Source organism: Schistocerca americana, chromosome 1, assembly GCF_021461395.2.
Source record: "Schistocerca americana isolate TAMUIC-IGC-003095 chromosome 1, iqSchAmer2.1, whole genome shotgun sequence".
NCBI lineage: Eukaryota > Metazoa > Arthropoda > Insecta > Orthoptera > Acrididae > Schistocerca > Schistocerca americana.
This window is the reverse complement of record NC_060119.1, coordinates 855,329,630-855,473,808: the sequence shown is the minus strand read 5'-3', so window position 1 is coordinate 855,473,808 and position 144,179 is coordinate 855,329,630. Positions and strand designations below refer to the sequence as shown.

General features: G+C 39.2%; 2 protein-coding genes across 3 annotated transcripts; one reads left to right on the top strand and one right to left on the bottom strand.

The window, feature by feature from the left end:
* The first annotated feature begins 14,383 nt into the window (after positions 1 to 14,383).
* On the top strand, positions 14,384 to 39,658 carry LOC124546807 (CD63 antigen-like). The gene is made up of 6 exons (XM_047125064.1): positions 14,384 to 14,501; positions 19,462 to 19,650; positions 20,139 to 20,309; positions 30,686 to 30,816; positions 36,023 to 36,125; positions 38,942 to 39,658. The coding sequence occupies exons 1-6, from the start codon at positions 14,427 to 14,429 to the stop codon at positions 39,125 to 39,127; spliced, it is 855 nt and encodes a 284-aa protein (XP_046981020.1). The 5' UTR covers positions 14,384 to 14,426; the 3' UTR covers positions 39,128 to 39,658.
* Positions 39,659 to 51,381: 11,723 nt separating this feature from the next.
* On the bottom strand, positions 51,382 to 112,170 carry LOC124613556 (transmembrane and coiled-coil domain-containing protein 6). Of its 2 annotated transcripts, none has more exons than XM_047142280.1 (4): positions 111,716 to 112,170; positions 95,990 to 96,132; positions 78,357 to 78,532; positions 51,382 to 51,935 (listed from the first exon to the last, which is right to left on the bottom strand). In XM_047142280.1, the coding sequence occupies exons 1-4, from the start codon at positions 111,939 to 111,941 to the stop codon at positions 51,461 to 51,463; spliced, it is 1,020 nt and encodes a 339-aa protein (XP_046998236.1). In that variant the 5' UTR covers positions 111,942 to 112,170; the 3' UTR covers positions 51,382 to 51,460. The 2 variants fall into 2 exon arrangements, with proteins under 2 accessions (XP_046998236.1, XP_046998230.1); XM_047142274.1 differs by having other exon boundaries at positions 111,647 to 112,169.
* Positions 112,171 to 144,179: the final 32,009 nt, after the last annotated feature.

The following is a 144,179-nucleotide window of genomic DNA, read 5'->3' as shown; positions in this document are numbered from 1 at the left end:
GATCCCAATACCACAACGGATAAATGCAGACTTTGTAAACAACAAATAGAAGCAGTAGATCACATCACAAGCGGACGTACAATACTAGCAAATACAGAATACCCCAGAAGACATGACAATGTTGCAAAAATAATACATCGACAGCTTGCCTTACAACATAAACTTTTAAAACAACACGTTCCTACATACAAGTATACACCACAAAATGTACTGGAGAATGATGAATACAAATTATACTGGAACAGAACCATTATAACAGATAAAACAACGCCACATAACAAACCTGACATCATACTCACCAATAAAAAGAAGAAATTAACACAACTAATCAAAATATCCATACCCAATACAACAAATATACAAAAGAAAACAGGAGAAAAAATTGAAAAATACATCCAACTGGCTGAGGAAGTCAAAGACATGTGGCATCAGGATAAAGTTGACATCATACCAATTATACTGTCAACTACAGGAGTCATACCACACAATATCCACCTGTACATCAATGCAATACAGCTACATCCAAACATATATATATATACAACTACAGAAATCCGTAATTATTGACACATGTTCAATTACCCGAAAGTTCCTAAATGCAACATAACACATACCGTACAGTTAAAAGGAAGTGACGCTTGATCAAGTTCCGCGTCACTCCATTTTTAACCGGACTTAACGTCTGAGAAAGTGAAGGAAGTAATAATAATAATACTTGCCAAATTCTTTATGTTGAACTTTTGTTAAGTTTAGCAGACTAAGTCTTTATAAAACAAATTCCCATAGTTAAAACTAACTTTCTATTTATACTTTGCATACACTGAAGCATAAAGTCTCATGACATTGCATTTAGGTAGTTAAATTATTAATGCGATACCTGAGGCTGATGCTATGAAACTAAATACTGGTTATATGGCACAGTTTTTGTAAAGAAGTAACAGAAGTCTCCTCATTCAGAATTATTGAGACAGTTTCTATGTTTGGTCACAATATGACTAACAGAACTAAAGCCTGAGTCCACAAGATATGAGGTACGGAATGGTGTCAATACACTGAACGCATTTTCCACATATTTGGAAATAAGACAGGCATTTTTGTTATTTTGCCATAGATTATAATATCAGCCAATATCAAATATATGTTTACTGTACTTTCTTCATCAGTCTACTTTCTAACAGTTCTTCATGACAATTTGTATCCACCTCTTCATTATCTGTGGTAAAAGGATTTTACATCCAGTCATATATCTTCAATTTCAAAATATCTTCATATCGTTTTTTTTATGCCCAATTTAATTAATTGAGATGACTACTGAAACTGTCACTAAACTGTGGAGTTACATAATTTTCATATATGATAATTCAGCAAAGTGATAAAATTAGCTCTTCAGTATGTTATAATGAAGTAGTCCAAGTCTCATAATAAAAACAATGCTTTGGAAAACTGTAAGCATTTTATTAACTTCTTGAAGTAGCAAATTGACATAATTAAATCTCTTGACAATGTCTGCCAAAAAAGAGATCATTCTTTACTGTTCTTAACTGCCAACACAAACTGGCCTCATTATAAGTTTCAAAAAATTGTGTAACACCATCATGTAATGATACAAAGCAACCTAGAGATGTACCCTTTGATAGCCACTGATCTCCCATGTGCAAAAGTAGCTTAATAAAATCTTCACTACATCCTGGAAAATCTGTCAAAACATTCTATTACATTTAGAATTGGATTTGATCTTGTTTATGAGTCAAATTATTATATTTAATGATGAATGGAAACTTGCTCTTTAGTGTTTTCATACAAGTTGTTGTTTGTGTGCCACACAGTGAACAGATAAAGCATTTGACACTTCTTCCTTTAATTAAGCAATAAATCCATGGTAGTGACATATCACTGATGGTGCTCCATCAGTAGCATGTGCAAAAGTATTGTTCAAAGAAATCTTCTGTGTCCATCCCACTCCCACTACGCATCTTGCTTGTCACCTCTCCCTCTATACCAGCATTCCCCATGTACAAAATGGCCTGTCTACTGCTGAACATTCGCTCAGTCAGTGACTGCCTGATTCCAAACCTATGACATCCTTCCTGCTCACCTTAATCAGCTTTATATTTACCACCAATTACTTCACCTCTGAGGGGCAGACATACAAACAGATCAGGGTTATGGCCATTGGAACTAGGATGGCTCCTTCATTTGCCAACCTTTCCATGGGCCACTTGGAGGGGGTTTTCCAGCCCCTGGTTTGGTTTAGATACATTGATGACATCTTTGCCATATGGACTCATCGTGAGGCTGACCTGTTAAAATTCCTGGAATCTCTAAATACCTTCTCCCAATCAAATTTCACATGATCCTATTCTGAATCTCACACCACTTTCCTTGATGTTGACCTCATGCTCACTGAAGGCCTGTTCAAACATTCCCTCCCAAAGAACCTTGGCATTCGAGGCAAATGTATTTGTTTGGATGCAGACTCTTTACAGCTACACACCACCATTCTCACCTCAGCCTCCACTGGTTGTAGTTACCCCACCAGCCCAGTTCATAGCAGATTTCCTGGGCCATTACACCCAATCCTAGTGCTGCTGATCCCTCCAAAAAAAAGCTTCGGAGCACACCACTTGTCACTCAGTATTATGCCAGTCTTGAATGTATTAAGCAGCTACTTCGACAAGGCGATGATTTCCTAAAATCACTCTGTCTGAGATTTTGGCCACCGCACCTAGAATAGCTTTTTATCGCCCTCCTCCCTCCCTCCCCCCCCCCCCCCAATCCCCGCAATGTTCTTGTCGTCCTATGCTCCTTCTGCACCCATCTCCCTACCCTATGGTTCCTACCCCCGTGACCATCTCCGCCCTATGCACCCTCCTACCACCACCTATACCAACCCTATAACTGACAAAATGTATACTGTCAAAGGGAGAGCCATCAGTGAAACAACACGTCATATATCAGCTGTTATGTAAACACTGTTTGGGCTTTTGCATCAGTATGACTACCACCCAGTTATCAGTTAGGATGAATGGGTGTAGGCAGATGGTGTACACCAGCAAAACTCAGTATCCTGTTGCAGAGCATGCTCTACAAACATGACAGCCATGACCTCGGTGCCTGTCTCACCACATGCGCATCTGGATTCTTCCCCCAGACACCAGATTCCCTAAGCTCTGCAGGTGAGCGCTATTGATACAACATGTCCTTAGCTCTTACCACCCACCAGGCCTTAATTTATGTTAATTCCTTCTGGCTCAGAATTTCTTCACAGTAACTAACCTTTTCTTCACTCCATTTTAGTTTTCTACATCTTTCATTTTCTGACCTATTTTTCACCATCGCTCCTCCCACCTCTGTAGCATAAAATGCATTTAGCTTTTCACTCTTATTACCTCATGCACAATGTTTTAGCAGTAATCTCTGTGTTGCATATTACCTTGTCTTCCACCCTTAAGCTCTCAGATTTCCAAATCTTGTCTGGTGCAGTCCCCAACAGTCTTTTATCCTCATCCCGTCCAGTAAGTCTCACCTGACTCGGGGGTCTGGGTGACTTTTCTGAACTATATCCCTTTTCTTAAACCTCCCCAATCGTTTTCCATCATCCCTCTTCCTTCCCCTTCAACTCTTCTACCAGAAGAAAGAACCATTGGTTCTGAAAGTTCGCATAAGATAAACATTTTTGTGTGTGTTCTCCTGCCACTGCTTGGTGAGCAAATTTTTTTTATTCATCCAATCACATTATATAGCAAAAACTGATTATTTTTGTTGTTTTATTTTTTGCCAAGTGTGATTTCAATGTATTAAATGTAGATATAGTTATATCTGTAATGAGATTTGTTGTGAATAGCAATTCATATCATAATGCATTATTTTCATCCAAATAAGGTACATATGCCATCAATACAGCATTATTATCCACAGTGGTAGCCTCATACAATTGTGTGGAAAATGAAGAATACTGAAGCATACTTACAAGTCTTTTTCCAACATGAATTGACATTTCTTCACTTTGTCACTCACCAGTGCTATTGCTTAAGGGCAATGTTTGTAAGATTTCAGGTATATCCTGATGCATTACCATTGAAATAAATTCTTTTATAGAGGATATTATTACCATTTCTCTAATATTATAACTTTTATCACTTTTCGTAATTAATTGTGAAAGCAGGAGTGGCAATCAATCCATCTTTGTCCACTGCATGTTGTTTCTTAAATGACACAATGACTGTTGAATGATTTTGAAATGTTTTATATATTTCCTAAAAACATTCAATGGTCTCTTCATTTGGATGCTTCATAGAAAGATGTTCTCACAATCATTTTGGCTTCAATGCCTCAATGGATAATGTTTTATCACAATAAACAAACTGGATTTTGTTTATTTACAACAGATCAGTGAAACACATATTCATAGCTACAGTTGTACCTTTTCTTTTCTTTTTTTTTCGTTTTGAGACATGAGTTCACAATAATTGACAATATAGTGGGACCTCACTTAACAATTGCCTCCCATAATGTGCAATTTGACAATGAGCAAAACAAATTGCAAAAAGTGACTCGTTCAGTGAGGAAGTCACTAGATCACACACTGCGGACTCTCTTACCTAATGTGAACTAAACTTATGCATGGGTGACACAAATAATATATTTTCTACAATTTAAGATTTAAATTGTTACCAGGAAGTTCATGAAAACCTAATGAAAGTTTTTTTAAACCTCTACTGCCTACCGCTCACCATCAAAGCTGGAACACCCACTAGTGGGTGGTAGAGACAGTGTTGATTGCTACTGTTTTGGACCACAAAGAGGTCATCAATAAATCTTTACCAAGCCAGGAGGCTCAGTTTCTAGATCCTGAGATACACCTCTTCCATGTGGTTCATGAAAATACAGGCACTGGACAGGGCTATCCTGGTTACCCTAGCAATCTCTGATTTGTTTGTAGGGCTAGTCCTTAAACGTGAAGCGGTTATGAGTAACAATGAAACTGATTAGGGTTTGTGTAGAGTGAGTTCATGTCAATGGAGACAACAAAGTTTGAATTGGTAGAGGAGTGGGAATTAATTCAAGATGTTCCAGGAAGTGGCTCACATTTTGTCAATCGCATTTGGGCCATTTTCAGATATATTGCTACCCAAACAGCTTGCTCTATGCACAGATAGAGTAACATAAGGGATTGGCTCCAACTGTGTCTCACCTCCTTCTCAGTTATTGCCTTCCTTCCAAACCCTTTTACTCCAACAACTTCAGAATACCAAAATGTGTATTCCATTCAACATTACCAAAGACTTTTTGTAAACATGCAAGTGTGGGTTTGCCTTTCTTCAATCTGTCTTCTAATAACAGTAGTGAAGTCAGAAATGCGTAATATATTTTTTTCATTTCTCCAAAACCCAAACTGATCTTTGGCTAGGTCAGCTTCTTCCAGTTCTTCTGTAGATAATGTCAGTATTTTGCAATGACATATTAAATTGCTGGGTTAGTTAATACACACACACCTGCCATCTTTGGTATATTTTTCTTGAAGTCTGGGTGTGTTTCGCCTGTTCCATGTATCTTGCATAACTTGCATCACCTTCAGGTTCTTTCTATTTATCCAGGTACCTTTGCTTTGATTTCCTACCTGCAGCAACTTCTCCAGTTTTAATCACAGTCCGAATCTGTTTTTAGATTTCTTTCCTTTTTATTTCAATTCAAAATGTAGTCTCTAAATCTCTCTTGAACCTTCTGGTGTCTCCAGATCTCCTGCATGTGTACCCAATCTTCTTTCATGATTCTTAAATTAAAGTATTTGTAATGACTAAATTGTGCTCTTTCAAAACTCTACTGGGTCACTTCCCTTTTCACCAATTTCCCCCAATCCTAGCTCTCCACCTATTTTTCCTTTTCTTCCTTTTCCTATTGTCAAATTCCAGTCCCTGTGACAATTAAATTTTTGTCTCTCATAACAAACTGAATAATTTTTTATCTTATCATATATTAACTATTCATCATATATATTTATATATTTCAGTATATCCATTTCTCTTTTCAAGTTCTCTAACGTATCTACCTGATTAAGTGTTCTAACATTCCACCCTCCAACCTGTACAATGGCAATCAGATGCACTCTTTATGTCCTTCTCCTGCGTAGTCCCCAACCAGAGAATCAAATGGGGACTATTTTATTTCCAAAATATTTTATCCAAGAGATTACCATCATTATTAAACCATATGATAAAGTTGCATGTCGTTGGGAAAGACAATGGTTGCAGTTTCTCCTTGTCTTCAGCTGTTCAAAGAACTAAGATAACAAGGCCATGTTGGCTAATGTTATAAGGTCAGATCAGTCAATCATCCTGACTGTTACCCCTACAACCACTGAAAATGTCAATGTCCCCCTCCACAGATAACTTCGTGATGTGGCTGCACCTACTGTACAGCTATCTGTATCACTGAAGCACATAAGCTACCACCCCATAGCAAGCTACATCTCATGGCAGATTCAGTTTCTTATAGTGGGTCAACAAAGCTTATAAGTGAAAGACAGTTTTAGAACCCTGGCCAATGATCGCATCACTTATTGTTGGTAGCACAGTGGTACACTGAGAATGTCCAGCATTTCATTGCCTGTATAAACTTCAATGAACACATTCACATACACTAACCTTTCATATTTTTGTCTGGACCACAGTGTCCCAGAATTCAGCTAAAATAGTTCCTTTCCCCTGCATCTGACAAATGCCAGAATTGGAAATCCCTCCCAAATATTCCAGTCTCATATTGCCTCTGCCCCACTATCAGCTTGTCTGGTAAACCCCTTAAGAAAAGCTTTACTCTACAATTTTAGAGGACAAAGAATGTAAAAAAAGGAAACAGAACTTTTCTTTACTATAGTTTAGTAATAATGCTTCAACGATTTTTGGCAATAAACCATTACAGAATTTAACAGAATGTTTAACAGCTACCAGTTTCATTAGTACCTGCTCTAATCACCTCCCTTTGAATATTCGTATCAGGAAAACTTATAATTCATATCAGGAAAACAGTTAATTTTATAAGGACAGTTTACTAAATATAAGCTATTATTACCAGCAGATTAAGAAATGCTGCATATTACCTGGCTTTTGTGTATTTGTATGTGCATGTGTTTCTTACTTTTATTTTTTTTATTTATTTATTTATTCATCCGTGGAACAATAAATATTGTATGGATGTCGTCAGTTTACAACACATGAGCACACATTTACATTTACAATGAAACAGGTTTCTCATATTTTGTGTAGTTTTTATAACTAGTCATATACACATTTATAATTACATAATATTTTGGTGATAATGTCATATGTCGCTAATAATCTACATCTATGTTAAATATTCTTTTACAGTATAACAACTTTTACTTACTAAAAAGGTTTTAAGCTTTTGTCTGAAAGTGAGGGGCTCATTCATTTCTTTAATTTCTTGTGGTAATTTGTTATACAGTTTTATCCCATTATAAAATACACTTTTTTGCGTCTTTGCCTTGTTCTTTCTATCTAGTTGGAGGTGGTGACAAGCTCTTGTTTCAAGGTCATGTATTAGGCTGTTTTGTACATGTTGAGATTTTTCCTGATGAACATTATGTTCTGAAAGATATACTCACAAGAAACAGTTAGAATGCCTAGCTTTCTAAATAATTCTAGACAGTGGTCCCTGTTGTTGCTGTTTGTTATTATCCTTATGGCTCTTTTTTGTACTTTGAACACAGTTTGTATGTTACTGGCACTTGCTCCCCAAAACATGATCCCATAGCTGAGGACTGAGTGTAGATATCCGTAATATGTTATTTTAAGACAGGTATTACTGCATACCAGTGCAAGGATTGTAAGAGCATAGCATGCTGTGGATAATTTCTTTGCCAAAATGTTGACATGGTTTGTCCATTTCAATTGCCTGTCTACATTCATCCCTAAGAATTTGGTACTTTAGCCTCCATTTAAACAGTGTTTAACAGAAAGTAATCAGAAACTGCCAGTTCATCTTTGCCAAAGCAGTTACAATCCCATTAGTATGCAGTATCAGTTATCTTTACTACACCAGAACATTCCGGGACTTAGAAATAAAGTTGATGAACTACTCATTTGCATCAATGAAATGAATTCATCTAACCAAATTGACATAATTTGCCTCTCTGAACATCAAGTGACCACTGATATAGATATGTTAGACATTTCAGGATTTAAGCTAGCTTCCTACTTCTGCAGAGTAGATATGGATGGAGGAGGAGTTTCCACATTTATCAAAAACTGCCATAAATTCAAGAACATTGACATTAATAAATTCTGTTTAGAGCAGCATCTAGAACCATGTGCAACAGAAGTAGAGTTCCATAACAGATCCTATATAATAATAACTATTTACCGAGCAGCTGCAGGAAATTATAATCTATTCTTAGATCATCTAGAAGCCCTTTTGGGTTATTTAACAGGAAGAAACAAAGAAATTTTGATTGCTGGTGACTTTAATACAGATTTTCTAATGCAATCTTCCAATAAACATTCACTGCAGTTGGTAATGTTGTCTTTCAATCTAACTCACACTGTAAACTTTCCAACTAGGATCACTAAATCCTCAAGGACAGCCATTGATAACAATTTTATAGACAAATCAAAGGAACAAAATCATATCATAAAACCTGTTGTAAATGAACTATCAGTTCATGACATGCAGCTCCTTGTTTTAGATGTAAATTCTAAGCAGATTACCAAGACTGCTAAATCTGAGTACAGGAGAGTAGTCAATCAACCAAAAATTGAGTGTTTTAGAAAACTGCTCAAAGATATGAACTGGAAAGATGTTTATAGTGCTCATGACATGAATGAAAAATATAACACATTCATGAACAATGTCAGTACCATGTTTGAAAACTGTTTTCCTCTAAAAGTTACTCAAATTAAACAGAAGTCTATAATAAAACCGTGGATTACACAGGGAATAAAGATTTCCTGTAACACAAAAAGGAAAATGTATCTGTCGACCAAGAATAGCTCCAATGCTGATGATTTAGCTAAATACAAGGAATACTGTAAAACATTAAAAAAAGTAATTCAGACATCTAAACAAATGCACTACAAGAAGAAGATAGCAATGTCAGGGAACAAAATAAAAACAATATGGGATATAGTGAAAGAGCAGACTGGCAGAACCAGAAAGGAACAGGAGCAAATAGCACTAAGGGTACATGACACATTAGTAACTGATGGGCATAGTGTGGCAAATCTATTTAACAAGTACTTTATATCTGTTACTGATAGAATGGGACTTTCAGGATCAGTAAGTAATGCCCTTGAATATTTGAAACTAGCCTTCACAAATACCTTCAAGGACATGAATAACGTCCATAATAAAATCTTTAAAAACAAAACATTCTAGTGGGTACGATGAAATATCAACAAAGTTAATTACGGCATGTTCTTGTGAGTTTAGTACAATTCTAAGTTACTTGTGTAACCAGTCAATTATAACTGGGACATTTCCTGACTGGCTAAAATATGCAGATGTTAAGCCTCTATTCAAGAAAGGGGATAAAGAGATACCATCAAACTACAGACCGATTTCACTTTTGCCAGCATTCTCAAAAATTTTAGAAAAAGTAATGTACAGGCAGCTGCTCAACCATCTGACCACAAATAACATATTATCAAGAACACAGTTTGGATTTCTGAAGGGTTCTGATATTGAGAAGGCTATTTACACCTACAGTGAAAATGTACTTAATTCATTAAATAACAAATTACAAGCAGCAGGTATTTTCTCTGATTTGTCAAAGGCATTTGATTGTGTGAACCACAACATCCTTTTAAGTAAATTAGAATTCTATGGTGTCACGGGCAGTGCTGCAAAATGGTTCAAGTCATACCTTACTAATAGGGAACAAAGGGTGTCAGTGCAAGGGACTAGTGAATTAAGTCATCAGAATGGGAAAAAATTACATGTGGTGTCCCACAAGGATCCATCTTAGGACCATTGCTTTTTCTTGTGTACATTAATGATCTCTCATCAGTTACACTGCCAGAAGCAGAGTTCGTTTTGTTTGTAGATGACACAAGTATTGCAATAAATAGTATGTCAAGTGTAGTTCTAGAAAGATCTGCTAATGATATTTTCATGGATATTAATAAATGGTTTAAAGCCAACTCACTGACATTAAACTTCAAAAATACTCACTATATGCAATTCAGAACCTGTAAGACGTTTCCACCCAGCATATGCATAAAATACGAAGAAGAGCAGATAGAAGAGGTTGACAGTCTTAAATTCCTGGGATTACAACTTGATAATACATTCAGTTGGGAAGAGCACACCACAGAACTGCAGAAATGCCTTAACAAATCTGTATTTGCAATTCGAGTGTTAGCAGACATAGGCGACATAAAAATGAAAAAGCTTGCATACTTTGCCTACTTTCATTCCATAATGTCATATGGTATAATATTTTGGGGTAACTCTTCAAGTCAAACAAAAGTTTTCAGAGTCCAAAAGCATGTAATACATATTATTTGTGGAGTAAATTCATGGACGTCCTGTAGACACCTCTTCAAAGAACTGGGTATACTAACTACTGCCTCTCAGTATATTTACTCATTAATGAAAATTTTGTCCTAAATAATATATCTCTTTTTCCAACAAACAGCTCAGTTCATACATACAATACCAGGAACAAAAATGATCTGCACAAGGACTTAAAAGCACTTACTGTAGTTCAAAAAGGGGTCCACTACTCAGGAACACTCATCTTCAATAATTTGCCAGCAAACATAAAAAATTTAGTTACAAATAAAGATCAGTTTAAAAGGAACCTGAAAGACTTACTAGTGGCCAACTCCTTCTACTCCATTGACGAATTTTTTAATAGAAACAAATGATGTATTGTATATATTCATACTATTAGTATTGTTATTTCAGCTAAAAAAAAAAGAAATTGACATGTTCCACATCCACAAGGATCTCCTCAGCACGGATCTATGGAACGAAAACTAATCTAATCTAATCTAATCCACTTGTTACACATTCTAATTCATTATTATTAACTTTTATTCTAGTGGCATTGTGTTTCTTTTTTTTTTTCAGCTGGAAGTTAATATAGTTAGTTTTCTTTACATTTATGGTTAATGACCAGTTGTGGACATCATTGAGAGCCTCGTTTGTTCTTTCCGACAGTTGTGTTGGATTTTCACCTGTTATTACTATGTTGCTGTCATTAACAAAAAATATTTTTTCTCCATGTCTGATACTTTGTGGGAAGTCGTTAATGTATGTAAGAAACAATATTGGGCCTAATACACTTCCCTGTGGGACACCTATATTCACATTGTCTGGGTCAGACAGGTGTTTTATAAGTGAATTGTTTGAAACTTGTGATATCTCAACTCGTTGAACTCTGTTTTCCAAGTATGATTTGAACCACTTCTTTGTCACACCTCTTATTCCTATTTGCCCTAATTTATGAAGTAAGATTTTGTGGTCAACTGTATCAAAGGCCTTGGACAAGTCTAAAAAGATACCACTTACATTTTCACCTTTGTCCAGTGCTTCTAAAATTACTTTAATGAACTGTGCTGTAGCAGATTGTGTGCCTTTTCCGGGTCTAAAACAAAATTGGTCATTGGAAAGAAGGTTATATTTATTCAGGTAATTTAGCAGTCTCTTTTTGACTAGTATTTCTATTATTTTAGAAATGATAGACAGTATAGAAATTGGCCTGTAGTTCTCTACATTTTCCACATCTACATTTTTAAGGATAGGTATAACTTTTGCTTGTTTTAGGTACTCCGGAAAGTATCAAGATTTGAGAGATTCATTGATTATGTCTGTTAATGGGCCCTTTATGAAGTCTATACATTGTTTAATTACACAGACTGGGATTTCATCAAGTCCTACTGAAGTTTTATTTTTTAGTTGGTATACTTCTAGTGCCATTTCCCTTTCTGTAGTTGGCAAGAGCACCATTGAGTTTGTTGGCTGGTTCTGAGTAGGTAAATCATACGTATCTGGAAATTTCAGCTGTAATTTTTTTGTAATACTACTGAAATACGAATTTACAAAATCAGCTAATTTTTTAGGGTTACCTACTGGCACATCTTTGTTTTTAATATGTGAATTGAGGTCCTTTTTAGCAGAGTTAGATGTTTCCTGTTTGACAATGTTCCAGGCTGCTTTGCTCTTGTTTTCAGCTTCAAGTAATATTTTGTTGTTTTAAAGTTTTTTTGCAGCTAGCAACACCTTTGTGTATATTTTCCTGTACTTTTTGTGGAATTGCAGAACTTCTGGGTTAGATTGATTATTTTTTATGGAGTTGAGATATCTAAGAGTTTCTGAGGATTTTTTGATACCTGTAGTCACCCATTGATTTCTCTTTGTAGTTTTAATTTGATAAAAGAGTTTTGGGAAACATCTCTCCAAACCTGAGTTTAAAAATTGACATGAACTTGATAAATTTCTGATTTGCATTGGGTTCTGCATAGACTTCCCTCCAATCTTCATATTCTAGGTGGGATTTAAACTGATACAGGGCTGATTTGGAAAACATTCTTTTGTATGTACACAGTTTAGGAGGAGTTTCTACATGAATGTTAGTTTTTAAGTGAATGATCTGAATTCAAGTCTGACCCATAGCATTTTAACAGCAGTGACAAAATGTAAAGGAACATTTCATCAAAGAACACTTGATGGGGTGGTGCTCACTGGTCCACTTTCCTTAGTAGCAGTACTCTTTTAACAACTAGGAATGTGGCATCTCTCATGTTGTTAAACTCTGTTTCCCCACATTCCCATTCTCACTTTATCAGTGATCTTTTTTTATGCTGCTGAATACCTTCACAAAAAAAAATGATTATGGCTGGTGCAGAGTGTGACACCAAATTCTTCTGACCACATTTATTTTTCTGCAGTTTGGTATCTTGTTTAAGCTTAGATGGTGCTTTTCTCAGGAGGGTATGAACTTTGCCAATGAGTATTGACCTCAAAGATGAAAGTACATAAATATATTTGTATTTTGCAATCATTTTTTGACCTTTTCCACATAATGGATTGTCAAGTCCCCAAAACAAGGGTAAGTATCTTTTTTTTGTACATGCCCATGTCTGCGTATATGTGATCATCGTAGTTTCATTTTGAAAATACTATCCTTTTACATTTTATGCATATAAATGTTAACATACTTTTCATTGACTTGTAGAGTGGTGCTCTGTATCTGAAATCACATAATATGGGTTCTTATTAGATCAAGAGTAGAGGTGTTTTTCTGCAAATGAAATATAGCTCATTTTGGTACCCTTTTGTTTGATAGACTTTACTTCAATACACTGCTTGGAATGTTAATGTTATCAGGATATACCATCAATTCTAAAAGACCTTCAGTGTCTTCAATAGATAATTTATATGCATCAGTAAGAGAAATAAGCTACAATAAATGTGATCCCTTGTTTTCTGTTATGTTTACTTGATGTCATGGGAAGATGTATTACTATGTAAAAAGCATTTTACAATGACTGGATTTTTCAGAGTTTCATTTTGCCTACAGACAGTGACACAACAAGTGAGATTCAGTAGTCACTCATTCTCTTCACCCCATTATCTATATTTACATGTGTAACTTGCATTCCTGCAGGACTGAAATCCTACCAGCCCAATTTCATTTTGAGATTAACAGAGGAATGACAGAAGATACAATGAACATATCAAACAATGATTCAACATTTGTATATCACCATGCATCATTTGTTTTCTGAACAAATCAGAATTTGACTGTAAAGATTATTAGTCAATGCTCATACAAATTTTGTTTATTGGTTAAACTGGTTTTGACTCATAGTCATTTTCAATAGCCCAAAATGCTTCCTAGCTAATTGCTGCATTGTAGGAGTTAGTATCTCCTCATGGCTTCTGCTAGAGGGTGGATGCTATATGCCAATAATGTGGCAAATATGGACAGTCAAATTAGAATCCTTGGAGATATAGTTGCTCTTTCCTGAAACGCTTTATTTCAAATATTTAAGACATTAAATGCTCCTGCATATTGATGGATTTAATGTTTTCATTATTCCACAGTTCAAACTGAATGCCTGTTTATTTATTCATTGTGCTGGGTGCCTTAGTTCTGTCACTGTTGGCCTCAGTTAAGGATCATCAATACATCTTATATCTATTGTTGACTTTAGCCTTTCTGTTTCAAAGTATGCAAGTGTTTGACAATACTAATGTCATCAGCCAGCTCCACTTTTAAAGCAAGACAATATAAGGTTTTGGCTAGAAGTTATTCTATCTTATCTAGTTAAAAGGTACTTCTCAGAACTGGCAGTAGATAATTGATCTGTTTTATCACAGAGATAATGGACTCTGTTGATAACAGAAATGCCAGCCTTGTGATCAGTCTGTTACTGCTGCAGCACACATAAGGATAATACAAAATGGCTGTTCGAGATCTAGATAAGGGAATGCGCTGTATTAAATATTTACTTTTCTCTTTCAACCTTCTATTTGTGGTAAGTTACATATTGACTATAAAATACATATAATTATTTTTATGGTCCTGGAACACATATTTCAGATACTGTTCAAAAGGTGATGTATAACACAAGTTCCAGACATAATATTTTTGAAAAGTTGACTTTCCCTTACCAACAAGTATTTCATGAGTGGTACAATTATGAGCCCTGTAACTTAACTCTTATGTATTCATTAGCCAGTGACCAAATGAAGTGCAGAAGTTTTGGATGAGAATGAACTAATGTCTTTGCCCTAACTGATGAGAAAAAATAATTGGAACAATGGATGATATCAGTTTACAATTCAGACAAAGAAAATATGTTCTCTCTTGAGCTGGGTTGTCAATGGTTTGTCGTCCACCTCTGTATCTGTCATTCTTCCACATGTTCCAGTCTGCCTTTGCTTTTTGCTTAGTGTCCAGAAAAATAATGTTAAGTGCACCACAAATATGGATAGTGAGTTTATACAGCTGCATGAGGTACCCATGCTGTTAACAGAAACAGGTATACAATAAATTGGAGAAAAGGTTACATTTGAGGAAAAATCAAAAATGAAATGGAGGAAAAATTCGAGAATGAATTTTCACCCTGCAGTGGAGGAAAACTAATTAGAAATACCTGATTTCTTTGTTTCTGTGTGCTATCAAATGAGGTTATAGTTTTTTTCCTCTCCAAACAGCACTGAAAACAAAGTAACTTCAGTTGATATTTATTATTCTATTTTAATGATTTAGTCGTAGGTGAGATTCCTTAGATGGAAACCAATTATTATAGAAAATGAAATAATTATGTCAGTATCTTCTGCACAGATGCAGATGAATTGACATGTCATACATCTGTGATCTTCAGATAAAGCATATCAAGACTATCTAGATAACAAAGATTTTTATCTCTCTCTATAATGAAAGTTGTTTGGCTCTGATGAAACCCTCTCTCGATAATTCATTTTTTCTAAATAATGAAAGTCTGTGAATGATTGTAATAGAAAAAGCTGATCATTTTTACAAAGGCAATACACTGAGGTGACAAAAGTCATGGGATACCTCCTGACATCATGTCAAGGCTCCTTTTGCGTGGCATAGTGCAGCAACTCGACGTTGCATGCACTCAAGGAGTTGTTGGAAGTCTGCTGTAGAAATATTGAACTGTGCTGCCTCTATAGCCATCCATAACTACAAAAGTGTTGCTGGTGCAGGATTTTGGCAATAAACTGACCTATCCATTATGCCCCATATATGTTTGATGGAATTCATATTTGGCAATCTGGGTGGCCAAATCGTTTGCTCAGATTGTCCAGAATGTTCTTCAAACCAGTCATGAACAGTTGTAGCCTGGTGACAATTCCATTGTTGTTTGGGAACATGAAGTCTATGAATGGCTGCAAATGGTCTCGAAGTAACCAGACATAAACATCTCCAGTCAACGATTGGTTCGCTTGGACCAGAGGACCCAGTCCATTCCATGTAAGCAGTCTACACCATTATGGAGCCGCCACCAGCTTGCAAAGTGCCTTTTTGACAACTTGGGTCTATGGCTTTGTGGTGTTTGTGCCACACTTGAACACTACCATCAGCTCTTACCAACTGAAATTGAGACTCATCTGACCAGGCCATGGTTTCCCAGACATCTAGAGAACAAACAATAATGTCACGAGCCCACGAGAGGCATTGCCATGCTGCTGTCAAATGCACTCATGTCAGTCATCTGCTGCCATAACACATTAACCATATTTTGCCACACTGTCCTAACAGATACATTCATCATTTGTCCCACATTGATTTTTGTGGTTATTTCATGCAGTGTTGCTTGTCTGCTAGGTTATTAAGTAAAGGTCCATGGTGAGATATAAGGCCTGAAATTTGTTATTCTTGGCACACTCTTGACACCGTGGATCTCGCAATATTGAATTCCCTAATGATTTCCAAAACGAAATGTTCCATGCATCTAGAACCACCAACCATTCCTCATTCAAAGTCTCTTAATTCCCATCGTAGGGCCACAGTCACGTTAGAACCCTTATCAAATGAATCACCTGGGTACAAATGCACTCTCTTTTATACATTGTATATGCTATACTACCACCATCTGTATACAGTATGTGCATATCGCTATCCAATGACTTTTGTCACCTCAGTGTACATCACTGTACCTTAGTTACAGAAAAACTAAGAAACAAAAAAAAAGTGTGGAAGAAAACAAAAAATAATGCTACTAATTGGGATACATTTTTTAAGCAGTACCAGCTATTGATGAGTACATAGTAAAAGATAACAGATGTTGCAGCTGGAAAGGAAAACATTTATCTTCAAAACAGCAAATCTATTTTTATTGCCAACATCATTTGTAACAGTGCCTGTAGAAGAAACAAGATTATCAATCAAACATGATAAAGAACGTACCTTTGTACACAATGTCCATTCAACAATATCAATGGCAAGCTACAGCTCTTTGTCAGTTCCGGACTTGAATCTGGATCTTTGCTTTTTGCATGCAGTGTTCAACCAGTAAGACAATGGACTTATACACAGGAGGACAATGGTAGAAGTCCTCTACCAACCATTCAAATTTAGATTTTTCATGATTTCGTTAATAAGGTGATGGCAAATTTTCTTCCCCATCTGTCTGCAATGAGAGTTTGTAGTTCATCTCTTATGCCTCATAATCAAAGTGGCATAAACTTTAATCTCCCTCTTTTTTATATCTATGATTTTGTAATCCATGGAAGCAAAAGCAGGAATAAATTGCAATTACTGGTTACTGAACTGTTGTAATCTTTTTACTAATGCCTGTAACCATAAACTTCAATAATTTAATAAGAAGCACTGCTAAAATTGACATTTTTCTTTCTCTGCCACTTGTGCCTTTAATTATTGCTCGAAAACTTTTAAGAATATAATTACGAACAGAGTCAATTATTTTGATAAGAGAGAGATAACAAGATAAAATTTCTGCATTTTTGTTCTTGGGAAAACAAACAATGAGAATAAAACTGAGACATCAAAAAAGAAAAAAAAAATACAGTACTCAATCATTACACCATACCTGTGAACATGGAACTGTTATGTTGAAGCAGTGCTGCTGAAGTGTATCTAGGAGAATACCTACGATTGCTCAACCAAAGTCTAAGGTTAATGTTGTATGAGGGTCCAAGTAATATCACGTTTTCACTGCTGATGGAAGACTAATACCCCTTACAGTAACAAACTGTTGCCATTCCTAAATAATATAGTTGTTACACCCTAAAATATTTTGAGGCAACTCTCAAACTGCCAATTCATTCATTGAGAAAGAAGCTCTGTTAGGTAACTTTCATTACCATACTTTGTATGTACTGAATGTTATACTCTAATACAATTAGGAAAAAAATTCAAGAATATAAACACAACACGAAATTTAAAAATCAAGCACTCACCTGTAGCTGATCGATGCAGTACATATATGTATACAAAACAACACAGAGGCATTACTAATTTTCATCTGCAGCTCACGGTCCAGTGGCTAGCATTGCTAAGTGTGGATCATGGGGTCCTGGGTTTGATTCCCAGCCAGGTTGAGGATTTTGATGTTTGTGTTGTCCTCATCATCATTCGGGAAGTGGTGAGATTGGAACTGGAAAGACTGGGAATTTGTATGGGTGCTGATGACCACGATGTTGAGTGCCCCATAAAGCAACATCATCATCACCATCATCATCATTACTAATTTTCAACTATGTCTCATTTTCTAGCTTAAGTGCACAACTGATTCATGTGGCTGAATTTGTGTGCCTGTGTGTGTCACTGATTGCAGACTTACCGGTAAAAGAGTGGTAGTTCAAAAGCTAGTAATATATCTATGCTGTTAAGTGCATCTGTGAGTAATCAGCTAAGGTGAATGGTTGCATCCTAATTTTTGTTGGTTGCTGTATCCTTTATAAACAAAACCAACAATACAGTAAACAGAACAGAGATGCAAGAATCTTTAATTTAGATGTTTTGTTATTTGCTGATGAAAACTTACTTGGTCCCTCCATCAAGAAAATTCTAAAAATAAATCGTCAAGGATAATTGTAAAAATTTTTCTGGCAGAGGGTTATGCAAACTGTACCTGAAAACTGTGGCAACACGTAAGTATCTGTGCATATATCACAAAGGTATGTCAACTGTATGTAAAGACTGTCATGAACCTGGGGTGGGAAGTGGTCTCTCAGTTGCCAAATGAAGACTCTGCCTCTGTTATCATTGCTATTATTTCAAACAAAAATTTTATTGATCACTGTCTAGTATAGTGATTTTTTTCTTTGTCTCATTGACACACACATCCAATTACATTAAGAAATGAACATCCTCTTCAGTGCAAAAATTATTCAAATCTCAAACTCTGGTAGTTCCAATTCTCCACCAGTCTGTGATCCCTATATGTAACAGATTCTTTAATACTGCCCTTGACATCATATCATTTCCAACTACTTCCACTCCCAATACCTGAATGTTCCTCACAAACTGTTATTCTAACTATAATTTTAGTTTCTATGATGGCATCTCACTACCCATTTTTCATTGGCTCTCTCATTATCTGTCCTCTACTCTCCTCCATAAAATTATCTTAATCATCTCCTTCGAATTGTTCCCTTCTGTCCCTGCTTCCTGCCTCTTCCTACCCTCTGTTTCTTCTACATTCACCTCATCGCTCCACCAAACACACCCATACACCTCAGTCAGTCTGCAAGCATCGGCAGTGAAAGAGAACAAAAGGGAGAGATATCTCGACAAATTTCTGACAAAGGATGCAAATTCCAAAGTGAAGTACAGAATTCAGAATATTGTTTATCGGGCTATACTCTGCTCAAAACTTTCTTTATATGAGTGTTTGTGTTTTTCCTACTATTGTTCATATTCTACCAAAGCTCTTGCATTTTTTAATTCATTTAACCATCTTGTGTTATTATTATTATTATTATTATTATTATTATTTTCAGATAACTGGTATCCTGCTCATCATGGTTGGAACAACAATTTATGCTATACATAATGATTACATAAATTTTCTGGAGGACAAGTACTTGACACCTGCCACCTTACTTATAGCTGTGGGAATTATTATATTTATTGTTGCCTTCTTTGGTTGCTGTGGTGCAGTACGTGAAAGTACATGCATGGTAATGGTGGTATGTATCAAAAACACTTTTCATGATGGAAAAAAAAACTCTGCAGATAAAGTGCTTAAGTTTCAGATCACCAATTTTAATACTTTAGTAGACATCCTACTGACATTATACTATGTTCTCACTGAGTTTGCTCTGAACATCCATGAAGTTTAAGTGGAATTTCCAGCATTGACATTGAAAAATTATAGTAGCATTAAATTAATGCTCAGGTGTCAAAGCAGATCACAGCAGGAAGATTTATAGCATAACATGCAATTTCAAATGAAATTAAGTTATTCAATCTGTGAAAGACATTGGCCCCACATTTTACACAAGCATAATATGGTAGGATGAGAAGAAAAGGAAATTTATATTTGTCTTGCTGTATCATGCTAGTAATAGATACCAATGACTTCACTACTTTATTCCTGAGTGGTACTTCAATCACCTCTTGCAATATCCTGTATAAGGATTTTATGAAGCTTTAATAATCTTTTTTGTATTAACAGTTTGCTGTCCTTCTTGGAATTATCTTCATATTGGAGCTCTCAGCCAGTATTGCTAGTTATGTCCTCAGGGATGGACTAGTGGACATGTTAGTTGGAAGTATAAATTCTACAATGCACGATTATCCAAAAGACGTCTATATGGCACAAACAGTGGATTACTTACAACAAACTGTAAGTTAAACACAAAAATTACATTGGTTCATGAGATAGAACTGTGGTATGTGGAAACTGTAATACTGATACTATACTTCACAAATTGTTGTTTCATATACTCTAGTGTTACATGTTTCTTGTGGTTTTATTTTGTAATCAAAACACCAAGACTTGACACACCACTTGAACAACATTTCATAATGTTATACTGATATTGCTCAATCTCATAAAGAAAAGCTAAAAGGAAAAAATGTTGTACAAATAACAGATGAAGAAAAAATTAAAGATAACAATGGTATACACACATGACAAAAAAAGAGGGGCAACAATTCTTTAGAGAGCATACAGTCGTACATCTACGAGGGTAAGTCAATTATCATCCGCAAAGTAGTTATAAAATTTTATTGTAATCAAATGGGGAACTTACAAGAACATCATTCTTCGACATAGTCTCCTTGCGTTTCAATGCACTTGGTCCATCATGTACAAGCTTCCTGATGCCCTCATAAAAGGAGATTCTTGGTTGAGCTGCAAGCCAGGAATGCACCGCTTCTTTCACTGCTTTATCCGAGGCAAATCAACGGCCCCTTGATGCCTGTTTGAGTGGACCAAACAAGTGATAGTCAGAAGGGTGCAAGATTGGGACTATATGTAGGATGACTCATTACTTCAAATTTGAGTTTCTGGAGTATTTCAGCAGTGTGGGCAGCAGTATGCAGGCGGGCACTGTCGTGCAACAACACAACACCTTTTGACAGCAATCCTCGGCATTTGCTTTGAAGTTCAGGCCTTAGCCTGGCAGTAAGCATATCACTGTAATGTACACTGTTTATTGTTGAGCCCCTTTCCCCATAATATTCCAGTACTGGACCTTGTGCATCCCAAAAAACCATAAGCATCAGTTTTCCTGTGGACAGTTTGGTCTTGGAGCTTTTCTTGCACAGCGAATTTGGATGTTTCCATTCCATACTCTGCTGTTTACTCTCCAGCAAATAATGATGGATCCATGTTTCATCACCAATAATGATCCTGTCTAAGAAGTTGTCCTCTTTGTTATCATAGTGATCCAAATGTTTTTTCGCAGATGTCCAAGCACATTAGTTTATGCAACTGTGTGAGTTGTTTTGGGACCCATCTTGCACAAACTTTATGGAACCCCAAGTCTGTTGTGGATGATTTCGTAGGCAGAGCCATGACTAATCTGCAGATGATGTGCCACTTCATCAATAGTTAATTGTTTGTCTAAGAGAATCATTTCATGTATGTGAACGCTCAATGGTTTCTTCATTTGTGGTGGTAAACGGTCATCCAGCTCCTTCATCATGCGTAACACTTGTGCAACCATTTTGGAATTTTTCAATCAATTTGTAGAACTCCGTTGTGGCAAAACACTGTTCTCGTACTGTACCAAAAGTCTTTGATGAATTTCAGCCCCTGATATGCCTTCCACCCACAGAGAATGGATCACTGAACATTGCTCTTCTATGGTGCAAATAGACAGCGGAGCAGCCGTGATTAACAGCATGGCAGAGATGACAAAACTAACCTAGCAGCTTGAAAATTGCAAAGATATGACAACAAATAACAAAACGTGTGTCATCAATGTAAAAGACAGTACTACCAAAATAAACAAAAATATAACTGAATTGCGGATAATAATTGACTTACCCTCGTACATCCATATTCTGCAGACCACAGTGAACTGCATGGCAGATGGTACATCCTATCATACCCGTTACTACTGCTTCTTCCCATTCCATTCACATGGGGATCATAGGAAGAATGACCCTTTAAATGCCTCTCTGTGTGCTGTAATTAACCCAGTGTTGTCCTAATGATCCCTACAGGAGCAATAGAGAGGTGGCTGTAGTTTTATTTCTAGAGTCATTATTGTACATCCAGCTGTTAAATCTTTGTAAGTAGGCTTTCTCAGGATATTTTGCATCTATCTTCAGGTGTACGCCACTTTTCATGTGTAAATAAAGTGCTTAAGTTTCAGATTGTTAATTTAAAAAACTTAGTACATACACTACTGAAATTTTCTCTGCTTTCACTGAGTTTGCTCTGAATATTCACCAAGTTTTAATTAAATTAAGTTTTTTATATGTACTCCAGAGTATCAAAGACAGCCATCACACATGGCACTGTAAATATTCTCTTCCTTCAGTTTGTTCAGTAAACACATATAACCCCAGGATTATTCTTGTTTTGATGTATTTCATGTCATTTTGACTTTCATCAGAATTATGCTGTTTTAAATGTTCATCAGATGTGACCTTAGGCTGACATAAAGCATGACTTTCTATAGTGTTTCATAATTTCTGATTTAATTGTGTTGTGTTTATTCTGTAACTAAGTATTAATATTTTTGTTTTGTGTGTGTGGCATACTCATAGTACTTGACTATGTGCCGATTCTTTGCCTGTCTTCCTTGTAGTTTCTTTTGTTGAATGGGATTCTGATTACTCAACACTCCATGTATCTCAGCAAGTTTTTAGCTGTGGGGATGTTTGTAGTGATGTGTAATATTGTGTCAGCAGTTGCTGGTTTCCTATAAGTATTTATTAAAAGAATATTTACCATTACCTTTGTTGTTTTGTCAATAAAGTTTACTGGCAGTAAATTAAAACCACTATTGTTTCTGATTTATGTAAATGACATTAGTGTTGGAATGGAATCAACTTAATAACTTAGTATTGCATAAGGAAATAAAAAAACTGAAAACAATATAAGGTAAAGACTTAGACATCATAAGAATCTGGACTGGAGAAAATGCAATGCTGGAAAATGCAAATGAAAGTCAACAAAAAACTTTCACAAACAGCAGCAGTAAGATAAAACACAGAGGCTAGGACCAGATTATGTCACAGCATGACAACAATGATGATAGCTGTATGCAACACTTGAGTGCCAGAAAACTATACTGAGGACAGAATGCAGACGTAGTGAACAAGTCATATAATAATATGCAGATTATTATGAAATTACTGAACATTGCAAGAAAGGGTGCTAAGGTGAAACCGTCAAGGCCAATTGACACTGACTGTCATATCAAGTCATATCCTGTCAGAACATTCTACAATGCATTTGGCAGCATCTGCACTGGCCATCATGTTACAGCATGGCAGTGTCAAGGTTTCTCAGCAAGAAAGTGTTGATGGTTGATAACATTGTCTGTGATTAAATCATGTGACCCCCAAGCTCACTTCCTCCTGATACACAGACATGTGCTCATCCTCCATACTTGGTTTCATCATGCTTTTCATGGTTGATATCGGTTGTTATTCTGCATCTACATACTACTCTGATACCCACCATATGGCACATGGCAGAGGGTACCCTATACAATTACTAGTCATTTCCTTTTCTGTTAAACCCACAGAGAGGGTGAGGGACAAACAACTGTCTCTATGCGTGTGTATGAGCCCTAATCTCTCTAATCTTACCTTCATGGACCCTTGTGTGGAATGTACATTGGCAGCAGTAGAATTGTTCTGCAGTCAGCTTCAAATGCTGGTTCTCTAAATTTTCTCAATAGTACTCCTCCAAAAGAATGTTGCCTTTCCTCCAGTGATTTCTATTTGAGTTTCCAAAGCATCTCTTAATACCTTCATGTTTTGTGCACCTACCAATAACACATCTGGCAGCCTGCCTCTGAACTACTTCATTGTCTTCCTTTAATCCACCGTGATGCAGATCCCGAACACTTGAACAGGGTGAACCACATTTTCCTAAAAAAATCCACCAATAAACCAAAGTCAACTATTCACATTCCATACTATAGTCCTTAAATGCCCATTCCATTTCATACTGCTTTGTAATGTTATGCCCAGATATTTAATCAACATGGTTGTGTCAAGCATCTGCATTAACTTACATTTATAAGTCTTTGTTATTCAATATTTTTGTTATTTGTTGTCAGCTGTTTAATTTTGTTATTTCTTTTGTTAAAATTTGCAGTTTTATAATGAATGACAAAAGATTAACTGAAGCAGTGTGGCAGTAGTCTGAATTATGCATGAATGATATGGGGTACTCAAACTACATTTAAGCATTGTGGAAAAATAAAGAATGTGCGAGATCTGATTTCTAAACATCTTAAACCTTCTCACATTTATGTTGCAAATGTCACATGCCAGAACAGTATTTTCAATAGCACTTCTAAATTACATACCCTCTACTACATTTATTAAGTTGACTTTTATACATAACAGTATTTAATATTTTGCAATGAAGTGGACTGCAATATGACTACAGCCCATGGTGAAAAAGGTCCTGTGGATATAATCAATCTCATTAGTAATTAATATTTATTTGTATGTTGTCAGGAATTTGTAATGTTGGATAAAGAAATGAACTGAAACCTTCAGACACTGCGATAATGGCAAAATGCTTGTTTTGTGAGGTGTACATCAAGTAACATATTAGAGTCATTTGTTTAAATTTGTATTTGTATTTGTGGCAGGCTTATATACTGTTAAGCAGCTCCATGGGCTGTGTGTGAAACAGTTTTGCAAGCATTAATATTCAACGTTTATGCAGTTTCACTAGCTAACACAAGTACAAATAAGGCACTTGAACTATTAAAAGCCAAATAAAAAATGTAAAGAAAACCTATAGCTAAATCTCAAAGGGAAAGATATTGAAAGAGATTTGCCTATTGCACAAAAATTTGCACTGAAATGGCAACTAAACTTGACCTTAAACAAACCAATTTTTCATGGGGTGTGATGGCAGCTTATGACACTGTGTTCATTACAGTAATTCTGGTTGCAGTTTGACAAAAAATGGAAAAAAATGGTGTTTCGATATCCTAAAATATTTATAAAATGCAGGTTCCTCTTCTTTGAACTCCTTGTAGTGGGTGTGAAATTTCCCTTATGTAACATGTAACAAAATTATTTTTCAGACAGACAGAATAATGTGAAAAATTGATTTTGTACACATGTGGACTCTAATATCCACATATAAAAGCTACCACATTGTGTATGTACACTTCTGCATAAAGCAGTTGAGAACCATCTTGCAAAGACCATAACTCCCATGAGAAAAGAGTTGAGTACAGCCATACAATTTGAGATCATGTGACCTGAACTGACTTGATGTTATGGAAGTGTGAGTATACACTCTGAAGTGACACTGTCACAATGGCCAGTGTGAATTGGCCTTTGCTGTTGCTTATAAGACCCCAGATGGAGTATGCTGGAGTGATATTGGATCTTTCACAAACATACACATCAAAATAAATAGGAACACAACTGTATGCAGCCTGGTATTCGACGAGAGCCTTCAATGGACAAGTAGTGTCACAGAAATGCTAATGAATCTGAAATAGGAATGCATTACACAGATAAAAGTAAGAGCAAGACTTCATGGGATTTACAAAGTACAGTTAGGGGATGAGGCATGGGAGCCACAAGTTGGTTGCTGGTTAGGTATGTAAGGTAAGGAAAGGCTATCATTACAAATTAAGAGTGTATGGTAATTTTGGAATAATAAATTTGCATACATACTCATTTTTCGGTAGAGGTACAAAAGTTTGGTAAAGCTTACCAAGCAATCTCTTTCATTTTTAGTTTTGTAAAGGCAAGTTACACAAAAGATAGTAGGAACCTGGTCTGGTTTATTAACAACAGGATATATCTGAAACATGTACTTCAGAAACAGTGCAAGGTAATTTAAGTCTGTATTCTGTAGCAAAGTCTAGTCCACACCGTATCAAAGTTCCATCTATGACAAATGGAGTCCATGACAATAGTACCAAAGCCAAACAGGTAGTAAATTCACATCACACTCCATAGATCGCATTACAGCTGACTCAGATCAGCCCTCGGCCAGCTTACATGCTAAATTCTGGTGTGGTCCTGATGACTAGCACCATCTAAGTAAAGGCACTATGGCACTCAACATTAATGCTGTACCAGCAACAAGATTTCTGTAGCAATATCATATGGTGTCACTACACCCATCAGCCTCTTCCCCTGCCCCTCACCTGCCCCACCAACAATCATGGAGTTGGTGCATGGTTTGGAGGAGTTACCAGCAGCAAAGGTGATGGATTGACTTCCATGGGCATTGCTGCAAAATGACAGGGTAGAACAACGCTCAATGTGAGTAGTATGAGTTGCCACAGAACCAGAGGAGAGTCTGCTGGGGGCTGAGAAACAAACAGCTGCTCAACAGGATGGGAGAGGTGAAGTTGATTTTGGTGGTACTGCATAAGTTCACGGAGGAGGTCATCATGCACATTATGCAGCTGTGGCAGATGGAGATCATCCTGCAGATTCAGACTGGGTGGCATTTGAACAAATCCTTCACCACTAGGGGACAGTCATCCAGAGAGAAATGGTCTCATCGACAACATGTGCCGGAGGTGGAAACAATACATCAATGTGGGTACACTGAGGGCAGCCGTAAGGCTGCTCTGCTGGGCTGCGGCCATCAGTTGGTGTGACTCTGTAAATTGCTAGAAAACTGTACAGCATTTGGGTGTCAAAGTGGGAGCTAGCTGCAAAATAATCTTCCGCTGATTCAGATTCATTAGCCAAAAGGTGAACCCTAAATCTGTTACAGATGGTTGCCTGAAAGAATACTGAAGCAGGCTGCATTTTAGTCCACTTACTGTTTCACGAACTGTCGATCCAAAGGTGTGAAAAAGAGTATATCCCATAAACATTGTCCACTACAGAGTCAGCTACCATAAGAAAATTTACAGGACAAATGACTTTGTTGTAAGTGAAACTGGAAGTTTTCCTGGTAAGGGCAACTAAGAACACAGATAAGCCTGCATCTTTGTCTTGGCTCGCTGCATGGTCAGTGCCCCTAAATTGAAGTAGATTGATTCAAGATGGACGCAGAAGCACTGGCGTCCAGAAGTAATTTCACTGGGTGTTTGCCTATGAACACAGCTAAACATATTTACTGGATTGTGTCCTGAGAAATCTGCACTTCCATAAATTTCTAGATTTATCACTTACTTGGTACACTGTCATAGGTTCAGGACTATTTGTTTTGGGACTGCTACAACCTCCCTCCTGCAAGTCTCATTTTTTTGCCACACCTGTGAATGTTGTGTACTGTTAGAGTCAAGCATTGTGTGCATAGCAAAAGAAGCAATGTTTACAGCCAAGCAATGACACCGCTGACGTGTAGCTCTTTGTTGCTGGTGTGGTTGTTTCCAAGGTTGTCCTAGGTCATGGAGCGTGTGGAGGCCCCACTGGAGATGGCATGATGTTCCGTGTGACTGGTGCCAGAGAACTGAGTACTGTAACATTTTCTTCCATCATATGCAAACTCTGGGATGCACAGGCAGTTTCATGGGCTTGAGCAATTCAGTTACTTCAATTATGGACAGATCTAATTTTCTCAGTGTGTGGTTGCTCACTTCCAAGTTCGGGTAAGATGCTCCAATGTCCCTGATTAGAGAGTCTGTGTTATCCTGCCCATACAAATATTTAAAACTGCAATTCCTATTTAATGCATGTGAGCCACAGGCCACATCTCCATGAAATTGACAGGGCCCCTTGTCTGTTGATAAAATTCTGATCTCATGCCTTTCTCAAAAAATGATCTTGCAATAAAGAAAACATTCTAAATACCTCTTGTTCCACCAGATTTGTTAATAGTTCTACTTTATGTGTTAGATGAAACAGTTCAGGAGTTCCAGACAAGAACATGGCATTTGTCTTTCTGTATTGGAAATTTGACAAGCTGAAAAATATGACTGTAGTCATCAGTGGTAAGCATCCCAGTCCTTCCATTTTTTGTTAAATGGTGGAGAAGCCATGTCCTGTGCAGTTTGCATTAATAATTGTTGTAAGTATACCATGATTGAATAATCTGTACTCTCACCTAATTTCAAAAATTTTCAGGGTTTGCTTTGCACACATTACAGGAGTCCTAAGTCACTGTCACTTTTGTAAAAGCAAATTACACATCAGCTATCAAGGACTCCCCTGGTTATTTATGACAGGAAATGTATACAAGATGTTCCTCTGAATTAGTACAAGTCCAGTTCATGTTGTATCAAAAATCTGCCTAATACACAAACACACAGAGATGATGTTAAGGGATCGAGGCTGTAACAAGAATCTGGCAGGGCAGATAAGCTGGCACCCCCCCCCCCCCCCCTTCCACCTGACAGACAGATGTATCAGTTCAATATTAGTTTAAAGAAAGGCAGAAAATGGAAAGCATACCCAGAGTCATTTGTTGTGAAATCTAAAAACTAATTTGCCACCTGCTACAAGACTAACACGAGTTCCCCCCTCCCACAAATCCCACTACCCTCCTCACCTACCCTATCTCAGATTATGGGTAGATGCTTGGAAATCATCATTAAATCTTGAAAATTCTTGTTTCTTGGATGGAATCCACAGTTATGTTAACTATTCTTTCTCGTTTTGTACTGTTAACTACATAGCCTGTCATTAAAACTGGTCAGGTCAGTTTCATAGCATCTGTTAGTTGAGAATTACAGGGGAAGTTACTTCTTCAAAGGTTTAGAAAGAAAAATTAAATACCAACAACTGGTACATACAATGGAGTAACAAATAGTTGACAGTCGTCACCTTTGCCTGGAATTGGAACTCTTGTTTCTCCTCTCCTACCATTGCTCCCAATGATACAATCATCATTTCTCTTGCATTTCCTACTGGTTGACTTAATTTTTAGCACAACAGTGGCCTCTGGGGTAATTTATTGTATCTGGTTATTCATATGATATAAAACAAAGCACACAGTGAAATAAAATATACTAAACAGGCCTATTATATTTTGTTGTCCTGTCACCCTTATTTGTGTGTAATATTATGCCAATAATTAAAACATTTGATTCATCTAGTTGCAACTGAATGAAATGAGCTTTTCATACCATAGGTGTTTCATCATTATTGTTTGAAAGGCGTCATCAGTGGCTTGAAATATTTGTGTTCACAATGTTTTGTTTTACATACTGGACAGTACACATTGCAGTTATAAACAGTTCTGGCAGTTTCTGATTTATAATAAGTTATTGTAGTTTATCTTCCTATGTACATACTTCATAGATCCTGCACTCCCTGCATTTGTGTTCCTATTTTACAGCTGTTGCTCTGCATATTGCTATCTGCAATTTCACAAACACAGCACTAAGAATGAACACTCATTTATTTCATGAACATGCAAAACATCACGACATAAATGAGTGGTCATTTTCTAGTGTTGTGCAAATGAAATTGTGAATGGCATTAAGCAGAACAACAGCTATAAAACAGGAACACATACACATGTGGAGCAGCATCTATGAAATTTGCAAGTGGTAATTTAAACTACTATTATGTTATAAAAACCAGAAAATGTCAGGACTGTTTGCATCCTCAGTGTACAATGTCCAATATGAAAAACAAGCTAGTGTAAACACAAATATGTACATTTTTCAGGCCACTGATGGCACCTTCCAAATAATAAAGGTGAAACATGTCTGGCACAAAAAATTCAGTTGCAAACAGACAGACTCATTACCAATTATAACAAAATTCTCTTTAAGTATTTCTTCATAATTTGGTTTAAAACATTATTTTTTAATCAGTACCCAGCATATACTAGGAGTGGATGGTTGGTTAGCAGACTGTTCCTCATAGTTTCTTCTTCTGCCCCCCCACCCTCCCACCTCCCTCTTTAATTATTATTTATTTTCTATGGAACTGAAGAAAACAATCACCCTCTGTATACACTCACCGAGTAATGCACATTGGCTGTTTAGCTTTGCACATTTGAAGCAAATCATTTTATGGTAACTTTGTTCAGTTACTTTGTGAACACCAGCTTTTCTTAAAATGAGAGCAAAAGCCGTTATGTTCATGTAACCATGCTTAGAAATTAATTTATCCAAAAAATCAATAAATGTGTGCAAAAGTACCCACATACTCTTCTTGTCAACAGATTTTATGTATTAGCTAGAAATAAAATTCATCATACATTCAACTGTGTGTGAATTCCTAAGAGACCAAACTGCCAAGGTCATCGGTCCCTAGACTTACGCACTGCTTAAACTAACCTATGCTACGAACAACACAAACACCTGTGCCCGAGGGAGGACTCGAACCTCCGGCAGGAGGGAAAATTCATCACAACCAATTACAAATTTTATAAGAAATTTACAGACTGAACATATCTATACAGTCATTACATTTTGACAGAAATATATTAAATGACACTAGTGGGCACATTATTTCTATTTGGCTTATAATACTAAACCTTAAAAATACTTTCACTGTATTTGTCAGCTACAGGATTGTCAGTTCTTAACTAAGTACACAATACAGTGCAGCTTACCTTAAAGCAAGCAGAAGTGACTTTTTTCCTGGCCTATGTTTTACGTTAACTATAGTAACTTTATTTATTTTTATATTTAGATGCAATGTTGTGGTCTTGCAAGCCCAAAGGACTGGGCTGGAATACTAACAGAAGGAGATAACACAGTCACATTCAATGGAACAGTATTGCCGCAGTCATGTGTAGCAGCTTTTGCCTCAAATGAAACTACGTAAGTATTCAAATAAACTCTACAGATCTAAGCAGGCTGATACAGGATCCTTCAAAAAGCACACCAGTTTTTAATCATGTAGTATATTTCTGTTTGTCAGTTGATCATGTTGTTATGTATCGTTTCGGTTACCGTGAACATTTAAGTTGTTGCTTCAGTCTAAATTTCTTGGATTTTTTTGTTGGGTGTCTAATCATGGAGCAGTTTATTACTGTGCAGCATGTGCTAACAGTGAAAACATTTTATCAAAATGGAGAAAGTTAAGCAGCCACTGTCAGATGTCTTCATGTGATTCAATGGCTGCATAGAAGTACTGAGTGAATCAACAGTTCACAGAATTATTGTAAAGTTCAATGAAATGGGTTCATCAGCAAACTTAAGAGTTGTGAGTGCACTTGTACTGGCCAATCTGGCAAAACATTGTGGTGATTCATGACAGTGTGGCTGTTAGTCAACTGAAGTCAGTTTTTCACCATTCCCAAGAATTGCAAATAAGGTATTCTTTAGCATGGCAAATTATCAAGTATGATCTCCATTACCACCCCTACAAGATTCAGTTAATACAGCACCTGTGAGAAGCCAATAATGAGACAAAGCAACATTTTGTTGATTGATTTCTGAGAAGATGACAATCTAGTGTGGAACATAATCTTGGTGATGAGGAGCCCTTCCACTTAAATTGATCTGTGAATAAAGTGAACTGCCATGTCTGGATCTCAGAGAATTCTTCCATGGTTCAAGAGGGGGAAATGTATCAGCAGCAACTGATAGTTTGATGTGACTTTTGGATGGGCAGCATTATTGACCCATATTTTTTGGCAGATGAGGCAGAACAAGCTGTGACAGTTGATGAAAACTGATACTGCAGGATGGTAAGAGTTTTTTTTATTTTTTATTTTTTTCAGTGGATTGGATATTTGTGAGTTGCAATTTCAGTAGGGTGGTGCCACCTCTCACGCTTCCTGCATTTGAGGTCTTCCACAAGAGTTTCCAGATCACCTCATTTCGCCTAACAATGACCGACAATGGCCACCAAGATCATGTAACTTAACCCCAAGTGATTTTTTTCTTTGGACTTATCTTAAATAATTATGTCAATAAAGCCTGAAACATTCATGACTTAAAGGAGGAAATCCATGACTTAAAGGAGGAAATCCAGCGCACGCACGCACGCGCGTACACACACACACACACACACACACACACACACACACACACACACACACTAAATAACAGGGCTGACTGTGGTGCTCCACAACTGTGCGCTCTCAATTTTGAAGAGAATCAGATAATGAGTACTCAAAAGGGATGTGCCCCGCATGAGCATCTGGCACGCTCTGCATGACCAGTAACTCCACCAACACAATATGCATGAATTGACCCCTGCAGATTTTCTGCAATGTGTCAATTTCTGTATGTGGTTCCTACATCATTGTGTCAAAATACCCAAATTTCCACAATGCGTTCTTTGTCAGATGAAGCTTGATTCACCCTAGTGGTTTTAATGTTTAGTGAACTTGTTTTACATGAGAAAGAGAGTAATGGTGAGAAGTAATGTGAAGCTACAATTATTGTGACTTACTCTAATGTAGTCTTTACAATAACATTTTTGAAACTCCGCTGCAGAGTGAAAATCTCACTCTGAATAACATTTTTGCTCTTTGCTGCTTTCCTCAATCTATTGTTTCTCAATGTTGGTAACTTTTCACTGTTCCCTATAACTATTGTTCACAGTATATTAACTAGTTCTATTTTTCCCACCAAACATCAGCACAAACTGTGTTGGTCTTGTGTTATTTTGTAATGAAGGCAATGGGGAGATCCATTTTCTGTGAGTACAATTAACACCTATATTTTCTCTTCTTCAACTGCTTGAATCTATTTAATAGCATTAAAAACACTTAAAACATTACCCCTGCTTTTCAATTCACAGACTGAGCAAGATAATAGAGAGAAGCAATTAAAATATGTTTACAACATGAACTATTACTTTAAGGATAAATGCTTAGTGTTAGGTGAAATATAATACATCCAGTGAAAGTGAAACAGCTAATGATCAAGTTAATTTTAATATACCAAAAGATCTTAATAAGGGATAAACAAGATTATATAATTAGAAATGGATTTATGATTTGAGAGAAAATACAAACAGCTTCTCATATCATCATTAATAATCGCTGCCAGATTTTTGACATCCATTTCCAGATAAAGGCATCCATGTTGTTCCTGAGTGTTTTCTGATGTCAGCTGACCACCTTCCATCAGACTGCCTTCCATGTATTTTCTTACCTCTCAGACAACACCAAAGTACTTCATTGGTCATTCTATCATCTATTCACCTAGTTACATGTCTAACCTACATATATTTACATTTCATTATGGTCATAATTATGTCTCACAATCCAGTCCATTCCCTGATCTATTTGTTTGTTTTCCCATCTCTTCCAACAAGTATTTCTCCATTGCCCATTTAGCTGTCCTCCACTTCTAAATAATTTTTGTATTAAAAGTCCATTTTTCACAACTAAAAACTGATAATATACAGTATTATCAATCTGTCATCTTCAACTACCCTTATTACACAGTTGATCAATGACATCTATGACTTTACTGTTACCAAATACAACCTTCTTCTTAATGCAATGAGTTTACATCATTGTAATGCTAACATAATTCATTGTCAAACTTACTTTTAAAGTTATCTATACTACTGAGTTCTTCCATTAATTGCTGGAAATTTGTCTGCACTGATGGTAAACTGTACAGTGTCATCAGCAAAACAACGATGATTCAGATACTTTCCATTAACATGTATTCCTTGTAGGTTTCCTCAGTTTAAGGATCTTATAATTTTCTCAAGAGCTGCAGAGAATAATTTTGATGGTATGGAACATCATTGTCTACTACTCATCAAATTCCGAATTTCTCACTGTCATAGTGAAGTCTAACAGAGACTGTAGGATTTATAAATCTATTCTTCAGTATACCAGAGAAAGTTGAATCAGTGCCTTGTTTTTATGGGATCTTCCTATGGACTCTGTGAAAACAGTCTTATTGAAACATATGAATCCCAGACATTCATGAGCTGAAAATAGTCTGCTGTACTACATCTACAGGTAGTTTCTTCTTTCATCTGATTACAATCATGTGATAGTTTCAATGAACACTGTCTTTGCTGAGTGGTGGCTGACTGTTTTCTTTTATTTTCATTCTTTTATGATGTAAAATAATTACAATTTTTTTCAAGTTTTTGGGAATTGTCCTCCTCTGCAGCCACATTGTAAACAATTTTCCAACTTTCTTTTGCATCACTTTGCTTCCAGCTTTAACCATTCATAATGAAATACAATAATATCTAGACACCTTTCTTCATACTTCAAATGACTTCACACACCTTATCAGTCATTGCTCTCAGGCATAATTATTTTCATTGTAAGCCGCCTGTGTTTCTCATTCACAACTTGAAATATGCAAACATTTAAATGTATCTTGGAATGATTGTACAATTTTCTCTCTGTTATTAATCACTGCCATCTGTCATCTTAACTGACAAAATGTGATTAGATTACATTTACAGTACTTTCATTCCAATTGATCCTTAGTGAGGAGGTCCTCCAGGATGTAGAACATGATGTCTATCCCAAACAAGTTTCTGTTTCATTTATTTATCTCACCAAACTTTCATCCTCTTAAAGGCATTTATGAGCAGTTTTGTAGAACTCAGCATGCACAATGATGGTAGTGCTGTTATCTAAAGAAAACTTTCACCTTCTCTGTAAAAGCTATGTTGTTCCATTTGAACTTTTTTGTTTTCTTTTGTTTTCAGTACACAAAGACCTGTAGGCCTATGATAAAATATCTCTTTTAATTCTGGATGAATGTTATATACAGTCCTCGAGCGGGACTATTTCATCTAATAATAATACCGGTACCTCTTTTACCCAATGAACTTCTGACTCCTAAAGAATATTATTGCCTTTTTGGGCATAAAGAAATACATCATGCAGTAGTATGTATTTTCAGTAAACCAAACATTTTTACAGTTTGTGTAATGGCTTTGATGGGAAAGTACACTCCTTGTCTTCAATACACTTGAAGTTGCTCTGAAAATATTCTAAAAATTGAAATATAACATAGTTGTCATAACTGTTGTGTTTGTGCAAGATCATCATTCATGATTTACGTAACTGAGAATATAAAATTTCTGTGATCCTCACTGTGTGATGCAGGAAGTGTATGGCCGTCCATTATTGAAAAACCCCATTCCCCACTTATCTCTGAGCAATACAGATAACACCACATATGTGATTTTTCTCTGCAGTGACATGCTGCATGACTTTATCACCCAAATTGTGTTAAACTACTCTGAGGAATACTCCACTGACATGTGAGAGCTTATGTGGCTCCAGGCATCCCATGACCCCAATCCTATCAAGCACATTTGAGACAGCTGTGGGCAAATATGCACTTTGAATACCTCTCCAACTAATCTCAATGAGTTGTGAGCAACATTTCAGCAGGCATGATTGGTTTAAGGATCCCCACCCACCCACCAAGCCCATCTGCATCAGTACCTTCAGTCCATAACACACTGTGTTGGTACCATTATTAGAGGGAAAATGGATGCTACACACTACTAGGTAATTATATCAATTCATTTGGTAGTGAATGTATATTGTACCTTCCACAAATATGTTACTGATAAGGGCAATAGACTAATACAACACTGAACAAAAATTCTCAATAGTCCTCAAACCAGTTAGGAATATGTGTCTGTTTCTTTACATGGTTCTTTTCAGTCACAGACTACTGCATTTTCTGAAGTTATATGTATAGCACTCATGTATGTATCATATATTTTTGTATCAGATTGTACTATGAGTACACAAAGTACTTAAAGAAACATTTTTCTCAGTTATTAAGTTTAAATGTAGAAAACAAGAATAAAATACTTTGGAGCCAATAGATTACATTGTGTGTGGTTGAAATAGCAGAACATATGCACTCACACGAACACAGACACAGTTCTAGCAGATAAAGTTCACACACACACACCTGGCTTGCTGACCTGCTGTCATCAGTTATAATTCCACCTGTCTTTAAATAATGAGCACACTTTTGTTAATATATGCAGTGTAAGTTATGTACAGACACTGTAATTGTAAAACATGTAAATGAAGTACTTTATGTAATGTTCTTCTTGCAGAACAAATATCTTTGCTACTGGGTGTGTGTCACGTTTGGGACTCCTGATTAACCAAAGTGTCCTGCTGCTTGCAACAGCTGCTATTTCAATTGCTTTATTACAGGTGAGTAAAAAAAGCAAATAGCACAAATGTTTAATGTTGTGCTTAAACATAGCACATTTATTAAAGCATATTGCATACTCAAGGTGTTCTCATGGCTTTAATACAAATTACACCCAAGTTTGCAGATACAGCCATGAACATTGAAGCAATGTACTACATTAACACTGACACAATGTTAGCAGTTAATGTCAAATAAAGTTTCCATGATGATTGTGATGATTGATGATGATAATAATAATTATTATTATTTCTTTATTTCTCTACAGCAACTTTTACAATTGGTTAAAGCTGTGAGGTAGCCTGTGAGCTATGCTTGAGAGGCACAATTGGTTGACAAGAACTCCACTGCGCAGAATGGATCAACATATAGTAGTGGAAAACTTAACTGCATGATCCTCCCTGTTCCTACACACAACATGCAACGTTCCTACACACAACATGCAACTGCTTCTGATCTGTGACTATTTAAACTCTCTCTGGCATTGTACTACTGTTCTCTCCCTCTGTTGTCTAGTCCTTGCATGTTCCTTATCATGTCCACCCAATATACTCCATCCAAGACAACTATCCATTCTAGTTAGGCTGACCATCAATTGCAACCGGTTACAACACTCCAATAGAAAGATTCTCAGCCTCTGTCATTCAGAATGTCAGCCATATTCCTTCGTACATCCACAGTACTAATTACTTCTTCACCATCTGTCCACATTAGCTGTCCCAATTTCAATTGTCTCATTTCTTGTCCCTGTGAATGCTATGTCCCTGTACATCAATATCCCCATGCCTACAGCATTGCTGCCATGCATAAACACCTTTCCCAACATCCCCCTGATATCATACACACCCCCTTCTTCTTAATTGTTTGGCCAGTTACAATTTGACCCACAATTATTTTTCCTTACAAGAGAAATTCTCATATCCATTAAACACCTAAAACCTGTTGTCCAATTTAGATTTATTGATAACATTTTCACAATGTGGCTCTGTGTCAAGGACAGTCTCTGCTCTTACCCCTCCAGCTAATCCCAAATCCATTTCACTTGATCCTTCTCAACTCAATGAGCTAGATGTTCATCTCCACATTTTAAATGGCCACTTAAATTCTGCTGTTCATATCAAACATCCCAAGATCCAACAAAACATCTATTTTTAACCCCCAACACAAACCAGATTTAATCGGGATGGTTCTTAGCTATGTTCCATGAAAGTCTGTTCAGCTGTTTAAATTTCATCAGCTAAATTAAGTAAAAATGTTTTCTGCCAGCATGCCCACTTGACATACACTATGTAATACGTAAGAGCAACTTCATGTTACCACACAGTTGAGCTCAAAAAGATCTAAATAAAAATCTGTGAGAACATAAGTTCATCTCTTGTGGTTAACTAATAATGATGATTTTTGTATTTTGAAGTCACCAATTTCAGCACCTACAACGCAGAAAAAGAGGGACTGTGACTCAACTGTGAAAGATAAGCACATGCTCTCACAGACCATTTGTAGTTCTTTTTGAGGTCTACAAATCAGTACAAAATCAAATGATTTTTCTCTAACAGTTTAGGCAACCTATTTCAAGAGAGCACAATGGCAGCCCACTTACTTGCAACCTGATTTAGAATTATCACCACAGCTTACTGCTTATGTTACCTAAATTAGTTACAAATATACTGAAACAGAGCCAATGAACACATGTGTGAATTAAAAAAAGAGAAACACACAAAGCAAATAAGTGACAATGATAAAATAGAATGATCTCGTTTCGCCATTTCATGTTCGTCCTGCAAAGTATTTGTGTAGATGTGGGGGTAGTATGAAAATTGGAGGGTGTCTACTAGTAAAATATAAAGTCTGAAATGCATGAAACAAAGCTTCAATTAAAAATTTAAAAATGACTTAAAAAACCTGTAGAAAGTAAAAGATAGTATGTTGTACTATTAGTGCTATAGTATTACAGATAGTATGAAACCACTGCACGACACAGAACATAGGCCCCATAAGATAAATTAATGCCTGAAACTAAGCTCTTACATGATTATGCAAAAATATGATATAAAATAAAGAGGCAACTCAGTTCTTTAACAATGTTAGGCTACTTAAAAATAGACTGGTTTTCATATTTTACATAATAAGTAATCATAACTTCACAAGCTATTTTGAGGTGTGGATGCAGAATTCGCAGGACTGGGAGAGATGACACCAAAAAGTAGAGGTTTATACCCAGCAATAACGAAAGTATACTGTTGAGGAAAGGAAAGCTGCCGTTAACTTCTCTCTCTCTCTCTCTCTCTCTCTCTTTCTCTCCTTTTTTTAAATTTTTGTTTATTTATTTATTTTTGCAACCACTACCACTTTTTATTGCGGTCCAGGGAGGGGCACCTCTTATCCTATGAAAAGTAGGGCCACATGTGAAAGCACATTAAGTATAAGCTACATTACCATAGATAACCCCATGTAGAAACAACAACTTAATTGACGATTTCTCTCTCCACTCTTATGCTATTTCTTTCTTGATATGGGCCTGTGTCATAGTTAATCACTGCTAATAAGGAAGTCTCATTCTGCAAACATAGGAGTCATTGTTTTGAAAAGACAGGATTTTGTACTTTTTTTTTTATTTTGCAGGGTTCCACTACAACCTAGTAGAAGGTAGATGTAATATTTTACTATCTTTATTTTCATGTAGGTTTAGTTTAGAGGTCCTCCCCTCGATACAGAGATAGTTAATCATTCTGTTAGTCATGTATAAATGTCAATATAAATTAGATGAAATTCAAGAAAAACAAAAACATGCTAATATTAACAATAAATGCCATTTCAGTTCCTTGGGATGACTTTTGCCTGTTCTCTTGGAAAAGCTATCAGGGCACACAAAACAGAACGTGAGGTACGTCGTCAGGAACTCCAAGAACAGCTTATTAAGAGCTATTCTCTAATTAGTAACAGTGATCCGAAGAGGACATTCCCTGTTGTGTACATGGAAGCAAACAGGGAGTACGACTGCTGAAACTTGCAAGAAAAACTATATTTGAAAATGCATACTAGTAAAATAGAATAATAATTTTTCAGTGCAATGTATAATGTATATGTGTGTAAGAGTCTCCAGAGGAATTACCATTTTTTATTAGGAGCCCTAGAAATATGTAAAACAAAAATACAGCTCTGACATTAATTAGATATGAAGTACGTTAAACAAGGAGATAAAAACTGAATCTACAACAAAGTAAAAGCACAACACTGTCATGAAGTCAATACTGTGGTAACAATTACATAACCATCAAGGTTACATGGAAACTACACACAAATTTATCTGTAAGCTCTAATTTACAGGACAAATTCATGTCATTACCTCATTATCATGATAAATTTAATTGTATTATGAAACCAAATCACAGGAGGAGGTGACACTACCACTAAGTTATTACTTCTATCTCAAGTTACATATAATTAAGATATATTTTTGTATGTCCAAGTAATGTTAAAACTAATGTTATGATTGGATATGTACAGAAATTAATAAAACTGGTATTAAAATGAAGCAGTAGTCAAAGAACATCACTTGCCTTGTCATATTCACAGATTTCTTGCCCAATTTAATTCACAATGGAAGAAATGATGATAAAATGTGATACAGTAGTTTATTAAAGTACAAAAATCAATCACTATACCTATTACTAAAAATATCAAAGTCAAAGTAGTCTCATACTCAGAGAATGGGCGTAGAGGAGCAGATGCAAGAATCCTGCAATGCCATTCTAAGCAAGGTCATAGTCGAGTGGTTTGCCATTGCCTTCCTCCATCCTGTTATGAAGCGTCAAAGCGCGTATCTGCACTGTATTGATGACTGTGATGAGTGCTGGTACAGTGTGGTTTTGGGTTTGTGTTGTTATGGATGAAGGGATGGAAAAGAGTGAATCTTGGTGCCAACACAGAACCTACATCTCTCAAATAAAACCAAGGGGGCCACTGAGCTTAATATCCTCATCCGGCAGATGGACAACCATCAAGAGTGTCACATTGCCCTCATTTCAGACAGACATTGCAGAGAGGTTTGGAATTTAATCCAGAACACTGGTGCAGAGACTGGCAATCGGGAACTTTATTCCATCGCTTCTCTTTCCCTTGTGATAAATACTGTCAGTGAAAATTGACCACCAACAGCATTCAAACCAGTGTTCTTCTGAATCAATCACCTCCACACAACTGACCTCGTCTGTGGATGTGGGCATGAAATGTATATGAAGTTACAAAAATGATATTAATTTTTTATTTTCTTTTTGCGACCATTTCACTTCATTTCTGGGTTCTTTCATTTCTAGAAACTTCCGGTAATTATTTTAGTATATTCTGTATAGCCACTTCATTCTTTTTACTTCAGATTTTCTCTGCATATAATTCCATAAGTTCATTAATACATTTGTGCCTTCTCCATGTAAAAATAGTTTTTCACCATTATGTTGAAATATTGTATTGTAGCCCCACCCCAAGGCTTCAGTAACTAATAGTGCAATGATTAACTGTGTCTCACACAGGTTCTTTGGATGCCAAAGACAACTTCTGCTCAATTTGTCATATGAGATAACAGTGATGTGCTGAGAGACATAGTACTTAATTTTTGAGGAACTGTGACAATGAATAGTAATCTCATTACATTGTTCCCTCAAATTAATATGTTACAGAGGATATAGTTACAGAAAATTAGATGTATTTTTAATTTTTTTTTTTTTTTTTTTCATTATTATTGTGCTATCGTTCATGTTGAATTTTGAGTGATACACATGGACAAGTATAAAACAATTTTTTATTGAAATACATATATTACAAATGCTGACTCCAATTACTGAACCTAACTCAAAATTCCATTCTGAATTATTACTAAAATCCAGTTTTCTGTCGGTGGTATTTATTGAAACAAAAATGTAGAAACAGTTCACAACCAGAAGACAACTGTAAGTTAATGGCATGAGTGGGTTGTGATTCCAGACAACTAGGTACTGAAGAATGTCTTTGGAGAAAGACAAAGTCTGAAACCAATAAACACCATAACAGGCTATAGAAGATTCCAGGTGAAGCAAGATGAGCAAATGGGTGAGTATATGAAGTGTTTGGTATTAATAACAGCAGTGGACTGACAACTACTGTTAACTGCCAGCCTTACAAGTTGGTGTAAGAAAAGGAGTGGCCTAGAGAACAGGGATCTCTTCATGGGAAACACAGTGGTCAGCACAGAACATGCTTGATGGTGGCTGTCACCAGCTCTCACAGTATCTCTGACTCAATGTAGTTATCAATAGTACTGCTGGGCACCAAACATAGAATACATTGTAACACTGATAAAATATGAGTTAGTTACAAATATTACAGTGATGCATATACAATGCTTAATATGTAAGTAAGTGCTGTGTCCAACAGTAAGTCAGATAAAGGAGATAGTGATGTGATCCTTCACGTTGCATTACTAACAGTGTGCCAAGTCACCAGAATTTACAGAATGTAGTGTGGCAGAAGCACCTCTCCGCAATGCTTCGTGTTATGTGGAGCAAAGTCTAGTCAGTGAGTTCCCACTGGAGCCTCCATACTGGAGCAAAAACAGATGCTCATTATAATATAGACCATCTGACAAAAAAAAGTGAAGCATGCAGAAGACATAGTCAGTTGTCAATGTAACTTCATACACATAGACAACATTAGCAGGTATGTAAATGATTAGAGGTGTAACTCTCTGCGACAGATAGAATGGTCAACAGAGTGCATTAGTGTTGTTGCCAGGCCTGGTAGGACATATAAGGGACTTTGAATGCATCAGATGCGGAGCGATACCCGTGTAGGACACATAAATGCAGTGCCTTCATACAAAAAAGCATTATCAGCACCGATAGTGTTTGGTTTTACATTTGACTGGCTGGTCAAATCATGCAATATTCAGATTAGGGGGCATTCCGATATGACAGTGTTCCAATGTTTTACTACATGGGAATGTGAGGGCAGGTAAACTCCTTGTAAAGGTTCTGGTTGAACATGTCTGACCATCACAAAGGAGGACCACTGTATTGTGCACGAAGCACCAATCACATAATACTTTATAAAACTTTAAGTCCATATTCAATGTTAACAAATCTCTCTTCTTCAGAAACACTTTTCTTGCCATTACCAGTCTACATTTTATAGCCTCTCTACTTCGTTCATCATCAGTTATTTTGCTACCCAAATAGCAAAACTCATCAACTATTTTAAGGCCTCATTTCCTACTCCAGTTCCTTCAGTAATACCTAACTTGATATGACTACATTCCATTATCCTTGTTTTCCTTTTGTTGATGTTCATCTTATATTTTCCTTTCAAGACACTTCCCGTTCCATCCAGCTGCTCTTCCAAGTCATCTACTGTCTCTGACAGAATTACAATGTCATCAGTAAACCTCAAAGATTTTATTTCTGCTCCCTGAACTTTAATTCCTACTCCAAATTTTTGTTTGGTTTTCTTTACTTTTTGTTCAATGTGCTGGGACAAGCTACAATGCTATCTCATTCTCTTCTCAACCACTGCTTCCCTTTCATGCCCCTCGACTCTTATAACCGCTGTCTGGTTACTGTCAAAGTTGTAAATAGCCTTTCGCTCCCTGTATTTTACCCCTGCTACCTTCAAAATTCCAGAGAGAGCATTTGAGTTAATGTTCTCAAAAGCTTTCTTTAAGTCTACAAATGCTATAAACGAATGTTTGCCTTTCCTTAACCTATCTTCCAAGAGAAGTCGTAGGGTCAGTATTGCCTCACATATTCCTCCATTTCTCCAAAAAACAACCTGACCTTCCCTTGAGGTCACCTTCTGCCAGTTTTTCCATTCTTCTGTAAAGAATTCGTGTTAGTATTTTGCAACCATGACTTATGAAACTGATAAGCCTGGAAATTTTCAAACCTGTCAGCACCTTCTTTCTTTGGAATTGGAATTATTACTTTCTTCTTGAAGTATGAGGGCATTTAACCTGTGTCATACATCTTGCACACAATATGGAAGAGTTTTGGCATGGCTGACTCTCCCAAGGCTCTCAGTAGTTCTGATAGAATGTCGTCTACTCCCAGTGACTTGTTTCGACTTAGATCTCTCGATGCTCCGTCAGATTCTTCTTGCAGTATGATATCTTCCACCTCATCTTCATCTGCGTCTTCTTGCTCTTCCATTTCTATAATATTGCTTTCAGGTTCATCTCCCTTAGATAGACCTTCTCCTTCCTCCTTTCAGATTTCCCTTCTTTGTTGAGAACTGGTTTTCCATCTGACATCTTGATATTTATACAGCTGATTTTCTTTTCTCCAAAGGCCTCCCTAATTTTCTGTCTTTCCCCTAGTGAAATATACTTCTAAATCCTTACATTTGTCCTCTAGCCACTCCAGCTACTTTGCACTTCCCATCACTCTTATTTTTTAGATGTTTGTATTCCCTTTCACCTGCTTCATTTACAGCATTTTTATATTTTCTTTTTCATCAATTAAATTCAATATCTCCTGTGCTATTCAAGGATTTCTACTGGACCTTGTCTTTTCACCTATTTGAACCTATGATACCTCCACAATTTCACCTTTTAAAGCTGTGGAGTTCTGAGAATTTAGTGTCTGGGGGAAGAATCCAGAGGGCACATGTGATGAAACAGGCATCAACATCGCTACTGTCACATTGCAGAATGTGTTCTGCAACAGGATATTGTGTGCTGCCAGTCTACACCCTCTACCTATGTCCTTTCATGCTGACTAATAACTTGGTAGTAGTCATACCAATTTAAAAGGCGAAACAGTGCTTACAAAACAACTCGTACATGAAATGTGTATTATTACATACGGCTCCTCCTTTGATAGTGTTTATTTTACTAGTTACAGGACTGGTATAGGGGGTGGTTGGAGGGTGCATAGTGGATGTCTTACTGCGAGGACTGTCACAGGTATAGGAGGGATAGGATAGGGAAATGAGTGCAGAAGGACTGTGACTATATTGTGTCTGACCAGGATACTGCAATGATTTTTTTTTTTTTTGGGGGGGGGGGGGGGGGGAGGCATAAAGCTATTCTAAGTATGGTGGGGAAAATGTTGGACATTTAAGGACGTGATTTTATGAATTCAGTACTTCGTCATGAATGGTTCTAATTTTGACTTTTGACTAGGAAAAAAAAAAAAAGGCTATTCTTCACCTAACAATGATAACTTCACAATGAAATCTGTAGACAGATGAACTTCAGTATACTAGACCCCATTGTGACATTACTGGCAAAGGAATTATGTTATTATTTATATTTCTGAATTATGTTAATATTTAGAAGAGTGAAGAAACAGGGCTCAAACTCAGACTATGATCAGGAAATAATAATAATAATAATAATAATAATAATATAATTCATATACACTCCTGGAAATAGAAAAAAGAACACATTGACACCGGTGTGTCAGACCCACCATACTTGCTCCGGACACTGCGAGAGGGCTGTACAAGCAATGATCACACGCACGGCACAGCGGACACACCAGGAACCGCGGTGTTGGCCGTCGAATGGCACTAGCTGCGCAGCATTTGTGCACCGCCGCCGTCAGTGTCAGCCAGTTTGCCGTGGCATACGGAGCTCCATCGCAGTCTTTAACACTGGTAGCATGCCGCGACAGCGTGGACGTGAACCGTATGTGCAGTTGACGGACTTTGAGCGAGAGCGTATAGTGGGCATGCGGGAGGCCGGGTGGACGTACCACCGAATTGCTCAACACGTGGGGCGTGAGGTCTCCACAGTACATCGATGTTGTCGCCAGTGGTCGGCGGAAGGTGCACGTGCCCGTCGACCTGGGACCGGACCGCAGCAACGCACGGATGCACGCCAAGACCGTAGGATCCTACGCAGTGCCATAGGGGACCGCACCGCCACTTCCCAGCAAATTAGGGACACTGTTGCTCCTGGGGTATCGGCGAGGACCATTCGCAACCGTCTCCATGAAGCTGGGCTACGGTCCCGCACACCGTTAGGCCGTCTTCCGCTCACGCCCCAACATCGTGCAGCCCGCCTCCAGTGGTGTCGCGACAGGCGTGAATGGAGGGACGAATGGAGACGTGTCGTCTTCAGCGATGAGAGTCGCTTCTGCCTTGGTGCCAATGATGGTCGTATGCGTGTTTGGCGCCGTGCAGGTGAGCGCCACAATCAGGACTGCATACGACCGAGGCACACAGGGCCAACACCCGGCATCATGGTGTGGGGAGCGATCTCCTACACTGGCCGTACACCACTGGTGATCGTCGAGGGGACACTGAATAGTGCACGGTACATCCAAACCGTCATCGAACCCATCGTTCTACCATTCCTAGACCGGCAAGGGAACTTGCTGTTCCAACAGGACAATGCATGTCCGCATGTATCCTGTGCCACCCAACGTGCTCTAGAAGGTGTAAGTCAACTACCCTGGCCAGCAAGATCTCCGGATCTGTCCCCCATTGAGCATGTTTGGGACTGGATGAAGCGTCGTCTCACGCGGTCTGCACGTCCAGCACGAACGCTGGTCCAACTGAGGCGCCAGGTGGAAATGGCATGGCAAGCTGTTCCACAGGACTACATCCAGCATCTCTACGATCGTCTCCATGGGAGAACAGCAGCCTGCATTGCTGCGAAAGGTGGATATACACTGTACTAGTGCCGACATTGTGCATGCTCTGTTGCCTGTGTCTATGTGCCTGTGGTTCTGTCAGTGTGATCATGTGATGTATCTGACCCCAGGAATGTGTCAATAAAGTTTCCCCTTCCTGGGACAATGAATTCACGGTGTTCTTATTTCAATTTCCAGGAGTGTAGTATTCATTGTCACCACCACAACCACAACCACCCACTTCATACAGAGATGACAGAGGTACATGCAATTCATGAAAGTATTGCGCATTGTGTATAACCTTGATTACATGCTGTAGTTTTACAGGTGTTGGATGAATATGATCAGTTTTTCAAACTTGTGAAAAGAGGTTTTCAACATAATTTGTTGATAATCTGCTAGTAAAAAAATAGTCAATTAACTGCTTGTAAGTAAGTTTCTTAGTTTTACAGCTGAAGTAATTGACAGTGGAAGTATGGCTTTCACTGGCTTCCATTGCTCCTTCCCACTGAAACTGCATGTTGCAAACCATTTCAGCATTTGTTTCAAATGCATCAACTTGTCTGGTTTGTTCCTACTAAGAGACTCCATTTTATTTCTTGTTACAATTATCTCACACCACTTGTTAACATTATTTACAAACCATCTTGTTGTTAGAACCTCTTTTGAAATATCACCCATTAATGAATCAAACTGTAAAGCTGATGCCACAGCATTACTCAAAAAGAACTCACCCAACTGCAAAAACAATGAACTCCAAGAACTACCCACATGTCAACACTGAAATATACTTACCAAAACTGCTCAACGCAAGTTTTGCACCAGCGTGATGACTTGCACTGTTGTGTTTTTATCAGAAACTCATTCTGAAACAGTATTTTGACCACATTCAACTGCTGTGTACTGCCACCAGTATGGTGGGACTGAAAGTAAACCTGCATTCTCTATTAAGTTTGGTAGAGAGTACTGTGTCTTCAATTGTAAGCAGGACGAAGTGGCTTGTGCTCGCTGTTCAGTCTGTCAACATGCCTCAAAGGCTCATTTCACACTGAGACTGTGCACACTCTCCCATCTTATGCCACGAAGTGTTGTTGGTGCAGGGAGTTGCCCACAACATGTATATACTCTGCCTCACAGTTTTTGCTTCAGGTCTATAACACTGTATGGTGTATGCTACACATTATGGATCATAACCATGCAACAGAACTGTGCACTTACTGACTGACTGACTTACTTACTTACTTGTATTGTATTGTATTGTATTGTATGTGAACTGGGGACCTAGAAAAGACGGAGAGGTTCCGTCCCCGCCGCAGCCGCAGTGGTCCACAACCCCATGACTTCACCCCTCCGCCGCTCCACACCGAACCCAGGGTTATTGTGGAGTTCAGGCCCCGGTGGACCCCCCCCCCCCCCCTCCCCCAGGGAACATCTCGCACCAGATGAGTGTAACCCCTATGTTTGCATGGTAGAGTAATGGTGGTGTACATGTACGTGGAGAACTTGTTTGCGCAGCAATCGCCGACGTAGTGTAACTGAGGCGGAATAAGGCCATCCACAGACTGGCCGGTTCACCGGACCTCGACAAAAATCTGCCGGGCGGATTCATGCTGGGGACCAGGTGCTCCTTCCCGCCCGGAAAGCCGCGCATTAGACCGCATGGCCAACCGAGCGGGCTACTTACTTACTTACTTACTTATTTTCTTTCTTTCTTCCTTCTTTTTGAGGTAGCTAAGAAGGTTGCGTCAACCGAGACAGTACATGACTGTCTCCACATGATTAATTTGGTTCTAAATGTCTATTACAGAAAACAGTTAATGTCTCACAGCACTATGCAATATGAAGAAGGTGGACAAGGGAAAGACTGGTATGGAAACTGGATCAATAGTGTCTGTTCTCTTCACTTACAAGTGTGGGATTTGCATGAGGTCTGACGACTATGAAAGAAGAGTGTTTAGGCGACCAAGTACCATCGGACATCTTTTCCATGCGGCGTCTGGCTCAGGTGGGAGGTGGACCACTCACATCATGGACAATCTCTTATCACTAACAAGGATAACTGAGTGCTCGATAGTAGAACGATGGGATACTCCAACCTACTGTCCAGCCCTTCAGTCAACATTTCACAACGGGTTCATCTTTTGTCATGTTAATTGAAAAATATGCAGTGTCTATCTTGTAAACTCATCCCTGTTGGAGGTAGGAAGCAACTGAATGGAAAAGCTCGTGGTATCGGCAGACATGAAAAAAAAAAAAAAAAAACTGAGTATGCCTAATGCCAGTTGAAACTTGCAGTGCATCATCATGCGTAGGATGACCGCACTAGGGCTACCATCATTTAGCGAGAATGTTCTTGAGCAGAAATGTTTTGATAACCTGATGAACAGTCTGCTGAGGAGGATCCAAGCATGTTACAATCTATGGGATGGAGAAACACAATACTGAATGTTACCCAGCAGCAGATTTCCAGTTCACCAATGTGCTCTTCCATACTGCCTTTATTTTGGCTATTGTTTTGCTTTTATTTTAACATTGTTACTTTTTTAGCTTCGTAAGATATGTTATTTTATCCCCTGCTGCCTTTGAATCTAAGCCCACACATTCGCAGAAATGCAAAACTTTTTCGGCTTTTTATACGGCCTTGACTAAATGTACATTCAATTATTTTTCTGACAGCTTGCCAGTTTCTACTGCTCTTCTAGTGGTATGCACCACAATAACTAAAGTGTCACAAGTAAGTTGCATATTTTCCAAACTACTGATCTCTTCACTTACAAAACACATATTTCTCTTCACATCCTTGGCATATTCTACACATAACCTTACTAAAATTTCATTTAATGAAAGTATACACAGTTAAATTCATGCATTTTTAGACATAAGTTTAGCCCAACCATTTGAAAACGTACCAACTTGCAGCATTTAATCCTCCACTTCGGCGTGGCAGATTAAAATGAATAACTGTAATCTCAAAGAAATTCTTATACTTTTTATCAATAGCATTTGCTACTTGTAGGGTAAATCTTATAGCTTCATTTGACTGCTTCAGCAGTTTGAGAAGAGACTGACTGCAAATATTTTATCTAATATGGACGTACAAATACATTCACCTTCCTCTCTGTTAGCAACCTTTCTGCCAGATACTCTTTTCATCTGTGAACAGACCTACCATCCAATCACATGTAAATGATAAAATATTTAGTACAACAAAAATGTTACTAGCCAGTTTTCCTAACAACAAAAGTGGAGTTCATATAAATGCCGCCTCAGCTTTCAACTTTATCTTCAAACAGATCTCTGCAAGACAAAGGACAAATACTTTACGGAATTTAGTTGCATTAGCACAGAAAATAATATATATTAAAAGAAAATACACAAAATAATCTAACTCCATTGTGAGCTACTCATAGCCAACTGTGCTCCTTGATCGTCACATCAAAGGGATGAATAGATTTTAACTTTCCAGAATGAGATTTTCACTCTGCAGCGGAGTGTGCGCTGATATATGTAGTTTGGAAGGTAGGAGACGAGATACTGGCAGAAGTAAAGCTGTGAGTACCGGGCGTGAGTCGTGCTTCGGTAGCTCAGTTGGTAGAGCACTTGCCCGCGAAAGGCAAAGGTCCCGAGTTCGAGTCTCGGTCGGGCACACAGTTTTAATCTGCCAGGAAGTTTCAGATTTTAACTTGTTATTCTTTTGGGCACTGCAGTTGAAGTGATATACCCAGCTTATTAATGGAGAATCAATTGTCTGATACGGACTCTGAACCACTATGCTACTTGGCATTTATCACCTACATAAAGGGGCAACTGACAGAAAAATTTCTGGACACCACCTTCAACTCTGAACATTTGAATTAGTAGCCTGTCACTTAGTCACTTAGCCGTCTTTTAGTGTATGCTGATCAATATCTCTTTCTGGTACCTATATGCGGTGTTTATTAATTTAAAATTGTTTAACACGATTCTTCATGTGACGAGGACATAAGACTGACTGGTGTAAACCACTGAGTACTCTTCAGTTAGCACTTTGACAGTATGTGGTACGACTGAATTCGGACGCTAGGTAAGTTACCATGTCAACTACAAATGTTATATGGCTTTTTGGCAGTCCTTCAATGTCCTCAGAAGGTCATTTGTCAATGTTTTCTTGATCACTGAGCCATCTAGTTCCCCAGCAATAGAAATTAGACACTTGGGTATTTGGAATTCTGTGTGCAACTTCTCTCCACCTTACTGTTCTAACACTAAAAATACAATGTGCTGCACTGCACTGAAATAAACAATAAAAGATTTGTATGTCTGGTGAGGGAGTGAGATATGCCTCCTTGCCCAATTTTTGTGTTCGTGTGGATGTGAATGTGATCACTCCCAAGGAAATGATGAAAACATAATAGTTTGTCACATAAGCTGCAACAAATGAATGCAACAGTTTCACAAACAGGCAGTTTCTCTGTGCTCCGTCACAACATATGTTTTTAACATTTTTGAAGTTGTATTCCATTTTGGAAGTTTTTACTCTTGAATTCTTTTATTGTAAAATAGTCCACATCCATTTATTTGTTGTTTTCATTTCTGTGAGAGGTCTATGTGGTATCTTGCTCTCACTACCCATCACATTTACTCATATTCTATAACCAATAAGTAGTATGACAACTACAAAGACATTTCAATGACTGGATACACAGTTCATAATATTGTAAAAAAGTGAAATAAAATAAAATAAATAGCTAGAGGGAGTTTCGAACACGGCTTGTCCGCTTTGCAGTCCAACACCATGACCACTTACCCACAACGCCATAGTTCTTACACTTCAGTCATTGTTAAAATTGGACCAGCCACTGACTTTATTTTGCCTTTTTTTCACACTTCAATACACTTTCTTCCTGTTTTTGCTTGATTTGTGTTCTGTGTTTGACAGGCTATCCATTGGACCATCATACCACCAAATCTGAGGGGGGTGCAATGGGAGTTTCCCTTCTGAGTGTAGAGAAATTTACAGTTTTACATGTAATACACTGAACTTACCTGTGACATTTAATTTTAATCATAACACGCACAATGCCAAATGTTGTTGACGTCCATGGAACACTATGTAGGTCTATTGTCAGTGTTCACAGTATTTCCCTCTTGTCAATTATTAGAATATTTCTGTAACAATTTTCACAGAAGAACTCCTTGTCCATTGCCCCTTCAATCCCTTGCTTCCATCCATTGCCTTCCAATCTTAGACTTGTTCCAACAGACATCCTATACCCATCTTCTACTAGACAGATGATATTCCACAGCAGATTAATCCTAACACAGAAATTCTAGACTACACAATAGCACATTTGTACTTTTACGCGGTATCAGTATTCTTTTCATCAACACAGTCACTGCTTCCTGCCATGGCCTAATCACTATAGCTTCAGGTTATTTTAATCACTTAAGTTACTTATCAAAGGTTCAAGGCTTACATGGTATATATAACTAAAAAGTATAATCTATTACTATAGCTATTTCAGTGTAGACCATACACCATAACAAGCTGAAAGACCTAATAAATCTGAGGAGCGGCTAGGAATCAAACTCAACTCTTACAAGCTACTGCAAGTCTTGTAACTCACTAAACTTCATGGGCAGTTACAAGCAATTTTGTCCCAACAAAACAACATGCATAACATAAATATATATTGCTTATCATCAAGGTACAAAATATTAAATTGACATCAATTATTATTACACATTTATTATTATATATTCAGTGTAATGTTGGCTTTGAGAGTGTTACTAAGGCTTGGTTCCAGTTGTGATAAGAAGATCTCTGGTTCACACAAATGTTTGGCAACATTTCCAATAACCCACAATGATTCACATCTTAGATGAGGATATGGAGAACTTAGAAGTGTCCCAAACAATTCAAGCATGTGTTTCTGAGAATCTACTCCCTGCATCAGTTCCTCTACACATTCTTCCCTTCCTCCACACAAGTTTCCTATAATTCTAAGTAGTGCTGTTACAGTCACTATATCATTGCTTTCATTTTCACTGGCAAGTTTTCTCAGCAATTCCAGCAAAAGGCTCGATGCTTTTGAGACAACAGAATTTTTAAGCATAATTATATCACACTTCTCAGTGCAGCTCAGAAGATAAATGACCCAGTTAACAGTTGGTTCTGTTGACATCAACGGGCAACTTTCCACAGCAATTGACTCAAGCTCATGGTCCCTGATGAAAGAAAAATGACAACATTTTAGATAATAAATCAGATCTCTATTACATGTAATTAACAAGATTTCACTTAATGGTTTAATGTTATGTTGACAAAGTTTACAATTAAATGTCAAAGGAAAAAAGGAGACAATTCCACTGCTCAATCTCGTGTTATCTCTCTCTCTCTCTCTCTCTGTATCTCTATCTGTGTGTGTGTGTGTGTGTGTGTGTGTGTGTGTGTGTGCAGAATTTTGTTCCCACACTGTGACTTGGCAGTAACGTCATCATTATATCATTACACCAATAGGCTAGATGCACTTGTAAACTGCATGTCTTTTACCTTAAACACAATATGAACACAAAATCTCTCCACAGAGAATCTGAAAAAGAAACTGATCATATGCTACAAAACAGGAAATACATGTGGAAGCCTGGGAGGGGTCTAATACAATGCCTTGGAATGGAAACTCTGGGCTAAGTACTAATCCACCCCTTACTTTCTTAGAATCTGAAAATAAATCTTACAGAATGAAATTTGTTAGTGTATCAGAACACACACTAAACACAAACTTTTATACTGATTAATATATTTGTATGATTAGAAAATAGAAAAAGAAGTGCTGTAACTTCCATAGGCAGCATACTATTGATGGCACTGTGCAAGGCCACCTTACACCCAGGCTAAAAAATGAACAATGAACATTGTAAATATGAGGATGACCATTCCTACAGAATGAGGTACCAAAATGTTTGGTAAAAGAAGAAATGTAGCATTAACTCAAACCAAACAACTAACAAAATCCTTCTTTTACTTACATATGTCTTTAAGAAAGTGTAACAAAATGTACTTTCACATGATATTCACAACTGTCATTTTTCATCCAGGTTTGGGATCACAAACACCCATCAATGTCTTACAGAAAATATGAACTACAGCATCCTAACTGTTACTTGTACATTTAACTGCAAGATTTACAAAAATGATTTTCACACAGTCTCCCCACTGTCTGAAACTGTTAAAATTCGCCGACCAGTGTGGCCGAATGGTTCTAGGCGCTTCAGTCTGGAACCGCGCGACCACTACGGTGGCAGGTTCAAATCCTGCCTCAGGCATGGATGTGTGTGATGTCCTTAGGTTAGTTAGGTTTACGTAGTTCTAAGTTCTAGGGGACTGATGACCTCAGATGTTAAGTCCCATAGTGCTCAGACCCATCTGCACCATTTTTGTTAAAATTATGGAGAACCATGCTATGGTACAAATCAAATACCACTTATCTAACTATTAGTCAGCAGACTCACAAGTCAATTACGGATCCACAGTCATCACAAAACTCTCTACAATAATGGTATACTTCTGGGTACGTAACCAACCTATTGCTTCCAGTTTTGCACAGTTTCAACAACCAACACACCCATCATCTGCAGGTGTGGTGAGTTGTGCTTTAGGTGTACTCGCTGACTGACTCCAACCAGACTGTGAACTGTTGTTGGTCTCACACTGCTATTTATAGCTGGTTTTGAGTTTGACTGCCAACATTAACTACACCCTTTGATGCTCTCTTATTTTTCAGACAATGCGTGATATATCGTGAAATGTACATTATCTCAGTATGTCCCATCTCTGATCTGATAGCTGGTGAGGTGTTACTAAAGTGAGTGCCAGAGACAAAAGCCTTGGTTGGACTGAAACCTCTCTCCCTGTTCATTAGGTTATCTGACACCTTTATTTCGACAGAATCCTTCGTCAAACTGTCCCAGAAACTTGGTGTCTGCACCATGATACCAATCTCATCAAGTTTCACTTCATGGCAATATTCAGAGCAGTGGTTTGATGCCTTGTTTTAGTTGAGTGTGTCACAGATTTTCCTTGCATTTCTCCTCAATTGTTCTCACAGGCTATCCTATGTAAGAAATCCCACTTTCACTTGGAATGTGGTGCACATCCCACTTTTGGAGACTAGATCATCTTTAACATTACAAAAAAGACTTTTTATCTTTGTTGACGGGAGTGAAATACAATGTAAGCATTGTTTCAATAGGAGTCTACCAATCTTTCTGGATACTCAGCCAGCATTAAGTAGATAAATGAATTTCAGATTCTCTTTCTCCATCTCAGTCTATACCTCTCTCTCAGGAGTTCTTGATTTTGACAGTAAAACCTGATCAAATTCTTCATAAAGTCTCTCCTTGTCTGAATATGTTTGAGCTCTATGGACCAGAACCTTTAGCACGAAATTTCTTTGTGATTTATGGTGGTGGCTCAATGTATGGAGAGAGAGATCAGTGTTTGTGGGTTTTCTATATATACTATGATCCAGGGATCTGTTTGGAACTCTCAGGTTTCTTAATTCCATATAGCTACACCACAAATATATCATCCAAACCTTGCTATAAACTTGTTGGTTTGAACACTCCAGATTCTAATGCCTCTGCTTGGTAAGTACTCTACAGGTTTGAATGCAAACCTTTTCTGCTGCTTCCAGTGACAGCATGCACCACATAGCTGATGTAATCTGCTATTGGTAGCACATTTGGAGTGGGCACCAAATTTAGCCTTTGATTGTGGTACGATACACAATCATTGACCCACTCAAGGAAGGTAGGGTCCCCTTCCGTATTCCTCCACTGGGGTAATTCCTGTTTGGCGCATCCACGTCACGGGGGTGGGCATCCTACACTTCAGTAGGCCAGAGTGATGGGATGGCCAAGTTCAGGCAGGGACCCAATCCCATGGGGTATAACATGGAACCCATGCCCAGAGTTATAGGTGAAAACCTTAATGGCAGCAATGACAGACAAGAGAGACTTCGAGGTGGCAAAGATGCCAAATGTGGCAACCCTCCTTTCTGGGGATTAAATGAGAAGGGAACCACTGCCTTGTGGTGGAGGAGAAACTCCAAAGGCGAAGGGGCACGACACCAACAGAAAATCCTTTCTTGCTTTAGGCCTAGCAAGCCAGTAGGAAAGTCTTCATATATTGCTTTCTAAACACAGATGAGCCTTGGAACAAACCACTCAGGATTTGAGCCCACTGCTTCTTCAAGTACTGGTGTGAATGATGGGATGAAATTCATCAGTACAAGAAGATGAAACCAAACAGACTAAAAACTAAGCTAAATATTGGCACCCTTAATACACTCCTGGAAATTGAAATAAGAACACCGTGAATTCATTGTCCCAGGAAGGGGAAACTTTATTGACACATTCCTGGGGTCAGATACATCACATGATCACACTGACAGAACCACAGGCACATAGACACAGGCAACAGAGCATGCACAATGTCGGCACTAGTACAGTGTATATCCACCTTTCGCAGCAATGCAGGCTGCTATTCTCCCATGGAGACGATCGTAGAGATGCTGGATGTAGTCCTGTGGAACGGCTTGCCATGCCATTTCTACCTGGCGCCTCAGTTGGACCAGTGTTCGTGCTGGACGTGCAGACCGCATGAGACGACGCTTCGTCCAGTCCCAAACATGCTCAATGGGGGACAGATCCGGAGATCTTGCTGGCCAAGGTAGTTGACTTACACCTCCTAGAGCGCGTTGGGTGGCACGGGATACATGCGGACGTGCATTGTCCTGTTGGAACAGCAAGTTCCCTTGCCGGTCTAGGAATGGTAGAACGATGGGTTCGATGACGGTTTGGATGTACCGTGCACTATTCAGCGTCCCCTCGACGATCACCAGTGGTGTATGGCCAGTGTAGGAGATCGCTCCCCACACCATGAAGCCTGGTGTTGGCCCTGTGTGCCTCGGTCGTATGCAGTCCTGATTGTGGCGCTCACTTGCACGGCGCCAAACACGCGTACGACCATCATTGGCACCAAGGCAGAAGCGACTCTCATCGCTGAAGACGACACGTCTCCATTCGTCCCTCCATTCACGCCTGTCGCGACACCACTGGAGGCGGGCTGCACGATGTTGGGGCGTGAGCGGAAGACGGCCTAACGGTGTGCGGGACCGTAGCCCAGCTTCATGGAGACGGTTGCGAATGGTCCTCGCCGATACCCCAGGAGCAACAGTGTCCCTAATTTGCTGGGAAGTGGCGGTGCGGTCCCCTACGGCACTGCGTAGGATCCTAAGGTCTTGGCGTGCATCCGTGCGTCACTGCGGTCCGGTCCCAGGTCGACGGGCACGTGCACCTTCCGCCGACCACTGGCGACAACGTCGATGTACTGTGGAGACCTCACGCCCCACGTGTTGAGCAATTCGGCGGTACGTCCACCCGGCCTCCCGCATGCCCACTATACGCTCTCGCTCAAAGTCCGTCAACTGCACATACGGTTCACGTCCACGCTGTCGCGGCATGCTACCAGTGTTAAAGACTGCGATGGAGCTCCGTATGCCACGGCAAACTGGCTGACACTGACGGCGGCGGTGCACAAATGCTGCGCAGCTAGCGCCATTCGACGGCCAACACCGCGGTTCCTGGTGTGGCCGCTGTGCCGTGCGTGTGATCATTGCTTGTACAGTCCTCTCGCAGTGTCCGGTGCAAGTATGGTGGGTCTGACACACCGGTGTCAATGTGTTCTTTTTTCCATTTCCAGGAGTGTATATTAACCCTCAGTGGAAAAATGGAAGAAATGACATATGTACTAACAGAGAGAAAGTTAGATATTTTGGGATTAATTGAAATGAAGTGGAAGGGAATAGGTGAGAAGAATTTGAGAGGAGGAGGAAAACTGTACTGGAGTGGGAATAACATGTTTCGAAGAAACAGTGTGGCAGTGATGGTGAATAAGAATGTACAAAACTGTATTGAAAGTGTGAGATATATATCAGACAGGATCATAATCTTAAACCTGAGATTCCAAAAAGAAACACTAAAAGTTATCCAGATTTATGCACCTCAAATGGGATGTAGCGAAGAAAATATGAATTAGAGAACCATATAGAGGGTGCTAATATAGTGATGGGAGATTTTAATGCACAGGTAAGCAAAGAGAGAAAGGGCTCCGAGCAAGTATTGGGATGTTTTGGATATGGAGGCAGAAATGAAGAAGGAGAAGACTCCTGGATTTGTGCCAGAGGAATGGAATAAAAATAGCAAACAGCTGGTTTACGAAGAGAGAAAGTCATGTTATCAGCAGATACAGTTGGGATGGAAGAACTGAGAGCGTAATTGATTATATTCTAGTAGATAGGGAATGGGGAGAGAAAGTACCAAATGTGAAGGTAATCCCAAATGTGAGTGCAGATGGAGACCATAGATTACTGGACGGACAATGGAAAATGAATCAGTGTACGAAAAATAGAAAACAGAAGAAAGTGCTGAGGATACGGGGTTGGAAACTGAAGGAGAGTGAAAGTGCAGAGAAGTATAGAAAATTAATCACACAAAAATTTCCAAAAGAAGTTTTCTGCAGTGAAGAAAAATAATGGAGTTTATTCAAAGACACTTCAGTCATAACAGCACAAAAAGTATGTGGTAAAACATCTGAAAAGGAAAAAGTACGACAGACAAGTTGGTGGGATGATACCACAATCCAAGCAGTTAGAAGAAAAAATGGAGCATGGAGAAAGTGGTGGAAAACTAAAAATGACGAGGACCATAAAAGATATATAGAGGAAAAGAAGAAGTACAAAGAAACAGTGGAAATAGCAAAGAAAAAGGCATGGGAAGAGTTTACAAAAAAACTTGAAGATGAGGTGAAGAGCAATAAGAAAATGTTCTATAAAATGATGTAAAATAAAAGGAAGGCATCTGAAGTACCAGTAAAGATGGAAAGAGAGGATGTTACTGTGATTGAAGATGCAGGGAATATAAAAGATCTCTGAAAAAAACATTTTAAGAAACCGTTAAACACTGAGGAGCAGGTACGTGAGGAAACAATCAATAATGGAGAAATTGAGAGAAGTTGGGAAGCAGAATCAGGTCAAATTACATGGGAAGAAATGGAAATAGATGTGAAGACTTTGTATAAACTTCGGAGGCAGGTCAGTTGGTAAATCACATGGGTGCTTTCACACGTGGCTCTGCCTTTGATCGTGTACACCTTCCGGGTTACAGGACTGGAGTAGGTGGTGGTGGTGGTGGTGGGAGGGTGCATGGGACAGGTTTTACACCGGGGGTGGTTACAAGGGTAGGAGCCAGAGGGTAGGGAAGGTGGTTTGGGGATTTCATTGGGATGAACTAAGAGGTTACGAAGGTTAGGTGGACGGAGGAAAGACACTCTTGGTGCAGTGGGGAGGATTTAATGAAGGATGGATCTCATTTCAGGGCAGGATTTGAGGAAGTCGTATCCCTGCTGGAGAGCCAGCCTACACTGTGAAGCTTTCTATGTGGGAATGACCAGCAACAAACTGTCCATTCGCATGAATGGACACAGGCAGACAGTGTTTGTTGGTAATGAGGATCACCCTGTGGCTAAACATGCCTTGGTGCACGGCCAGCACATCTTGGCACAGTGTTACACCGTCCGGGTTATCTGCATACTTCCCACTAACACCAACCTGTCAGAACTCCGGAGATGGGAACTTGCCCTTCAGTATATCCTCTCTTCTTGTTATCCGCCAGGCCTAAATCTCCACTAATTTCAATTTGCCGCCGCTCATACCTCACCTGTCTTTCAACATCTTTGCCCCTGTACTTCCGCCTCGACTGACATCTCTGCCCAAACTCTTTTCCTTTACAAATGTCTGCTTGTGTCTGTGTATGTGCGGATGGATATATGTGTGTGTGTGCGCGAGTGTATACCTGTCCTTTTTTCCCCCTAAGGTAAGTCTTTCTGCTCCCGGGATTGGTATGACTCCTTACCCTCTCCCTTAAAACCCACATCCTTTCGTCTTTCCCTCTCCTTCCCTCTTTCCTGATGAAGCAACCGTTTGTTGCGAAAGCTTGAATTTTGTGTGTATGTTTGTGTGTCTATCGACCTGCCAGCACTTTCGTTTGGTAAGTAACATCATCTTTGTTTTTAGATATATGAATAAGTGAAAAGATAGAAAAGGAGCTAAGTGGAGAACAGCATGGGTTTAGAAAAGGAAGAAGTACGATTGATCTGATATTTTCTATCCGTCAACTGATGGAAAAGAGTTGGGAGTATAACAAAAGAGTGATAATGGTTTTTATAGACATAGAAAAGGCATATGACTCAGTTAACAGGGAAATACTCTGGGAAGAAATGAAGAAGATAGGTATCGAAGTTGAATACATTAATGTAATAAAGACAATGTACAGAGGACACAACTGTAGAATTTGAACACCATTGGGGAACTCTGAATACTTCAAAATAAGAAAAGGACTTAAACAAGGAAATATTCTACCTCCTGCACCTTTTAATGTTGTGATGGAGGAAATGAATAGGGCAGTTAAAGATATAGTAAAAGAAAAAGACAAAAAGATGATTTTTGCAGATGATATAGTAACATGGGGCGATAAAGAGGTAGATGTACAGTTAAAACTTGGCATGTGGAACAAAATAATGAAAAGGCATGGATTAAAAATAAATAAAGATAAGAGTGAAGTAATGAAATTTGGAAGAGAAAGGGACCAATGGGAATATTACTTTGAATGCAGAACTCCTCAAAGTGGTAAACAGTTTCACTTATCTAGGGAGTGAAATATCTAATGATGGAAGAATAACCAATGAAATTAACAGGAAGTTACAGAAGGGAGGCAATTTCTACCAAACAATAAAACACCTGATTTGGAATAAGGAAGTTTCAGAAAAAGCAAAATTCCTAATCTATAAGAGTTATTACTCCCCTATGGTGACCTATGGAGGAGAAACATGGACAGTGACAGAAAGGGGCTGGAGCAGACTGCAAGCAGGGGTGTTGTGACTCGCCGATCATTCAAAGCGCCGCCGAGCAATTACGCGCATCCTCTACGTGCTGCGCTGTCTGCCAGCCATGCAGCAGCTGCGCCACCTAAGCGGCCAACCGAGCAGCGGCCGCTAGACTGGGACTCAGTGCTCATTCGAATGCTAACATGTACACGTCTTGCTTGTCAACTTACTCTGTGACTTATATGTGTTGTGTCATTCTGAAATATATGTGTTCAACTTGACGTTATAACAATTGGCGATGAGGTAGTGGATTTTTCCTTTTCACCGTTGAACCACAGTTTCCCATGGCTACTGTCGAGCAACTATTGCAAAGTCTCCTTGAACAGCAAACGCTTCTAACAGCGGCGATTCGCAATTTCGTCGCGGCGTCAAATGTGCGGCGTTTCTCGTCATAGGCTATACCTCCTTTTCCTCCATACGACGAGACAGCGGAAGACTGGTCTGATTACGAAAAATGTCTTCGACAGCACTTCTTGGCATTTCATGTCACGGACGAACAACCATGTAAGTCTCTGTTCCTTTCCTGGATTTCACCTCAAATGTATCGGTTGTTGTCGTAATTGGCTCCTTTGAAGGATCCTGCGTCTTTGACCTTTGCTGAAATGTGCTCACTTCTGTCTGTCTATTTTCAAAAGCAAATGCATGTGGTAGCCTCTCGTGTTGCCTTTTTTCATAGTCAGAAACAGCCGCATCAATCCTATCGCGCTTGGGCTGCTGAAATTCAAGGCCTCAGTCGAAAGTGTCAATTTGTTACTGAAGTTCACAAAGAATCCTATGCCGATTCCATGGTATGGGATGCTATTATCCGGTCGGCGCCGGACAAAGAAGCTCGGCAACGTGCCCTTCCGTTGGCAAATCCGACTCTAGATGAAGTTCTCTCCATTGCGCAGTCTTTTGAAATTTCTCGCGCTGCTGGGGCGCAAATAGAGGCATGGGGCGATGTCGGGGAAACACAACCTCTGTGTGCTGTTGACGCGTGCGGCGCGTCCCCGCTGGCCGACGTGGCCACAGTGCGCTCCCAGGCGCTGCCTCGGCCTAACCGTAAACAACCCGCTAAGAAACTGCAGCAAAACCCCCGGCAACTTCCTTCATGTCCATGGTGTTTTATGAAACATTCACGCGAGGATTGTCCCCAACATTGGGCTGTGTGTCACAATTGCAAAAAGAAAGGTCATGTGTCTTCCGTTTGCAAATCCGACAGCATACATGATGTTCACGAACATGACTCTGATTCTGATTCTGTGTTGTCTGTCAATTGCACTTCTTCCCTTTCAGGGAAGTGATTCCTCAATGTCCAAATTCTTGGTCGAGATGTTCGCATGCAGGTGGATACCGGTTCTGCTGCCACTATAATTAATTCTCAGACGTATCTTCAATTGGGTTCTCCGCTCCTGTCACCTCTCACTCGGCAATTACAGACATACAATAAGCAGAAGATTTTTCTCCTGGGTTAGGCCGTGCAAACGACTTTGAAGCTCATATCACGCTCAAACCCACTGCTCGGCCTAAGTTTTTTCGGGCTCGGCCCATTCCTGTGGCCCTTCGTGATCGGGTAAAATGGGAGCTGGATCGTCTCACTACTTCAGGGGTTTTGCTTCCTGTCACTTCCAGTGAGTGGTCCTTTCCTGTCGTTGTCGTTGCTAAGCCAAATGGTGATAGTCATCTCTGGGGCGATTTCAAAGCCACTGTAAATGCTCAATGCCTCATCGACACTTACCCTATGCCCAGACCTGAAGAACTGTCCACTAAACTTGCTGGAGGCCAGTATTTTTCTAAAACTGACCTGTCGGAAGCTTATCATCAACTTCCTCTCGACACTGCTTCCCAGCAGTTTCTGGTTCTTAACACGCCCTTCAGCCTCTATCAATACCAACGCTTGCCTTTCGGGGTGGCTAGCGCCCCTGCTCTCTTTCAGCGATTCTTGGAACAATTATTGCTCCCTGTCCCTGGGTGTATCAATTACATGGACGACATTGTTGTCACTGGCTCCACCACTGAAGAACATCTTCAAAATCTCTGCACACTTTTTCATGTCTTACAGGCTGCCGGTCTTAAGTGTAATCTTCAGAAATCACAATTTTTTCAGGCATCTATCACGTACTTGGGGTTTCAATTTCAACTCTCTCGGGATGGTATTCGTCCGCTTCAGCAAACTGTCACTGCGATCGATGCCCTTCCACGCCCTACATCTGTTAAGGAACTGCAGGCCTTCTTGGGGAAAATAGCATACTATCACAAGTTTTTACCATCTGCGGCTTTGGTGGCTCAGCCGTTGCATCGCCTGTTGCATAAAAACGTGCCTTTTCACTGGTCTGCGTCATGCGATGCGGCTTTCCGGAAATTGAAGACTATGCTGAAACAGGCCCCATGCCTGGCTACTTATCGACCTCGCCAACATCTTGTTCTTACCACAGACGCCTCTCAATACGGGGTTGGTGCAGTCCTTGCGCACCGTTTTTCTGACGGTTCGGAACAACCCATTGCTTATGCCTCCAAAACGCTCACGGATGCCCAACAAAAGTATTCTCAAATTGAAAAAGAAGCTTTGGCCATTATTTATGCTCTTCATAAGTTTGGTGTTTTTCTCTATGGCTCAAAATTTCATCTTGTTACGGGTCACAAACCACTTGTTTACTTGTTTCCTTGTTTCATCCATCAACGTCACTTCCCGACAAGGCTGCACACCACCTCCAGCATTGGGCTCTTTACTTGTCTCGTTTCAATTACGAGATTCATTTCTGGCCAACGGCTCAACATGCAAATGCTGATGCTCTGTCTCACCTTCCCATGGGTCCTGATCAGGCATTCGATAGGGACAAACTTTTGTGTTTCCACCTGGATGTTGCCGAGCAGCAGGTTGTGGACGGGTTCCCCATCACTGGGGACAGGCTGGCGGCTGCTACGAGTTCTGACCCTACCCTCTAACGGGTTTTACGCTGTATTCACAACGGTTGGCCAGATCGCTAAGACTTCTGATCTGTTGCGGAATTACTACACTTTGCGCTACCGCCTCACAGCTAGGGATGGTGTTATCCACACCTCCACTGACAATGCTTCGCCGCGTGTCGTAGTACCTGCGTCTTTGCGTGCTTCGGTACTGCGCCTCCTTCACGAAGGGCACTGGGGTGTGTCCCACACAAAATCTCTGGCGCGCCGTCATGTGTACTGGCCTGGCATCGACTCTGAAATAGCACACATGGTCGCTGCCTGCGGCCCTTGTGCGTCACAGGCCGCTGCCCCGAAGTCATCTTTGTCACCGTGGCCTTCGCCTGAGAAGCCCTGGGAGCGCATTCATGCTGACTTTGCGGGACCACTTACTGGCTCCTCGTAATTGAGGCCTACTCTAACTTTCCTTTCATTGTCCGTTGCACGTCGCCTACCACTGCGGCAACCACTAGTGCTCTCGCCCACATTTTTTCTTTGGAAGGCCTCTCCTCTACTCTTGTAACTGATAATGGTCCGCAATTTGCCTCTTCCGAATTTGCGGATTTTTGTGCTCGTCACAGCGTTATGCATGTCACGGCCCTGCTGTTCCACCCACAATCCAACGGTGAGGCTGAACGACTGGTCCCCACATTTAAGGCTCAGATGCGGAAACTTCTGACTTCTTCTGCTGCTGATGATGCGCTTCTCCAGTTTCTGGCGTCTTACCGTTTCACCCCCATGGGCGACCACAGCCCGGCTGAGTTCTTACATGGCCGACAGCCCCGTACGCTACTTCATCTTCTGCGGCCTCCCACCTCACGGCCGCAGGTGCCTTCCCTTGGCCGGTTCACCGCCGACGACCTCGTCTGGGTACGGGGATATGGCAGACGGCCAAAATGGAGCCCGGGCCGCATCTTGAGACACCGTGGCAGACGCCTGTATGAAATCCAGACGGACACGGGTGTTGCAGTGTGTCATTCGGACCAGCTTCGGCCTCGTGTGCCAGCAACGCCTGCTCCGAATGCCGCTACACCACTTTTGGCCCTACCTGACGCTCGGGATCTTGGCATCTCTCAATACTCACAACGCAGCCCTCTCACCGTCAATGCGATGCCAGCACAAGAACGGACGCCACCAGGAGACGTGCCCATGCAGGAACCGGATGACCATCCTCTGTCAGAGCAAATCTACTCGCCTCCTCCTACAACGGACGCCGACACATCGTCCATGTCTCCTGTCATATCAACTGGACTTGCCGCAACGGGCAGATTGGTCCAGGGGGCCCCAGCAGATTCGACCCTTACATCTCCTGTCATCTCGACCCGTTATCATCGGGGATACTTCCGTCCGTACGGGAAGCCTCCTCCTCGAGACTTTACGGCGAGTCAAACAACACCTATGGACGTTAGCCATCTCCAGGACACCTCCATCAAGACCAGTGCAACAATTTCAAAGGTGGTAAAAGTGTTGTGACTCGCCGATCATTCAAAGCGCCGCCGCACAATTACGTGCGTACTCTACGTGCGGCGCTGTCTGCCAGCCATGCAGCAGCTGCCACACCTAAGCGGCCAGCCGAGCAGCGGCTGCTAGACTGGGACTCAGTGCTCATTCGAATGCTAACGTGTACAAATGTCTTGCTTGTCAAATTACTCTGTGACTTATATGTGTTGTGTCATTCTGAAATACATGTGTTCAACTTGACATTATAACAAGGGGGGATGAAATTTCTCAGAGCAGTTAAGGGAAAAATAAGAAAGGACAGAGTAAGGAATGTAGATATTAGAAAGGACCTTAAACAAGAAAGTATGAGGGAAGAAATTGAAAAAAAAAAAGATTAAGATGTGGAAGAACTTAAGAAGGATGGAAAAAGACCTAGAGGGCACCCAAGAACATGATGGAAAAAGGGAGTGAGAATATCTGTGGAAAGGAGAGGTGTGATCTGGCAACAAGTGGAGGAAGAAAAGTCATGGGAGGGCTGAGCTAAATGGAGAGTACTCGTCGGCACCCAGACTCAGCAGTAGCTGGAGTGGGATCCAGACACTACTACCAAATTTAGCCCTTTAGCAGGGATTTTCACTTGTTTCCTCGTCTAGATGATGTCAGTGAGATTGATTATTATGTGGCTTTCTGAATCTTGTCTTAGCATTCTGTGAAAATGATCAAATATTGGTTTCTGGCATGCAGACATTTTCCACTGCACTGATTCAGCTCGCGAACACGTCGTATTGTCAACCCATTACTAATAATCTATAGACAGTTCTGTGGTAATGCCCCACCCCTCCACGAAATCACTTTATTTAACAGCACAATCCCAACATACCAAATGGATGAACTTAAAATTGAAATGTCCTGAAGGAACAGAAATATCTGCTTGCATGGCCTAATTATTTAGTGAGCTGCTTACATTAAACAGAAGATCTGGATTGAGTCAGTGTCTGGATGCACCGCTGTCATTACCAGGAGGAGACAATTTGCTACCCTTTCTGTTTTCACAAATTAATAATAAAATATTCTTCTATATATTCTGAGCACATTGATTGTTCACCACCACACATACTGTACATTAATCATGGGAAGCCATTTTACATTTTTTAGCATGGAATAAGGTGGCCTAGAATCATTTCAAGTATGATTTTTAGTAAAGCACTTGTCAGACAAGAAACATATATACTCCTCATGGTGTTGTACTGGGTCTAATTGTTCTTAATATACAGGGTGTACATAATTAAAGTGCCAGTTTCAAAAAAACTATAGAAAGAGAAACACTGCTCAGAATGATGTCAAATTTGAACAGCGTATTATTGACACAAAGGGGAAACATCAAGGAACAAAAAAATTTTTTTACGAAAATTTGGCCAGCATCAGAATAGGCACAGCAATAGATGTGCAGCACACAGCTGTTCCTCAGTTTGTGTATGAGATTCCCTACATGAATGTGTCCATGAAGGATTGCATGCTGCTGATAAAGCTCTTTTACAAGAACAGTAACTGTATGCCAGTAGCCCTGCAGAAGTTCCACAGACTCAAGGTTATGAAAAAAGGAACTGGTCTGATGTCCGCTAGGGATCTGGAGAAAATGACTACAAAATTCAAAAAGAAAGGTTCTTTCAAAGTGCAATGTGGCAGAGGGAGGAAAGGAGTTGATCGAACAGCTGTCAAAGACATGGCCGTAATATTGCAGCAGGGCTCAAGCAGTGGTGTGCAAACTTGCAGTGCACAGGGAACTGCCCGAACATTGGATATGCTTGTGAGCATGCTGTATAAAATCCTAAGAAACATCCTGCACAGCTATCCATACAAAATCACCAAAGTTCAGGAGTTGCTTCCTGCTGAACTGCCAGCAAGACAAACATTTGCTCCGGAATTTCTTGCTTGCATGGAAGTGGACAACGAATGGCCATGACCGATTTTGTAGACAGGCAAACCAGATTTCCATCTCGAAGGACTTGTCAATTTGCAGAATATGGACAATGGATAATGCGCACGCACATCCACTGGTACCACTTCATTCTGCAAAGGTGACTGTGTGGTGTGGGTCGACAGCATATTTGTTCAAACAGATGAGTCCTGCAGGTCTCGTTAGTTGTACCATCACTAGTAAAAGCTATGAGAGTCTTTTGCACACCAATTTCATTCTAACCATTCAACAGCAAGGATGTGTGGGTGAGATCATTTTTATGCAAGATGGCGCTCTTCTGCACATTGCACCATCAGTGAAGTGGCTGCTACAGAAGCATTTTGGAACTGCTAGAATTATCAGCCATCATTTCCTTGCCATCTATATCACTTGATCTTAATCCAGTTATCTGAAAGACATCGTGTTTAGTGCTTCAGTTATGAACATGGCTGAAAAGTGCTCCAATTACAAATGTGGCTGAACTGAAGGCATGAACTGCAAAACATGTTCTGAATGTGACACCCGAGACATTCTGATCTGTTGTGGAACTTGCTGTTTCTCTATTTCAACTTGTGGCAGGAAACAGTGGACAGCATATTGAATAAATCTTGCGCCAGTCTCATGACAATTAGAAATCAATGTCATTTTGCCTTTTATTCAGCTTTGGCCTCATGACAATTCAAAACCGATTTTTCCCACCCAATGTGGTGTGACCTTGTCATCGTGGATGGGTTTACCTAGCAAAATTGCCACAACTGTTGACTGTCGAACTTGTGCAATCAGGCACATTAAACAGTACGGATGGTGTAATGTGCAACTCAAACCACAGCCATCGTATTGCAATTCATCTGTCATTTGAAGGCAACCCCACCTATGTTAAGATACTTACAGTGCCATCTATTGGCAACATTTTTGTTAATTTTTTTATTTTGCTCCATGTTTCTCCCTGCATCAATAACAGAGATGGGTAGTCCATTCCTGAATTGATTCAAAGAGCCTGATCATTCTAAGGAGTGGGTGATGGGTGATTTGGAAAAAAATGAATGGTAGCTCATTTGATTTCAAAATGCGTCTCTGGTGGCTGTAATGAGCAGAATGAAAATTCTGCAGTAGGCTGCTGCAACAGCATCCCATGCCACATTCTTAAGAAAACATTTCCTAAGATACAAAAAATGTGCACATGTGGATTTGCATAGCTTATTAATATGTGAAGCTTTTCTCATCCATGAAAACAGCAGAAAATAAAGAAAGCTACATGCCCCGATCCCCATTTATTGGCTGTCAGGTCATACCCATTCAGCCATCTCAATAGTAAAGCCAGTTATGACAGTGAAAAAGGAAGCACGACACAGCACTCAGTCCCAATAGAGCCAATCTTCAACTCAGTCAGGAATCGAACTCAGGTCCCTATATTTAGCAACCCGCCATGCTCACTGTGCAGCTACCGATGCAAATGAAAGGTTGGCTCTTTAAAATGGCACAGGCACACAGAAAAAACTTCCAGCACCGTGATACCACTCTTCAGTTGAAAAGAAAACCTCAAATTTCAGAAGCTCAATCAATGTTTACATACTTTTGAGTGAGTTGTTACTTTTTATCCTTTGTCTTGGAGTCGTACTTGGAACATCAGTGATCATATAAGCTGCGGTCTTCAGCCACCATGCAGTCGCAACATATCATCGTAAAGTGACCCAAACATCACTCCCCTCCCAACAGCTCATTGTTCCCACCACTCCCACCAATCAAACCGTACGCCGTCTCACTAGACCACTGCTCCCCACTTCTCTCAAGGATCAGATCACAAGGTAGCTCACTAGCTCACTGCTCCCTACCACCCTTACAGATCACATTGCAAGGTACATCACTGCTCCCCACCACTCTTACGGATGAGATCGCATAGAGCAGATCACATGGTGACCTGGGGCATCGATCTTTCCTCTGCACTCCTGGCACAGTGATACAGCTTGCAACTCGCTTTCCTCACCGACCATCTCTCCATCCGAGTTCAGTTTTTTATAAAAATAATGGCATGTGTACAACATAATTACTTTAATGTATATAATAGCCCAAATACACAGGTTGACTCAGGAGGAATGGTCAGTATTCAGGGATATGATAGGACTGATCATTTGAAGCAAAAAACTAAATATGGACACATGCCCTATTCCAAATGGTTTTTGAGATGGAACACATTTAAAGTTAATTTTGTATGTTTTTCTTGAATAACTCACAATCGTGGCCTCTAACAAAAACGTGTCACAGTAAAAAATTAAACTACATTATATTTCCTATAAAAAGGTCCTATTCATTTCTTCTCTGGACTTACTGTTTGCGCGAAGAGAGTAAGAAAAAGATGAAAATCTTGTGCGGCACAAATACATTGAGATGTAAGTAGGTTTTGTAAACCAAAATGAGATAGAGTTCCGACTTGATAGATCTCATGTCCTATATCAAATTATTCACCTCAACTTCGTCCACACTATTGTGGTACATTGTAAACAATGACAATGTACTGAATAATAAAGAAAATAAATAACAATAAACATTAAATAAAGCATATTCTGTCTCAGAGACCATTCACAATGGTGAATATGTCCACATGAATTTTTTGTTTCAAATGATCATTCCTGTCATCCTCAAATATAGACCATTCTGTCTGGGCCAACCTGTATGTTACGTTTAATTTTTATTGATTCATTTAGCCTGCACAGATTAATACCTTCAGGATCCCTTGTACACCAGACCAGAATTTTCTATGCAATTACAAAACATATTAAAATCACAATTACTTTAAAAAATCATAATATTTTTAAACAATGGAAAATCCATGATGGAATGTAACAACATTATGAAAAAGGTAGTTTCTACTCACCATATAATGGAGATGCTGAGTTGCAGATAGGCACAACAAAAAGACTGTCGAAAAGTGAGCTTTTGGCCAACAAGGGCTTTGTTAAAAGTAAACATCTCTCTCTCTCTCTCTCTCTCTCTCTCTCTCTCTCTCCCTCCCTCACACACACACACACACACACACACACACACACACACACACACCACACACACACAAGCAAACGCAACTCACACACACGTAACCACAGTCTCTGACAGCTGAAGCCAGAATGCCAGCAGCAGCACATGATGGGAGAGGTAACTGGGTGGGGGTAAGGGGAAAGCTGGGGTAGGGAGGCATAACTGGGTAGGGGTGTGAGATGGTAAACTGCTTCTATTGGGAGTGTGCACCGATGAGGTGGAGAGAGGGTAGGGTAGCTAGGTACAGTTAGGAGTTTAGACACAGGGCGGGGGGGGGGGGGGGGGGGGGGAGAGAGAGAGGGAGAGAGAGAGAGAGAGAGGGAGAGAGAGAGAGAGAGAGAGAGAGACGAAGAGGGGGGGGGGGGGGGTCAGCGGGAAAGGAGAGAAGTAAAATGACTGGGTTCTTTGGTGGACTAGAGGGCTGTGTAATGCTGGATGGGATAGATGATGTTTGTAGCCAGAATGGAGTACACAGTGGTGGAAGGATAAATGCCTCTACACCTATTGCAGAAATATTAGCCACGAGACAAGGAGTAGGAAGCAAGGGTTGTGTATGGATGGACGAGGATATTGTGTAGGTTCAGTGGGTGGTAGAATAAAACTATGGGAGGGGCGGGAAGAATAGTGGTTATAAATTTCTCATTTCAGGGCAAGATGAGAGGTATTCAAAATCCTCGCAGAGAATGTAATTCATTTGCTCCAGTCCTGGGTGATACTAAGTCATGAGGGGAATGATCTTCTGTGGCCAGATGGTGGAATTTTGGGAGGTGTTGGGTGACCGGAAAGATAAGATATGAGAAGGTTGAGAGGGTAATTATGGTCTGTAAAGGCCTCAGTGAGGCTCTTGCTATATTTTGTATTGTCAGACTTGCCTTCATGAGTTCCTTAATCATTTTGACTGTTTCACACCTTTTCATATATGGTACCAACTTTATGATCGTGGGTCTAGGTTCATAAATCATAACGTCCTACATCATACTCTATACCTTCTGATTACTGAATGTGCTGCATGTATAACTGTTCTCACTTTAAGCTTTTACAATTTAAAATGTCTATGTTAATAGTAAATATTTTAACTTTTCAGTGCTGCACAACAATATGTCAACAACATTGGCTTTGAACAGAAAAATTACGAGTGATGTATGGCACCATTTTACCAAGATAGAAGAAAAACAAAAATACTGCTACTCTCAGCAGACATTTTCCATGGTTTGTGGCTCATCATCAAACCTGAAGACACATCTAAAATAGAAGCATCCCACAGTACCTCTGGAATGATGAGGGTCAGGAAGCCGATCAGTATCACCAAAGATTGATACAGAAATTTGAGAAATCATTTCTCGTGAACTGTCCTCAGGGACGTATGCTTCCACTTCAGGCAAATTTAGTCTCAAACTGTAACCAGCCTATCTTTGTCGCCAGTTTCTGGACCAAGTCCTAATTTATTTCCTTTTGTGGTGCCCTCACCCCAAACTGCTTTTCATTTACAACAACCAATAAGTAAATTTTCTGATAATATGAAGCTGGTCACGTACATAAAAGTATGGCACTACATACACAGCTTTTAAAAATGATTTGCAGAGAATACCATCCTCTCTCTGCAGTTAAAATGTTGTGTGAGTGGGGCCTCCCATCAGGTAGACCGTTCGCCGGGTGCAAGTCTTTCGATTTGACGCCACTTCGGCGACTTGCACATAAATGGGGATGAAATGATGATGATTAGAACAACACAACACCCAGTTCCTGGACGGAGAAAATCTCCGACCCAGCCGGGAATCGAACCTGGGCCCTTAGGACTGACATTCTGTCGCGCTGACCACTCAGCTACTGGGGGCGGACTCTCTGTAGTTGATGAAGACACAGAGTATGCTCTTCCCAAATTATAATTTACCAAGTCAAAAAAGTTGTTTGAGTTCCCTAAGACACAGAGTATGCTCTACCCAAATTATAATTTACCAAGTCAAAAAAGTTGTTGAGTTCCCTAATGCCCAGTTTTTATCATGAGTTATTCGATAAAAATAAAAATGATTTGACCACTGAAATGGCAGTCTGCCTTATATCTAATGCGTGGATGAGTGTAAATAACATTAGTTTCTAGGCTCTCACTCACATTTTACAGATGAGAAGTGTGAATTAAAGTCATACTTCTTAGAATGCTAACATTTTGAGGACAGACACACTGCAGAAAATATCTCAAACTGGGTAAAGTCTGTTACTGCCAAATACAATATCAATTTTAAAATCACTTCTATAATAACAGACAATGTATCAAATGTGAAATTAACTGCCGTGCTTCTGAAACTTTCACATATCCCATGCTGTGTACATTCTTTATACCTCACTGTGCCACATGCTATTCAGAAGTCCATACAGAAAACCACTGACAAGGTCAAAAGAGTTACGTTTTTTAAGGATAGACCATTTACTTTAAGCAAACTTGCTGAAATGCAAAAAAAACTTTAAAAAATGACCAACTGAAATTGAAACAACTTGTCCCATTTTGCAAAGATATACTTTAAATAAAGTTCCCATAATTTCTGGTCTCACTATTTTAGGTGCAAAATTGATCACCTTAAACTTAAAAGATACAGAGTGAGAGATAATGCAACAGGCTTTACAGATTTTGAAAGGTTTCAATGAGATGACCCAAGGGGTGTTCTCAGAAAAAAAAAGTCTCACTTTCAAAAATGAAAATCGTGCCAAGATTAATGGAACTGCAACTACAATTCTTTACAGACAAAAATAAACAATGTCCTCAAGAAATAAAATAACTCTCTCTCTCTCTCTCTCTCTCTCTCTCTCTCTCTCTCTCTCTCTCTCTCAAACACACACACACACACACACACACACACACACACACACACACACACACACACACAGACAGACAGAACTCATTTCTAAACCAGTTGCCATCGTAATGCATGGGACTTCTTCAATCTGGTAGGAGTCTGATAAAACTATTAGTCAGCTTCAAGCAAGTCACGCTCCAGATAGTGCAGCAATTGTCAAATTAGTCAAATATTTGGCATTTGGCAGAGGGATACTTGCCTAGAAACAGTAATCCCTTAAACTGGTGGAAAACAAGAAAATTGCTGTGGTCAGTACTGTATCAATTGGTTCTAAAAGTATCATGTATCACAGCAACATCAGTGTTCTGTGAACCAAATACATTCAAAAGCAGGACAAGTAGGCACTGAGAAGAGAAACAGATTCACATCAACTAAAATGGGTCAGATTTCATTTATAAATGACAACACAGATTAATTTTTCCTTTTTGGCTACTTATAGGGTTGTAGCCTATCCCTGATGTTATTCAATCCGTATATTGAGCAAGCAGCAAAGAAAACAACAGAAAAATTGGAGTAGGGATTAAAATCTATGGAGAAGAAATAAAAACTTTGAGGTTTGCTGATGATATTGTAGCTCTGTCACAGACAGCAAAGGACCTGGAAGAGCAGTCGAATGGAATGACACTGTCTCGGAAGAAGGACATAAGATGAACATCAACAAAAGCAAAACAAGGATAATGGAATGTAGTCAAATTAAATCACGTGATGCTAGGGAATTAGATTAGGAAATGAGACCCTTAAAGTAGTAAATAAGTTTTGCTATTTGGGGAGCAAAATAACTGATGATGGTTGAAATAGAGAGGATATAAAATGTAGACTGGCTATGGCAAGCAAAGCGTTTCTGAAGAAGAGAGATTTGTTAACATCGAGTATAGATTTAAATGTCAGAAAGTCATTTCTGAAAGTATTTGTATGGAGTGTAGCTATGTATGGAAGTGAAACATGAATGATAAATAGTTTAGAAAATAAGAGAACAGAAGCTTTGGAAATGTAATGCTGCAGAAGAATGCTGAAGATTAGATGAGTAGATCACATAACTAATGAGAAGGTACTGAATAGAATTGGAGAGAAGAGAAATTTGTAGCACAACTTGATTAGAAAAAGGGATTGGTTGGAGGGACATGTTCTGAGTCATCAAGGTATCAACAATTTAGTATTGGAGGGCAGCATGGAGGGTAAAAATCGTAGAGGGACACCAAGACATGAATACACTAAGAAGATTCAGAAGGATGCAGGCTGCAATTGTTACTCAGGGATGAAGATTCTTGCACAGGATAGAATAGCACGGACATGTGCAGCAAACCAGTCTCTGACCACGACAACATGGTAATGCTAAATGTAACTGACGACTGCAGAGACACTTTAATTACAGTTATGTCATAATTCTTATACTGCATTTTTCCAATGAAATTATCAAAATATAGCAACAATCAGTCCTCATTTTTAAAAATTTTCCACTTGATAAAAAAGTATTTAGGATTTTGTTGCAATACTTATAATTGTTACAGCAGAGGAAATTTAAAACTTTGGATCTCAAAATTACTACAGACATAACACAAAATTGTTACTTCTCTTTATATGTTCTTTCAAAATAGGACCAAATCAGATAAGGCAATGAGTCTTCCTTTTACTTATTTTTGGGAATGAATGGTGAGTGGTGAGTCATGAAGGAGAACTAGTTCATACCAGTGAGTGACCAGTTCTCATCTAATCTCTGAAAAGAACAGTTTTACCCATCTCTAATCAATAATACGCAGATCAAATTTGATGTCATTCTGATAAGTAGTAATCTTTCTACAGCGTTTTGAAACTGGAACTAATTATGGACATCCTGTATGTCAATGACTTTCCAGACAGGTTCTCTTTGCTTATGACAACAACATTATAGTCACTGAACTCCTATTAGTAAAAGAAACTGAAACCCTGAAGGATGTTCACAATTGAGCAGAATGCAATAAGTTAACACTGAATATAAAGAAAACAAACAGTATGCACCACAGCATTAAGAGGCAAAACAGTCCTGTTGAAATAAGTATAGATGATAAAATAAAGTGTTACAAACACAATGTTTTTAGAGATGAATTGTGATTGTCAATTGACATGGAATACACACACCAAGGTATTGGCAAAAATAATGCCAACAGAAAGTTTTGCTCTTAGGATTCTATCATCAGTTTGTAACAGCCAATGTCTTGTGTTGACATACTATTCCTACATACTCATTTCTTAGTGACTGGAATTTTTTGTCACAAAACATGGACACAATTTTTAAAATGCATGGGCTATAAGAATAGTAACAAAAGTATTAGACCACTTCATCCTAAAGAATCGTTTAACAAACTGGGTACCCTTACTCTAACAAATTAATCTAGCTACCTATCTGTTTTAGATACTGAGAAAAACATTACTAAGTATTTAACTAACAGTTATACACATAATCATGGAACACAAGCCAGTTTGGACTTACATTTATCTACAAAAACAAATAAACTTGAAACAGAACTTTCTATTAGGGAATAAAATTATACAATAAATTGTGCAGGAAGGTGAAAAAGACTATTAAAATATATCTGTTCAAAAATGCAGCTACAACATTTTTCATAAGTAATACATACTACACACACAAAGGGTACTTAGAGGGATCAAGATCAGTGGTTAATAATGCAAGGGGATAACTACAACACCTTGTCACATCACAATACATGATTACAATGTAATGCTTTTACAGGAAAACCATGTGCCAAGGTCTATAGTGCATGGTAGTAACATCATTCTCCTAACTTCAACATCTCACTCTTCATGGGGCGCCAACTCAGTTTTTCAGGTGAAGTGTGGATATGAAGACGTGCATGGGGCACCACGGCATGTTTACAGATCCAGAGTCAATTTTCCGAATGGACTGGAGCTCATATCATAGCACAAAAAAGTCGAATATGTCCCGGGCAGAATTAGGGATGTAAAAGAATGGAACTAGCTTTTTCACTTAAGACATTTTGATCAAAACATTGTGACATAGTCTCACTTTTTTACTTGTTAGTTGGTTGGTTGTTTTTGGGGAAGGAGACCAGATAGCGAGGTCATCGGTCTCATTGGATGAGGGAAGGACGGGGAAGGAAGTCGGCCGTGCCCTTTGAAAGGAACCATCCCGGCATTTGCCTGGAGCGATTTAGGGAAATCACAGAAAACCTAAATCAGGATGGCCGGACGCGGGATTGAACCGTCGTCCTCCCGAATGCGAGTCCAGTGTCTAACCACTGCGCCACCTCACTCGGTACTTGTTAGTACTAGTAACCATGTCACATAACATAATGCATCATGTCAAGTAAAGTAACATGATACATCACGCCATGTTGTATAACATGGCACATGCCATCATGTCATCCAACATGGAATTTGTCATGTTGTGCAATATGATGCAACGCTTCACTAATGTTTAGGATGCGTGCATCCCCCCTCTGCCACACTTTCTATTACAGATCCACCCCCACTGTCAGATACTTACTATTGCAGATGCATCCCACTCTCTACAAGCATAAATTAGTGTCTATTTGTTTTTACATTCCTCACCATGCGTGTATCAGTGGGTGGATTTGGGAGAGAAATTGTTCCCTGAGAGGGGGGGCAGGAAATGACCTTCCCCCTCCAACCTAGGAACAAAAAATTGTTGTAGCATACCCCAGGAACAAATTCACCCCCAGAAATTTTATTTCACCAGAAAAACTTTTTTAGTTATTTCATATATGCCCTTTAGCTATATGATATTATGTATTGTTTACTATGGCTGACAAATCATCTGCCTTTTGAGCACAGGATCAGGAACCTTGCTCTATAAACTGCATGATGCATGTGTGCCAATGCATTTCAGTTAAGAGAACTCTATGCACTACGGAAGTAGGGTTAACTCATAAAAGAGTGTGAATATATCAAGATGTTTTGAATTAAATGTCTTTGAAGCTGGCATATAGGTCACAAAGCTAGTTCACTTCTTTTACATCCCTTACTCTGCCCAGGACATATTCACCTTCTTTTGTGTTATGTAGGACCATTTTTCATTCTAGTTCATTTATCATAATTTTGACACTGGACTGCCATACCTTGATACCTTGGCAACCAATGCAGATTTCTGTTCACTCAGGCAACATCTGATCCAGCATAGGTCTTTTTATTGTTTTTCAAATCATGTTGCTTATATCGTGGCAGCGGATAAAGCTTCCACAAAGCAATAGGACAACCATTAATTACATGTATTTGTCTACCTTCTCAAAGAATTATAAACAATTTGCACAAGTCTGAAACACAGAAATGGCACACTTAAAAAAAAAAAATAAAAAAAAACATGTTTTTACACAAAAAATCTGAATGAAGGTAGATTTTTAAAAGTGGGTTTTCAATTTCATGGTAAGAAAATATTTTTCATTTGTATGATCCACTTTAAAAAAAAATCTGCACATTCAATTCATGTAAGAACAAATTTTACGAGCTACATTTAGGTCAACTTTAAACAATCGTGTCTCAACAACGAGTACAGATTATTGAATTTAAAAAATTAATTCGGACTTGTATTTACCTTCATCAAAAGTTTGAACTGATTCATACAAGTTTAGTGCATACAAGTGGCTTGCTTCAAAAACCTTCCAGAAAAATGTGTTTTCTGCATATAAAATCCAAACAAAGCAAGATTTTTTCAAATGGTTAAAATTTATCTTAGATCAAGATTGGATATACCAGAGGACCAAATTTGAACCAACAGTCTTGCTCCAGTCCAATGTATTTAAAAGGCGACTGTTTTTGCACATAATATCTGAATGAGGGGGATGGTTTTTGCATGTGCAATCTGAGGAGTGCAAGTACAAATGGTGCCATTAGCCGAGCATTAATTTCAGCCAAATTAAATTTTTTTGCAAAAGGAATTAATCAATCTGCACAGTTTCCCTAAGTGCTGGTTTGTCATTCAAATCTTGCACAGCATACTGTAAATTCAAATCTTGCACAGCATGCTGTAACATATCTACAGTAAGACAGCTGTTTGAATGGCTATACAAATGGCCACTGGTCCAGTCTAAACCAAAAACCTTTTACTCCATGTTCCTAAGTCAGATAGGAACCAAGCATCAACCAAGGACACCCCCACCCCTGCCCCAAATCGTGATTCTGTGTGCAGCATTTTCATACATATTTGTTAAAGCACTTTCTATATCATTATAAGATGAACCCTGAACAAATAAATAAATGTCATGTTAACAATGAGACTGCTGAATAAAATGATCATTAGCTGTATACAATGTGCCAAACTAGCATCAAATAAAATATTCTCATCACATTGTGAAGCCAGTTCTTCAACTATCACTAGGCAGCAGTTCCCATCTTCCCTCCATCTTTACACCCTTGTTACTCATATTACTACAGCAAATCTTTTTGTGTTGTTTTGTCACTTTATTATGTCATGTTTTGTACCCAAGCTTCTTTGTTACGCCGCTTCCACCTCATCTCATTTTTTCCCTGATGATACCTATCCTCCTATCTGTAAATTATGTGTCTTTTTATGACTAGTTTTTATAATAGGCTTATAGATTCCAAGATATTTCTTTGCTGGTCACTGGAGCTCAGTTCGAAGCAGGACTCAACAGTGAAGACTATTCCACTCCAGTCAATGAGACTGCAGACCAGAGATGGGTCAAGATACCCCAGACAGCGGTGGGATACCAATCTGACTGTCACCTGCCTTATGGCCTGACAACCAGAGTGATTATCTGGGGTGCCATTTCTTTTCATAGCAGGACCTCTTTGATTGTCATCCACAGCACCCTTACAGCACAGTGTTATGTCAATAATTTTCTACTACCCGTGTTGTTGCCCTTCATGGCAAGCCATCTTGGCTTACATTTCAGCAAGATAATGCTCACCCACACACAATGAATGTGCTTACTGCTTGTTTTCGTGCTTGCCAAACTGTACTTTGGTCAGCAGGGTCACCAGATCTCTCCCCAATTGAGAACATTTGGAGCAATATGAGCAGGGTCCTCCAACCAGCTTGGGATTTTGATGATCTGATGCACCAACTGGACATAATTTGGCACGGCATCCGTCAGGAGGGCATCCAACAACTCTATCAATTGATGCCAAGTCGAACAACTGCTTGCATAAGGGACAGAGGTGGACAAATGCATTACTGACTTTTTTGTCTTAGAGCGTAAATAAAATTTATTGTTACTTATTAAATCCAGTTTCTAGTATCTTTTAGTTGTTCTAAAAGTGTGAGCTTTGTTTCAAACAACTCTGAATACAGTATATAGCCATTTTATCCTATAATATTTACACCTCACAGTTGCAATCATGAGTTATTGCCAATATAAAATTACAGTAAATTTAAACTGCTGCTTTTTGTCATTGAAACTGCACAAGATCACAAAAAGAACTAACTTCTTGCCTTTTAAAAAACTTACTCTAAAAAAGTGATTCCTGTCCTTGTGTACATCATAAGAGCATAAACTGCTGACTGAATGACACTTCCCATGGCAATGAGTTGCAGAATCTTTGGCAAAAGACCTTGAGTTTTTAATATTGACCAAGGCTTCACACCACTCCCTGCCAAGTTTCCAAGAGTCCAGAGGCAAATATCCTTTAAGAGATGGTTAGGAAAAGAAGGTCCATTAATTTCACATTCACTACAGACCCTTATACTACATTTCGTGATAAAACACATATTTATCTTTGGGAAAAAAGTAAAGCAATAAATACAGGAAACACAAGCAGAAATGTTATCTGATTTACTATAATCACACCATTACATTATGCATAAATAAGTTGCTTATGACATATCGTTACTAGCTTCCAATTAATTATTGATAAGCTGTAGTACACACTATTACTGGCATATATTGTAGCTACATAACACAATATTTTTGTAGACAGACAGACTGTGGACTTCGAATTTTCTGTCTTGCATTTATCCTGCTACGGCACATACATCTAACAATATTACTAGTTACTGAATTACAGTTATTCAAGATGACTCAAAAGTCACTGTGTAAATAAAAGGCATACATAGTGAGTCTCTGAATGAGGCAAAAATCAGAATGAAGATTATAAATATTTATCACCATATGTGCAAAAAAGTAAAGGCAGATTAAACCCTTATGTTCCACTGAGAGCAAAGTCATCTGCAATAGAGCACAAGCAGGGATTGGTGCAGGAAAATTGTCCACACCTTTGCATTAAGTGATTTAGGGAAACCAGAGAAAATCTAAATATGGATGGCCAGACAAGGATTTAAGCCCTGACACCCCCAAATCTGGCTTCAATGTTTCCACTACAGTGCTCTCTGGGTCTGTTGTAAGCAACAAATGTAAGATGCTACTAAAAGAAGTGTAGTGGTAAGAAAAAGGTGTAACAAAATGGGAGTATGGTTTTTATGTTATTCAGTTTACACAAACAGAAGCTGCACTTAATGTGAGTCGTACTTACGTACAAATATTGACAAGCCAACACCACAAAGAAATTGCATTAGACAACAGATATCCAAGACCAATGGTTGGCCACATACTAGGCAAACGACAGGCCAACATACTGCAGAATATCGTTGACATGCGTCACACCATTACACATGTAATATCATTTGATAATATCCTGCTATGTTAGTCATCGAAGACAACACGCATTGCTCTCCTGACTATCGAACGGTTTCATTCAGCGTCTCTCTATGTATAGCTCTACACTTTGTTTTACTCCTATTATGCAGTAATTATGCAGTTAGAAGTTTCTTCACAGTGATTGGAAGTTCCCTCTCATTATGACCTGTTCTACTGGATGTATATCTATCCAGTGCATGGTCAACTCCTCTCTTAAATGTGAGCCACAGTTTTCCTATATGCTCCTTCCCTCTGCTGAAAGTTTCAACTTCCTCACTGAAATATGACATGACTGACTTTTTGTCTAGTTTACTGAACATATATAGCTTTCTGCTTGTTTTAGTTGTCATTTGTACTTTGGTAATCATTCTTGCCACAACCATATCATGGTCAATGATCCCAGTTTCAATGTGGAGATCCTCAAGGAGGTCAGGTCTATTTGTTGCCATTAGATCCAATATATTTTCATCAAGAGTGAGGTTCCTAACAATCTTTCCTACCAGGTGTACAACTTTGCTTCCGCTATTTACCAATAGGTGGCGACAACAGTAAGTAGCGGTCGAAAGAAACAGATCGCAGACATCAAGCAGTTAGCTTGGACCTCGCTCAACATAACATCATTCAAACATTAGTTGATTTGTGTCTACATCATAAAGTTGTTCCTGATTGAAAATGTCAGTTTATGAGCCTAATTCTCATCATTTGCGGGAGGTGTTAGTCTCATCGAATGCTCTCAAGTACGTATGGTAAGGTCGCTATTAGTGAAAGAACATGCCGTGAATGGTTTCAACGCTTCAAGAATGGCAATTTTAACGTTGTAGACTGGCATAGTGGTGGAAGAGAGAATGTTTTCAAAGATACAGAATTGGAGACATTGCTGAGTGAAGACTCGCGTCAAACTCAAGAGGAATTGGCATGATTAGTGGGAGTCAAACAGCAAGCCATTTCAGAATGTCTCAAGGCTATGGGCATGATTCAGAAAGAAGGAACTTGGGTCCCGTGTGAGCTGAAACCAAGAAACGTTGAATGGCATTTGTGTGTTTGTGAACAGTTGCCTCAGAGGCAAAAACGCAAGGGATTTCTGCATCGCATTGTGACCGGGTACGAAAAATGGACTCATTACAATAACACTAAACGCAAAAATCATGGAGATATTCCGGCCATGCTTTCAAGTCGATGGCCAAACCGAATATTCATGGCTCCAAGATCATGCTCTGTATTTGGTGGGACCAGCTCAGCATCATGTACTATGAGGTGTTAAAACCAAGTGAAACAACCACAGGTGCTCGTTATTGAATGCAATTAATGCGTTTGAGCAGAGCATTAAAAGATAAACTGCCGCAATACAGCGAGAGGCACGATAAAGTGATTTTGCAGCACGACAACGCTCGACCCCACGTTGCAAAAGAGGTCAAAATGTACTTGGAAACATTAAAATGGGAAGTCCCACCCAACCCGCTGTATTCTCCAGACATTGCCCCCTTTGACTATCATCTGTTTAGATCAATGGTGCATGGCCTGGCTGACCAACACTTCTGATCTCATGAAGAAGTCACAAATTGGATCAATTTGTGGATCATTTCAAAAGATGAACGGTTTTTTGATGCGGGATTCATATACTGCCCAAAAGATGGGAGAAAGTTGTGGCCAGCAATGGAAAATACTTTGAATGGTACAAGTGTAACCAATTTGTTTCATTAAAGCATCAAATGTTGGGGAAAAAACGGCGGAAGCAAAGTTGTACACCTTGTAGATGGGTTTCAAAGAAGGCATTTAGTAATGTTTCACAGGATGTCTTATAATGCCCACCACTAACAAAACTGTAATTTTACTAATTAACTGTTGGATGATTAAAGTCTTCACTGATGACTACAGAATGATTACGGAACTTACGTACAAGTGAACTGAGGTTTTCTCTAATGCATTTGGTTACATCGGATGAGTCTGGTGGGCGGCAGAAGGATCCAATTATCATTTCAGGCCCACCCCTGATAGTGAATCTTGTCCAAACAATCTCACACTGAGTTTCGATGTCTATCTCAGAGGAGTTGAGCTTCTTGTCTACTGTGACAAATACACCACCTCCAGGTCCCATTTGCCTATCCTTTCCCCAAAAATCTGGGTGCTATCAATTTCCGGTTTCAACTAGTTTTCAGTACCTAGTATTACTTGAACTTCACTGCTTTTTAGGATCACTTCAAATTGTGACACTTTGTTGCGAATGCTTTGGTAGTTAACCATTAGAATTTTAATACTCTCACCTGTGAGAAGCATTTCTTTCGGTCTTACACTGGTACTTCTGGGTTTCTTACAGCTACCATTATATGGATAGGATAGAGTGTCGCCTAATCTAGAAAACACTCACACACAGTCAGCTACCTGTGTAGCAACCTCTGACGTGTAGTGCACATCGAGCCATTCTTGACCCTATGCCGTAAGTCCATGAAGTCACAGCCTAGCTTGTCATTGTCACAGAACCTTCAAAGTCTCTGGTTCAGTCCTTCCACTTGACTCAGAACCAAAGGGCCACGATCAGTTCTGGGGACAATACTGCAAATTGTGAGCTTCAATGAAACTCGAAACTCCAAGCACAAGGCTGATCTTCTAAACTTTCTCTTCCAGTTGCTGAATTGACATAAGTACGACTTCAGAGCCCAGACAACATGCAACATTTGTTCCAACACGCACCACAATCTGCAGTTGGTTGCACCCAGTTCCCTCAATGGCTGCTGGAACAGCCTCTTCAACATGTTGAATGAGGACCCCAGGCATACACACTGAGTGTACCTTGTGTCCTTACCTGTTCCTTGCTGCCATTTACCTAAGAGGTACCACCACTGGCTATACTTTTGAACTGCTGACAATTAATAGACCCCTACCATTTTGCATTTGTGCCGTCTTGACACTGGACAGAACAGGTTTCCCCAAAAAAAGGCTCAGTTTTAATTTCAGTAACAGACAGCACCTCAAACTTGTTGGTTAGAGGGATCAGTACAACACCACGAGTTCTCCCTAGTCACCGTCCACTCTATTCAGGACACCTAGATTTACCACTGACACACCACTCACAGTCAAGTGAACGAGCACTGACAGATCCTGTACCTTATTCAGAGGAGACAGGATCCACTGGAGAGGACAGTACTCAAGGTATGTCTAGCATGTGTATTACAGGTACACGAGTCTCGGGAGCTCTTCCAACACACCGATTCACAGCAGCTGCCAATCGTTTGACAGTAGCCAGGGCACTTTCCAGCTATTTACGAATGTCAACCAAGTCATCCTGTGTTCGAGAACAGCATTCACTGGGGCTGCATTTTGGCTGGTGCAATATATTACAGAGCAGTGAATAATTAACTTTAAATTAAGGTCACTGGTTATCTTTTAATCTGTTGCGCTAAAACAATGCTAATTCTCTATCAGAATTGCAGCAAATACACAAAACGAGATTTCCAATAATGCAACACTAAAACCTGCGGTAAAAATTACTAGTTTCCTAAAATGTTTTGAGGTTAATTATAGTTGTTAGCAACTCAAAAACAGAGCCTATTTATGATAAATGTAAATAATATATATAGGGCCACGTCTCTTTAAGGGGAAGCTAGATGTGACACAATGTGTTTGTTAGAATATCTGCAACAATTACTAAATCGTAAATGCTGATTTACTACAAAGTACTAATAGATTCTGAAGGTGGCAGGGGTAAAATACAGGGAGCCAAAAGCTATTTACAATTTGTACAGAAACCAGATGGCAGTTATAAGAGTCGAGGGACATCAAAGGGAAGCAGTGGTTGGGAAGGGAGTGAGACAGGGTTGTAGCCTCTCCCCGAACATCAACAAAAGCAAAACGAGGATAATGGAATGTAGTCGAATTAAGTCGGGTGATGCTGAGAGAATTAGATTAGGAAATGAGACACTTAAAGCAGTAAAGGAGTTTTGCTATTTGGGGAGCAAAATAACTGATGATGGTCGAAATAGAGAGGATATAAAATGTAGACTGGCAATGGCAAGGAAAGCATTTCTGAAGAAGAGAAATTTGTTAACATCCAGTATTGATTTAAGTGTCAGGAAGTCGTTTCTGAAAGTATTTGTATGGAGTGTAGCCATGTATGGAAGTGAAACATGGACGATAAATAGTTTGAACAAGAAGACAATAGAAGCTTTCAAAATGTGGTGCTACAGAAGAATGCTGAAGATTAGATGGGTAGATCACATAACTAATGAGGAAGTATTGAATAGGATTGGGGAGAAGAGAAGTTTGTGGCACAACTGGACTAGAAGAAGGGATCGGTTGGTAGGACATGTTCTGAGGCATCAAGGGATCACCAATTTAGTATTGGAGGGCAGCGTGGAGGGTAAAAATCATAGAGGGAGACCAAGAGATGAATACACTAAGCAGATTCAGAAGGATGTAGGTTGCAGTAGGTACTGGGAGATGAAGAAGCTTGCACAGGATAGAGTAGCATGGAGGGCTGCATCAAACCAGTTTCAGGACTGAAGACCACAACAACTACAACTAATAGATTACTCAAAGGACAATGGTAGCTTCTGAAAACTCTCAAAAATACACGTTTATTTGTGTTGATATACAATTAAATTCTGGGGTAATGTATTATTTGGCAGTAACCGATTCGCTAAAAATAAGTTACATATCCAAAACACTCATACCAATAATTTACGATATTATATTTTGTAAGAGTCCTAAAATTCTGAAAACTAACTTATTTCACACGTAATTATACAATGAAATAGTTTATGGCAGAACTACTGCAAGTGCTCGAGCTTTCACAACATATCACAATAAAAACGGGTATTGATACACTCAATGAAAAACTATGCAGAAAGGATGCAAACAGTAAAATATGTGGCTCTAGAATTCCAAATCGGCACACAATTCTTGTACATGCGGTCTCAAAAAAAGAAAATTCTGAAATCACCTTTTTATTGTAAATAAATGTATGTATTTAATGGATTTTTCACTTGGCTGTTTCTGTGCACACTTCTACACTGGCATGCCAAAGAACCTGTTGCAGGTAACAATGTGTTGTTTTCTGTACATAGAATCAATTCAGAAGTGAAACAGATTATAACTTTTTGTACACTGAAACACTTCTCTTTACTAGATGTAGATGTTCTGCAGAAATGGAATTTCGGTTAAATGAAGACACAAAGGAATTAAAGACATTAGGTGCCAGTATGCATTTATCTATATCAATGGGGAAAGTTGAAAATTTGAGCTGGACTGGGATTTGAACACGGCACTCCCGCTCACTAGGAAAATGCACTGACCACCACGCCATCCGGGCACAGTGGTCACCACAACTGCACAGACTACCCTAGCACGACTCCCATCAAACCAAAATTCTCAACTTACATCACAGGTGCAAGTTGAAAGAACAGACACCACATATATCAGTTAAATAACCCACTAATGCGCTGATATTGTGAATGATGATGAAGTTTGCACAGAGTAACATCAACTGGTTAATTAAACAAATAATAAAATATTTTTGTCGAGGTAGAAAGAAGTGTTCTTAAATCATCCTAAGGATCTTGAAAGTCTGAATTACTAATCCAGTAATGAAAATAAATCTTAATTGAACACAGCCAATGGGATTAGTTAAGACAAGTGCTCACTATATGTGCAGCAGCCAACAGCCACACAATAAAGAAATGGAATATAGTAGCTCACCACGGTGAATGATAGTTTCCTTCCAAACTGTCAAAGGAAGTTCACCATCATCATTCACATTGCCCAGAAACTGTGTGATACACAATTTCATTGCATAATTCTCGTAAGTGCACTGGACAATGAAACCATTTTACTGGAGAACCCAAATCAATCTCCTCTGCCACTATATTTGTGAAATGTTCTGACCTACAAAACAGTGATAATTAGTCTACTCCCTGACTACTGATTCTGAGCAATTCATGTGTACATTACTGTTAAGACCACACCTGACTCATTCACTGCACTGGAAGATTCACATTGGTTTCTGTCTCAGATCAACTAATAGTAGGTTTCAAAGAACATCCTTGAATCTCTATAGAGAAATTTCTCTGAAGCACTGTTAAAAGTAACAAATGTAGTCAACACACTAACATACACACTTAAGTTTAATCTGGAATATTAGCACAATAACAAGCACATTGAAGTTCATTCCTGACACTAAATGCCTTTTACAGCTTGCTTTAAATAATAATAGCCAACATACGGAGGAATAGCTGGAATACACTCATTGGCTATATCTCAATTATGACCTCCCACAGACTACCTTCACATATAATGATCATAAGCAGAATCAAGGCAGTGATTTATTACTATGCTTTGCATTTAAAGCAAAATTCAGTGATAAATCACGCAACAAAATGTCAACCTTATTCCCTTTACTACACAAACCTACACACATGATTCTGAACACAGTTCAAGATTCAGACACTCTGCAGTGTGATTAAAGGTCACAGTGCAGTCTCCTGCAAGACTGAGTAGCATACAGCACCCCAGCGGATTGACATGCGCCGGCCACTGATGACGAGGAGACTGGGCCTTCCTCTGTAAGCTCCACCACAGGAAAACAAGGATACTACAAAATGTCGCCATCAAAACCACACGCTGGATATAATATCAACTATCGATTTTTTTTTTTTTTTTTACTTGTAATGTATAGTTACTATTTTATTAATTAATTATACTACAATTATGTTTATAGTAATCGATTTGTCAGGCTGGAAGATTTTTTTTTTTTAGATATTTCATTTTATTGTTACACTTTTTATACTAGCTTATCCAGGTTGTACGTTTTACCTAGTCAGGCTAGTGACTGTATTATATTAGTATTTGTACTTTTTATGGTATTGTGCCCCCCATGAACCATGGCCCTTGCCGTTGGCGGGGAGGCTTGCGTGCCTCAGCGATACAGATAGCCGTACCGTAGGTGCAACCACAACGGAGGGGTACCTGTTGAGAGGCCAGACAAACGTGTGGTTCCTGAAGAGGGGCAGCAGCCTTTTCAGTAGTTGCAAGGGCAACAGTCTGGATGATTGACTGATCTGGCCTTGTAACAATAACCAAAACAGCCTTGCTGTGCTGGTACTGCGAACGGCTGAAAGCAAGGGGAAACTACAGCCGTAATTTTTCCCGAGGGCATGTAGCTTTACTGTATGATTACATGATGATGGCATCCTCTTGGGTAAAATATTCCGGAGGTAAAATAGTCCCCCATTCGGATCTCCGGGCGGGGACTACTCAAGAGGATGTCGTTATCAGGAGAAAGAAAACTGGCGTTCTACGGATCGGAGCGTGAAATGTCAGATCCCTTAATCGGGCAGGTAGGTTAGAAAATTTAAAAAGGGAAATAGATAGGTTGAAGTTAGATATAGTGGGAATTAGTGAAGTTCGGTGGCAGGAGGAACAAGACTTCTGGTCAGGTGACTACAGGGTTATAAACACAAAATCAAATAGGGGTAATGCAGGAGTAGGTTTAATAATGAATAGGAAAATAGGAATGCGGGTAAGCTACTACAAACAGCATAGTGAACGCATTATTGTGGCCAAGATAGATACGAAGCCCACGCCTACTACAGTAGTACAAGTTTATATGCCAACTAGCTCTGCAGATGACGAAGAAATTGAAGAAATGTATGATGAAATAAAAGAAATTATTCAGATTGTGAAGGGAGACGAAAATTTAATAGTCATGGGTGACTGGAATTCGAGTGTAGGAAATGGGAGAGAAGGAAACATAGTAGGTGAATATGGATTGGGGGACAGAAATGAAAGAGGAAGCCGCCTGGTCGAATTTTGCACAGAGCACAACATAATCATAACTAACACTTGGTTTAAGAATCATGAAAGAAGGTTCTATACATGGAAGAATCCTGGAGATACTAAAAGGTATCAGATAGATTATATAATGGTAAGACAGAGATTTAGGAACCAGGTTTTAAATTGTAAGACATTTCCAGGGGCAGATGTGGACTCTGACCACAATCTATTGGTTATGACCTGTAGATTAAAACTGAAGAAACTGCAAAAAGGTGGGAATTTAAGGAGATGGGACCTGGATAAACTAAAAGAACCAGAGGTTGTACAGAGATTCAGGGAGAGCATAAGGGAGCAATTGACAGGACTGGGGGAAATAAATACAGTAGAAGAAGAATGGGTAGCTTTGAGGGATGAAGTAGTGAAGGCAGCAGAGGATCAAGTAGGTAAAAAGACGAGGGCTAGTAGAAATCCTTGGGTAACAGAAGAAATATTGAATCTAATTGATGAAAGGAGAAAATATAAAAATGCAGTAAGTGAAGCAGGCAAAAAGGAATACAAACGTCTCAAAAATGAGATCGACAGGAAGTGCAAAATGGCTAAGCAGGGATGGCTAGAGGACAAATGTAAGGATGTAGAGGCCTATCTCACTAGGGGTAAGATAGATACCGCCTACAGGAAAATTAAAGAGACCTTTGGAGATAAGAGAACGACTTGTATGAATATCAAGAGCTCAGATGCAAACCCAGTTCTAAGCAAAGAAGGGAAAGCAGAAAGGTGGAAGGAGTATATAGAGGGTCTATACAAGGGCGATGTACTTGAGGACAATATTATGGAAATGGAAGAGGATGTAGATGAAGATGAAATGGGAGATATGATACTGCGTGAAGAGTTTGACAGAGCACTGAAAGACCTGAGTCGAAACAAGGCCCCCGGAGTAGACAATATTCCATTGGAGCTACTGACGGCCGTGGGAGAGCCAGTCCTGACAAAACTCTACCATCTGGTGAGCAAGATGTATGAAACAGGCGAAATACCCTCAGACTTCAAGAAGAATATAATAATTCCAATCCCAAAGAAAGCAGGTGTTGACAGATGTGAAAATTACCGAACTATCAGCTTAATAAGTCACAGCTGCAAAATACTAACACGAATTCTTTACAGACGAATGGAAAAACTAGTAGAAGCCAACCTCGGGGAAGATCAGTTTGGATTCCGTAGGAACACTGGAACACGTGAGGCAATACTTACCTTACGACTTATCTTAGAAGAAAGATTAAGGAAAGGCAAACCTACGTTTCTAGCATTTGTAGACTTAGAGAAAGCTTTTGACAATGTTGACTGGAATACTCTCTTTCAAATTCTAAAGGTGGCAGGGGTAAAATACAGGGAGCGAAAGGCTATTTACAATTTGTACAGAAACTAGATGGCAGTTATAAGAGTCGAGGGACATGAAAGGGAAGCAGTGGTTGGGAAGGGAGTAAGACAGGGTTGTAGCCTCTCACCGATGTTGTTCAATCTGTATATTGAACAAGCAGTAAAGGAAACAAAAGAAAAATTCAGAGTAGGTATTAAAATTCATGGAGAAGAAATAAAAACTTTGAGGTTCGCCGATGACATTGTAATTCTGTCAGAGACAGCAAAGGACTTGGAAGAGCAGTTGAATGGAATGGACAGTGTCTTGAAAGGAGGATATAAGATGAACATCAACAAAAGCAAAACAAGGATAATGGAATGTAGTCTAATTAAGTCGGGTGATGCTGAGGGAATTAGATTAGGAAATGAGGCACTTAAAGTAGTAAAGGAGTTTTGCTACTTGGGGAGCAAAATAACTGAAGATGGTCGAAGTAGAGAGGATATAAAATGTAGGCTGGCAATGGCAAGGAAAGCGTTTCTGAAGAAGAGAAATTTGTTAACATCCAGTATTGATTTAAGTGTCAGGAAGTCATTTCTGAAAGTATTCGTATGGAGTGTAGCCATGTATGGAAGTGAAACATGGACGATAAATAGTTTGGACAAGAAGAGAATAGAAGCTTTCGAAATGTGGTGCTACAGAAGAATGCTGAAGATTAGATGGGTAGATCACATAACTAATGAGGAAGTATTGAATAGGATTGGGGAGAAGAGAAGTTTGTGGCACAACTTGACCAGAAGAAGGGATCGGTTGGTAGGACACGTTCTGAGGCATCAAGGGATCACCAATTTAGTATTGGAGGGCAGCGTGGAGGGTAAAAATCGTAGAGGGAGACCAAGAGATGAATACACTAAGCAGATTCAGAAGGATGTAGGTTGCAGTAGGTACTGGGAGATGAAAAAGCTTGCACAGGATAGAGTAGCATGGAGAGCTGCATCAAACCAGTCTCAGGACTGAAGACCACAACAACAACAACAACAACACCATGGTATTGTGATATGAATTCAATTTCACATCAGTTACATTTTATTGTCAGACACTCGTTTTGCTGTGGGAACTAATTAAAAAAAAATTGAACTAATGACTGTGCATGCCGCAATTTAATCATCACACTGGCGACACTGGTTTAATATGCACTCTAACTAAAGTGCCCTCTGCTGGCATTAGTCTCTTGCACAAATACCAGATGGAATATGTGTATTACCAGCACATACCGTGTACTCACATGTTACATTGACGATGATTTACATCAGAATATTTTAATCGTATGTATGGCTGCTATATGTGGCTATAGAAATTTCATATTTTATATTTTACGTATCACTAAGACTTGTTAGATTTGGCGCTAACTTATTGAACCTGTCGCTTGCACAGTATTTATCTTTTTAACAGATCTGAAGATGGCAGTAGGGCAAAACCGGTAATAAAGTGTAAGAAATCTGTGTGACCAAGATGGACTTACGAAAATAAAGTGCCAAAAATAATTGCGGACTCATTTACAGACTTTATGTCTTCAATTAATAAATAACATCCCTGTAATGGACTGGCCTGCACAGAGTCATGGCCTGAATCCTATAGAACACCTTTGGGATGTTTTGGAATGCCAACTTCATGGCAGGCCTCACCGACCGGCATCGATACCTCTCCTCAGAGCAGCACTCCATGAAAAATGGGCTGCCATTCCCCAAAAACCTTCCAACACCTGACTAAACGTATGCCTGCGAGAGTGGAAGTTGTCATCAAGATTAAGGATAGGCCAACACATATTGAATTTCACCATTACCGATGGAGGGCACCATGAATTTGTAAGTCATTTTCAGCCAGATATCTGGATATTTTTGATCACATAGTGTAGTTCTGGGTCCACATTACACTCTTTATTCTTCTTTAATGGGCAAGCTGAGAGTATAGCACTTTCCAAGTAAAATGCCATGGCATTCAAATCGCCCTTCATATTGAGTTCAGCATTACTTTTTATGTGAACCCAAAGATAAGATGTTTAGCGACTGTTTTAAAAATCAGTGAACTAAAAAATTTTTTCCTGTGTGAAAATAGTGATTATTTACGAACCACTGCAAGTTTCATGTAATTAAAGTGTCTTCTTTTACACCAGAGCCAGTATTTTTTTCTTGTTACATAGAAAAACATATATTTCATTGTTCTTAATTTATTTTTACCTTTCCATTATATTCAACTAAATGCACAGCCAGTTATACGTACAAGTCACTACTCGAATTTGAACTTTATATGCCCATACATTCAGTAGTTAGTGATAGATTTTAGACGATTTCCAATCCCTCTGGGACACACAGAAATATGATAATTTCTAAGATTTTTGTACACAAATGTACCAAAAACTTTTAAAGAGGACATAACTTGAATGTGATCTGCTTCCAGTACAAATGGACCAAGCTGGAGACTTCCAATAAAATGGTGTGAAATCTTCACTTCTGGAAAATGTTTCTTGTGACAGCACGAAACATAAGGCATGATGAGTGGGATTACTACTACCCTACAGCAGTTCAGAATCTGGTTATGCCATTTACATCTGCCACTACAACCTTCAATCCAAATACATGCTGCCATCATCAATGTCACACACGCAAATTGGCCTGATATTTATTTAGTTTCGGTCATGTGACATCTTGAACAGATGTAGGACACGTTAAAAAAAAGGATACAGAGGAGATAAAGATTACATATAAATACAAATAATAATAGATTTTATCACATGTGACTGCTCTGGACAAGTTTAATGTAAATGATTATGTTAATACAGTACCATACGTAAAGTAGGTGTGATTCATCACACACAGTTCCTGTAATATATCTGGTAATTTTACATTATAAGATTCCACTTTAAATGATGAGGAATTCGTTTACAGAGCAGAAACAGTGGTCCATCAGAAATGACTTCCGCGTTGTTGTTGTTGTTTTTTTTTTTTTTTTTTTTTTTTTTTAAAAAAAACTTTCTTCCTTTAATAACTTGGCATTGTTAGGGAGGTGATTATAAAACTGTGTGCTTCTATGAAGCTTTTCTGGAAGACTGATGTCCTGGCCTGGGAGACATGGATGTTACTGCAGTTTCCAATTTATAACTGTGCACAGAGCTGTTTTGCTGATATGCATTGGAGGTTCCTAAACATTCCCGTGAAAAGACTGTCATTTCAAACATGTAGAGGTAGAGGCTTGGGAGGTTCAGTATCTTTAATGTCAGGAAACGAGGGAGACACGGGTCTTGTCTCTCTATGTTGCATATGACTCAGATAGCTAATTTTTGGGTTTTGAATATGGATCAACTATAAGGTGCATTATCTCAAAATATTATTCCATATCTAACTGCTCATGTGATGTGAGTGTGATATACCTGTATTAATATTTCTCTGTTACAGCTTGTGTTTAATATCTGTCGCATATAATAGATTGATGACAGTTTAGCTGCAGATTTCTTCCCAGAAGTTTCACATCATCAATCAATTTTAAGTTTTTGTTATTTATTCTCAATGAGTGGTCATTTTGTTGCATAGGGCGGGATATATGAAAGTTCATGGTTACCATTTTTTCAGTGTTTCTTACAAGTTAATTTCTTTCAAAATAATGTATCAACTCCAACAATGGTGTGTCTGCTCGCCCGTCTAGCCATGCAGTCTAACACACTGCTTCCCGAGCAGGAAGGTGTGCCGGTCCCCGACACAAATCCACCTGGTGGATTAGTGTCGAGGTCCGGTGTGCTGGCCAGCCTGTGTGTAGTTTTTCAGGCGGTTTTCCACCTGCTTAATCCGCCTCAGTTACACTATGTCGGTGACTGCTGTGCAAACACTGTCTCCATGTAAGCATACATCATAATCACTCTACCATGCAAACATCTAGGGTTACACTCATCTCATGTGAGACGCTCCCAGGGGGGTCAACTGGGGGCCGAACCGACCACCAACTCTGGGTTCGGTGGTGGAGGGGGGGGGGGGGGGGGGGGGGGAGGGTGGTGAACTCCTGTGGCCTGTCGCAAACCACTGTGGGCTACGGCGGGACAAAGCCTCTCCGTTGTTTCTAGGTCCCCGGTTTAAATACATAATGGTGTGTCTGTAGATTACTGGTTTAACCCTGTTATTAAAATACTAGTGTCATCAGCAAATGAAGTTTTCTGTTTGTCATGGACAGTCTCACTCAGATCACCTATAAGCAAAAGAAAGAGGACTGGAATTAATGTTGATCCTTGTGGCACACCAAATTTCATTGTAGCTTTTTCTGATGAGTATACTGTTTTTCTTAAAATGCTCACAGTTATTTTATCTTGTTTAAGAACAACTTTTTGTTGTTGGTTGGTAAGATATGACCTAATCCATTCATTTGGAGTAACTCTAACTCCCTTTCCACTTTCTTTCCAACTTATGTAATACAATAGCATGATCTATAATGTCAAATGCTTTGCATAGGTCCAAAAATATTCCAGGAGCAATTTCCTTTCCATCTATAGCTTTTAGTGTAGCATACAGGAATTTGTAGAGTGCTGTGGTTGTGAATCCTGAAACCAAGCTGGTGATTTGACAACAAAGAGTTTTTGTTCATAAGCTCTAGCAACATATTATACAAGACAAGCCACTAAGCCGAGCTACTGGCTTGTAATTGTTAACATTGCCTGTAGCTTCCTTTTTGTGCAAGGGAGTTATCTTTGCAACATTTAGCAGGTTTGGAAATATACCTGTGAATAAGGAGTGATTAATAATAAATATGCTTCAGCAGGTCTACAATATAATGTCCTGTTCAGTTTATAATACAGGCCAAAATGACATGAAAACCATGTGAAAGTTTCTTTAATGATTTAATTGCCAATGTAGCTCATTGTGTCTGACTTTTTTGAGAAACATAGATCCATTGTGTGGCTTGCGGTTTTCATATTGGTACATGTTAAGAGCCTGAAAGTTACTTTACATAAGATTTGATTTTCTGCTAAAATACTCAATAAAAATATCAGCTACTGAGGTGATATCAGATACTTGTCCATTTTCCAGATTTAGGTTAATAATTTTTGTCACTGGCTTGGTGCCTGTTTAGGATCTGATGTTCCGTGTTGCCCATGATATGTTTTTCAATTTGCAGATGTATTCGTCACTACCCCTATTTTTGGATCTTTAATAGCTTTGTGGTGGATCCTACCATACTCTTGACATAATTTTGCATTTTTAATGATTCAGTATTTTTTTTTTTTTTTTCCCTTTGGATGGAGAAATCTTTTCTTCGTGCTGGAGATTTTTATACTTGACGTGATCCAACTTTTGGTTCTAGTTGGTTTTAATTTACATTGTTGAAGTGGGAAGCCTATGTCAAAATGGTAATGATATGTCCCATGAAAGTTATTGAACATTTTACTTACATCTGCTTCATTGAACTCCTCATCCCAGACAAACAGTTTTTTAAACAATGGATAATCCAGGATGGAATGTAACATTATTATGAAAAGGATATTTGCTACTCACCATACGGCAGAGATGCTGAGTTGCAGATAAGCACAACAGAGGACTGTCACAAAATGAGCTTTCACAAAAATGAGCTTTTGGCCAGCAAGGCCGTCAAAAATAGACAACAGACACACACACACTCACTCACGTAAATGTAACTCACAGTGAGTCGAGTTTACGTGTGTGTGTGTGTGTGTGTGTGTGTGTGTGTGTGTGTGTGTGGGCGCGCGCGCGTGTGTGTGTTGTCTATTTTCGACAAAGATCATGTTGGCTGAAAGCTCATTTTGTGACAGTCTTTTTTGTTGCACCTATCTGTGACTTAGCATCTTTGTGATATGATGAGTTGCTACATAATACAAATAGTTTTTTGACTGATGCAAAGCTCTCCAGCCAAATGGCAGTATTATAAGACCACAACATTTCGACGAGTAACGTACTCATCATCTTCTGGCGAAGTGTTGAGATTTTGCGGGTGACATCCTACTTATACCAGTGGTGTGATGCCCTCCACCTAGCTTCCAATGCTGGGTACAGAGAGTGGCTTGGCTCTGTGAAAGACCCCCTTAAACTCAGCGTACCAGGAATTTACAGCATTGCCTGCGACTGCAGTCAACAGTACATTTGACAAACACAGCAATGTATTTTTAACCACTACGAGGAACTTATTGAGCATGTGCAACTAGGACAGACAGAGAAATCAGTGATAGGACAACAAAGCATCAAAGAATACCACATATTTGACTTGGAGAACACCAAGGTGCTCTGCCAAGCTGCCAGCTATTGGGACAGTGCCATAAAAGAGTCCTTAGAAATTTGGATTCATGAGAATCTTATAAACAGAGACAAAGGACACCAACTGAGCACGGCATGGAATCCAGCAATAGCAGCAATTCATCGGAGCACGCCCACCACAGTCCTCCTCACGAGACAGGGCTGGAATGCTCTGACAGAGATGAACACAGCATGTCCGCTACCATCACGACTCCTGCCCTCACCCTGCCCACTGGGCTCTCTGTACCATGCCTTCCAGAGCCAGGTGGAAGGGGGCACACCACGGATATAAGTAGGACGCAACCCACAAAATTTTTTTGTTGAGGGGAACCACAGATGAAGTAATAGACATTTCAGAAGTGAACTGCTTTCAGCTGTTTATGTACATATGCAGCTGAAAGCAATTTATTTCTGAAACATACTTCATCCCATGTTCCCAGCTTAGGTGGCAAAAGTTTGCTATATTACCATCACTGTGATCCCTGCACCCAGTCATTTTGATGGGTGGTATTTTCTCTGTACATATCACACATTTTTATTTCAACTTGCTGCCCATTTTCATTGAATAAGTCTCAATTCCTTGATTGTAAATGTTAACTGCACATCATTTTCTTTTTAACTCTAGATAATGTTCACCTTACTTACAACTCCATTGTGATGCTCTCTATCGAGCTGGATATTTGCATCCATACTACTAATCTACACTTTTCTGTAGTTTTCAATATCTTTCCTCCTCTGACTGAGTTTCCTTAATATTCTACAGTTTGTTAATTTGAAGGATAAACATGAGAATTCCTTTAATAGAGGTAACTAACTTATAAAAGTTGCTTTCTTCATCATTTTATCCATTTATTCTATATACAATAACAGCACATACTGGTTATCCCCTTCATAGAACATGTCTTCTATCAACACACACTTCATAACTTTGCTCTAAGCAAATATATAAAAACAATATTTCCCACTGCATATGGTTAGGGCAATTTTGGTATTAATAATAATAAGAAGAAGAAGAAGAAAAAGAAGAAAAATGATGAATTATTTACCAGGAATACATGGCTGAAGCAATCCAACTGTGAAATAAGATAAGGTGCAAATGCTTTGGTTAGTTGCATTCCAACTTTTTCATTTCCAAGTGCAAGATTGCAACAGCAGTTGATAGCTTCCAACTTGTATGGTGTTTTATTACCTGCAAAATGTTACTGGTGTAATGAATAATGATCAGTCCAAACTTACTATCTGTACAGAAAATGCAGCTCCATATACCATAATTTTTAATTGAATGAGATTTGTTGAATGAAATTAAAGATTTGCTTAACAGTACTTCTTTTTACAATGAAACACAGTACATTCAGTCTCTGCTGGTGCATATGATGTTTTTAGCAATAAATGGAATAATAGTATTCAGTAAAATTGAAGGTTATTTTTAAGTCTCTGAAATGTTAATAGTTAGTAAGTTGTCTATTGACAGAAAATAGTTAACACTGTACTAAATAAATTAAATGCTTGCATTTCTCCTGCTAAATAATCATTATACATACTTTTATCAAATGAAAAATTCAAATGAGAAAACTGTTAAAATTATCACACAGAGCTGGCCAGTGCTACAAGCACATTTTGTACATTAAATTAAAAAACTGTAAAGGTGATTAACAAGTGAACAATTCTTTGAAATTTTAAACATGTTACGTAGTTGGCATCTGTGATGTTTTTCTTTGTATGTTTCAGTTGACTGCAAATGTAATGGAGTGAGATCAGATGACAAGACACATCCTGAAGCACGAAAAAATAGTCAATCTGATGATGAAGAAAAGTCTGGGAGGTAAAAGCTGCAAAGAAGGATCAGTGTCTGTTACAGCAGACAGTTTCAAGTGGATGTAGGTTGCTGTCGTTTTGCCGAGATGAACAGGCTTGCACATGATAGACTAGCATGGACCGCTGCGTCAAATGAGTCTTCAGACTGAAGAACACAACAGTGTTTCTGTTGTAGATGTCATTTGAGAGTTTTGCTTACTATATGCTGTTTAGTTATTGTGGGTGAAGCCTTGGATTGCAATGTTTACTACACATATTGATTCTAATACTGTCTTGAGCAGTGACATCACTGATGTCGCTATTTTTAATGGAAGCCGTGGTGTCAGAGTTACTTATAGCATATCATAAAGCAAAACGTTTCGAGTATGATTTTACTCTTGGCATGCAAGTGATGTCATTGCAGTAACTATGGTGGCAACTTGAGCTAACAACTGTAAACAACAGCTGTGCATTCGACCAGTCAGTTAGAAGAACACATTCTTAAGTAGTGGATAAGGCTACAGTGTGTTGACATTGTTGTGTCACAATGGACTGACATCTCTAAATCAAATATTCAAGACTTTCTCCTCCAGAATGTTTTGAAAAAGAGAAAAGTGTGCACGTTTGTTCCACACATCTTGACTCACAAATAAAAGGGACACACGGATACAGCTTGACTGAAATGCAAAACATGACCAATCTTTTCTGGGAGATCATCATCATAGGAGATGAGACTTGGTGTTACCCATAAGAACGAACCACAAAAATGCAGAAATCCACCTGAAAGGTGAATGTTTTGGCGACATAATTGACATTCGAGCCAATGAGAGATGCGACATAATTGACATTCAAGCCAATGAGAGATGCAAGTTAAACATCATCCCAAAGACAGTTTCACATGATTGTACGAGTGTTCTGTGCATTGTATGTAAGTGTGTGTGAGTGGGGGAGGGGGCAGACTCTGTAGTAAAGCATTAAAACTGCTATTTACTGTTTCCCTATGTTTGATCAATCCACACTCAAAACTTTTTGAACTGGTGAGGTAGAGAAGTTGATGGTTTGGTTGCATTTTAGCAAAGCAAATGGATGTATCACAACAATCATTTTCTTAATACACTGTGGACTCGACTGCTATGTTTACATTCCTGATGAACACCGCTATGTTCCCACTACAAGTCACTGATCTAACACGACACGACACAACACAACATAAAAATTGGACTTACATGATTTATCACTATTCAAAGAATCTACACAATTCCACTACTTCAGCTTTTGCCAGATTCCCAAAAGAAATTGAAGTCTTAGTATTTCAAATCAAAGCTGATAACCATGTAATGAAAATCTTTTGTTCTTAAAAGACTATTCCATGCATGTACTATTAAATTTACATCCTGATCATAGTAATCAAAAATGAATATTCAAACCAAATAAAAATATTCAATGATATGTAATTTGAGATTACCTACACGAGTGAAAAAGGGCTGAATTCAGACTTTCAGGATTGTGTGAAATGGAGATAACAATAAATGACATTAAAACAGATATTTAAAACACATAATAATGGTTTCCAACAGAGAGATCAGATTGAACAATTCCACATTAACAACTGCACTCTACATAGAGTATTTAACTGGGGAAAAACTGATCATAAAAAACCAGGTTTGGGGGATGCAAGAATTTTTCAAAAGCAATGACTGAAGAATGAAAGGCACTGTTTAACCACATGGCAGTTCCTCTTGTATGTGTATATGAAATATCCACACATATTCCTAAGTCTCCAACCAAACCTAAGAATAACCTGTAAAGCCAGTATCATCCTGGACTGGAAAAGCTGAATCATATCCTTTGCCTGGGTTTTGCCTACTTGTCACTCTGCCTGGAAATGATGAACATCCTATCCACACTTCCCAAGGTGGTACTTCACTGCTTACTAAATCTATGCAATTTCTTAGTCGATCCTCAGTCCTCACACCACATTTATTCCCCACCTCTTGCTACATTACTCATGTGGAAAAATAAGGTGCAAAACTTGACTAATCCACCCACATTGCACATGTTACTCCAGTCCCATCTCAGGCTCATTGTACACAGAGGAGATAAAGATATCTCCTAATATCGTGTCAGATCATCTTTTGCTCAATGCACTGCAGCAACTCTGCATTGTGTGGACTCAAAAAGTTGTCGGAAGTCCCCTGCCTCTAAAGTTGTCCATATTTGCCAAAGTGTTGCTGGCACAGGATTTTGTGCACGAACTGACCTCTCGATTATGTTCCACAAATGTTTGGTGGGATTCATATTGGGCAATCTGGGTGGCCAAGTAATTTGCACAAATTGTCCACAAATTTCTTCAGACCAATCACAAATAACTGTGGCCCAGTGGCAATTACATTTGTTTGAGAACATTAAGTCCATGAATGGCAGCAAATTGTCTCCAAGTAGCCAAACACAAACATTTCCTGTCAATGATATGTTCAGCTGGACCAGAGGACCCAGTGCATTCCATGCGAACACAACACACACCATCATGGAGCCAGCAGAAGCTTGCACAGTGCCTTGTTGACAAATTGGTCCACAGCTTCGTGGGGTCTGTGCCACACTTGAACCCTATTATCAATTCTTACCAACTGAAATCAGGACTCGTGACCAGACCACGGTTTTCCAGTCAGCTAGGGTCCAACTGATATGGTCATGAGCCCAGGAGAGCTGCTGCAGGTCACGTCGTGCTCTTAGCAAAGGCACTTGCATCGGTCATCTGATGCGATAGCCCACTGAACCCAATTTTCGCCGCACTGTCCTAACAGATACAATCACTGTAGAGCCGACATTGATTTCTGCAGTTACTTCACACAGTATTACTTGTCTGTTAGGACTGACAACTCTATGCAAATGCCATTGCTCTTGATTGTTAGTGAAGGCCGTCGGCCACTGCATTGTCTGTGGTGAGAGGTCCTACCTAAAATTTGGTATCCTCAGAACACTGTGGATCTCAGAATATTAAAATAACTAATGATTTCTGAAATGGAATGTCCCATGTGTCTAGCTCCAACTACCATCCTACATTTAAAGTCTGTAAATTCCCATCATGGGGTCATAATCCTGCCAGAAACCATGTCACATGTATCATCTTGTAGTAAAGACAGCTCCACCAATGCACTGTTCTTTTATACCTTTTGTACATGATACTACCGCCACCTGTATATGTGAAAATCATCATCCCATGATTTTTGTCACTGCAGTGTACAGCACAGACAGGACCACCTCTGAAATCAGTAAGCTGTAATTTCTGAACAGCATTTTATGCAGGCATGACCACCAACCAGTTGTCCACTGGAATGAATGGCCACCCCCAAAAAGTGGCCAGGAGCAGAGTTGACCACCTTATGTCAGAAAATGCTGTGAAGCATGTAAGCTCCTCCCATTATATGCTTATGAGAGGTATACTAGACATTCCACAATTCCTTTTACATGTGGAGGGATGTTGTTGAACAGATGTAGTAAAGTTTTGATAAGGAACCCATGTCCAGAAATGTACCATTTGGATATGAAATAAGTTTGAAGATCAGATAATTTTCAAATCTTCTGCTTCACGGTACAATCCAAGATGGTAGAGCGACACAATGCATATCTGAGTATGTTTTCTGGATCACTTCAGCACATCAAATATCATTTTCATCAAACTACAGCAACAGCTGCAAGAAGTTGGTATATTCACAACTAGCAGCATTAATTGTTGTGCTCCATGGATGCACACCAAGGTTTGTGGATTATGTGTACGACAGCACATGTTACAAATACACCTTGTGCAACAAAGAGCAAGGTTGCCGCGTGGATGAGCTTCTTAGAGCACACAGGTCAGAATTCTTTGTATTCGCTGTGCACTATAACATGGCAGAGTGGGATTTGATCCAATCCATATTCACTTGTATGCCTAATACCGCAGTAGCATATCCTACTTGCACACTGTGTGCAGTAATTAATTTGTGCATTTATATGTTAAACATTATGTGAAATTTATTTGAATTTACATTTGATATTAAAATTCTAATATTGTCGTCACTTGAGTATTACTAGTATCGAGTCTTAATGTTTTTCTACATCAAAAGTCATACATCTCACAAAACACAATGTTGACAAACGCGCTCAGATTATATCATCATTATACTGCACATTGTAACTGGAAAGTAATTTGTATATTAATTAAAAACAATGATGCAAAATGTCATGTTGCATAATTTCTAACAAAGCTCATAAAATAATCTATAATATTATTACGTCAAAAGCATACTTAAAAGTAATGAAAACAATGAATTTTTGGCAGTATAGTGTGACTGGATAGATAAAAAATCTACTCACCAAGTGGCGGCAGAACATGCATGTAAGAAAAGGTTTTAATTATGTAGGCTTTCAGAACCAGTGGCTCCTTATTCCAGCAGAAGGGTAGAAGGGGAAGGAAGAGGGGCGAAGGAAAAGGACTGGGGAGGTCTAGGAAAAGGAGCAGATTTTGGAAAAGTCACCCACAACTATGGGACAGGTGATATTCACCAGATGGGATAGGAGTGAAAGACTGATTGTTGGGGACTGTACGAGATGAGTTTGACAATCTATTCAAATCTCATCCAGTGCAGTACCGAACAATCAGTTTCTTCTTCTCATCCCATCCAGTAAGCCTTACTTGACCCACAGCTCTGGGTGACTTTTCCGAAATATACCTCTTTTTCTAGACCTCTCCATTCCTTTTCCTTCACCCCTCTTCCTTCCCCTTCAAACATCTGCTGGAAGACCAAGACACATGATTCGAAAGCCTGCATAATTGTAACCTTTTTTTAAGTGCATGCTCTGCCGCCGCTTGGTGAGTATGTTTTTTATCTATCAAATTACTTTGTTATATAAAGCAGTTTATAATGTACATAACTTTCTTCAAAGTTATTATTTTTACATGTAAATAAGTCAAAGTCATATGTTCAACAATGCAGTTTAATGTGAATCATTACAGCAATAAAAAAACTTCAGTACAAGCTATTGGTGATATTAGTTTACAACAGGAATGCACAAAGTGCAGCCCACCTCCCATTGTTCACTACTGTAAATTTTTTAAACTTTAATATCATTCTTTCTCATCTTCCATTCTCTCCCAGAAAGGAAATGGGGGGCCCTTGCAGAACTTAATTCTTTTGAGCCATGCCAGTCTAGCTGGCACTGGGGCAATGGACCCCAATCCAGAACAATAACTTGTTTCGCAATATGTTATTTTTGAACTTCCACAATAATGTAGTCAAGTGAACATGTGGGTGCACAAGAAACAATATTGTTTAGCCATCAGTGGTTAACGTATTTTATAGTGCATACCTTGCATCACTGAGCTTCATCAGCAGACTCAGTAACAGGGCTGAACTTTTTGCAACAAAGTTTAGTAACAATTTGATACATTTCTGTGAATCAGGAAGCATTTACTTCACAACCATTGGCCAATAATAGTGTAACCAAATTTTATACAGTAATCTTTTAGTAATTAAGATTTTGTTTTTCTCTTCATAAGCACTGTTGTGAGAATTCAGTGTCTCCATTTGGAGAACGTCTAAAATTAAACGTAGAATGGACGAAGAAGGACCAAGTAGGCCACATATGAGAAGCGGGAGTTTCTGGGTAGCTGGACTAAAAGATATTTTTTTGTGAAATGACTGAACAATATCATTCGCCTTATTTGCAAAAGTCTTTCACCTGCCCCAAAAGAATACAACTTACGGAGACACTGAAAAAAGTCTGCTGTCTGCATTTTCTGAATTGCCAGAAGAATTATGCAAACACATAATTCCTACCTTGAAATGAGAATTGGTATGCCAGCAAGTGATGTTCAGAAAACCTGTTAAGGACTTAGAAATTGTAACAGAGATAAGTTTTGAAATATCTTTTCTTTTAACAAAAAGTTATTGAGCATTTACTGATGGAGATTGCCAAAAATTGTCTTGAAACATTGGTAGAAAGATTTGCCTGGTATCAGTTAAACACTTGAAGAAAATTCAGTTAAATTGGATGTCTGGGCAAAGATAAATCCATCAGCATCTTTCTTTTTCTCTCCTACATGAAATAAATGGCAGTAGCAATGGGAAGGTTTCTTAATATGACCTGATGTAATATCCATAAGGTTCCACATCTTATCTTCTCTCTGTCAAATGTTAAGAGTGATCCTATTAGGTTTTCCATAACCATGTAGTCATGTAGTAGCATCACATAGTCAACCAAAAATTGACCAGTCTTCCTAATGCACATATTTAAAACAAACAAACAAACACACACACACACACACACACACACACACACACAAGAAATGTCTGCAGTGACAGGCAGTTGTATAAAATCCCACACAATAATTGCAATGTGAACTCTGTCCTGTCGCAATTGAAAGTATTTTCATGCAAGCTGGTATAACTAGTAGGTCACAGTGCTTGCTTTGATGGCAGTAAACTGATATTGCCTCAAGATAAACTCACTTTAGAGTGGGGGAAAGTAGGAAGACTACAAGGCAAACTCAGTAAAAAATGAAAAACTGTCTTAGCTAGCAGAAATGTATTTGAAGTGCAGCCTGTTCATGTAAGTTCCAATCTCATTGGGCTAGATGCACAATGGGGGCACCGGCAAATTTTGTTGGTGATTTAGGACGATGTCTAACACACCAGTGTGGTCGAAAATGAGTAGGTTGGTTGGAACCTGTACCTCAGCCTACCAAGATCATCTGGTCTAAATTCTCTGTTGTGTTTTGTCTGGGTTCATCTCAAAAGTGAAGTATACAGCACTACCGGTGATAAGGTTATACAACTGGAGTAGTGAACGATGCAATCTTGTCATGATTTCTGAGATGATCTGGTGACATATGAAAGAATTCTTAATTCACTACAGAGATGAGTGAAGCATCGCATTCGACTGGAAGGATGACATATCAAACACCTCCTCTAGCAGGTATGGGTGAATGTACAGTAAATTACAACATGTAATTTGCTAAATTAAATGTAGAGGATCTTCCAAAATATTTACAACTTCAATAATGTACATTTGACAAATGGGGATGGTATTTTTATAATGAAAATGGTCATGTCCCCCCCCCCCCTCCCCCCAAGCAGATGGCACAGTGTGTGGAATGGTTGATGGAGACCAAATCTGTCACCCAGATCCATGAAACTTCTGGACACATTACAGAAGCACACCAATATGACATTTGGCCATCAGGCAGTGGAACACGAGGTTCACAGAAACCTATCTTCCAAAATATTTACAACTTCAATAATGTACATTTCACAAATGGGGATGGTATTTTTATAATGAAAATGGTCATGTGTCCCCCCCCCCCTCCCCCCAAGCAGATGGCACAGTGTGTGGAATGGTTGATGGAGACCAAATCTGTCACCCAGATCCATGGAACTTCTGGACACATTACAGAAGCACACCGATATGACATTTGGCCATCAGACAGTGGAACACGAGGTTCACAGAAACCTCATGAAGAGGTCAGGTTCTGGGCATCCAAGCACGAATGCTTGCAAATGTGATATGGGTGCAACAGACATTCATCTGGAGTCCAACAGAACCAATCAGCCAGGCATCCTGACAGCTGCAGCTACCACCAACCACAGTGCACAGGGTGCTACATAAGAGACTGTAGTTTCATGCTTACAATGTGCAACTGCTGCATGTGTTTCAACCTGACGTCAGGTCAAAGCACAAAGCATCTGCAATTGAGATTCTGAGACACATTGGCAATGACCCAGACTACATCATAAAGATCATGTTTATAGACAAAGCTCGCTTTAGTGTGTCCGTGAACGTGAACTGACACAGTGCGTGGCTATGAGGATACTTCAGCAGGGAAATTGTGAGAGACAGTCCAACGGCAAACATGTAGTTTCACTGCAGAGGCTTGAATAAACTTGACTGTTTATCTGGACATGTTGGAACTGTTTGCATTTCCACGGGTTGAAGAACTATAACCTGACATCATGCTGCAGCAGAGTGGTGGCCCTATACACTGGGCCTTGATCATCAGGAAGGCTTTTCGCAACATTTCCAGGTTGCTGGCCTGGCAGAGGAGGACCCATTTCATGGACGCCAACAGTGAAGGACTCATTTCATGACCACCAAGGTCACCAAACATAATTTCATTACATTTTTTGCTTTAGGGCTTTCTGAAGGATGCTAACTAGAAGACCATAGTGCAGGACCTGCAAGAACTCACAAAACAGCAGTAACTGCATAGGTTAAGGAGGCCATGCTAGGCCAAGCATGAGAGGAACTGGAATACTAGATTAGATTAGATTAGATTAATACTAGTTCCATGGATCATGAATACGATATTTCGTAATGATGTGGAACGAGTTAAATTTTCCAATACATGACATAATTAGGTTAATTTAACAACATACTTAAGTTAATATAACAACATTTTTTTTAATTTTTTTATTTTTTTAAATATTTTTTTCTTTTTTTCCTTAATTTATATCTAAAAATTCCTCTATGGAGTAGAAGGAGTTGTCATTCAGAAATTCTTTTAATTTCTTCTTAAATACTTGTTGGTTATCTGTCAGACTTTTGATACTATTTGGTAAGTGACCAAAGACTTTAGTGCCAGTATAATTCACCCCTTTCTGTGCCAAAGTTAGATTTAATCTTGAATAGTGAAGATCATCCTTTCTCCTAGTATTGTAGTTATGCACACTGCTATTACTTTTGAATTGGGTTTGGTTGTTAATAACAAATTTCATAAGAGAATATATATACTGAGAAGCTAGTGTGAATATCCCTAGATCCTTAAATAAATGTCTGCAGGATGATCTTGGGTGGACTCCAGCTATTATTCTGATTACACGCTTTTGTGCAATAAATACTTTATTCCTCAGTGATGAATTACCCCAAAATATGATGCCATATGAAAGCAATGAGTGAAAATAGGCGTAGTAAGCTAATTTACTAAGATGTTTATCACCAAAATTTGCAATGACCCTTATTGCATAAGTAGCTGAACTCAAACGTTTCAGCAGATCATCAATGTGTTTCTTCCAATTTAATCTCTCATCAATGGACACACCTAAAAATTTGGAATATTCTACCTTAGCTATATGCTTCTGATTAAGGTCTATATTTATTAATGGCGTCATACCATTCACTGTACGGAACTGTATGTACTGTGTCTTATCAAAATTCAGTGAGAGTCCATTTACAAGGAACCACTTAGTAATTTTCTGAAAGACAGTATTGACAATTTCATCAGTTAATTCTTGTTTGTCAGGCGTAATTACTATACTTGTATCATCAGCAAAGAGAACTAACTTTGCCTCTTCATGAATATAGAATGGCAAGTCATTAATATATAATAAGAACAACAAAGGACCCAAGACTGACCCTTGTGGAACCCCATTCTTGATAGTTCCCCAGTTTGAGGAATGTGCTGATCTTTGCATGTTACGAGAACTACTTATTTCAACTTTCTGCACTCTTCCAGTTAGGTACGAATTAAACCATTTGTGCACTGTCCCACTCATGCCACAATACTTGAGCTTGTCTAGCAGAATTTCATGATTTACACAATCAAAAGCCTTTGAGAAATCACAAAAAATCCCAATGGGTGGTGTTCGGTTATTCAGATCATTCAAAATTTGACTGGTGAAAGCATATATGGCATTTTCTGTTGAAAAACCTTTCTGGAAACCAAACTGACATTTTGTTAGTACTTCATTTTTACAGATATGTGAAGCTACTCTTGAATACATTACTTTCTCAAAAATTTTGGATAAAGCTGTTAGAAGGGAGATTGGACGGTAATTGTTGACATCAGATCTATCCCCCTTTTTATGCAAAGGTATAACAATAGCATATTTCAGTCTATCAGGGAAAATGCCCTGTTCCAGAGAGCTATTACACAGGTGGCTGAGAATCTTACTTATCTGTTGAGAACAAGCTTTTAGTATTTTGCTGGAAATGCCATCAATTCCATGTGAGTTTTTGCTTTTAAGCAAGTTTATTATTTTCCTAATTTCAGAGGGAGAAGTGGGTGAGATTTCAATTGTATCAAATTGCATAGGTATGGCCTCTTCCATTAACAGCCTAGCATCTTCTAATGAACACCTGGATCCTACTATATCCACAACATTTAGAAAATGATTATTAAAAATATTTTCAACTTCTGACTTTTTGTTCGTAAAGTTTTCATTCAATTTTATGGTAATACTGTCTTCCTCTGCTCTTGGTTGACCTGTTTCTCTTTTAATAATATTCCAAATTGTTTTAATTTTATTATCAGAGTTGCTGATTTCAGACATGATACACATACTCCTGGATTTTTTAATAACTTTTCTTAATATAACACAGTAGTTTTTATAATTTTTGATAGTTTCCGGGTCACTACTCTTTCTTGCTGTCAGATACATTTCCCTTTTCCGGTTACAAGATATTTTTATACCCTTAGTAAGCCATGGTTTGTTACAAGGTTTCTTACGAGTATATTTAACTATTTTCTTGGGGAAGCAGTTTTCAAATGCATTTACAAAAATGTCATGAAATAAATTATATTTTAAATTGGCATCAGGTTCATGGTACACCTCATCCCAGTCTATCTGCTGTAGGCTTTCCCTGAAATTTGCAATTGTTAAATCGTTGACTGAATGTACTACTTTGGAGGACTAATTGCAATATCCTGCATGTTACAGATAGTGCACAAACTGAACTTTGTTCAACAACTACTAAAGCTTTACGTGTGCATGAACATTATGCCACAAACCACACATTTCCACCTACCCCCATTTCTGAAACATACTTGATCAAAGCTAAGAAGATCATTTTAAAATACCAAATATTTCTTTACCCTGTAGGCCACAGGTGAAATTTCAGCTCAATTAGATGCAAACTTGATTCCATATTTACAGAAACATTTTTGCTTCTATTGTTGCACACTTTCATCGGCTTCAATATTCGGAATTAATTATGGTATATCTTGAGCAGGTACAGTAAACCATGCAATATGAACAACCAACCCATTCTACAAACAGAAAAGTAAGTAGCAACAATTAATATAAAATATACAGTTGACTCCACTCATAATTAAAGAAATCTGCACTTTATGAGAAAGAGAGGCCCAAACCAAACAAAAATTAAAAGAAGCAAAAATAAATACTAAACATCACAAATAAAATAGAAATACTAATATGAAAAAAAAATAACAAATCCGTGAAGGCAGAGCTGGCCGCACATGCATATAAACATAAGAATACGCATAATAACTATCACAAACTCAAGTCACAAATAATCATGCATTAACAACCCATTCATAACAAAAAACACACAAAAAAAACCTAACCTTCAGAAAAGATTCAACGACATATTCACTGTCCATACATACTTCTTCAAATACAACTGCAATGTACAGCCCCTTCCCGCAGCTCTTGCACATGTAAAGAAACATCCACCTACAGTATCAGAGCATAACCTAGATTTAAAACTTTTAAATTCTACCCAACAATGAATAGAGTAAATCCTACAACAGAAGGCCTCTACATCAGAAGAAATGTAAATATGAAATGTAGGAAGGGGAAGGAAATGGAGCAAAGGGGGGAGGGGGGGATGACAACTAGCCACAAATGGTATTGTGGTAATGTAACGGTGGAAGCTGAAGATTTGGGCAGGCTTCAACTTGAACCCAGATTTAATGCTTCTCATGAGCAGCTGCCTTAACCACTTCAGCAAATCGGACACAGTCCCTGATTGACTCAAATTTTCAACCTAATCGCACAATGCAATGCAGCATGCCTCGTCCATTAAACTTTCCACTCGCAAATTCTGTTTCCCGTAGGAACTCAGAAAATATTTATGAATTCACACTCAAACAACCATTGAGGAACGATTACCTCTTTTTCAGAAATGTATATATCTTAGAGGTGTCTGCTCTGTCAGACATGTCCAGCTCCCCCACATTTGTATCAGTGCAAATGGATAAATATCATCCAAACTTCTATGAGAATCAGAATTTGCTAATAGAGAGTTCAACACACAAGGATGCTGCATTGCTGTGTGCAATAAGTTGGAAATTTGAGTTGGTCAGGGATGATATACAGATGGTCAAACTGGTTATGGCAACAACTCATAAGAAGCACTAAATCCGGGTTCAAGGCCTGGTATGGCACAAACTTTGAACTTTCGCCATAGCATTATCACAATGCCCTCTGCAGCTAGCCATCACAATTTCCCACCGGTCATTCTCTTTTTTTCTCCTTCCTACAGTTCCATGTCTGTTCCAGCTGCATCATCACACATGATGTCTATTCTGCTGGATATGTCTGACAGAACAGACACCACTCATATACAAGGGTTGTTCAATAAGTAATGACCCACATTAAAAAAAAAAAAAAAAAAAAAAAAAAGAACCAATAATATACATAGACAAACGTCCTTGTTGGTGCTCCACATCTGATGTTTATTCTGCATGCTAGTGAAGTTTCTAACCATTCTGGCAGATAACAGACCTGTAGTACAGCGTCAAAATGGCATCTACATACGACTCACATTACAAGTGGCATGCTGTTATTGAATTCTTGTGTGTAGAAAAAGAAATCACGGTGAACACCCATAAACACTTGTGTGCAGTGTATGGCGATGCTGCAGTTTATAGGAGTACAGTTGGACTATGGGTCAAGAAAGTTACAGCCTCAGGAAATGCAGAAACGGAGATCCATCATCAGCCACTGCCCCAGACATTCTGAATAGTGTGGGTGCCATAATTTGTGCCAACCAGCACATCACAACTAAATAATTAGCTCTACAGTTGTCGGTCAGCTTTGGAGACTGTCGGGTATTTGAAGAGGTGCTCACGATGGGTTCCACGAATGCTCACAGTGGGCCACAAGATTCAAAGAAAGGTCATTTCATCTTAATTGTTGGCGCTTAAAGATTCTCTATGGGAAAAACACTTGGAAAACAACTAGACTATCAGTCATGCAATGAAAACATGGCTATGTCTACAGGACAAGAGCTTTTACCACCAGGGAATACATGCTCTTCCACAGTGTTGGAGTATGGCCACAGAACGTGATTGAGACTACGTACAAATATAGGACATGGACAAGACATGCTGATGTATATTGTCACCAAATTCTGACTTTTAAAAACAAATATGCTAAGAGAAAAAAAAAAAAATGTGGGGCATTACTTATTGAACGACTCTCATATATACATCACAATAAATAATAGCTCCCTCCTCGGTGTTTTTTTTACCAATATTTAAAACAATGACTGTATCCCATTTCTCAATTATGTTTAATACTAGGTCATCCTCTTACTTGAAACAGCATCAAAAACTCGAAACAATGACATTGACTTACCCTTGCAATATTTAACACTCCCAAAACAAGATTCATTTAGGCCTACTCCAACAATAGTCCCCTCCCCATCAACTATTCTGTTCACGTTACAAACTGCAACAATACAAAAATTAAACCAATCAGTCACAGATTTCCTGCTAACAGAAATCTCATGACAAGCAAACACCAGACTTTAAACAACACAACTGCCTGTTTGACCCATACACGCTCGCACAGAAAACACCACATGAACTCACCACTAGTTATCATAACTCACACAGCTGTCACATCCAATGATTAAATGGCCACAAATGACGTCTCATCTTTTCTCCAAGCAGTCATTTCAACAACAAAAAAAATCAAATCTTTTTTGTCACTAGCCTACACAGTCCTACTATAAAATCTGTTCTGACTGAAATATGGGTACCAATATTCTAAATCTGTTCCAGAAGACACAGTCAACCCCCGCCTCCTCTCATTTTTGAGAAGGTGAACTAGCATGATTAACACCACTAGTGCTAGGAACAAGCTCTATAATGGAAACAGTTTTTACAAAATTTTACACTTCATTATATACTACACCAACATACATAACAAAATAAATAACAAGCACTACTGAAAATAAGAACCAAACAACATATTTCAAACAAACACATAAATGACATATATTATTTTAAAAAGAAACATACAAACAAAAACATTATAAATGCAAGCAAACTTCAAAGAAGCAAACTTCAAAGAATATGCCGATGGATCACATTGTTCACTAGGATCAACAAAGGGTATCATCTTGTGAATATATACTCTTTGTCTATGGAAGCTCAGGGTAAAATGTGCACAGGGGGTAAAACAAGTATAAACATTTTATTTATTACAGAACTACCTACTAATAACATGTATCTACAAAAATATCATTACACATGATGGTGTAACATAAATGCGTTAGCATTACTGATATACTGGTACCCTAGATGCCTCGGCCTTTACAGCCACTGTATGATTAAACAAAACCCGTACCTATCTACAACATACTGTTTGAAGTTAACATACTGACACACAGAAATAGAATTAACGTACGTAAATTAAACATGTCAACTTTAATTTATTGCCAGTTAAAGGGTAATCTAATGCTATTAACGATTTTAAAACATGGGGACATGAGTGTAGTGCTCACTATCCTGCCAATTAACCTCGGCTAAAAAGTGAAAAAAAAAATTAGCATTTGGGGAAAAATCAAATGGCTAAGCCTAATTTGATTGGGAAATAAGGCGGCGGATGCTGCCCAGAAGACATGTTTGAACAAGAATAAAGTGACGATGAAACCAATGGGCCTAACGTTCTCAGGTCAGTTTTGAATGACCTAACTATAGGATTATGGGTATCCATCCACAGCTAGAGTGAGTATGGTAAAACGGCTTCAGGAGTAGACCTATAACGAGGAAATAACTGCGCAGTGTTCCGGAATAAGGAATGGGTTTTACTACAACAGAAAAAAGCATCCAGCAAACCGTGCCAGATGTTTCTGGAAAAGAAAGAAAAAAAAACACACACACACACATAATTGTCAATTACCGGATGCTTCACGAACTAGAGCATGAAGCGCGCCGTTGACATTTAAAAATGCACGTATATTGTCCTCACTTTGTATAAGGGCCTGTTTTAAAATCTTCATGTCTTGTAGCGTTATCTTTTTGCATTTCAATTTATTCGCCAAATCCGTGATTTCTGTAGCGCTTACGATTCGATCACTTAAGTTCAACTCTCCCAGCGCTCGTCGATGATTTACAATTTCCTGTCGTCTCTCATCCCTTTCATGAATCCTTTGTTCTCTTAGATTGCTTCTTATAATAGTGGTACTTGTTTCCATTATTAATGCAAATGAAACAATTGCGAAAATCGATGTTTAAAAAATACAAGGTAGCGTGAACATCATTTTACTCTGCGTCAGTTTAAAATTCGTGTAATTATACGAATTCCTGTCTCTTTCGTGATCTTCTGTCAATTAGCAAATCGCGTTCCACTCCACACGATTAACATACACACCGCACCAAAGTAAACAATAAACATACCAAATACTATAAACAAAAACAACGCTGTATCAAAGATAAAAACTACCGCTGTGATCGAAGCAAACATGGAGGTAAAGGCCCGTCCACACGCAACGATCTGTCTGCGCAAATGTCTGCGCACATCACATCTGCGCAGACAGATCGTTGCGTGTGAACAGAAGATTTGCACCAACCTGAGGTGTGTGCAAACCTGGAAGTTGGAGTTGGAGGTTTGAGCGAAACCTCTCAAATCTGTCGGTTCAAACCTCATCTGCGCAGACAAGTTGGAGCGTGTGGACAGGAGATCGTCGCAAATCTGGCGCGAAACAGCTGTTTGCTCAGTCTAGTGTCTTTATTTGTGTGCACAGGGCCTTAAAATGGCTGATACTCGTCAGTGTTCTCGAGAGTTTGTAAGTGAATTCATTGAAATATACAGAAACCACCCATGTTTGTGGAAGATTAAAAGTAAAGAATATAGTGACCGAGACAAAAAGACAGCAGCATACAATGCTCTAATTGAAAAATTGCGGGCAGTTGGCGCCTCGGCAAACAGAGAAACGGTAATAAAAAATAATTTCGTTGCGAACTGGCGAAATTATTTGTGGATGGATGTCGAAACTTATAATTATCTCTTAAAGCATGTAACCCCTCATATTATGAGAAAAATACTTGTATGAGAAGGGAAATTTCTCCTCATGAACGCCTGGCAGTAGCATTAAGATTCCTAGCAACAGGAAGGAGCTACAATGATTTGGAATTTTCATCTGCAATATCGAAACAAGCATTGAGTGAAATAATACCCAACACATGTGAAGCTATTTACGCTTTCCTGAAAGATGAGTTCATGAAGGCAAGTCAAGTAAATTAGTCTGTCAGCGAACTGTTTACCGAAAAGAGTTATCCAAAGTTCAGAAATCTAGAAGATCTGGTGTAGGAGTAGATCCAATATATCAGCCAACGTTATGGTATTTTGATCTACTTGGCTTTCCTAGTGATCAAGAAACGCCAAGACCAAGCAGGAGTACAATTGAAGATGAAATTGGAGTGCCAATGTGCGAGGAAATGGAACACGAGGTTATGTAAAACAAAACAGGTTCGCCCTGCAACTCTCGCAGTAAATTTACGTGACAAAACTGCTTTCGCTTTACCAGCCACTGTCTGCACCATTTTGACCGCTTTCTCTGTTTCCTGCGGTTGGTCTGAATGTTTTTTGCAAAACAAGTTGCGAACACAGACCACAACAGAACTTCCTCCATTTCTATTTTTCAAAATAACTGAATTAAATTTTGACGTTTTCGGGGAGCGTAGTCGCTTGCCACTGATATTTCTTTTCTACACCGACAGATGGCGGGCGAGTAGTAGATTGGGGTTAGTGTCGTGTGAACACACCACATTTGCAGCGATCTTTTGCATGTACAGACATCTGCGCCGATGTCTGCGCAGACAGATCGTTGCGTGTGGACCGGGCTTAAGAATTCTTACCTCCATGGAAGCAAAGGTGTTTTTTTAGAGGAGCCCCACTATGGATCGCTGATCAACTTACAGCCGTGACCAGTAACAAATTGAAAGCCAACTGAAGCGACAAGGAAGGTATTAATTTAATCTGCAAATTACGCCTTAAAGCAACTAGAGCATTCAATGCAGATTTTTGTAGGATCTCTGACTATATTTTATTCATCTGAAGTAGGAGGCGAAGAGCACCATTGCCAAAATTCATCTTTCATTCTCAAATAGCAAGTCCGTCATCTTCTATATCTCGTCATGGCTGTTCTCTACCTATCGACCGGTTGTACGAAATCGGAATAGCTGGTAGTTAAGGCATATTCTCGGAACAGCGAGGGAAACGCGTTGTACCAGTGCTGGATAATGCCTAAGTAGAGTATATCACCATTTACTACAAACTGTACGTCATTGAACAGTCAGGACTGAAGGAATACATTACTCTAGAATAATAAATTCTAAAACGGACATCTGTCGTTGTTGTTGTTATTGTCTTCAGTCCAAAGACTAACTTAATTCAGCTCTCCATGCTACTCTGACCTGTGCCAGCCTCTTTGTCTCCAAAAAACTACTACAATTTACATCCCTCTGAATCTGTTTATTTTATTCATCTCTTGGTCTCTCTCTACAATTTTTACCCCTCACCTGTCCCTCCAATACCAAATTGGTGATTGCTTGATGCCATATTTGAGCCATATTGTGCCACAAATTTCTTCTAGCCTGAATTCTGTTCCCCAAATCCTCATTATTTATGGCGATCTACCCATCTAATCTTCAGTATTCTGCTGTAGCACTCATCACATTTCAAAAGCTTCTATTTATTTCTTCTCCAACCTGTTCATCGTCCATGTTTCACTTCCAAACATGGCTACATCCCAGACAAATAACTTCAGAAAAGACTTACAAACCCTTAAATTTATATTCGATGTTAACAAATTTCCCTTCTAGAGAAACGCTTCTCTTGCCATCTCCAGTCTACATTTTATATCATCCTTACTTAGCCCATCATATTATTTTGCTGTTCAAATAGCAGAACGCTGCATCTCGTTTCCTAATCTAATTCCATCAGTATCACTTGAATTAATTTGACTACATTCCTTTATCCTTGTTTTTCTTTTTTTTTTACAGTCATCTTATATCCTTCTTCCAAGACACCATCCATTCCATTCAACAGCTTTTCCTGGTCTGAAAGAATTATACAATGTCATCAGCGAACCTCAAAGTTTTTATTTTTCTCCACAAACTTTAATTCTTACTTCAAAACTTGTTTTGTTTCCTGTACTGCCTGTTCAAAGTACAGATAGGATAAGATCTGTGATAAGCTACAACCCTATCACACTCCCTTCTCAACTGCTACTTTTCTTTCCTGCCACTTGACTCTTACAACTGCCATCTGCTCTCTGTACAAGTCGTAAATAGCTTTCCGCTCCCTATATTTTACCTCCACTATCTTCAGAATTTCAAAGAGAGATTTCCAGTCAACACTGTCAATAGGGTTCTTTAAGTCTAGAAATGCTATAAACATAGGTTTGCCTTTCCTTAACCCGCCTTCTGAGAGAAGCTACAGGGTCAGTATTGACTCATGTGTTCTGACATTTCTCCAGAACCCAAACTGATCTTCCCTGAAGTGAACTCCTACCAATTTTTCCATTCTTCTGCAAAGAATTTGTGTCAGTATTTTGCTGCCATGAGTTATTAAGCTGACAATTCGGTAATATTCATATACCTCAGCATCCTCTTTTTTTGGAATTATATTTGTCCATAAATATTAGGGTATTTTGGAAGTCTTATATTCTTCTTGAAGTCTGAGGGTATTTCGTCTGCCTCATGCATCTTGCACACCAGATGGAAGAGTACTGTCATGGCTGGTTCTCCCAAGGCTATCAGTACTTCTGACAGAACGTCGTCCACTCCATAGGCCTTGTTTTGACTTAGGTCTTCTAGTGCTCTTTCAAATTCTTCTTACAGCATTGTACCCCCCATCCCATCTTCATCCAAGTCCTCTTCGGTTTCTATAATATTGCCTTCAAGTTCATCCCCCTTGTATAGAGCTTCTATATACTCCCTACACCTTTCAGTTTTCCATCTTTCCTTAGAACTTGTATTCCATCTTGATATCCATATAGCTGATTCTGTTGTCTCCAAAGCGATCTTAATTTTCCTGTACACTGTACCTTCTGTCTTTCATCTAGTGAAATATGCTTCTAAATCATTATATTCGTCGTTTAGTCATTCCTGTTTAGCCATTTTGCACTTCCTGCCATTAGCCGGCATGCTTGGATTAGAATAAATAACATACAATTCCCACAGGTTATGGAGACTGAAAGGAACTTTATTCTTCCCGTCAACAAGCTACTACAGTACTTCATTAAATGTAGTGAAAGTATAGGAGCCAGAGAGAGACAGAGAGAATAAGCATGATGGTTTATCCATAACTGAGCTACACAATGAGCAAATATGGATGACAGCTCTCTGACAGCGAAGACACAGAGAAAATATAGCAAATACCTCACAAAACACAAAGAATAAACGTGGTAATGATGGCAAAACACAGCGCTCATGATGGCTAGTGCGGGAAATGAATTGATGGTGTGAAATCAAACACATGCATCAAACACTCGTGCTCTGCACTGCTCAGAACTTTGTTGGTAGCAGGCACAGTTGCTACAACAGTCCCTTAGGTGAAGGTAGAGCACCATCCAGGAAGTGCACTGGGCAGTAGACGCATTAACCAGATCTTGTGGTCTGTTGTTCTCCTGAAGCTTACCTTGTGGCCAGTATTGGCACAGGAGGTGCTGCTGCTGGGCTGGGTGCTGATGCTGGAGTTCCTGTGGTTGGGCGAGATGAAGTGGAATGCCGTGTCCGTTTAGCATTAGTGACGGGTAGCTCATTGAAAACGTATGCAGACTTGAGCCCATTTATTCTAACACTTGTGCGTTTGCTGTTGACCAGGACATGCAGGATGGGATCACCCCTCTTGATGACAAAATGTTGCCTGGCGTATGATGGTTGTAGGGCCGTTTTGATGCCATTAGTAGGCAGCAACATGTGTGTGCAAGTTTCGAGCTCTTTGTAGGCAAATGTGGCAACAGTTTCATGCCTGGCCAGGTATAGAGGTTGGGTCTTCATGGCATGATCTCTATGGCTACCAACGAAGATAGATGGGTCTGCATCAGGCTGGGGAGTTACACCTACAAATTTGTCAGGCAGTAATAGTACACCAGTTCCACAGATGAACTGTCTAGAATGGGTATGTATGCATTCTGCAAGCCAAGAAGTACCATCAGCTGAGCTTCTGCCTACCCAGCAGGTGGTACATCAGAGCGTTTTTTAGTGCTCAGTGCTAATGCTCTATCATTCTATTGCTGACTGCATGGTTGCTGGTTGTTTTGTGATGATTCATGTCACAGAGTGCTGTGAGCTTAGTGAACAATTCCGATTCGTACTGCTTGCCACTATCTGTTGTACTGTGCAGAGAACAGCCAAAATGTGATACCCAGTTTAGCACAGCAGCATGCACCAAAGCTCCTGGGGAGATGTTGTCCACAGGTGCTGCATCTGGCCAGTGGGTGAATTGGTCAATCATTGTTAGCAGATACCGCTGACTTTTTGAAGTTGGTTGTAGTGACGCAACATCCACATGCATGTGAGTGAAATGCATGGTAGTGTCAGGGTAGCTGCCGATTGGTGCATGTATGTGCCAGCTGACTTTTCAATGCTGACACTGTAAGCAACATCATGACCACTCATGGCAGTCTTTCTTCATTTCTCTACATACGATCAATCTGTGTTGAGGCATATCGCAGATCGCATGCTGGGATGACACAGACTGTGTAAACATTCGAAGACATTCTTTCGAAAACTTGCTGGTAAAGACGGTCATAGTTATGATGTTGATAATGTGATAAAAAGTTAGGGCCTATTATGAGTCCTGACTCTGCAACTGTGAAATCCCACGTAAGGTCGCGTCATAGTCCGAGGTCCAGGGTGATTTGCAGCATTCCATATGTTGATACAGCTGAATTGTTGGCGGCAGACAAGCAGAATGGTTTGCGCAGCTTCTTGCTGTGTAGGTTCGTGTGTGGGAACACACATAAGTCAGAACCAGAATCTATGAGATAATTCTGCTCAGACGACGCCAAGACGACGCCCAGCAATCGATCGATACGCCTATATTCGATTGCTGCTGGCATTTGGGTGTGAGCAAAGCATTGCACACTTCCTTGCGTGGTCCCCAAATCATCTGTGGCACCAGCAAATGGCAGGCTTGTCAGTCCCTGACGTGGAGGAAGTGGTAGACGAACGGCTTCTCGATTGTTTCCGATAATGACCTCCATCTTTGCTGTGGTCACGCCAAGGCACAAACAATAATACTGAGCTATGTGGCCAAAAGGGTGGGAAACGCACAGCGAATCATGTCACAGAAGGCATGGGCTCTGTTGATGCATCTGCCATGTCGAATGCAGGTCCTGTGACATAATATGGCTAATTCTGTCACATCAGGGTGATGACTTTGGTGATAGGGCTGAGTCTGGCCCTGCCTGTTTCAGTTATAATAAATAATGCACAATTGCTGTAGCTTATGGAGATTGGTAGGAACTTTATTCTCCCTGTAGACAAGCTACTACTGTTTTCATTAAATGTAGTGAAAGAATAATGAGCCGGAGAGAGAGAGTAAGCTTGACTGTTTATCTGTAATGAAACTATGCAATGAGGAAATGTGAATGACAGTTCTCCTACTTTGCAGACCACAAAGAATAAACAAGGGCAGCAATTACGGCAAATCACTGCACTCCTGGTGGCTGGCATGGGAACTGAATTGATGATGTGAAATCAAACACTTGCAGCATGACATATGGCAAGCACTCGTGTACTGAGCTGCACAGAACTGCAATAGTGGTGGCCGCAGTCACTACGCATCTCTCAAAGCTACCCATTAGTCTTCTATTGTATTCCTTCACCCAGTCCTACTCAATTGTTGGCTAATGCTTGCTCTGAAACTCTCAACAACCTCTCATTCTTTCTACTTATCCATGTCTCATCTCCTTAATTTCCCACCTTTTTGTAATTTCTTCAGTTTTACTCAACAGTTTACAAGCAATAAATTGAGGTAAGAGTCCACATTTGTGTTACATTTTAAGATCTGGCTAAGGGATCTAGCATTCCATGTTCTGACTCCTAGAATGCCAGTTTTATTTATCCTGAGTTGACCTCACCTAGAGATCCAAATGGGGGACTACTTTACCTCAGGAATATGTTACCCAGCATGATGCCACCATCATTAAACCACACAGTAGAGTTGCGTACCCTGTGTAATATGGACATTATGACAATATTAAAAGTCTACAGTGTTGTTGTTTGTGATACAGCACTGAGTTGAAAATAAAGAGTTTTTGTTTTATATTTAAAAACTTATATATCCACATGTATAATGTTCTTCCTTTTGTATCATTTGAAATTTTAGCTTTAAACAGCTTCACTGGTGAAAACTGGGTACTGTTTGCTAGTGCACAAAATATTTCACACCATCATTAGAAATTTTTTTGTCTTGGTCACTCAACATCTTGTCCTGTCTAGACAGTCCTTATCTCTGGTGTTGTGAAGATTCATTTAACATCTCTTGTTGTACATGTTATGGTTCAGTTTCACATGAATGAAGTAGATGGTGACCATAAACAGTCATTACTTCCAGGCCAGCAAAAATAGGTTTACAATGGTCCAAGTAGATGTATTTAGATTTTTATAGACTGCACAAAACAGATATGGCTAAGCTAAGATACTTAAGAGCTCAATCGGATTATAAATAATGAGGCTACAAAACAAGATAAATTGTTTAGTATTGAGTCATCCTGAAATAAATGCAGGAAAGCGTTTAACTCAGTGGTTAAAAGCAATTAAAAGAGGCTGCAGTAGTATAACAAGCTGAATTTAATAGTTTTTGTATGCAATACGTTAATGAAATATGTGAAAGCTTTGCTAGGCCTCATGACACTGTGTCTGATCTCATAAAATGCCATAATGTAAGCTATCTATTGAAGGATACAGTTTTTCTTTCTCAGAGGTAATACCAGATGCCGTACTGTATATAATTTTTGGCCTTCTGACCAGTTATCTTTTTTAACATATTACAGCAAGGGTACATGGTCCTTCTTTAATATGTTAAAAAAGATAACTGGTTGTATAGTATTTCCTCTTACTTACTATGTAAATACATGTTTAAGTGAGGTGTATATTTGAAGGTGTTTAAATTATCTAGAGTTGTGCCTATTTATAATAAGAGAGAGAGAAATTGTCTTTCTAGTTATCACCCAGTATCTCTTAACACCAGTTTTATCTAAAGTTTACAGCCATTATCTATTACCAGTTATGTGGTTTTCTGAAACACAATAACATTCTTCCTGCTGCACAATTTAGCTTTACAAAGGCCAAATGAGTCTTGCTTTAAAAAGGTTCTTAGTAGTTATGAGGAGAAAAGCTTTTCTCAAGTTACTTTTTCGAGCATTGTAAGGACTTTGATTGTGTAGAGCATGATTTGCTCCTCAAGAAAATAGTTTATTATGGAATTATAACAACGAAGATGGTAACATTATGAATCATTTCCTAATAACCATACACAATTTGTGTTTGTTGAAAAGGAGAAATTGCTGGTAGCTAAAATTAAGTGTGGTGTGCCACAAAGTCAAATTTGGGGACCTTTGTTATTTATGCTAATGATAAATGATGTGCCATTTTATATACTGAATCCATTCTCTATGCTGATGATACCAGTTTTTAACATGTCATTTCAGACTTTGATGCCCTTCAAACTATGACTAAAGACACCCCATCACAAGTGTCAATCTGGTTTACAGCTAAGAATTTTTGCCAATGAGAGCAAAACACAAGAAACTATATTTAGTTGAAGAGATTTGTCAGTAGAAGGAAGTTTTTGTAGTGTCAAGTTTTTAGGTACTGGTACTGCTATTGATAGTAAATAGTCTGGGGATCCATATATTAAATATGTTAGTGCAAGATTGTCTAGAGTGGTGCACCTGTTAAGATATTTTTTAAATATCATGCGCCTTTGGCTTATATAATATCAGTCTATTTTGTTTTCTTATGCAATATTATATCCTATAGGCATTCGTTTTGGGGCAATAGCGCCCGTTCACAACTCTTGGTGCTTCGTAAGAAAGTTTTTAGGATTATTAGAAACTCAGATAAACTCGATTACTGCAGACCATTGTTTATTGATCTAAAAATATTAACTGTAAGAAACTTTTACATCTACACTGTTCTCTTGAATACAAAGAATAACTTATCAGAATATCAGCTTAGATGGGATTTACACCATTATGGTGCTAGAAATAATAGGCATATTGATACACATTACTGTAGATTATCTAAATTAGTGAACAGCTTTGAAGTGGTAGGCACGAAAATGTCCAACAAACTGCATCTAGAATGAACATAAGTTCCATTCGACTTATTTAAGCACAGACTGTACTGTTGGTTATCCATTAATCCTTTGTACTCAGTTAATGATGTTCAAATGTTATAGCCTAGTGGCAATTATCTGGAGAGTATAGTGTGACTTCTTTAACATTGTTAATGTAAGATACTTCTAAAAAATTATTTTAGCTTAACCAGTAACACACCATCACTTTTCTGACAGCTTTTTCCACACTGTTTGATTTCCCACCAGGATGTTTTGTATGAGTCAGTGGAAACATCTCATCAAATGTTTTGTTAAAGGTTTTGGAAAGGCAACTGAATACATTCAAATATTTATTGGGATTCAATAGCAGACAATATCATTTTAAAAGTATCTTACTTTTTGATAACTCTACTACTGAACAAATAGTTTAGATGCCATCAGGGAATATTTGGGTACTCACTGTGTTTGTACACAGCTCAACGTCCGCTACTCTATGGTCTATGAGCATTGGTTTGACCACACTTGTCTTGAAGTATTTAAATTTGTTATTATAGTGTTGAGTCAGTCATCACCTACAGTTTGTAAACAATTCGCCATAAATGGTCCACAACAGCCAATTATGCTCATGGAGATTCTCTCTCTACCACTATTTTCATTAATATATATGTTGAAATCAGCTCAAAAGGACATTTCTTCTCCCAAATGGATTAGTTACATATTCAGCTTTGCAACTGGTTCATTAGGTATCCATTTACCATCTGGAGAACATTACACAGAAATGACAATTATTTATGTCTTTTATTTATATTTCTTATTAATGACTTCACTTAATGCTTGTATATCCCCATATGGGAACCTATTCTAGACCATTTTTTCACAGAAGAGACATATCATTTGTCTCCCCCCCCCCCCATCCCCCTACCTATTCATCAGACATAAGTTGCCTTTTCCTTGGGTTCAAGATAAGACAATTTTAAAAGAAATACTATAATACTTAATTACATGAAGATTGACATGATCATCATACCCTCATGGTACAGAAGGAAATCACCACTTTTCATGATGCAACAGAAATTTGCACAAGGCTTTTAAAGGGATATGGCAGGCGCATTGTAATATCACTATAAACTTGCATATTTGCGAAGACTGTATAGTATAGAGGACTGAAAAAGCCAAATACTCAAGACTTTACTGTACATGTCATTTTTTAAAGATTTTGGTGGCATGAGGTAGGCTGGCTGGGTCCTCAAGCAGAGGGTGTTATCGATCTGTCATGAGGCTTCCTCCGCCACTCGCTCATTCCTCCACCATTCTCCCTTTGACAAAGGCCAACTACCCTATGTATAAAATGGCAGAAATTGAAATTTTAGTGGAAAATTCAAAATTTGTCAAGAAATTCAAAAAATACTCAGTTGCACTAGTGTGGGAGTAGGACAGTTGTCCTAAATTTAAACTCGTGGGAAATTCAAAATGGCTCACTATCATTCTGTTTGACTTGGTATAGCAGGACAGGCTCTGTGACGTCAGAACTCAAGATGGCGATTCCAGATAGCCGACCTGGAAAATACATGGCCAACACAAAATGGCTGACTTGAAATACTGGGAGAGGCTCTAAGACATCACAACCCAACACTTGGATTACTGACACAGGCTTGGTATAACATCAGAATACAAGACAGCAATGCAATATGGCCAAAGTGGAATGTGAGGGATGGAGGCAGGAGAAAATCCAAGATGTGAATACTGACGCCAGCCTAACTATGACATCAAAGTTTTGTGTCGGTCTTGGAATACTGACACAGCCTTGTATGACAGCAGAACACAAGATAGCAATGCAAGATGCCCAACCTGGAATACTGGGGGAGGAAATCCAAGACTCTGCATACTGGGACCAGCTCTGTGACGTCAGAATCCAATTTCTGAAATACTGCCACTTCAATGTCTGAGACAAAAGATATTTGTGAAGGTCCAGCTCTGCCTAAGGACTCACTTGACGTGTTTCTCTCTATTACTATCCACCCAAATGTGTGTCATAACTGCTTCTCATAACTCTAAATTTATATCTATAGTACCACACTGGAAGCGAAAGGCTCTCCCTCAGAGGTATACAGAGAATTCCTGCATACTGCTTCCCCTAACTCCAATTACTCAACTCGCCCAGGGGTCGCACCAGTGACAGTTTGGTGCACAGAAACATCATATGTGTGTTGTTGATTCAACTATCTACACCAAGTGGAGGCTATCATTGCAGAAACACCCCTTGTCCTAACCTTAACTGTGAATGTGAAATGTTTAAAACAAATCCAGGTAGTGGGATAGTAACAATCCACGTTTGTTTAAACAAATACCTGGCCATGCACAAGCCACCTTTCCATGACTACACAGTTTGCATTGGAGAAGTTTACCATGGCAGCTAAGAGCCATGTCACTCGGCTCCATTGATGATATCAGAAGACAGGGCTGTGGGACCTGCCACGTTGTCCACCCACAGGAGATTGGGCAGAACTGTCAACCACCAGGGTCACTGTACTGCACACAACATAAGAGTCTGGCAGCTGATAGTCAGCTGACCGTCCATTACTAACAGCTCTGAGACGAGAATGGACACCATGCAGATACTTCCAAATCGAAGACCTATCACTATGATGGAAACTTATGCGGTGGCTCTGAAAGTGAAAAAAAATGTTAAGGTGCTATGTAAATTCACAAAAAATAAATTTTTTGTGGAATGGGCTGTAGCTGTTTACCCACTATAACAAAACCAACATTACAGAGCCTTTTTTGTTGTTGTTGTTTCATTATTTATTAGGTTGGGCTGTCAGCAGCACAGTACTCTGCTCTTCAGGCAAAAGCATTCATAAAGCTAGACCAAAGGTGATAGAAAAAACTGTGAGTACAGTTTACATTTAAATTTTAAAAATTATTGACAGACCACTAAAAGGACGAAAAATATGTAGAACTTAAAAAATACAATTGTGATGAGGTGATATTCTTCTATGAAAAATGAATTGGATCACTGCACTTTCATGTAACATCTGAAGGACCTGCATTGGGTGAAAAGTATTGTGGGAAGAGATAATACGTTCCATAGAGGATGAGGGGTGTGGATAAAGAGATCAAGGCCTGTTATGCGAAGAAACTATGGAAGTGTTATGGAGGAGGTGAAGCAGATAGTGGGAATACAGATGTTGATAAGGAGTAATGGTCTATGAGGAGAATAGTGGTACGGGAAGAAAGGGATAGGGGTTGTGTGGTGAGGGAAAAAGAGACAGGAGATTTGATGAGGAGTGGGATAGATGGGGAAGGGTTAAAATTGGTAGGAGGCATAAATATTGGGGTGGATCTCTGGGAGAGGAAGTTAGGTGAAATTGTGTTCAGATAGAATATGGAGTGTGTGCATAGAGCCGTCAAATATGCAATCTTACTTGCAGAAGCTGTGTAGCATCCACAGTTGGGAAAGAAACACAACTATACTTGTTTACAACTCGAATTTTGCCCACAAAAACGTAACAAATATGGGTAATGAAAAGCAGTGACATCTTAAGAGGGTAATGGTCTACATCACACTCACTCATCGCATTTCAAGACGAAAAACTGAATTGCCCTCACCAACTTAGTGTGGTGATAACTGGTGTTAGATGACAGTATCAGACACCAAACCACAGTGCACCCTGCTACATGGTCTAGAAACTACAAGTGAATAGAGTACTCACTCATTCATGTAATGGGAAATATGATGCTCCCGGCATACTGAGGTTATGAATCACATGGCATAAAGGGCAGCGCTGGTAGCCTACGCTGATGGCCAACGACCTGACGGACAGTTCATGTCTAGTTGACCACAGGTGGTCGAATTTTCCGTCATGTCACAGAACTTTTACGGTACATACTTAACATCAGTCACCTCCATAGGATTTCTAATGCCGGCTGCGGTGGTCTCGCAGTTAAGGCGCTCAGTCCGGAACCGCGCGACTGCTACGGCTGCAGGTTCGAATCCTGCCTCGGGCATGGATGTGTGTGTTGTCCGTAGGTTAGTTAGGTTTAAGTAGTTCTAAGTTCTAGGGGACTGATGACCACAGAAGTTAAATCCCATAGTGCTCAGAGCCATTTGGATTTCTAAATGGCTCTGCATGACATACATACAGCAAGTCATTACCGTGCACATGCAAATTGAGGTGGCACTCACTATGGGAAGAGTCAGCCATCCAGCCTCCCTCCCAGTCCCCCTTCCCTCCCCCCCCCCCCCCCCCCACAAACATCTTGTATAGTTCACCCCTACATACTTTTCATTTCTGAGCGACTTCATTCCTCACACATTTCGCTTCTTCTGAAGCAACAACTGTTACACCTCTCTCTGACATGTCAGCAGTTAAACAGTTAAGTAACATCTCATGTAAAATGTACTAAGTCTCTTCAATATAGCAATAACTGGACTGTAAAGATGGGATCCCCCTTATTTCAAGAATTGTTCTATTGAAAATCCTGTAAATGGAGAACTACTCACTTAAACCTGAGCTACAGGTCTTCTGTATGCTTCTATCCACAGGTAAATGTTTCCATTTCCTCTTTGTGAGATATGTCTCAACTGTCTCTTTATCAAGATTACTGAACATTTAAAGAATTTTGTTGTCTTTGTACTTTAGTCATAATGACTCCATATTCTATTCAACATGCTTGAGATTTTTTGACGCAATGGAACACAGTTTAGAGAGATAAACACCCATTTATTTTCACTTTTTAAAATTTGGTTTAACATAGTAGATAAATATGCATGTAACCCTCTAGCACCGTCAGGTAACGATGATGCATGTGCATCATGCATGCTGCGCACTGAGGCACAGCATGCCTCAAAATCCGCAGTGAAGGCTTCCTCGAAGTGTTCTGATGGTAAGCTTTATAAGTGCATGCCAGACATTACCAAAACATCCGTATACTTATGAGCACCATTCGCCATGCCCATATACTGTGCTCTGGATGGCTGAACTAGTGCACATCAAGTTTCCGAATGTAGATTCCCGAAAGTAAACGCACTGTGCGGTATTCTCATTATTGTATATTTTCATTGACCTTGGACCTCACACATATTGTATGACACTCTAGTAACACTGCAAGTATTTGAGCATTGAACATAGCAGTTATTTGCATTGAATTCTGACATACTCAATACTGCTAATTGTCCAAAAGAACTACTGTCATGTCACTAAGCCATGGATTTTCAAAAGTCACCATTACATTTAACTCATGATCAGAGGAGATGCCTACAGCTACATGTTTACTGACACTCGCATTCAGCTTGTACGTTGCAGTGAAAAATATTTTCATAGCTGCATTACAGCCTAGTAGCGCCTTGGCTAGTGGTTCAGAAGATAGTGATAGTGGAACTTGAAATCTGGAAACAATTGCGCGTGCTGAATTGATTTCTGCTCTGATCTGTCTGTGTGCTGACTCAATGTTGTACGTGATGGATATCGTTCTACAAGTTGACTTGATTTCCACTACAGTGTGTTGGAACTACATCAGAGAGCTTGTCTGCTTGCTGACTTGATTTCTGCTTCTGCTTCTGCTCAAATGAACTTGACTTCAACTCCAACGTGTTGAGAGCTGCATGGTGGCTTGATACCTCCTGCAGCTACTGCTCCTCAGATGTGTCAGGCACTGCATCATCTGCAGCAGGTAGCTGTTGAACTAGGACTGAAATAAAAGAAGACTACGAAAAAAAGCCACACACACACACACACAGATACAGACATAGAGAATAATAAACATTGGGGGGGGGGGGGGGAGGAATGATTTAATACTTACAATCCAGTGCCCAAGACAGTTTCTCCTGTCTGGATGTGGTACATCTCTAATGACACTTCATAATGACGATGATCACCCTTTCACTACGGACTGCAGAGCACAAGTGGTGGGTTTCTTGATGGTTAGCAAGCCTGCACTGAGGATGAGTGGTGGGGATTGACGACAGCAGTGCTATGATGATTGGAATACCTACACTCCTGGAAATGGAAAAAAGAACACATTGACACCTGTGTGTCAGACCCACCATACTTGCTCCGGACACTGCGAGAGGGCTGTACAAGCAATGATCACACGCACGGCACAGCGGACACACCAGGAACCGCGGTGTTGGCCGTCGAATGGCGCTAGCTGCGCAGCATTTGTGCACCGCCGCCGTCAGTGTCAGCCAGTTTGCCGTGGCATACGGAGATCCATCGCAGTCTTTAACACTGGTAGCATGCCGCGACAGCGTGGACGTGAACCGTATGTGCAGTTGACGGACTTTGAGTGAGGGCGTATAGTGGGCATGCGGGAGGCCGGGTGGACGTACCGCCGAATTGCTCAACACGTGGGGCGTGAGGTCTCCACAGTACATCGATGTTGTCGCCAGTGGTCGGCGGAAGATGCACGTGCCCGTCGACCTGGGACCGGACCGCAGCGACGCACGGATGCACGCCAAGACCGTAGGATCCTACGCAGTGCCGTAGGGGACCGCACCGCCACTTCCCAGCAAATTAGGGACACTGTTGCTCCTGGGGTATCGGCGAGGACCGTTCGCAACCGTCTCCATGAAGCTGGGCTACGGTCCCGCACACCGTTAGGCCGTCTTCCGCTCACGCCCCAACATCGTGCAGCCCGCCTCCAGTGGTGTCGCGACAGGCGTGAATGGAGGGACGAATGGAGACGTGTCGTCTTCAGCGATGAGAGTCGCTTCTGCCTTGGTGCCAATGATGGTCGTATGCGTGTTTGGCGCCGTGCAGGTGAGCGCCACAATCAGGACTGCATACGACCGAGGCACACAGGGCCAACACCCGGCATCATGGTGTGGGGAGCGATCTCCTACACTGGCCGTACACCACTGGTGATCGTCGAGGGGACACTGAATAGTGCACGGTACATCCAAACCGTCATCGAACCCATCGTTCTACCATTCCTAGACCGGCAAGGGAACTTGCTGTTCCAACAGGACAATGCACGTCCGCATGTATCCCGTGCCACCCAACGTGCTCTAGAAGGTGTAAGTCAACTACCCTGGCCAGCAAGATCTCCGGATCTGTCCCCCATTGAGCATGTTTGGGACTGGATGAAGCGTCGTCTCACGCGGTCTGCACGTCCAGCACGAACGCTGGTCCAACTGAGGCGCCAGGTGGAAATGGCATGGCAAGCCGTTCCACAGGACTACATCCAGCATCTCTACGATCGTCTCCATGGGAGAATAGCAGCCTGCATTGCTGCGAAAGGTGGATATACACTGTACTAGTGCCGACATTGTGCATGCTCTGTTGCCTGTGTCTATGTGCCTGTGGTTCTGTCAGTGTGATCATGTGATGTATCTGACCCCAGGAATGTGTCAATAAAGTTTCCCCTTCCTGGGACAATGAATTCACGGTGTTCTTATTTCCATTTCCAGGAGTGTATTTTGGATTGTGTTCATATCCGCAAGTCGTTCATTTTGGAGTCTGATGCCATTGAAGACGTCATGGGTTCTAAATTTAGAGCCAAGCAGACTAGCACGTGTTGGATGACATCATAGAAATCATATTACCCTGCTCTGTGGTGTATTGTGCTGGAATGTCAGATGTGAATAACATACTAGAGATTCATAGGAGAGACTTCATTCTTGATAGGTAATATGGATGGACGCTACAGGTGAGTAGGGGATAGAAATCTGTTGGGAATCTTAGACGTCCCGTGTACAACGTAAAACACTTATAATTTATGCTAGAAATCACTTAAAAACTCGATGCCAGCCCAGACATTAGATGACGTTCTGTTGGAAGGATGGATGGAGTTTAATATTTTGCCGACATCAATATCAAATTTCCATCACACCAAGGTGTGTAGACAGCGAAAATTTGTGTTAGTTAAAAAGTAGTACTGTCAGCCATCAAAAGGGTGTATAAGTTGCTATGGTACAGACGACTGAGAATTCTAGAGTTAGTTGGGAACATATTGCACTCTGAAGTCGCTGTGGGGTCTACAATTTGAATTTACTGAATGTACCACAACAGATGCTAGTATGGTATTACACCAAATGAGCCATGGCAAGCCACACATCTGTATGAACCATTATAGTACATTTTGCCATAAAGCATTCTTACAATTCATCAGAAATGAGAGGTGAGATGTGCAGTTTCTGGTATGTGTTGTGTGTGGTGTTAAAGACTTTGGTGATGTATCCCTCCAAATATGTTGTTCATGGGTTGCTAGGCTATGTACCACATGTTGTTGTTGTGGTCTTCAGTCCTGAGACTGGTTTGATGCAACTCTCCATGCTACTCTATCCTGTGCAAGCTGCTTCATCTCCCAGTACGTACTGCAGCCTACATCCTTCTGAATCCGCTTAGTGTATTCATCTCATGGTCTCCCTCTACGATTTTTACCCTCCACGCTGCCCTCCAATACTAAATTGGTGATCCCTCGATGTCTCAGAACATGTCCTACCAACCGATCCCTTCTTCTAGTCAAGTTGTGCCACAAGCTCCTCTTCTCCCCAATTCTGTTCAATTCCTCCTCATTAGTTACGTGATCTACCCATCTAATCTTCAGCGTTCTTCTGTAGCACCACATTTCGAAAGCTTCTATTCTCTTCTTGTCTAAACTATTTATCGTCCACGTTTCATTTCCATACATGGCTACACTCCATACAAATACTTTCAGAAACGACTCCCTGACATTTAAATCTATACTCGATGTTAACAAATTTTTCTTCTTCAGAAACGCTTTCCTTGCCATTGCCAGTCTACATTTTATATCCTCTCTACTTCGACCATAGTCAGTTATTTTGCTCCCCAAATAGCAAAACTCCTTTATTACTTTAAGTGTCTCATTTCCTAATCTAATTCCCTCAGCATCACCCGACTTAATTAGACTACATTCCATTATCCTCGTTTTGCTTTTGTTGATATTCATCTTATATCCTCCTTTCAAGACACTGTCCATTCCGTTCAACTGCTCTTCCAAGTCCTTTGCTGTCTCTGACAGAATTAGAATGTCATCGGCAAACCTCAAAGTTTTTATTTCTTCTCCATGGATTTTAATACTTACTCCGAACTTTTCTTTTGTTTCCTTTATCGCTTGCTCAATATACAGATTGAATAACATCGGGGATAGGCTACAACCCTGTCTCACTCCCTTCCCAACCACTGCATCCCTTTCATGCCCCTCAACTCTTATATCTGCCATCTGCTTTCTGTACAAATTGCAAATAGCCTTTCGCTCCCTGTATTTTACCCCTGCCACCTTCAGAGTGGTGGTGGTGGTGGTTAGTGTTTAACGTCCCGTCGACAACGAGGTCATTAGAGATGGAGCGCAAGTTCGGGTTAGGGAAGGATTGGGAAGGAAATCGGCAGTGCCCTTTCAAAGGAACCATCTCAACATTCGCCTGAAACGATTTATGGAAATCACGGAAAACCTAAATCAGGATTGCCGGAGACGGGATTGAACCGTCGTCCTCCCGAATGCGAGTCCAGTGTGCTAACCACTGCGCCACCTCGCTCGGTGCCACCTTCAGAATTTGAAACAGAGTATTCCAGTCAACATTGTCAAAAGCTTTCTCCAAGTCTACAAAAGCTAGAAACGTAGGTTTGCCTTTCTTTAATCTTTCTTCTAAGATAAGTCGTAGGGTCAGTATTGGCTCACGTGTTCCAACATTGCTGCGGAATCCAAACTGATCTTCGCCGAGGTCGGCTTCTACCAGTTTTTCCATTCGTCTGTAAAGAATTCGCGTTAGTATTTTGCAGCTGTGACTTATTAAGCTGATAGTTCGGTAATTTTCACATCTGTCAACACCTGCTTTCTTTGGAATTGGAATTATTATATTCTTCTTGAAGTCTGAGGGTATTTCGCCTGTCTCATACATTTTGCTCACCAGATGGTAGAGTTTTGTCAGGACTGGCTCTCCAAAGGCTGTCAGTAGTTCTAATGGAATGTTGTCTACGCCAGGGGCCTTGTTTCGACTCAGGTGTTTGGGTGCTCTGTCAAACTCTTTACGCAGTATCTTATCTTCCATTTCATCTTCATCTACATCCTCTTCCATTTCCATAATATTGTCCTCAAGTACGTCGCCCTTGTATAGACCCTCTATATTCTCCTTCCACCTTTCTGCTTTCCCTTCTTTGGTTAGAACTGGGTTTCCATCTGAGCTCTTGATATTCATGCAAGTGGTTCTCTTTTCTCCAAAGGTCTCTTTAATTTTCCTGTAAGCAGTATCTATTTTACCCCTAGAGAGATAAGCCTCTATATCCTTACATTTGTCCTCTAGCCATCCCTGCTTAACCATTTTGCACTTCCTGTCGATCTCATTTTTGAGACGTTTGTATTCCTTTTTGCGTGCTTCATTTACTGCATTTTTATATTTTCTCCTTTCATAGGGAAATATGTGTACCACATATTGTAGAGAATATCTTATATCACTGCTAGTCAACCGCTTTTGCTATTCCACCTGCATATGTTGAAAGGTCTCTGTTGGATTCCTTTCATGTTAATTTCTTAAATCTGTTGTCATTTACGGCATAAATTCCTCTTCTAAATTTACTGTGGTGTGTTTCTGACTATCTGGGAGGAGACTGAGCAGTGAAAGGTGTTACTTTTACACATAAACAAGAACGATCTGTCACACTACTACACTTTAAAACACAGTTTATATGTAATCCATGTCACACAGTCTCATATGGAACCTACATCCGCTTTCTTTTATATACTGTATGTGGTAAGATACTTTCATCCCCCTTCCCTTCTGTGTGAGAGGATGAATGAGCAAATGTATTTCTAGTTGCATGCTGGATGGTAGCAGACAAGCCTGTCTGCTGGAGAACAGTAGGACCAACGTCGGAACAGCTAGCTACACTTTCTAAAAGCAGAGAGGTTTCTATGCTTAGTATGGTCCTGTCCATCCCTTGTCATGTTGGTATAGGAAGCTGCCTGTCTGGCCACTTCTGTTTGTATTTGTGAGCCACCCTCAGGAAGGGACCACAGCAGTCTGTCCGCGGCGAGCGTCTGAAGTGGTAATATCTCCGGCTAAGCGTGTGTCTGCTAAGTCCGTAGGACAATGGATTTCTTAAGTTCAGCCTAACAAAAATTCAATCACTTTTATTTCAGGTTTAGCTCTAAAATATTTAATGTTATCTTAAATTGCAATGCAGTGTATTTCGAGTGTGAACTTCAGAATATCTTCCAGTAGTTGCTTTGTCACTACTTTGTGAATAAAGTGGAACCACGTGTTGATCAGTAACTCTAATTAAGATCATCAATCTTAAATGCGAATGTGCATGACGTTATAATGTCTCATCTTGACAATATTTTTCAATATAGCAACTTTTCTTTATGTTCAACCCACGTGGGCTGTACTTTGTGAGAACAGTACCACGTGCTTATACAATTGTTTGACCCATCAGGTTAATAGTAAGACGATAGTAACCAGTTCGAGGATTTTCTTTTGTAAATTGCTTTTCGATCTAATTTATTTTAATTATCAAAATTATTGTGGAGTTACACTCTTAGTGTAAACCAAGTTGACCACGTGAAGCATGTGGTGTAAGCATCAAAGTAGCCCTCAGCTATTCTTTTCGGGAGGATTTCACAGAGAGTTAGTATGAATTTAGTATACCAGTGTGTGGTAATTTCATGACGGACAGGATTGCGCTACGAATGTAACTTCTTTGGGTGAAAATTGAATCGGTTGGTTGTGGTTAATTTCCTCTTGCGTATATTTCAACGTTCTTCGTGTGTTATTTTATGAATGCAGTGTTGTATGTAGTCTCCCAGTCTTGGCTCCCTATTTGATGTGTTCCGTAAGATTACAAACTCACATTTACACAATCCTAAATAAGGCACCAGTTTAGTTATGAATCAAGTTTGAAATGCTGAAATTTCAATGATCAATGTTAAAATAAATTTCCAAATATAAACTGATTTATTTCTTTTTATTTAAATTGTCTTATATATATATATATATATATACAACCGGCGATATATATATATATATATATATATATATATATATATATATATATACATATATATATATATATCGCCGGTTGTCGTATGACTATTAAAAGATTATAATTAATGTTAGTCTGGTTGGGAATTTGGTAAGCTAGACTGGATACACAGGTGAGACAGTTGCGCAGTAATGCAAGGTTAACTTCCCCAGACAGCTCACAGCTTTTAACCCACTATTATTGTCTATCTGCACCACTTTCATAGCAAATTAATGCTACAACATTACAATGTAGCAACAGGAGAACGAATATGGGTCTTTTACAGGAACACCCTCCTCTAGCATTACTTTTCCTCAACAGGTTAATACCATCTGAACTGTTTTTCTAAAAGAACTGCATGTGATTTTGTACATGATGTATTATATTTCATGCTTAAATATATAAAAAGAAATTGCTATATTTTCATAATTACAATCGATGAGTACTAGCTATGTATTTATAGTTAAAATTACTTTTCTTTCAGAACCATTTAAAATTACGAAATATGTGGCACACTTATAATTCCTATTATTAATTATGCAGTCAGGCGATATTTATTATGATTATTTCTGGATTCATTTATAAATAATGATGTAAATTGGTGGAGAATCATTTATCAAGAAAATTTGTAAACTCTTTGGAATATTTTTAGTACTGCAGAATGGAGTAGTAGGGGCCATGCCTCTAATGTGATCAGACGTGTTTTTATTTCTGGCAATAACAATGTAGTTTTCTGTTTTGAAGTGAAAATTGTAAAGACAGTATGATATAGAAACACATCTAAGAATAAAAATTACAGAAACAGAAAATATTTCTCAGACAGTTCTTTCAAAAGTTATTACATCAATTAGAATCATGAGAGACCATAATATCAAAGAATTTCAGCTTCAAGAATCAACACCTAGACATGGAGAACTGGAGAAAACTATGAGAAAAGAAGATAAGTAAAAAGTGTATTGTAAATCTTACTCCTTTCGAAGCTTATTAAAAGAGTTAATTATGAAGTGAGTGGCAATCAACAAATGATGTGAGGTAAGTGTAGATTACAAGTGGTGGTGTCGTCTGGGATCAGTTGACTGACAATGAAGTTTTAACTGTTGCAGAAGAAGGAAGAGTGATTTGTGTCATTTGCTGTTGTAAAGAATCATATTATATTTTTTCCTCTATATATATATATATATATATATATATATATATATATATATATATATATATATACACTCTTCAACTGATTAATTTTCACCTGTTTGTCTGTATAAGTGATAGCTGGCGGACGTATTATTAGTTCCGCCAAATTGGTATTACTAAAAAAGATGTGTATTCCAACCATTATTAGGAAAGCAAAGTTTATTCATACATTCATATTCTGTTCATCATTTCAACTGCACAGAAAAACCTGTGTCGAGAGGATCAAAGGAAAGAAGAAGAATTTGCATGACTAGAGGAGGGGTGATCTGGAACCAGTACTGTCATACCAATCTCTATGGACAATAGCAGTAATAGGAAAAGAATGTACGTAAATTTACGAGTGTTAATCTAATAATGTATTGAAAATTGAAGGCCTGTTGACACTAATGCCAGCTAAAGTTCACTCAGGACATGAGTACTATCCGATTTCTTCTTTCTAAATCTCTTTTTTAATTATTTAAGCAGCAATTTTTAATCAGTTTCCATTATACGTTATATTTTATGCATGCCCCTTATTCTCTCAAACACTAGTCAATGGTGCCCATTCAAAGGACGGCACCAAGTGGAATATGAACAGATCTTTCAATTGTTGAAATAATTTTTTTGAGATAAACAGTCCATTTTATCATCACAAGAAACTAATGAGGCCTTTGTTGCATTTGTTTACATGTCAGTGAGATTGGAACTAATGAAAACTTGAAGGAGCAAATTAAATTCTGCCCACAAACGAGAGATGCTGGGAATGCTGATTTCAGCAGTACAGGTAGGAAGCTGCTACGCTGTATGCTTATTTGGCCACACTTGGTGCCATCTCTCTCACAGTAAATAATCTCTTTTCCTTCCAATTAATATCCTTTATGGAAAGTGAATTTCTGTAGGAGAGACGAAAATTTGTATAAAGTCAACATTAAAGTCCAAAATAATTCATTCAAATTCTGTAAAACTGTATCAGAGAATAATCAGATTCATTAATGAATATGCATATATAACTGCTTTAATTGAAAAGTAAAGATATTAACAAAATTTCGTCTTTTAAAACCATTTTTTTCGTACTTTTGTTAAACACTATTCACAATGGAGTCAAAGGAAATGACCATTGTTGAAAACTCATTACAAAATGCAATATGCCAAGATGTCGGAAATCTGAGCTTGGCAACAGTTGAAAGTAAAGTGTCAACCCATGAACTGACCAATGACTACCAAAACAACCAGGATGGCGTACCAATATTAAAAAATGATGACACTGGTAATATAACTAATCATGAAGTCACTTTTATGACGCTCCTTGAGACAATTTCTCTGGTCTCACCGGGAAGCATTTGTTCAAATAGTGACACTGAAGTGCATGAGAGCGAATATTCCTTTGATTATTTGCTCATGACGTCGCGAACGCAAGAACAGGAAACAGTTCACAAAAGCAATGTAAATACTAGTGAGACACACACTTAGACCCAGTTCATGCAACTAATAATACAACAGTTTGCACAGCAAAATCACGCATTTAACGATTTCAAGAATTATATTAGTCAACAGTTCCATGTGGTGAGACTATATGACTGAATTATCTGACGAATTGTCCGTTAAGTTCACAGAGGTCGATAAACAATTAAAACAATAAATAATTATCGGCATGTACTGCAATATAAATACATTAACGGACAAAGTAACATCCATAGACTATAAACAGGAACAACTTCCAGTTGTGTTACAAAACCTTTGTGAAGCATATTCTCAAATACAGGAGATGCAAGCCAAAGTGAATGCATCGGTAAAAAATGTGAAGATCGCAGTCAGCGAGCTACAAGATGTATGCAATCTACCTACAGAAATACACATGTTGAGCCTAAGAATAGATCAGTTAAGTTTAGTGTCAGAACTAGCCAAAAAAAAGGAAAAAACCAGAGAGATAAGTTATGTACAGATGTAAAGGAAATAACTGAAAAAGCTGCAGGTGTGATGCTGGACTAGGACAGCACCCTTGCTGAAAACGTAGTGTCAGAATACAAAATTTATGTAGATACTGTAGAAGAAGCTCTAAAAGAGAAAGGAAGTCAACTTCTAGCTAAAATGGATTCGGGTTTAATTGAAGCAGAGGAAAGGTTACGAGGGAGCAGGCACAGCTCGTGTTTTCTATACTGGGGAAGGCTGCGGCATTTATCGATCAGAGCCACCATAGACCTCGTTTACGCTACAGATTAGTATGACATAAACAATTAAGAATTCAGGGGGAAGGGGGTGGGCAGATCACTCTCTACCCATAATTTTACGTACTGTATCTTCTATAATCAAGTGTTAAATATCATTAGAAGCTAACTTCGAGTTAAAATCTTTGGATAGTGTTTTTACACGTCATCATTACATTTTCTGACACTTTGCAGCAAATCATATGAAATGATGCGTTTCGGAGAGATCTTTAATGAAGGCGTTTATTGTGGTTTACCTCCAAAGCTCGAAGTTTACGAGTTCGCATGACGATACTGTGATGTTTTGGTGACGTCACAAGTCTTGTGCTGTGACTGGGAGGCATGAGCAATCGGTGCAACTGCCATATTAATTCACATGTTCGAGAAGCGAACAGTTCTTATTTAGTGTTTATTATGAAAATATGCATTTATGTGAAATCGCGCACTAGAGATCTCTCCAAAATACGTCATTTTTAGTACGGTTTGTTGTACTAAAGTACTCAAATGTGACACTGTAGCGCAACACACTGTACCGGTACCAAAAGTGATTCGTTTCGGAAAATGTCATCACGTTTATGACTGGCTAAACATGACGCTACCCTTTTTTACTCATTTCACTTAATAGGCTAAGTAGGACTTAATATAAATTAATTACCTCTTATCAATTATGCATGCACTTTTGCTTAATTCATTTGTTTATAGATGAAGTCAGCTCGTCTCCTCTTCTGCGCAGCAAAGTGGTCTATGACCATTTCACTGAAATTTGGCCGATTCAGTAATTCTTTTTCTAGGGAACACATTGCAAGCGCACAAAATCTGTCCTCATTCATAGTGTTGCGCATGAATGTTTTCACTCGCTTTAACGTAGAGAAGCAGCGTTCTGCCTCTCCGGTTGTCATAGGGAAAGTTACTATTATTTGCAGAAGTTCTACACTTTCAGGAAAAGCTTTAGCCAGATTGTCATCGTAAAGAAAGTTCAACAAGGTCAAAGCACCTGACGCCTTCATGAAATCGTTTCGGCTGTACAACACGTTCAGCTCATGACGTAGATCTGAAGACTGTAAATTGAACAGATTAACAGCTATTTTTAAGCTCTTTTTCTGGAAAAATAGTTTGATGTTTTGCAAACAACGATGGATCAAACAGCTGTGCAATCAATAAGTGATCATTGAAACTGAATCGTTCTCTGATCTGAGTTGTGATGAGTTCGCAAACGTTTCGTGCACACACTATTCTTGATTCTGTGAAATGTCCCCGTTTTCAGTTGGTTCTACCTGTTCCCAGTGATCGTCAGTTTCAAGTGAGGTCCTAATTTGCTGGGCAGAATCTGCAAAGTGCGATACATATTCAACAGTTTTCACTGCATCAATATTCCTCTGTTGCAATTGATTAAAGAGAATGTCACAATGAGGCATGATTGTATTAAAAAAAAATTAACCAGAAGAGGAAATCTTCGTCTTGCAGAAAACCCTTCAGTCTCGTAGCCTTGTTTATTGTCTTGTAATCACTGGCATCATCATCAATAATTCTTTCTAGGCACTCAACAACTTCCTTTTGGTATTTGTACACAGTGGCTACGCTCCGTGATTTAAAATTCCATCTGATGGACTGAGGACAGGTAGGAATACGCTTCTTCACTGCTTCGTCAAGAATGGCTGTACGGCTAGAAGACCGGGAAAAAAAGGTGGAAATTTCTTCCAAGCTGCTAAAGAAGATCCGCACTTGTCTATTGCCTGCCACACAACTTTCAACAATTAAATGTAACTGATGGGCGTAACAGTGAATAAAATGAGCATTACTGTACGTTTCTCTAATTCTAGTTTGAACTCCACTTTCATGGCCACTCATAACAGGAGCACCGTCGTAACACTGAGCTGTCAGTTTTTCAGGTGTTTCATGTACATTCATTTTCTCTAGCTCGCAGAGAACAGCTGCAGTTACATCGTCTGCACTGTGACTTTTTGGGCGTACAAAGGAAATAAATCTTTCATTTATTTGTCCCAGTAGCTCATAGCAAGTTATTAGGACCAATTGTGACAATTGCACAGTCAGTAGTTTCATCAACTTCTATTGCGAGAAAGTTTGCCTTCGACACCTCACTCCTGATGAGATTGAGGCATACCTCATCAATTGATTCCAGGAGTTTATTTTGAAATGTCTTCGATAGGCTTAAGAAAACATGGTTTTCTGATTTCTCAATGTGCTGCTTCAAGACGCAGTCCAGTTCTGCCATAAAACTGACTAATCCTCGAAAATTTCTGGGTTTTTGGAATCTTCTGTTTCGTTGTGGCCCCTTAAGGCAAGCTCGAATTTGCTGCGAATTTGCTATCAGTTTACCCAGAATATACCGATGTTTTGATACATTTTCATTATATATCTTTATATTACGGCGGTAAGCACTGTCTAATTGGCACATAATGTCCACTTTCCCTAACACTGAAAACTCAATGAAACCATTTAAATGTTTTTTCGCTGGAATTATGTTTTTTCACCTTTGCGTGAAAATTCTTTAAGTCAGTGATACCAGTTTCAGTCCAGGCACTATCAGTTCTATTTGTAAGAAGACAGGCGAAACAGAAAATTGCATTTTTCACTTTACGACCACACAACCATTCAGCTGCATCGTACATTGCTCTATTAAAACTGCGTTTGTATCCTTGCCTATATTTGCAGTGTTTCTGTTCTTGATTGATCGTTAGATTGGGTCTGGGTTCTTTCACTTTCATCCTATGGTCGTTTTCCAAGTTTTTACCTATTAAATTGCACACTGAATTCATATTGCGCTGGTTTCACACTCACGGTATGTCGCAGATATTCACAAGCATGTAAAACTCACTAAAATCTAGTAAAATACACTCCGAAAAAGAAACTTGTTAATATCACACGGTATCAACAAAAGCAGTCAGCATCAGCAAGCAAGGAAAGTAAGGTAAGGTAACAGGACAAATTTTGCGCGCTTTGTCCTCTAATCACTTATGAAACTCTCGCTTGATGGCAGTACTGTTATGTTACTGTAGTCTAGTGCACTCTGGCGTGATGTTTGCAAACTTATTCTAAATGTGGATAAAATAGCCAATGGCAGAAACAAAACAACTAACGTAAAACATTATAAAAACAATAATACTAAACTTCGATTTATGACGCATCGAAGTGTAGTAGAGATGTGCAGAGACAGAGATTGGATAGCGAAGTTTCGGCCACTCTGCATTCCTATATTACATAGATAGTGGAACGTGAAAAACGTGTGGTGGTTGGTATGACACCCTTAGGCTGAAAGCTCTGAGCCTTCGGGTCGCCCATAAAGAGCAGTAGTATGTAGAAGCCACGCCCCAAAACTGCTACTACATGCAGCTTACGGACGTTCCAAAGCGCAGCCTAAACACTACTAACCGTTCGGAAAACATCTATCGATACAAACAGTTCCAAAAACGTTGACCGTCGCTATTTTAATCGGAATGGGAAATATGCGTAATTCGTCCTGATAATTTAAATTATGTAATACGTTCTTGCGAAATTTACTTTAACATATATTTTGGAGCGGCTCCGCCTCAGAGCCTTTAATTACGAGCCGCACCCACGAGGGAGTGATGCTAAAACTAGTGACATTCCAGAACAACAAATGACAGAAAGGAAACCCATGCTTTTAGAGAAGTTAGATACCTTCACTGGTTACCCATCATATGGGGCTAGCCCATTGAAGGAAAATAGCAAAGGTTGCACAATGCAACAGCACCTGCTGGCAGTTGCACCTGTCGAGCAAGCACAGTTGCCATGCGGTACACCACGAGTGATCATAAAAACGCCTTCATTGACAGTGCGGCGTGTTTGTCAACATTTCTTGCAGATGACGGATTACTTAGGCATCGACAATTTCCGATGTTTACATATTTACTTCTGAAGGGAAAAGAACACACCCTGTGGTCTTTAACAGAGCATTTCGAAATATTTTCACCTCGTACCTGCACCAAAGCCCAGAAAATGAGATTTGTTTTTGGGTACACACGGTGACGTTCTGCTATGGGCTATGGACATAGCGGAATGTTGCCACTATTATGAACAGTTCGAGAGAGGATTTCTGGATAAGTATTGGTCTGAGGCCGTACAAGAGAGGCTCAGACATAAAGTATCCAGCTCAACTCCGTTCAGTAGCAAGTATGGAAGCTTAAGGAGCTATTTTGAAAAATATTGGAATAAAACCAAATACTGGGCGAACCTGGTGTCTCTAGTAGACGTGCTGAAAATTTTAAAGAGCCGTCTTCCTGCCCACATTAGGGAAAAACTCATTACCATCCAGGAACAAGGCAACGAATAATTTCTATCTGTACTGGACCCAGTAGATTTGATGTACAAAGAGGGACCAGTACAACCCACTCCTGTTAATATGCCAATAGCGACACAGAGATTTACAGATCAACAAGTAAACAAAGGATTCGTAGTACAACGCGGATGGCAACATTATCTCGCACAGGCCTATGGTAATGATAAGGCTAATCACAACGGCAATGGAGAAAGCCGAAAATACAAAGGTAGATATAAAAGAAATGGATAAAAATTTAGCAAAAACAATTACAATGGGCGAGCAGCGTATGGCCAGCCTGTACAATACGTACAGACACAAGCTATCGGAAATAATCATCTGATCGCTTGGTAAAGGCCAAACAATAACAGACAACCATATAACCCATGGACAGCGGAATTCAGCCAGCAGAGTAACACATACATGCCGAATAATGCGCAGGGGCAAAGAGAATTTCGGTCGACAGCCTCTCAGGACACAAGCTGCCGTTATCAAACACCAACAGTCCACATAGTGGAAATTACGCCTAACCCAGAGATCGATGCCACCACGACGCCGGGAAACTTGAACCGGTCATGGTAGGAATCCGTTCTGTGTCCTTAGAGGGGAGTGGGGGCATGAGCTTGATCAACACTTGCTTTATCAGATACGATCAAGGAAGGTATACCCCCCAAGTTGTACATATGTATAATAATATTAGATTTAGGATGCTGGAAAATCACATTCCAGAATTTATATTGTTGGTTGACAAGGAAAATTTTTGTTTGTGTTTTTTCTTATCTGTCAAATATGTAAATGATAAGGTGAGTGGATATAACAAGTGAGAATTTTACTTCTGTGTGTTTAGATATGATGATACTTTAAGTACAACGCTTCGACTTGCGCGTATCCCAGTTATAAATGAATAAACGAACTTGTGAAGTGCACAGTAGTGTGCAATGCACTACACAACTCGCTGTGACATTAGTGGTAACAGAGCACCGCAGCGCATGCGCATTGGGGTGAAAGCTAGTCAACAAACTGCAAGCATGTGCACGCCAGAGACCCACGGCATAAAGTGTTGGAGCACCCAAAACGAACACACCTTATGAGCTACAGCCTGCACTAGCATTTGTAAAGCTTATTGCATAGACAGAGACATAGAAAACTGAGGGAAAGTCTATACTACAACTACGACTATCTAACTCTGCCAAAGCCGGTCCCAAGCCCAGTTGAAAAAGGAGGAGGGGGAGGAGTAACACCTCGTAAAAAACCTTGTTCACCTGACCCAGGTGAGGGTCCCTTGCCAGGGGTACAGTGAAGACCTCAACGGCAGTGAAGGCGGCGATGAAGATCATCAGAACGGCGAAACTGGCGGAAGAGGCAGGCTTTTGTATAAAAGCACCAGACTGTAGCATCTGATCCCACAGCGGGCGGCTACAAAAGACGTCTGTTCCACATGTTAGTGAAAACCTCACTTATAATTCTAAGCTAAATGCTTGAATTTTTAACATGGAAAGGTTAAACTTCGTTTCCCAAACTAAACGCCCACCTAATACATGATAGTAAATTTCAAAAGGAAAATTACTTCAGGAAGTAACCAATCTTCCATCGCTATTCTTGGCAATGCAGCTAGGTCTTTGGATTCTGAAGAGCCTAGAACATCAAGTAAGGAAGCGCTGGAGCTTCCTAGAACTTCTTCAAAGATAAGACTCAAGAAAAAACACATACTGGGGACTCTGAACATCAACACACTTATGAAAGGTGGAAAATTAAAGCACCTAAAGGACACTCTCTATCAATTCAATATACTTTTATTAGCACTTCAAGAAACAAGGTGTCTGAAAGAAAATGCATTTGAGTCAGGTGGATACAGGATCTACAAATGAAAACCAGCCATTAAAAATTCCCATAATACGACTACATTAGAGACAGAATTTATGGCGAAACAGCAACTAACGGAATCAATAACTAATTTTAGCTCCCTATCAGAACGAATTTCATTTCTGATGTTCAAGTCAGGAAATAAACTTTACACCATTTTAAACACACATGTACCTATCAACCAACATAACAGATAAATGTTGGCAAAGAAGAAGATTTTTGGGAAATTCTAGAACACGAAACATCCACATTACGAAAAGAACATACAAAATTTTTAGTGGATGACGTAACTCCACAAGTTGGCAAAGAAATAAAATTTAAATCAGCAGATGAAGATTATCTTGCACATAAAAGGACCAACAGAAATGGGCACAGACTCATAGATTTTTGTAAAAAATTTAACCTAAAACCAATGTCGACATGTTTCAGGAAACTTATAAGAAAGAAAAAAATGTGGGTATCACGAAATACGAATCAAGGTGAATATCAGGTAGACCATGTGGCAATAACGACTCGTAACTACAAGGAAATCTTGGATGTCAGAGTGAGGAAGGGCCTAAACATAGACTCAGACCATTATCTGACTGAAATAAAGACCATGTTACGACCAAACAAACCTTAACCAAGACCAAAAATATTTCCAAGAGTAAACACTAAATTTCTCATGCAAAATCAGGACAAATTCTGTGATATATTTAACGTAAGAAAAATTGATGTTTGAGAAGAAATTAAAGAAACAATGCTAGAGTCAGTTAAAGAAATGGGACAGCCACGAAGAATACCAAGACACAGAGGGTGGAATGAGCTGTGTGATGAAACAATTGACAATCGACTAAAGGCATGGAAAAAATGGAACATTAATAAGAAACATGAATACTGGGAAGAGTTTAAAGAAGAAAGAAAGAGACAGCAAAAATCATCAGACTAATGAAAAGAAAATGTAACAAAGACAGATCAGAAGAAATGGATTCAGACTTTAAAAGTAACAACATTAGAGACTTCTATAAGACTTTAAAAGACGTTTTAACTTGATTCCAGCCAACAAGTTTACATTTTAAAGATAGAAACGGAAAAATGGTTTTAAGCAATAAAGATAACTGCTAAATTTTAGCTGAATACTTTGAAAATCTATTAATTGTGAAGAACCTAAAGACAGATTCCTATTTCAAAAACCACAACATGAAAATCCACCATCGGAACCACCTACAGTAGAAAATATAGGAAAGATTATCAAAGAATTGAAGAATAACAAAGCACCAGGAAAGGATGGGATAGTAGCAGAAATGTGGAAACTAGGGGGCTTATCCATATGGCAGAAAATTCACAAACTAATTAAAGACATTTGAACAAAAGGAATCATACCCAGTGACTGGAAACAAGCATTGATCCATCCTCTTCATAAAAAATGGAGATAAAACAGACTCCAACAACTACAGGGGTATATCCTTGTTACCAGTAATATACAAAATACTGTCAAAGCACTTTTAAATAGAATAGAGAAACAAGCAGGATATAATATAGGATTATCAAGCAGCATTTAGAAAAGGTAGATCATGTGCAGAACAGATTCTTAATTTAAAAACAATTGTGAGAGTGAGAGCTATACAAAATAAAAATACAATAGTTAC

Coding starts and splice junctions, on each gene's coding strand:
- LOC124546807 (XM_047125064.1), top strand. CDS start 14,427: ATGGCTGTTCGAGATCTAGATAAGGGAATGCGCTGTATTAAATATTTA. Junction 19,651..20,138: donor GTACATGCATGGTAATGGTG/GTATGTATCAAA, acceptor TTGTATTAACAG/TTTGCTGTCCTTCTTGGAAT. Junction 36,126..38,941: donor TTTCAATTGCTTTATTACAG/GTGAGTAAAAAA, acceptor ATGCCATTTCAG/TTCCTTGGGATGACTTTTGC.
- LOC124613556 (XM_047142274.1), bottom strand. CDS start 111,941: ATGGAAACAAGTACCACTATTATAAGAAGCAATCTAAGAGAACAAAGG. Junction 96,133..111,646: donor TCTAGTTCGTGAAGCATCCG/GTAATTGACAAT, acceptor AACATTTTGCAG/GTAATAAAACACCATACAAG. Junction 78,533..95,989: donor GCTTCAGCCATGTATTCCTG/GTAAATAATTCA, acceptor CATCTCTTAAAG/GATATTTGCCTCTGGACTCT.